We start from the raw sequence: 101,516 nt of genomic DNA, 5'->3' as shown, positions 1-101,516 counted from the left end.
ATGTTGACCAATAAAGTTGCACGTCTCAACATATGGTGATATTGACCAATGAAGCTGCGTGCCTCAACAATTGGTGATATTGACTAATAAAGTTGCTCAGTCTCAACAATTGGTGATATTGACCAACGAAACTAGTCATCTCACAACCTGTTTTTATTTACCATGTAAATAATTATCATAATAGCTAATCATTTTTAATAATTTCTCAAAGACGAATAAGTGTCTTTGTCTCTAACGGAATTAGCAAATGAGCTGTGGCGGGGACACATGCTCTTAGATCTTGAAACTAACACTGATGCCTTGTGAAGCATTTGCTTAACACGACATGCTTAACAGCATTTGCTTAGCTCGCATAGTTAGGAAGCATTTACTGTTGTCAGCTGTTTTAGCTGCTGCCTTTTAGCTGTAGACATCAGATTGAAAGTGTCAGATGCATCAGTTCTTGTAATGTCTAGTTTCTCTCAACAATATTCGCTGTCGACAGCAATCCCAGGTGTCAAACTATTGATGGAGCTGAAAGCACTGTTAGAAAATCTATACCTTAAAACCTCTATTTGAATGCTGTGGCGCTTTATTTTTCAACTCTTCTATAATGACGGTCAAATAGAGGTGGCGGTCAAATAGAGGTGGCATTCGATTATAGGCTTGACGGTATGTTCATTCATTTAGACCAAAAATCTTTGGATGTCCTTCTACAGAAGGTTGATTTTGTTTTGAAATCTCGAAGTATGTTACGCTGTCACGGCTAGTCATTTCTTTTGATCGCTCCTCCAAGCAATGCTTCCTCTCACTTTGATGTGATTGTAATAGTGTAAACACAACCTTGAAGCTGAGCTGACGACATTACATAAAGAATGGCAGTAAAGGGTACCTTTCTTATTAAAGCTTTTATATTACAACTAGAATATGAATAAAATAAAAACTTGGAATAATATTTTTCTTCAGTAAGCAAACAAGTAACTTTACTGACTGTTGTAAAATCATACAACGCCGACACAGTATCGGACAAGAAACGCAAGTCCCAGGTTGTTTAACAATGCATAACTGACAAATGCTAGTTGAGTTGGGAGTGTCTGAATTTTGATGAGTTTTTACTGTGATATTCGGTGTATATAGGCAAGATTCCATGAAGCTATCTGGTACACAAATTAACGAAATTATTGGTACCTGGATACACCCAATGATCTCCAATTTCTTCTCTGAGTTTATTACACTGGATTCAAACAGGCTGGTTTGCACTGTATTTGTTTTGAGCGTGTACAGGCTTGACCGCTCCCACACCTTTGACAGCTGCCAACAAGTGCCACTTTTGTCCCAGTGGAGAATTATTTTCTCATGTGAGTGTTTATGTTATTCATTTGGATAAAGATGGAATGGTGCATATTTCAGTTAGCAGATTTTTATGAATGACAGTAGCTATTTTCATGCAACCAATCACAAACAGCAGATGTTTTTGGTACAACCAATCATGGATAGGAGATGTTTTGGTTTGACCAATCACAAACAGTAGATGTTTTACTATAACTAATCACAGGGCATACATGTAGTTGTGGTATAAGAAATGACAAACAGTAGATGTTCTGGTACAACCAACTAAGGAGAGATGTTTTGATTCAACCAATCACTGACAGTAAATGTTTCAGTAGATGAAATCGTAGACAGGCAGATGATTTCACATAGTCAATTTTCACCATTGTGAACACAATCGATTTACATAAATGATAAAATTTTCCAGTTGTCTTGCAAGTTTTCTGTAGAAACTTCAATAAGTATGTACCAGATTACATAATGTGAGTAGCATTTTTTGCAGTTATCACAACTTTTTATAATTTTATAAAAACACATGAATTGCTATGAAACTTCAAATTAAGTTTAAACAAAAACATGGCCTAGAAACATTTTTGAACAGAAATGAAACAAATAGGATCCCGTGTTTCAGATACCTAGAGTTTTTAAGACTAAAGATCTTAAAATAAAAAGTTTTAAAAATGGGCAGCTAATGACTAAGTTCAAATCAAAATAATTCACTATTGATTTGATTAATCACTATTGATTTGATTAATTACTATTGATTTGATTAATCACTATTGATTTGATTATTCACTATTGATTTGATTAATCACTAATCAAAACTTTGTGCAAAAATGAAACAATCTAGATGCTATACAGTAATAGAAAGTCAATCTGATGAACAAGACCTTAATTTATGGACCTCAGGCTTCAGCTGATATTAAATTGTTTAGTAAAACTTATGTAATTTACTAATGTGCAGATGAAAGCAATTAGGAAATATTCAGTTGTAGAGACAACTCTGTTATCAGAGACTGCAAAACATTGAACTAGCTACCAAATTGCTTTCGGATGTGACAGCGACTCGGCATATAAGTAGTTATGCTATGTCGGCAACACCCCCGGGTGTGTCAATGTCGAAGCACCATGCCTGGCCGACAAGCAGAGCATGTTTCCATAGGGTGCTATAGTAGAGCGACGGCTGTACGACGCCTTATGTCAAGGTATATGTCTGCATATGAAACAACAGGAAATCAAGACCTACAGATGCGACGCCATTGGTCGCTGAAGCTGTTTCCATAAGACAAAGATGATTCATCGCGGGTGCGTTACGTCATGTGTGTAATATTAGAGAGAGTATTATTGCTTGGCTTAAAAGGCCAAGGAACGACATCCAAAGAACACAAGGTACAAAAAACATATATGTAGTTGTATTCGGTATTTGAAATGGATTCTGGATTAATCTCCAGTGGCTTCAGTTAGTGAAAGACGCTCACAAATGTAACATCTAGACCAATAAGGACTCCAGTGGTTTTGCCTTGTCACTAAAACATACACGCAGCACTATTTGGAAAACTTTTCACTTCTGCACTTTTGTGTTATTATTTTATGCTACGTGGCCATATCATACATACATTTAGTATTTCTTTAAATTGCGTTGCATTATGTTTTATTGCATTAGATAACTCTTTGCTTTGAAGAAATCTTGTGCTATTTGGCTATTTCATTACATTGCCATGTGTACAACCTTTCTGTCTTTAGCATTTAGATGTCAGAATTCTACTTTATATTGCTAGTTTGAAAGAATTGAGACCTGGATAATGAACTGTTATAAAACTTTGCAAGAGCAGCCAATCACATCTATAAACTTAGCAGATGCTGTTTGAACACTGTTCTGAATATATAAATATTATTAATTCTCCTATAATAAGCCGCTAGTTATTGTCTATGGACTATTTTGGAATAAATAACAAAGGAATAAGTCATGCATGAGGTGTAATGAAAAGTCAGTTGCATTAGTTTATAATTTTTCTGGTCCAAACAGACCACCACTTCTTAAATGTCGAGTCCTTTGTCAATTGATGGTAGCAAGTTTGAGATGCAAATATGATTTAGTTTTTAAGTTATAGTTTACTTTCATACCGCAGAATAATAACCAAGTTACAATGTATCTGTTGCTAACTGATTTTATAACTAATAACCAAGATTTTAGTGGCTTACTGTTGGCCTTTTGTTTCGTTTTTTAATTGTTGTATGGCATAATTTGAAAAACATTTCTATTTGGAATGAAATTATTGCCAATAAAGAAATATATAATATATATCTGTACTAGTATCTTGGCAGTCTAGTGTGCCATGAGGGATCACTATCAGATGTGCTGATAGTGCAAAGAGAACAACAAGGTGCACAATTATTTTAAAATTGCAAGGAGGTTGATTGGTGCAGCTGGTAGAGTGTTGGTCTATGAGGCTGAATGGTGTGAGTTTGATTCCTGTTGATTGTAAACTTTTTTCCCCACATATAATGGCTTCGCACAAACACAGCTCTTATTATAGTAAAGGTTCCATATTATTAAATAAGTTAGTGTTATTATAACTCTGCCTTTGGTCCTCAATGCCTCCTCAACACTTACCATGTCTTGATCCAATGCAATTAATCAGCACAAGTTAATTCATTTTCCAAACAAGCTGGTTGATCCGAAACGTAATGCACTTTTCTTATAGACTTTTGAGTCCTTGAAAACGTAATGTATGTTTTATTTTTCATCCTATGTAAGATGATTACTTTCTGTTACTTATCAATATAAATTTCAGATTATTAGCGTGCCATAGTTGTTCATCTGTATTAACTAGTTCTTAAGTGGCTGTTCATTTAAATAGGCATAAATTAGGCTGTATTCACAGTAATTATGGATTAGGAGAATCGTTAATCCTTTTTCATGATCGTTTTTGAAGACAAATATAATTCAGCCAAGATTTTGTTAGTCAAACCGGAAAGTCTTCACCATTCTAAGGCAGAGTAGTTGCTACTTACATGTACATCTGTTAGAGTAGTTCTTGTTGTTCCCGTTTCTATCATTTATGCTGAATCATTATAGCAAGAATGTTCATAAAGATTGCAAACCGTGGTAAGACAAATTAGTTCCACTGGCTTTAAAGATAAATTTGCACAAAATTTTAATAGGTTTTATTATAAAGTTTTGGTATTTTTCTATCATTTGTAATTGTTTTTAATGTTTGAGGTGATCTGACTGTCAGCATGTTTCAAGATTAAAATAGACAAAAGTTGCTCGCAGTTAAAAACAGACACAGATTACGTGAAACTGCAAATATGATATTTATAGTTGCGCTTCGTTGAAGAGATCAACAGAATAGAGACTCGCAACGCTCCAACTTGAACACAATAGCTGATACCAACTATCACAACCGATATCAACTAGTGATGTCATTTCTTCTGCGCATTTAAACCGTGATCAGGTTTTGTTGATTTTAATCTCGAAACATCATGGCAGGCAGATCACCTCAAACATTAAAAACAGTGGCAAATGATAGAAAAATAGCAATACTTTCTGATAAAATCTATTTAAATTTTGTGTAAGTTCATTTTTACGCAAAGACTACTTTTACAATAGCTATATTATTAATGCTGTCAGTCGATCTAGAACTAGTAAACTGGCAACTACTTCCTGTCATGTGATATAGCAGGCTGTGAAACATTAGCTTTTCATTCTTCAACTTCTGGGATTACCTTTTGTCTATCTGGTAGTTGTATAGATGTATCTTTTCTAGTTTTTCTTTTCTTAGCGGGATGGTAGAACATTTATTTAGTATAAATTCTCTAAATAATCTCACTGCATGAATTATAGTTTCTATTTCCTTCTTCGATTCTCCGTAGATCCATAGGTTTCTTGATCCATAGATCTATAGATTTATAGATTCATAGATCAGCTGATCTATCGGTCTATAGATCATCCGATCTATAGATCTATAGATCCATAGGTTGGTTGATTCATAGATCCGTAAATGTATAGATCCATAGATCTACGGATCTATAGATCTGAAAGTCCGTAGATCTATAGATCTACGGATCTATAAATTTATAGAACAATTGATGTATAGTTTAATAGATCGGTTGATTCATGGATCTATATACCCATAGATCTATAGATCCATAGACCCATAGATCTATGGATCCATAGATCTATGGATTCATAGATCTATAGATACGTAGGTATATGGATCTACAGAACTTGAAACCTTTCCTGTAAAGTAAGTGGTTTAACTTGTTTTTGTCTCTCATACCATAAACTGGCGTATCTTTCTCAGCATAATTGCCAATGTCATCATTTCCATCACAAACATCAGGGATGACAGGGATGACAGGGGTGACAGGGATGAAAGGGCTGACAGGGGGTGACAGGGATGACAGGGATGACAGAGATGACAGGGATGACAGGGATGACAGAGATGACAGGGATGACAGGGGTGACAGGGATCACAGGGATCACAGGGATGACATGGATGACAGGGGTGACAGGGATAACAGGGATGACAGGGGTGACAGAGATGACAGGGATGACAGTTGACAATTGATGACAGGTTACCCATGAACAATCCTATGGCTAATCTGCACTCCTTCAAGTTGTTGTTCATTGCCTTTTAGATCTCCTCTCCATCTTGTCATATATTCCACTAGCAATGTATTCATATCATTCAAAATCCCTTGAGTTTGTACATAGATGTGGAATTCTGCCATACGCCTTTCTGTAGTCCATCTATCACATCAATAGAGTTTTTCCTTTCTCTACTCATCCATTAAGCCTTTGTCCATTATCAGCTGTTCTCTGGCCTTACCTTCATCATCATTTTGGTTCTCACGGCGGTATGGCGCTACTTGTCTGATGTTCAAAAATACTTTCTGACATCATCACAGTGATTATCCTGTACGGGTTGGTAAAGATTTAGCTGGTCTATAATTAGACAGCGTGTTGCTTTCTCTTAGGTCCTTTGAGATCGACACTGATCTGTCAGTTGTCATCTCCTGGTGTGGTACACCCTTATGCATGACAAGCTCTAACTGGGATACCTGTCTACAGCGTAAAGTTGGTTGAATTTTTTACCTAATAAGTCTAGACCTTGTTAGGTTCTGATGGTTTCCATAGAGATAATTTTTTTAGAACTTTCTTTAAACGAATTGCATTATTATTATTGTCATTATTATTGAAATTTTTTATAATTATTGTCGAAGTATTTCATACCTTCTGCTAGATATTGCACTGCTGTTCATTCAAAACTTCGAAATTTAGTGAGACAGCAACTTTCTTTAAATATTTGTCCAGTCCAATAGAGCAATTTACTATATTTACTATTCTTGTTATTATTATTAGCATTATTGGTATTATTATTATATTATTATCATGCATCTTATACTTGACAGCACTACCAGCATTGTTATTATTCTTGTTTTGATTTACATGGAGTGATGTCTCACTTAACCATTGATCTCTTCAAACAGGACGTACATAGCCCTGAAATCAGTGGCACAAACAAAAAACGGTGACTGAAATCATGGTCTATGTGAGTTGCTACATTGATACTGCTAGAGATCCACAATACTAAAAGGGACAGCAATTGTTTTAGTATTTTTGCTATACTGTTATTTTTTTCTCTATCTTTAGTCGGACAGATGGACAGATGGGCAAACGGACCAACGGACAGACGGATAGACGGATAGACGGATAGACGGATAGACGGATAGACGGACACGCACAGCTCTTAGTATAGGCAAGACTGGTACCCTGGAAGCATGGAGAGCCGTGAGAGTTCATCAGGTATGTCAACAAGGTCCATAGAACAAGAATATGCACAATAATTCTAAACCAAAGGGAGGCAAATAGGCAGGCAGGTAGTAGCACACCAGGTGACAAAGGTGAATGTCATTGGTTTGAATATTGTACAATATAATCTTTTCTCCAATCTCCAACTGTGGCTACGAATGCGGACAGACACGCCTTTTATTATAGTAATGATTATCCTTACCGTAATTACCAGTATTGCTATTATACTGCTGCGGGCTGAATATCCGGCAATGCATGGGTAATAGAATAATTACCAGATGAATTTGAGTAACTTACCTGGAATGCTAGATCTTTACTAAAATCTTTACTAAAACAATACCCGCGTTTTGGGCAAGCCTAACAATTGTTAGGCGTACTGGTCAGCAGTGCTAGTTATTAACTCCAAGCAAGCGCTTTCAGCGCAAGTATATCTTAACCAATGTAATGACTATTTGCCCAATCGCACCCTTGTAATTCCTATAGCTTGATGGTTAAGTTCACCGCCTCTAGATATGGAAGTTTTGAGATCAAATCTAGTGCTGTGTGGATTTTCCATCGCTAGAATTCAATTACTATAACCGGACACAGGGTTTAACAAAAAAAAGACAAAAAGACAAACACTGAGATTAATATACGCATATATCTCAATCACTGTTACAGCTATCATCACAATCTTCTAAAGCTTGCTTTCTGCTATCTCATCATAGATGTAGACCTAGGATCTTTCTTTAGAAATCTATTCTTTGATGCGCTTACTTCATTATTATTATTATTATTACTAGTACCCTTGGCAGTCCCTTACAAGATCCATAGATCTATACGGGACTGCCAAGAGAGATCGTCATGAGTAATCAGTATATGCATAATTATAGTAATATACCAAGGCTGCCAAGGAGTGTAGTGGCTAGTGTGCCAGTCTGTAAAATGGCCGGTCAGAGTTGAAGTCCAATGCGAGGCAACCTTTTCCGGTAACGCTGTTACCGTGGTTACGGATGAGCGGACACAGCTATTATTATAGTAAAGATTATTATCACTATATTTAATTATTATAAGTGGTAATTATCTCAATGAGATTTGTAACAATTCTAATCAAATGCTTTGCATATCACGTACACAGCTGTTTCGGTTTACAATATTGACACCAGTGGACACCTGCTAAACTGAAATCAGCCATTTATACGATGAAGCTTCTAATTCTCAATCTATTTATATCCGGTACCTCTGCAAGGTAAACTATTACATTTCACATTCTCAGCCGCAGTAATGGTCTAGTTATTGTTAATTAAACCTTTTACGACCTTGGCTATAATGTTACATAACTCATCAGTCAAGCAAAAAATTGATGATCCGCAGGTGATGAAATGAGCGGCTCATGATTGGACAGATAAACATAGACTTGTGATGAGTCAGTAGCTTCCTCTTGACCTCGATAGTGAAGCCATCTTGTGCGAGTCACTGACAGCCCTGTGGCAGAAATTAGATGCGTTTAGTATGTGGTCCACCCTAATCCAATGGCAGTAACCAGGCTATAGCACAAGGTTCCGTGTTGAGAAAACATCCTTCATTAAAAAATTGCTGTATTTTTCGCACCATAAGGCACCAACAGGATTATAGGCTGCAGTCTCAATTCTATGGTCTCTTTCTGTAATTAACCAGTAGATAAGGCACACGATATTATAAGATGTATTTTGAAACACTTGAAACCATTTTAAAACGTAAAAAACAGCAACAAAGGCAAAGCGGTGAGCTTATTCAACTTTGTTGGATAAAATATTCACTCTTCTTCAGAATAACCCTTGAAATTTCTGTACTCGGTATCCGAATGAAACAGCTGAGATATTTCACTGTCAAACATTCCGGGTTCCTCCTCCTTATTGCCTGTGTCAGACTTACCGGCCGGCCGTAGTTCGATATTTATGTCAGCTTTCGAGAAAGCTCTGACAATAGAGACTGGCTGTACTTTAGCCCATGTGTTCACGATCCAACCGCATATGGTGGTGTAACTTGCTCTCAGTTTAAAACGAACCTCATAAGCATGTCGCTCTATAATATATAATATAATATACAATATAATATAATGCCATTTTAGGGAGTTTCTCAAACAAGTAGATTAACAGAACAACTCTACTCTATACTTAGTAGGAGTTTTTATTGTTTTATCGGGAAATGGTCTGCGGAGCGGTGACCATAATGCACTTACCAAAGGTCCACAACACCTAATAGAACTCATTCCATTCACAGAATGCACTGTATTAAATGGCACACAGTTGGTTTTCTAAAAACATTTACCCTTTTAGGTACGCCCATAAATATATAAACCTATGGCTTATATATCTATGGGTACGCCTTATGGTGTGAAAATGTGGTACACTGTAAAGTTCAGCTTCAGCTCGCTACATTTCTTTCTTTAATTAGATGAAATTTAACACGAAGAACCAGTCAGTCAGTTTGTGAAAGTTTTTCTGTTTTTGAAAACTGTCAAAAACTTGCTTTTTAATATTACCCACAGAACGAAGTTGGCTCCTTAAAACAAAGTCAGCTGTCAGCAAAGAAATAGTCCGTATAATGAGTAATGAACTTCTATGTGGGTTTCTGGCAAACCATTTTCTCTAAATGGCTGACGGACACAAAGCTGCCATAATTGACACGCTTCTTTCACAAAGTGATTAAAAACCGCACAATACCATTAATCTTAGAAAAGTTGTATAGAGGTGTTTCGTACTACTATCATAAAAAAGTCAGGAGTAGATGACTCTGCTCCCCAGTAGCCTAAGTTCAATTTTATTGGAAAGAGTCGGCGGCGTAACTATATTGTGGCAACAATCTGGACATATCGAGATTTATAGATTAGCTATATGATAGCAGACAAATACTGGTGGTATGTTTTGTGTTTATCTCCTGCTTAAAACTGCTATGGCATGTTTGTCACTATTATTATTATTATTATTATTATTATTATTATTATTATTATTATTATTATGTTTGTCACTGTTATTATGTAGGAAGAAAACTTAGCACTCAAAAAGTTCTTTATTCTTCCTGCTTTAGGTTTTTAGTCTTCTTAGAATAAAACTGATTGAGTAGTTTTTGATTTAAGCTGTATTGAAGAGTTGAGCCATAGATAAAAGGATGATGTTTTTGATCACAAAAAATTGATAACTTAGTGGGTACTATTCTAGTTATGCATCCCAACGTTTTATTTGTTAATTATTGTCAGTAAATTATTAATGATATCCGCACTGATTGTATAGAGTGTTTTTAGATCCTCCTACATACGCGCTCGAGGGGTGCACATGACAAAATATCTATTATGGAATCGTGGTAAGAAGCATTTGTCTGCTCCTACCCAAGTCAATACTTACCTTATACCTCCATCTACACCTCCATCTACATCTCCGTCTACATTTGTATCCAAACTCCGTTTTCAGTGATTTGTAACTAACACTTTAGCTACTCAAACAATTCTAACAAACCATTTTTAAAGTGCACTACACAAGTTTGATAGAGACAGAGCAAGCGTTCTGTTTTCATAGCCTAAAAATGTTAAAATTTTTAGAAAGATCCCAGGCTACAATTTTTAATGATGCATCACCACGCATGCACTTATCTACTGTCAATGAACCCAATTCAATTATAATGTCTCCAGAGAGTATACTATTGAAATACAAACCCAAGTTGTGTACCCCTACACATGATTATTAAAATCTTTAAATAAAGTTTGTGGAAGCTTTAACGATTCTTCTCTGTTTGAATTAAAAACAGAATTATAACAATGATCAGCACATCATGCCTATTAACTTTCAATATTGATAAGGGGAGCTCATAGTTCGATCGATCCTTCTATGGCATAGTGCCAGTCATGATCGAAGCATACTTCAAGCACAATGGCACTCTATCAGTGCCAAACATTGTCTTGAGTGCCACACCTTTCTAGTGTTGTGACATCACAATGTAGTTCCGTGAAGGTTGCTCGCAGTCTTGCCTTAGCGGATTAGCTTTGTCAGATATTTATTCCACGGATTAGCTAATAAATTACGTTATTAGAGAGTCTTCAGTGATCTAAGAGATAAGAAAGAGGACTATATACGTCAATGCTAATTAAATTTTGGCAATTATTTATGCATTTGTTGTTTTAGCTGACGAGCAACAAGATGATGTAAAGACACTGAATTGGAATGCGTACTTTAAGGAGTTTTATGATTTCTGCAGTTTCCATCTATTTGAACTGGAGCCCTCATGGTCAACGGATGAGGCACATGATTCATCACTTGTCCTTGACCTCTGTCATCATTTAAACATTTATTGCTTGTGCATACATATAGTTTGAAGCATAAATAATAGTTGCTATATGACAGCTCTCCTGAACAGTGCTATATGGCAGCGCTGCAATGTGATGCAGCGCTGTAATGCAGTGTTGCAATACAAGTGAGTCAGTGCTATGTGGCAGCGCAATACAAGTGAGTCAGTGCTATGTGGCAGCGCAATACAAGTGAGTCAGTGCTGTAACAAAGGTTTAAGGTTTCACTCCAGATGGCTGGAGAATATTAAAGATAAAATTTTTTAGCACAATCAAGTCAGATTCATAAATATTATATGTAGATCTAGATATAAATATATAGACATATAGATGTAATTATATAGTTATATAGATATAGAGATATAGATATAAATGTAGGTATAGATATATAGATACATGGTATGTAGATTTTTGTATTATGATCTAATTTGCTTCAAACTTCATTGACCAGTGTGAATAAATTTAATATTTATTTTATTTAGATGTATAGGTATATAGGTTATGTAGATATGTTGGTATGTAGATATGTAGATATTTAGATACACATGTAGATATAGTTGATAAATAAAATAAAGTATGCTACATCTCATAGTTGGTTCATCACAATCCGTAGATGGCAGGTCAACATACTTTCAAAACTCTTGCTTGTCGGAGGTTTGTAAGCCATGCAAACAGGTACTCTTTGTGAAGTCTGTTCAAATGGAAAACAAAAAGCTCTGCATTCAAACGATAAAATGATTTGTCCATATTCATGTAAATATTAGAAGACTTTTTGCCACACAGAGGCACACAAAGATCAATTGCTATAGAACTTTGCCTGATGTTTCTTTTCAGCCCTAAATCTATAAGAAGTATTACTATTACAATGTATTTGAGAGTAAATCCTAGAATGTTCACCTTATAGATAACTAGCCAAGCTTTGCACAGGTATTAAAAAGCAGCTTATAAACAGTGGCAAGTAATATAGTTGCCATTGACCAATTTGAGCAAGCTGGTATCTTATTACTAAAATTACTAATAAGAACTGTAAGAGCAAGCTTTAGAAACTTTGCGCGTACGGCAGAGTCGCTATGCATATTTTAACCTGGATAATCACTCATATCACTCACTGAATCCATTGCATCCCGTGTAGCTTACTGGGTTAGCTTGTTACCTTGTGAACAGAAGGTTCCGAGATCAAATCCTATGCAATGTGGATTCTTCATTGCTTGATCTTAATTGCTAAAGCTAGACAAATACCAGAGAACAATAGATGGTGACAAACTTTGAGATTTATATAGATAATCAAGGTCATTTGCAATCTCATTTTAATTACCCTATTAGTTTTGATCAATGCTTAAACAATTTTCTTGATGTTTATATTTATTATTTTGTGGTTATTCGCTAGCCAATTGTTAGGTGGTACCTTTTAAAAAAAATAGCATATAACCCAATTCATAATAAAACTTGTTTAAAAAACAATTTGAAAAATACAAAATAGTATGCAACTCGTATTACTAGTTTAAAAAGTTAGTTTATCAGGCTGTCAAAGACAAAATATTACATTCTAGTACTCTTTGCAAAGTAGTCAATGCAAGCTGGATTTTGTATAGATGTTTTGCTTTGAGTGTTACAGTTAAACTACAATTGGTTCAATGTTTAGTACAGCTGCAATGCGACATTCAAGTGGCCTTTGGAGATCATGCGCATGCATTTCTAGTATTTATTAGAGCAGACAACTCCACATTAAGAAATGTTTGGCTATTAAATTATTCAAACAGATATTGAATACAGCAAACCTTGGGATATTGTTGAAAATATATTACATAATATATTGATTAATTTAATGTATGGATAACTTTTTATTGTCAACAAAATGATGTTTTATGTTACATAACAAAATGATGTTTTATGTTACATAACAAAATGATGTTTTATGTTACATAACAAAAATTAAAAGACAAACAAAATAAATGAACGGACAGAAATCAAAAAACTTATTGGCCTTTCATTGACCTTCCAATTTACGTGAAAAAATCACGTGACAAAACAATAACCAAATGTAATGACTACGTCAGAGAAATAAACTGATTCCGATATAGAGTGGCTTTGCGATCACCTGTTCGTTTTCAAGCTTTTAAGAGCTTGTAATCACATTTCCACATATTTTGCACCTACATCACAACAGAGTAAGACATGGTGAATCTTTTGATACCAAATAACTGTAATGGGAGTTTTGTTGTAAGTCAACCTTTAAGTAAGTTGTACATACGTGTTTTAAAAGTTGGTCATCTAATAGTATTGCGGAGGAGTCAGTATAGTGAATTGTAGGTTGTAGTAACAGAAAGTTCTGTTACTACAGAACTTTTTTTAGTCTGGAAGCTTCATGGTCTCAAATTTGTTGACACCTAAAGTAGCACAACTTTTTAAACATTTGTCAGGCATTTCCGTCTCGTCTGGTGGAAAAAAGGTATTTTAACTGGTCAACTACAGCGAGGCACCAAAAGAAAACATATCAACGAAAAATTTTAAACCGCAAGGGAAAATCAGAGCCATAAATTTAAATGCAATTAAGAGTGCCAGCTCACACCACGGATTAGTCGCTGAATCAGAGGGTATGCGGCAAAACAACAATAATCACTAGAACAATGCCGCTTGGAGCATTCCATACTTCACTTATGTAACAATAAAAGATATTTATGAGTCGTCTCATCTTTGGCCTAGTAGCTGTCTGCTTGTGGAACTAGCTAAGGAATGTTTGGGCACGGGTCAATTGAAAGGCCCCTACTAGGACTATTCTCTTGAATAGCCATTTACTGTAAATTTTGAGTATTGCTGTTAAATTATCATGAAATGCATTAATTCAGGAGCTTCATTTTTACTGTTTTTTCATAAGGATCATAAACTCACGTTTCACATAATGTGACATTTGAAGGGTGACAAAATTTTTTACTATATAAGAGCCCATCCATCTGTCCATCAAAGGTCAGGAAAAAGGATTGCATCGTACAGGATTCGAACTAAAACAATCAGTTTAGTAGTCAGACATGCTATCACCTGCACTTCTTAACCTTGTTTCTGCATTCTGGAATCATTGTGTATGCATGTATAACACTTTTTGGCTTTGATAATCATAAAAAAATGGTAGTTATTTCTGACGATGATCTTTTACAGCAGACCAGACTGCTTCAGTATCACTGGTATACAATGAAAAAGCAAAGGCAAGTGTCACTTTTTTAACAGCCGATACAATGAAGTTCGATTTTGTAAACTCAGATATATGGCCTCAAAGAAAGGATCACAAGCTAACTAGACATCTTTATTATTGTATATTTTAATAACTTATCTTTATTTTTAGTGTGTCGCTATTAGTTGCAAAATATCTTCTACAAAATGCAATTCTGTAAAATTCTAAAATAAAGGTAAACTAACCCCACTGCATGAATTGATCTTGTTGGCTCTACTATTTTATAATGAACAAACTGAAGAATGTGCCAGAAACACTTTTGTTTCAGATGGCAAGCTCTCGCGTGCCACATTTCAATAGTAAAGAACTTGTAGGCAAGTCTACAGATGAAATAAACAACTTTGAGAGATAAAAAATCTTTTGAAACAAATTGAACAGTGAATTTCCATGCATTCTATCAGTTGTTTTTTACGCTGCAGTCATTATACGGAGCATTTGAAAAGGAGCTATAGAAGTAACGTTTTAGGTTTTAGAAAACTCCTACACATTGTTAGCAACTCGTAAATTGAAAGCTTAGAGCTATTTTTAACTGCACAGCATTTCAGACTATTTTCTCACCCCATGCAAAAAATAGTTATTTGTTAAATTTTTTTTCAGTTGTAAGAAACCTGTTCTTTTAATCGTGCTTACAGACAGAAAATAGCTCAGCAGTGTTGGGAAAAACACCCTATCGGGAGTTCACTTTTACATATTTTCACTTGCAGTTCTCTCATTCCAGCACAAGCTAGACAGATACCGTAAGGATGAGCTAAAACTCTTTATGTTAACATGACACCTTTAGTATCCGAAGCTCTCTGGAGTATTTTATCTGTCAACATTGGTTGATAAAAGCATTATGGAACAGACGAAAAACAAATGAAAATGATGAGACAGCGATGCCAACAAACATAAAATCACGGAACAACAAGACCGATAGACCCAATAGGCTATGACAAGTAGTGGCGAGTGATTATCACACACTCGTCACTGCATGTCACGATTCAGTTTACATATGAAGTTTTAATAGGACACAATTTTAGAGTATGAAATCATATACCTCCTTGGAGTGTGGATACACCTACAGACATGTTTTTTGTGCATGACCTAGTAATGTACAGGCAAAACAATCATGGTTAAAGTAACCATGAATCCACTTTTTTATTATGACAGACTGCATGTGACATTCTAGTTTGTCAGCTTTGCTGCCTTCAAATAGTGTCATAAAGACCTTATTAACCTTTATATGTGAGTTTGCTTACCAATGTGCTGTAATTCAATACAATTGCGTGCAAGATGTTAAAATTTCACAGCAAAAATTGACGGAATGATAATGTCTTATTTAGGTTATTGGTTAGATACACAATTCAAATGACCTTTTGCTAAAAAGTACTTATATGTTTATATTTTGAAAAAAAAGTATTTTTCGTAAAGTTTGTTTACTCAAAGCTGATCAAAGCATGTGAGCATTCCAGTGTCAAGCTGTCAGGTTTCTCATAATAGATGGAATCAAGTTGTATCAACATTTTGGTAAAAGGCTTTTGATTTCCTTTACACATCGAGTTGCTCCTTCTTAAAAAAAGTTTTCTACACCGCTACTCACTGCAAGATTCATTTTTAGTAGATACAATCATAGATTTTTAGTAGAACGATTTATGGTCTACCGATTAACAGGCAAATTATTTTCATCGGTTTTTGGTTTTCAATCGCCGCAACGGTTTCAGACGGGTTTCTTAAAGATGAGCTCTCAACAAACCTTAGTAGATTTCATCAAAAAGTATCGGTATTTTTTATCCGGTGCAATTATTTCGTATGTTTGATGTGATCTGACTATCAGGATGTTTCAAGATTAAAATCGACAAAACTTGATTGTGGTTAAAATGCCCAGAAGTAAAATACATGCAAAGTGACATCACTAGCTGCTATCGTCACTATAATTGCTATTCCAGTCAAGTTGCAGCGTCATGCGTCTCTATTATGTTGGTCTATTTACAGCTATAAACATTATAATCACACTTTCGCTTGATATGAGCGTTTTAACTGTCATCAAGTTTGGTTGATTTTAATCTATAAACATCCTAACAGTTAGATCCCCTCAAACATAGAGAACAATCGCAACTGAGAGAAAAATACCAATACTTTTTGATATAATCTACTAAATATTTGTGCGTGTTCATCTTTGGTTTACCAAAATATCAATTGCGGAGCGAGTCATTCTTTGGCAAATCCTAAATAAAGAACTACCTGTTTCTTTTAACTCTCTGTTACTCTTGAAGTTATCCTCTGACATGCCATCAATGCGATATTTACCATTATGACTAGATAATAAATAAATCCATAAAAGAAAAAGAATTAATAAATAAATAAAATAATACCTAGATTATTTTTTATTTTTCACCTTAAGAATAATTATGTTATATGATAAAAAGTTAGTAGCCGTATAACCTTAAATTGCTTTCTACCACTAGGCATGTCTCCAGTTGTCAGGGTCCCCTTGCCACTATACCCAGACATGTCTCGCCAAGACCGCAGAGCAATTGTTTGTACAGCGTGACTCTGAGGAACACGCACAGACTCTGCTTGCAGTAAACTAAGCGGACAACATACTTGATCATTGAGTGATTGCACACACAGACTTTTGCCAGCCCAACATGTATACAGCATCAACATGTATACACGTATATATACACTTATACACTGGCAAAGGGTGCAGCAAGTATCATTACATACGTTAATTATTGCTAAAGCTGGCAGGATTTTTCTTGAATTGTAAAAAGTATGCAAATGGAATCCGCATGCATTGTGTGTATCACATTGCACACCATCAAGTGCTGTTATTCTGAAAACACCTTTGATAGATTTCAATGTACTCAGTCTAACTTGATGAATTCTTCAAGATCTTTCATCACTTACACAAATCATTGTGTAGATGGTTAAACTATAGCGTTAACATGTCTTCTATGTTGCCAGTAACAATTTCAGTAATCCATAGCACGTTGAGAGGGTTTTGGGAGTTTTGGGCTTTATATAAAAAACTTAGCTATCGCGTTAGATATCGAATATATTGAATCTACATCTCACACTTCTTCATGCCACAGTTGCCCTATGCGACTGCTGATATTTGGGATAGAACCGCCATTATTTTGCATAAATGAACAAAGTTGTGCGTTGTAGTATCAGATAGCCTTTGAAATCTATTACAACTCCTTGACATGCTCAATCTTCAGGTCATCATTAAAAGATGGTGCGTGATAGTTTTGGAAGCATTTTATTGTTTTGGTAAAAAAGTACACAATTTGTGTAAAAAATACCTTGGCATTCCATAACCGACTAGAGCACCAAGCACTGACTAAAGGTGTCAAGTGCAATTGAGCACCTGACTAGCGGTGCCATTGGGCTGAGAAATTATTATAATAGAACAAGAATAGGAATTGCATAGATCATTCATTGCTGCAAATGCCAATATAATACACAAATGTGTATTATATTTGCTTGAAAAGTGATTCAGTCGGCAATACTTAAAATTCTTCAGCAGTGATATACACGTGACTATTTGATTAGAATGTTACCAGATAATAACAGACTTGAGTATAAACTATAAACAAAAAAATAATAAATTACAATTTCATGCGTGAGAGATCAAGCCATTTTGCAAGATGGCCGAGAATGAGTGACTCTGAGAAAACTATGTACAATTCCTTTGGCATACACAGCTGAAGTGAATGTGCGATAAAAACAATTAGATTCTTTTCTTGTTAAACAGAGTATTGGTAGCATTTTACTACTACTATAAAAAAAAATAAAAGCATTTTTAGCGTTGATTAAAGCTGGGATTAAGAAATATCTAGCAGCCCTTGTTAGTCATAAATGTTAATTCGAGATGGCCGACAAAAAAGAAAGCTGCTAGCACGGTAAGCTACTCATAAAAACTAGTGATAAACTGACTTTTGCATTAAAATTTGGTTTGAGCTGAAGAGTTGTACAGGAACATGCATACACAACAATAAAATTGCGTAATAATGACTGTAAGGTATATATATTTATAACAATATACAATTATTTGCTGTACTGGCAGCTGACTCAACATCTGCCAACTTTTTCAATATGGCCGCCACACCGGATCCTGTCCTTCCGTACTAAGTTGTGCTCCGAGAGGCGGTGGTCTAGTATTTTCTGCGGCTACCGAGCCAGGATTTTCTTCTGTGACTGAACTGGCTCGTGCTGCCATTCTTCCACTCACTGGTCGCTCTATTCGCTGCCTAAAAGTTTAATAATGGCATCATTGAACGAAACTTTAATATTATATCAATCTTTGCAAGTTTTGAAGTTTTGAAAATCAAATTAAAAATGAACTAACACAAATTTGCTGTAGATTTTATCAGAGAGTATCAATATTTTTCTATTATTTGCAATTTTATTTGATGTTTGAGGTGATCTGATTGCCAAGATGTTTCAAGATTAAAATCGACAAAACTTGATCACGCTTCAAACACTCAGATCAATCGAAAGTGCGATTATGACGTTTATATTTGCTACAAGACCGATAGAATAGAGACGCATAACACTTCAACTTGAACACAATAGCTGATACCAACTATCCCAATGATAACAACTAGTGACATCATTTCACGCATATTTTTAGTCTGAGCATTTTAATTGCAATCAATTTTTATTGCCTCAACAATAATCGAAAATAATAAAAAAACAGCAATACTTTTTGATAAAATCTACAAAAATGTTATGTAATTTAATCTTTAAGGTAAAGAAAAAATTAGAATGAGAAAAACCATGTCAAAACTGTTTTACAAAATTATTATTATTCCCCTTCTGTAAAACATTTGACTTACCCTTCCTCAGAATGTCGTGTGGCTTGTGGCGGATGCTGACTCGTACCATTTGCTGCTGGGTTGGGATACTGAGGTGACCCTGCGTACATGTATGGACTTAGCAGAGCGCTTTGGTTTAGGGGGTCAGAGTAATACGCTCCTACGTTGCCTCGTGACACAGGAAATCCAGAATGTGTAGTAAACATGGCACGTGACGCGAGCCTGTTAAAAGTATTACTCCAATGTATGGTAGCTATCAGAAGCAGCTACCTTTTATAAACATGCTGAGGAAATAGAAGTGCATGTCAGAATTAGGTAGTACGTCAGAATTAGGTAAAGTGCTAAAATTAGGTAAAACATGTCAGACGAGGGTGTCATCTAGTTGACTCATTTAATTATAGTTATGACTCAGCGGCTGTTGCTGGAGCTCACCAACCTGTGGTGAACTTATGAAGTCTGGTTACCACCAAATCTCAATACAATCGAGTATTGTTAATACTTTTAGTTGCTCAGGGAAAGTTTGTGCTAATTATCATTTCATTATCTATGAGTCAGAAGGCCAAGTGTTTTCCACTATTAGAAAGATTGCTTACAAAAAATACAACAGCTAACTTGTTGGTTGCTTGCTAATGTTATAGCAAGATAGCTATTTGCTTGCTAATGTTATAGCAAGATAAAATAAGTTATAACATAGGAGTAAGCTAAGCAATCTTTGGTATAACGCCACTGGTTTAATGAGAAAAAAGGTTACCAATATTAGATTAGAGTTGTTCCCTCTTGCCCATTCACTAGTTATTAATAAATTTCAAAATATAACTTACGTATTGTTTTCACTTGAATACTGTGCGGAGTATTCAGATTGTGGATATCTATTCTGGGAGAGTAACGCTTCACGGCTTCTCTCATTGTTTGAAGGGTGCTCTGACGCACTGCCCCGAACATTTGAAGACGTATGACTGTGAATTTGAGCTCTACTATCTCTATTTTGTGAGTTTGCTGTGTTTGATGGAAAATTAGGACGAGATTCTGGTAATGATACATCTGATAATGGGCTGCTCTTGTTACCTAGAGGAAGAAATACAAAACATTAAAACGTTGCAAAATGGTTTGCGTCTTAGGACTTTTTTCTATGGCGAGTTTATGTTCTCTCAAATATTGCTCATAAGATAATTTTGCCAACTTTGTTACCTTTTATTCAAAGATGAAAAAGAGAATATACTGTTAATATAGGACTATGAGATATTCTGAGATAAAAACGACAGGCCTATCGTAACAACTTTCAAAGTTAGTAGAAATGCTCAACCTGCTCTGCTAGTGATTGAAAATGCTCAAACCTTAAACTATGTTGAAAGCAAGATATGTGACTGTTGTTTTAGACTGTTGTTCTCATGATTATTACTAATGGGAGAAGCTCTACGAATTTGAAAAAATTCCTTATTCTCTTGTTTTTCACTACCTTGAATATATTACGAGCTTTTAAAAAGCGGCTTATCACCTGTCAAGCGCTACCTACGTGCTATAATTATGTGCTATAATTACGTTGCATATTATTCCTCTCTAGCATGATTAATGCTATAGCAACACTCATAAACAACTAAAGAGGTAGCATAATTGTTTGTGAAGATGAAACGTGAAAAGGGAAGATGGTGGATTTACTCGTCTCAGTGTCCGCGCTAAGCTAGTAGAAGTGTACATGTAGATGGGGAACAAGCGATAGAGGATAGAGGATCATTCGTGGCTAACGTTGTAAACATCACGTGACAAACCGCAGGCTTAGAACAACAAATACCTCTGTGGTGAGAGATTAGCATGGAGTAGTCATTGATAAAAAAAATCAAATTTGGATACTGGGAAAAGCATTATCTGAAAGGGTGAAAAAGAAGTCATAAGGCGCTAACCGTATATTTTCTTGACATTAAAAGCAAAGTGTCATAATTTACTGCTATGAAAAAATACATCTCTAAGACTCCTACAGAGCGAATTAGAAGAATGCATTGCGGTTATTACCGGAATATTTTAGCGCTAAGGCTAACGTCTGGAGTGACATTGGGAAAGGTTAGGACAGATTGCCACTTAGGAGAAAAACAAAAATGGACTTGTGGGTAAAATCAATTGCTATGCCAACTAATGAGGGAACACATATGCGTATTAATAACAGTCTGGGTATGTTGCATGGAAACCAGTCGATTAAAAGATGCTTTTAATTCAGATATGCATTCCTCAAGTGTTACGTACTTACATGTATCCCAATGATGGAATAGCAAAGAAGTATTCAACTTTAAAATGACATGTATATTTATATAGACCTGAATTTAAGGTGAGTTATGCAATTATAAGAACTACTCTTTAATTAAATTTTTTTGTGTGTTGTAAAGAATAGTATTCTGCAAGATATTCAAATACTGTTTATAATATAAGTATGAATGTAGTGAATAAATAAATATAGTGTCGGTAAATACAAACAAATTGATCGGGAAGCAAAATAACTAAAAACCGAAAGTACATTTACATACTAAAAAAATATTAAGTTGGTTATATTTGCATTTGGAGATATATTAAGTTCAATAAATTTTTTCAAAACAGTTTTCAGTTTAGTTATAATTAAATTTAGTTTTTTTAAAAACTTTGAATATATCAAGGTCCTTCACATTTTTAAAATAATTATTTAATTAAAAGAGTAAAAGAAGTCAAAACATTGATAATGAGGCTCAAAAGTTGTCAAACAGCCTAACATGTATTTTTAGCAGAATATTACCATACAAAACTATCAAGTAATTAATTATATATATATATGTGTTTTGACCTATTTTGCTTATCTTTCTTTTCTCTGTTCATTGCTGTTCAAGTACTATGTAATTGCGTAATTGCGTGATTTACAGATCTAAAACAACGCAACAGTTGATAAATTTTGCAATAACCACATCTTATACTGAAACAGGGAAAAAAACTGAGAAAAGATGTCATGGAATTATTTTATAATACTTACTGGATTCCGGGGTTGGGTAGATGGCACTTGCGCAGCTGGATGGTATTCTACTATAGACTTGACTATGATAATCTCCCCATTGCCCCTCAAATGCTTTGTGACCATCTATCAATGTAACAGATAAAACTAACTAGTTTTTACAAAAAAATATCCTAAAATATATATATAGTTTATAGAAAAACATATATACATATGCATTAAATAAATACTATTTGTGTAATATTGTATCATTATTATATGCATCATTTATATGTATTTCTATAAACTATAAATAATAACATAAGTTAATACTAATAAAATAATTGGTAATATGTAACTGTGAACATATAATGTTATTGCAAGCTTATAATGTTATTACTACTAGCGTTACAGTATAGGCTTACTATTTAAATTAATATATATATAAATGTATTTATATGCATGTATATATATATTTATTAATATTAAAAAATTAATATATAAATGCATTTATATATATGTAAATACATATATAAATGTATTTACACATACATACATATATACATAAAAAAATATATATTGTTACACTAGTAGTGATAACATAATAAGCTTACAATAACGTTGTATGTTCACGATAACAGATTATAAAATTACCTATAGTATTTTACAAGGTGATGAGTTTGTTATTTGGCTCAAGTTTTCTTGGTAAAAATCTTCAATTTAGACCAAAATTTTAAAAGTATCCAAACTCGTTTGAAATCTGTCCAGGTGCAAACTAAAAGAACTAAAAGAGCAATCTAGAAAAGCAGACAGACTTGTTTGTTCTGACAGCCTCTCAGGTCTGCCGTCAAAGCTGTTAGCGCAAAACAACTGGCTTATGAATGAAGATGACAACAAGCCCTCCAAGAGTGTTTTTCTTGAAAGTTGATCCGAGGGCTGGGATCATTTTTACCTCAGCTATCTAACTGATCACTAATCCGTCGATCCAGCCGTGACTCATTCAAGTTAATAACAAAGGGGTCCTTTGAAAATGAGTGAGTTCCGTTTCAAAACGTTTTTGTCAAATTGACAGTGTATCCAAACAGACTTTTGCCACTTCAAGACCGCTTCAAAGATCGTCTCTAGTTCAACAATAAGCTTCCGAAAAGGAAACAAACCTGGTAGGGTTGGAGGGAAACTGTGAGGGTTATGCGCGACTGCTGTTTCGCCTCGTTCCTGGCTGCCGTGTGTCGTGGCCCTCCGTAGCTGTTCGAGCTCGGCTATGTGATTAGAGAGAGCTGGATGACTGCTCGGGTTAAGGGAGCGTTCTATCATGGCCATGCTAGGGTCATGGAATGGATGATGTCGCGGGATTTCATTAAATTGATGATGAGAAGTAGGACCAAAATTGTGTGGATCATCTGCTCTCAGCTCTGAAACAAAAAGAACATAATGTTTATAATAACAAAACAATAAAATACTAGATGCTCCAATAACATACAGTTCTTATTACGTGAATTCCAGTTAGAGTAAAAAATTTATGTGAAGTTTTTGTTTCGTATTAAATATAAAATTTCAAATAGTGTAAAGTATAAAGTTGGTACAAGCTCTAAAATTCGACTTCAATGAGAATCTAATAGTTAGCCTTCAAAATATCATTTTCGCCTTTATCTCTCTTGGGAGAGAAAATGAGATTCTTATAGTGTAAAATCCTTCTAAAGTAAACGTTCTCAGAATATGTTGTAGGGGCAGCTACTGCAGTTGATATCCACAACTCAATGCCCTAGTTCACTCGGCTCACCGAAGAAGTTAGTTTCATGAGAGACTTGGGACTAACAGACCAGCGGAAATATTTTCACTGCAAGTACCCCAATTCAGTTACTACCTTAGGCCCTGAACCCAGGTGGCACTTCCTGAACTCTATGTTCTTGGTTAATACACTAAGGCTATAAAAATCGTTACTTTCGCTTGCTTAAAACTCCAAAGCTATAACTGAAGCTATGACTAACCACGTGGCTACTGTTTAGGAACAATGAAAGGGGGCAAACAATCTGAGGCTACAAAAAGGCTACTGACTCTAGTCGTTTGTATAGTACTCTAAGGCTCTGAAAGAAGGTGTTTCCTTTACGCGGTTATAGACTCTAAAAACACTGGCTTTTTCTACTCGCTCTGCACATAATTCGGCTGATTGAACTGGCTCTTCCACCATGTTTCTGGTATCACCCTGTTTGTAAGAGTTTTTGCAGACGGAGCCGTGATTAATTGCCTGTCTTTTTTCTAATAGCACTTGCACTGCTTGGTGCTATCACTAGCTCTCCTCATAAAACAGAACATTATGCTTGTTATATTACAATCTTTGTTCACAGGTGTTTTTAGTTTTTCATGCTTCTGAGCTTTCTGGAAAAGTATTTATCCAGTCATACCCAGTCATGCCACTTTTGGCTAAAGTGGCCTTATCCATCCATCTTGGCTAAACTTTGTTTGGCTTGCCTAAATCTAAATATATCGGCTGTATACAATGATCTCTAGAACAACATGTATTGATTCTCAGTTTAACGGATAAAGGCAACTGAAATCATATATTATCATCATATCATATATTAGCATGTTTTAGCAAAGCTTTGCATTTCAGTAAAAACAGAATTTGAAGAAATTATGGTAGGATCGCTGTATTATAATTGCAATATTGCAAGTGGAATGTAACTTGCTTGTCAACAACACAAGTTTTTTTTTCAAAACATCAGAGTTAAATGAAAAGTTTTAACATATCTTGTATTTTAATTGCGAACTTGTTGTCAACAACCTGCATCAACCTGTCGGATTCATAAGGATCTCAAATTCTATTGTCAATGCTGCCGTCAGCACAGGGTTCTGTGAATCACTAACAACTTGCCATAAACGCACCGAGATCAGTCATCTTGTTGTTCTCAGTGTCGAAACAACTACACGCACCTCCTTATCAGAAATCCCATTGTCAATTATAGATAATTTCAACACGACTGCCTTGTGTTTACTGAGTATGATTCATCTACCCTGAAGTCTTGCTATCACTCTCGCGACTCTATTCGCCCCATTGTTTTCGCTGGGTCACTGATGAACGGGCTGTCAGCTCGTGAAAAGGTAGAGAGGACATGACATAGGTCGGACAATATGACAGAACTACTGCCTACCACTATACATGTCGTATTCGAAGCCAACCGCACGATGAGGCTGTTCAACCGCGCGATTACGGATTACAAAGGAGTATTCACTGCGACCACTAATTGCCAGGTCTGTGGCCCAGGGTCAACAACACTGAATAAAAATAGTGGAGTTTTAGACAAACGCGATGAATCAGGAGTCTGATCACAATTTTATCAGCTGACTGTTTGTAGAGATCCTTTCAATCTCTAGTTAATTGCCAAAAAATGGCACAAGCCAGATTTGCACTTCGGAGAAAAACAACCAAATCTCGTCCTTTCATCTAAAACTGAACTTGGACAAAGTTTTAGTGTATTTTATCAGAAAGTGTCGGTATTTTTATCATTTGCAATTGTTTTTGGTGTTTAAGGTGATTTGATTGTCAGGATGTTTCAAGACTAAAATCGATAAAGTTTGATTGTAGTTAAAACGCTCAGAAGAAAAAATACATGCCAGAATGACATCAATAGTTGTTGTTATTACTGCTATAGTTGATATTGGCTATTGCGTTCAAGTTGTAGCATTAAGTGTCTTTTTTCCGCCGGTTTCTTTGCAACTAAAAATGTCATACCCCCACTTTTGCCTGATTTGCGCGTTTTAACGATGAACATGTTTTGTCGATTTTAAAACATCCTGGCAGTCAAATCACCTCAAACATTAAAAACAATCGCAAATGATAGAAAATATCGATACTTTCTGATAAAATTGACTAAAATTCTGTGTAAGTTCATTTTTAACTAACGTAAGAAATCGGGTCAGAAATTCGAAGCTGTACTATTCTAAGTTTTAGAATTCAATTCAACTTAACTCTGCTCGTACATGTTTACAGACTGCAAGCGTTAATTTACCATTGGAGGCGTGGCATTTCCTTCTCCTCAGCCATTATCTATGGCTTCAGTACGTCGCCACTGTTCGCCGTTCATCTAGATTATGTCTAAACAAGGCGTATTATGTTGACGGTAATTTTCAGAAGCAGAACTTGTTGTTTTTCATATTTTAGTTGATGTTTTGAAACTGCTTGCGTGTCTCTTATGACGGTTGCTGTGCTAGGCGTCGCCGTACCAATCCTTCATGAATATTTGAATATAGCTTCATCTCCTTTCATAATCTAATTAACTTTAAAAGCGCAAAATTTTTTTTCTGAACATCAAATAAAAGAACATTTCTAGTATATCTATTTGCCATGACCAGCATTAACTGACATGCAGCACATATATAAAAGCTAGCCTGAAAACCTGTCCTTAACAAATTGTACTGTACAAGCTCGTAACTCTCTCACGCTGCCATTCTGCCTTCTTTTTTCAAAGAAACAGTTACAGCAGAAGCTACTGATGAAATAACGAATCCACCGACATTGTCACTGCGTATTCATCAGTCTTAGCGATGTTTGATATTTATGCCAGCGCGGTTGGCTGGTTGATCGTCCCCAAGTACATTTTATAATGGAACTAAAAATTTTACCATGAAAATGTAATTCAACTTATAATAAGTTTCCTAAAAGTGGAATTATTGAAAATCTGTAGAACTTGTATTAAAAGCGTCATAGTAAAAAATCGGTTAATGTAATAGTTGGGGACGCGGTGATAGCTCACGGAGTGCTTTGAGGAGCATTTGTTACAAGGCTAGCTTTATTATTAGCAGTTGTATCTTATGCCAGGGTCAGCTTGTTCCAGCTTTTATAGAACACCACAAAAGAACTTGGCACTCTGTCATATTTTTTGTAGTAACAGAGATAATAAATAGTGGAGAAGAGCTATTTGTAATACCAAAAGCATGCCAATTTTCAAGCGATGAAGAGTTGCCGAAAATAAGCTGGTTTGCCACTTAACAATGTTGACCTTTTGATCATTAGGGTCAAGGAGGGCAGTTTGAAGTATCATAATGCTTAATTATGACCCTTACAGTTTGGGTTATGACTGTAACAGACTGGGTTATCACTGTAACAGATGGCACTCGCTCGCCGTAAATATCTCAGACTTTTATCCCTTGGGGTTATAATCAACTATTGTGACAGTTTTGTAGGCTTATTGTCAAAGTTTTCACTTTTCATTCGTTTTTGATTGAATTTTCATAATGATTCTAGAACATTATTCTCTGCAAAATGATCACGTTTGGATTAAGATTTTGTTCCAATGTAACGAATTCTGGCACTGCTATTATCACGAGGCTCTGATCTTTCCATATGTTATCAGGGTCCACAGCTATTACCAGGATTTATTGAGCTCTCCTAACCTGCTATAGATTTAGAAAAGGCTATCTTTTAATACTATGTTCGACTGATTAGTTTCCCATTGTCAAATTTGGATCTTTATATATATTTTTTTCAAATATAAATTCTACGCATAAACACATTGCGCTAGGGTATTTAAAAAAAAATTATATACAAAAGCACAGATTCTACATTTACGAAACACAAATATCAAATACGAAACTGCAGAAAGTATGTGTCATAGTTCTAAGTGACAATATTAATGTAATCTTTTATAAGCTCTCACAATCTTGTTTCTCTAATAAATAGCTCAAAGTTGTCTCGCAATTGCTTCTCTATTTTATTACCCAGTTCCAGAAGCTCCCGAAATCTCAATAGCTGCCAGGAATCTGTGTCATTGCCAGACCACACGTGCAACACATCTTGCATACATATAGGATGCTAATATCATCATTCTCATCACTTGCTGTAATATGATACTTACTCATTTTGTTTCTCGGCTCCCGCGGCCCATCAACAGTGACTTTTATAGCCTTGAGATAGGTGGCCACCTGTGGAGGGTTTGTTGCTATGGTGATTGTCAGACTGAAACTCTTTCCTGCAACAAGGAAGTTAGTTATTTCCTCTTGAAACTAGTTTGTTGAAATACAGAAATTGAAAGTATGAAAAATTGTTGCTAGTCAAAGACTTAAAGCTCAACTCTGAATGATTATTAGAATAAATTCGTTCAATGTGTCGATAACTTATTGTTTTACATTTATCGATTAATATTTTTTGTATATTACTGGTTGTTAGTTTGAGAATATCGAATATCTTTTACTCACTCGCTAATAAACAGCTATCTGCCTTAACATTAGTTCTATGCTAAAAATTTGTAAATAGCTCTATGCTTTTCCCTAGGAAAGAGCCTGATGCTAATATATAGCTCAATGCTAGTAAGTAACTCTAGGATTTTGGGTTAGCAAATATCTCTATGATTTAATGCTAGCAAATAACTTTATGTTTCAACATTGATAAGTAATTCTGTTTCTGAGTGGTTAAATAGGCATATAAGTAACTATAGATAACTCTATACCGTAGCACTATTAAATAGTTCCAGTAAAGCATAAAAAATAACTTCATGCTCAAATCTCGCAATGCTTCGCATTGATGAATAACTCTATGCTTCAGAATTTGTAAATAACTATGCTTCAGCGCTCGTAAATAACTCTATGCATCAGAGCTAGTATACCCTTTAGTATAACACTACTTAAGTACATCTCTACTTTTTTTAAGTTTCTCGTTCAAGTTTAAATATATACAGAAACAGTATTTTACTATTTCTATACAACTTTAGCAACTTCTTGAAATGTCTCTCAGCGGTTTCAGTTTTATGACTGTCAATTTATAACAACAGCTCGGGAGTCTTAGAAAAACAACAAGCAGTCTTCGACTAAACTGCAATCTATCACTATCGCGTCTCATTTTGTCATAAAAATACAGACAGATTGCAAAACGATTTTATTTTTTCTTAATCCCTCTGAAGGAGACAATGAAAAATCTTGCGTGTAAGCGCAAGAAATTACGAACCAAATTTTCATAAATAGTTCATGAAAGTAAAGAATGGCCGATTGAGAGTTGAGGAAGCGAGTGACAATAGAAAGAAAGTGTTTGTTTGTGAAACCGCAGAGCCCCCGCAGTCGAACATGGCTATAAGATGAAATTGGGTCCAGAGCTTAATGACCTTCAGTGAGTGGCTCCTGTTTATGGTAATCAGAAAGTCTAGACATTCTTTTATTCAATTGCCAGCCCGTGTATCGGGGTTCAGTTTATTGGTTATACCGCTTTTACTAGTAGATTAATTAGAATCTAACCACCAGAATTCTATCTGCCTAATAATTTCAGTTTAAATCTTCCATGCACACTCCCGTCAACCGCTGACTTGATCTCCCCTAGACCTCAGTCTATCTTATAGCAAAAATGAGTATTTTAGCAGGAGAAAAACAAGTCATAGATAGAGTGCCAAGTGACACAATTGTGGTTTAGCGTACCGCACATTGGCCACAGCCGCCGCAGTATTACGAGGGCAAAAGAGAGTGATTTGTTATCTAATACTTTATACAAGAATGAGCAATCGGCAGTTGTCTGGCCTTGATTGGCCTCGGGCAAATTCAACAACAAACAAGTGTCAACGCTGAGTAATGGCCAAAGGAGCTGGAGAGATCAAAAGAGCTGAAGAGATCAAAGGTGTATAAGCCATGTCTAATCGTGTATAAACAAAAACAACGCAATTAAAATTGAAGCCATTTTATCTCAAAACCAATTTAAACGCCACGCATAAATGAAGAACCAAATTGCAGCTGTTCTCATCCTACCCAAACAGCTGTAGTCACGCTAGTTCTTTTCTGGTTGCTATTAAAAGTTGGCTAATTGCTTTTGCACATTGTTAAACATTTTTTTGTCAAATAATTACTTCGCCAAATAGTGTAAATTTTTTATGAAAATAACATGTCCTCGATTCTGCAAAGTTGACTTGATTTATTCTGACGTAAAAATACCAAAACTGATTTACCGATGAGTAATTGAAATCTGGAGGTTATATTGTGAACTCTAGAAGTAGGCATGTGTCCGAGTGCATGGCATGATAATCAGTAATGACCTTAACCTAAACATCACTGTTACTATAATAATTGACAGTTAGTCAACTAACAAGACAATTGTCTTGTTAGTTGGAGTAGAGAAAAGGGTGTGGTCTACCAAGAATGATTTTATCTTGGTACTCCTTCACTTCTACCACAGCGGTCGATGTGTTTTAAAACTATTTATTCTAAAATACTATAACTCAGTTCGCAATACATTATTTGACACATTTTGTGGTACAACAATGTCGTTATTATGATAACACTCTAATTAAGTCAAAATTACAGATTCTATAGATTTATATAAAAGAATGCTCGCGATGCTTTTACTAGACACTGTCTTTTATCATATTTGTTATCATTTATTATATGTATATTTTATCCTACTTTTCATTTCGTATAAACATAATTTATTGTAGATTTAAACAATGACTTTAATGTAACCAAATTTGTTATTCAAAGAGTACAGATATTTGCAGTTTTCATACCTCGACCACTACGACCAACAAATCGTAGATCATTGAACTTCGCCATTCCTCCCTTCATAACGCTGACGCTGTTTTTCAACTCGGCGCAATAGTTTTCATCATTTCCAGCTTGTAGTATAACTTTGGTGCCATCTTTCACCTCTGTTAAAGCGACAACCTACAACAGGTGCTTTTGTCAAAGCAGTAATCAGTAGCAGGTACTCTTTTAAATTTTTACCCCTTTTCTTCTACTCCTACTAGAAAAGCAAACAATATGGAATATTGATCTGTTTTTTAAAACCAAACTATATTTAGCTTGAAAACTTTAGCCAGATCATTGAGCGTAAGTTCTACCCAAAGAGTGATAAAAGTATTAAATTGCCAGAAAAAGGATAAAGTAAGAGTATTATGTAAGCTGGAGCCAGCGGATGCGGCGGCAACCATTATTTCTGTGTCATCAACACTTGTTTAGGCAGTCTGCCTCTAATTGGTTATATAATAACAGAGGGTTGCTGACTCCATGGCATCTGGGAAACTTCATGTCAGCGCGTCAAAGCGAGATGGAATTGTGATAAAGCTTGGATTTAGTTTATTCACTTTATGTGATCCCCCACAGCTACAGAGACTGGTACTGTCACCACTTGAGTAGACCAAACTAATGGCATTCATGTCGTCATTATTAAATGGAATAAGCAAGACGCCATAAAAACATACATTCATATATCTCTCCGCAAAAATAATACATGATGATTAAGGTGTCACCACCTTGACTTTGCAAACTACTCCCAAAGTCACTCTTGATAAAAAAAATTGAGAAAGTTTTGTGTACCTTGAATGCTGATGGTAGAGTTTTGTTGCTTCTCCAGTGAGGAGGAAGTCGTGTGCACATGAATGCCATGCTGCCTGCTCTCATAAACTGATCTGGCAAAACCTCATTATTGGCTGGTCGTTCTTGAGAGAACATCGTCTCGGGAGAACCCGAGTTATGCGACTGGAGATAGTGAGAATATCGGCCTCCATCTGTCATGGGCAACATTGGGTTCAGGCCTGTAAACATGATCAACTTCATTCTCAGTTTGCATTCAGTCATCATAAATGGATTAACCGAAGCAAATAGGATTTTGTTGATATGGTCATTAGGAGATTACGGAAAGGTTGAATCTCATCACTGATAGCATTGGCTAAATCATCAACCAATAGTATCCACATTATTTGGCATCCCTTCTAGAGAACTCATAGATGAAGATTATATACCGAATAGACTATTACAGAGAAGCTCTCGCTATCAATATTTTTAGCCACCGTCTCAGCCGTTTCTGCTTCTGAGAAAGTTACAACAAAACATCTCACTGACTAGCTGTTGGTCTACTAGCTGCTATTATTTTAGCTATTGGCAATCAATGGAGACCACAAGGCAAACAGACTCAAACCACAAAGTTCATGTCGGATGTGAATGCCGTCAGAAAGCAGATAAAAATGTGAAAAACAACCTGCATGACATTCCTCTTGAACGTTTCATTGAGAAGAGCTTTGCTTCTACTTATGTGTTGATGAGGGCCTTACTTTTAGTAGTAAGCATTACATCAGACTGGATACCTACTGTCCTTGATCCCCTCCTATGTCCATTTAAACAATGATACATATTTTTATTACACTACTAATAAGGATTTTTAGACTGTTTCATTGGCTTCCCTCGATTGAAAGTTGATAACATGCATGAAATAAAATTCTGTATTAAAAACAAATTACCTTGGTACAGTACTCTGTAATACAGCGCTACTATGTTATTAAGTTAGAACAAATTTAAAATTACTTTAACCATTGCGCTACTGTCCACATTGGAAGATGAGAGTTGAAACTTTGTAAAATTAAAATTTTTTTTTAGTTTTGTATTTTTGTAATTGATCAATGATTTCAGCTAAATATTTGTACAATAAAAATAAATTATTTGCTTTGAAGGCATTATTGTAATTTGTGTAAACTGTAAAATGTTTGCTAAAAAGTATTTACACGTATATCAAAATATATATGCACCTCAAACTTTTTTACGGTTCAATGTATTTGTGAGAAAGTTTTTAACCAAATGTAGTTTTTATCAATTGTAATCAGCAGTTGTATATTCCCCTCCAAAATAGACTGAATTTATAAAAAGGTGTGGCAATCCTGTGGTACTAGCCACACATTGTGGTCTAAAGTCTTGTGGTTTCAGGAATTGAAGATTTGGAAAGACCACAGTTTGTGACAAGAATTGATTGCTCTGATTTTAAGACATGTGGAAAGTGTGGTAAAGACCTAAATACGACACCAAACAAAACATTCTTTTACATCTAATTGGATGATATATACACAAAGACAAATGTAAGTATCCAGTTAGTTATTCAGATAAAAACAACAATATCTAACTACAAAATTCAGTTTGAAATATTAGGTGTAAGTTACCTTCTGTGATGTGCATTACAATTCTTACGAATTTCACTGTCTTGTATTCTTTAAGTGCCTCTATATATGCTTGTATACAGACAACAACCAATCTATCCTTCTAGCCTAGGCAACCTCTTTACTTGCTTCTAAACAAGACTATCTCTATTCGATGTTGTTTACTACAATGGCTTAGCGTGCTCAGGCCACGACCTTTTGACCCACATCAATCTAATAAGATGGCAAACAACCTACTGGTAGGATCATAATAATTATGCGCAGTCATTACTTGAGAGGGGATAACTTCAAACTTGTACCGCAAGTTAATTGAACTGAAATTAAGAGTTGTCTTTTCATATGCCGTATTAGCCCGGAGACACCCCCTAAGCGCACTTAGGTTTTTGCGCAAACGGAAATAGATACGTTATTTGGCGGGTAAGACTGTTTCAAATCGTTGACGATCACGCATCTTTTCCTAATGAATTTCAGTAGTGTTTGACTGTGTGTGTATGTTGTTGAAGTTTGCTTTATGCATTTCAGTGGAAATTTGATGCTTATATTAACTTATAAAGATTTTACATCTGCAATATGCTTTTTATTATAGTGAATCGAAACCAAATAGTTATTTGTCTTTAGGTGACTCCTTCGATACTAGCCCGTGCAAACGTACGGTAGTTTTATCAAACCCCTATTATGTTTGGTATTGGGTTTCACGTAGAGTCCGATAGCTTTTATGTCTATATTGCCTTTAATGGTATCATTTACAAAGTTACTTTTTATTTTTATCGCTCTCAGCTATCACTTATACTTAGCGTGCACTTGGATGACGATCCTCCCCGTATCGCAATTCCTTAAAAACCCAATAAGCAATCAACTTTGCTTCAACATTATCTGACTTGTTGGGTTATAAGGATTATACAATTTGTCACAAAAACACAAATTTTATAAGTTGTTAATAACAAGCATAGCGACAGATAAAAACTCTGTTAAAATACAACGGGTTCCTCTGTGTCTGTGTTCTTCATTCGCCTTTGCCGAGATGATATTTCTGAAGAATTTTATAGTCCATGTTTTTAAACACAGAACTTCTGTAAGGATAAATTTAGGTATCAATTGCTAACTGTTTTTGTCTCCTAACTAGTTGTTTACTAGTTTTTTGCCTTACTATCGAATACAATGATTTAACATTTAGGTGCAGCCATGCTGTTTTTGTTGATCTTGGATCTAGTAACAGCTTCATTAGCATACTTAGTGCGTTGATCAGTTTGCCAACCACCCAGCCAAAATATGTTGACAGGCTAAATCAAACTACAAGCTATCATCTTTTCAAGCTTTAATTGAACAAAGTTCAACAATAGTTTGCAGTTTGATCACCTCACAAAACAACAGCATGTTGTTGATTTGGACCTGATCCAACATTTACCTAATCAACATTTTAGTGTGAATTAGAGACTGGCTCAATTCATGGCAATTGAATGAAGGGAGATGTCTGAATTCCTACAAATTCTGCAAAATGATATAAAGCTATTAATGTAAGTCTATTTGGCGTAACCTTGACTTGATCATATTGTTGGTTAACTGGATAGATATATTTAATATTCTAGAGTTTTAATTAGCTAGTGAGAATATACTTTAAATTATTCCTTCACTAAAGTGTGTTTGATTTGTCATAAAACTTAGAGTTTGTCATTTATTTAATTTTTACAATCATTCATATTTTTAAACTGCTGAAAATGACCAGCAGTTAGATTGCCACCAACAAGATTGTTCTGCTGCATATGAGTTAACTAAAATTAGTTTTTCAATTTATTTTTGATCAAGTACATTTACAACGTGTAGTTTTATAAGTTAATATATAAAACATAATTCTATACCTCAAATTGGTCTATTATTTTCACTTTGGTGGACTTTGACTCTCATTACAAAAAATAATGCTATTGTTTATGTTTTAGGTAAATAAAATCAATCTGTAGCAACACTAAACGGTAAGAAGAATTAAAAGGTTACAAAACATATCCAATTAACGCCTTGAAATTATGAAAGCACAACTCCATAAAATCATTAATATACATGTAAGCTCCATTAACCAGTATGTGGCATCACTTTCTTAACTGGTTCTATCTTTTGCCATGCCAAACTGTTCTCGGTTAAAGTTTAGTTCTCATTGGTTGAAAGAATCAGTGATAGTGAGTTTCACAACTGCAATGTTAATCTTGTGTCTATCAGTCTATATGTGTCCACAGTGTCTATCGCCAAATGTTGAGCCTTATTTAGATAAAAAGTGAGCCATACATCTTTCTTACCGATATACATCAGTTTTTCTCAGCATAACCTGGTCGTTTAATTTTTTGGGCGAAGAATGTTCTGGAAAGTAAATACATTTACATACTACTCATTGTAATACAATATTAAAACATTTAATTTCAGTTTTGTAGTTTGGTAATGTGACCTTTTTCCATTGTATTGAATAAAACTAGAGACTGATTCACACATTTTAAAGTTTGCAACTTTTTCCTGACATTTATTATTTGTGAAATGTATTTTTAAACTGAACCTCTACGCCTCATTTATATTTTGATAATTTATATTTGGCAATGTCATTAAGTTTTTTTTGATGTTGTATTTTTAAGTTTATAGAACAACAGGTAATAAATTATTTGTAAGCCTCAACCGGTAGAGTAATATTCTAACACAGTTTAGTCAAAGGAAAGACTAGTAGCTAACTAAAATAGTGGCCATAACTGATGCTACGAGAACAGCACTTAGTCTCAAGCTGCTACTAAACCTCTATTTTGGTAAAAGAAAAGGGTAGGCTAAAATTATGCCTCACACATCTTCAAATTGCAAATAATCTCGCCAAGTTCATTTTCTATTCACTTTTTCATTGCCTAAACGCTTAAATACATAAGTATAGAGTTTTGTTGTAGTTATCGCTGGGGCAAACACTCTGCTGAAGACATTTTTGCTAAGTCATAATAAGTCATAATAACTGTTTGTTAAAATGATGATTATGCTAGAACAATAGAGTGTGACTTAAGACTAATCGAATAAGTCCTAATATTTATGCTATTAACTTAAACCAGATCACGTTTCATTGATCTTTATGATATTACTGTAGACCCGCCCATGCTTTCAATTAGCGCAGTTGCTATTTTTTGAGGTCAACTAGAGTTCAAATGAAGCATAGTTTTGAAAATAACTACAAATTATGGACAACATTTGAATTCATCTATCAACTTTTACGTTTGTATATATAATACCTAAAAGTTTATATATAAAATAGCTATGTCTATATACGGCCAAAATCCTAATTTGAAAGTTTTTAAGCTTTTGTTTGTACCATAATAAAAAGAATACATTTTATGAAGGTTCTGGTTATATATCATCCGATAATAGACTGGCAAGTAGCCTGAAACTTTTCAAAGACAGACAATACTTTTGGACTATTGATGTCTCTGCCCTCCGTACTTATTTTTTTGAGTCATAATCAATTTAATGTTGTTGGTGGTTGTCAAAACAAGTTGTTTATTCGGCTCATGCAAGGTGTTGTTTTTAGCTACTAAGCATTATTGAAACAAAGAGGAATATTATAAATGAGTTGTGCCAGCATGTCAGAAGAAACGAATATACTGTGATCTCGCTCGTTCTCTTGTCTCTTTTAAGTGTTGACTCTTCTTGCAGCCACAAACCCTTCAGTTTCAGCCACATGTTGGCCTTTCTTGGGGTCAACCTTTGTGGATGCGAAACTTCATATTGTTATCGACATTTACAAATATCAAAGGAGTCATAGTAAACTAGCGATGAATTTTGTTATTGACTATGGAAAGGCAATAAAACCTCATTACATCTATAAATAGGATAATAGAAGTTGTTTACAATTGAAATGAAGTGATTTTTAATGGTATTTTACTATTTCATCTTTATACCAGGAAAACATAAAATGAATGATCTCTAAAAATGAAAGGTATAAAATATCTGTAGACGCTTAAGTTCTATCTCTGGTCTGTAGTTGTAGTTGGCTCTGTTCTATCGCCGGTCTGTAGTTCATTAGTCACCATATTGGTCAGGATAACTTTGTGTTATCTGATCCAAATTGCTTCAAATTCCAACTCTCACCGATTATTATGAAATGGGTAAACTGCTTTGTGTTGAATCTATATCATGATGGAGGGCGATTTTTAGAGAGAAACATTCTTTCTTCAACATAACTCTGAAGGCACTCTTCACGTGTGGTAAAATTGCCACATATTCAATTTCCCATTCGTGCTTGTGGGCGCGTAAGTCGCCCACACAGAAACAGTAGTGAAAGAGAATTTTCTTGTAGCTAGAAATGTTAAACATTTGATTACATTACGTAAGGCTATTCGTGAGTTGACAACACAACAATGCTATCACAATAGATCGATAAATTGAGATTAATTTATTCTCAAAATCATGGGTGGATAAGGAATCAAGGATTTTATGTCATCTTTTGTGCTAGGTGGCATCTCCCAGGCACATGCACTCAATGACCAGTACAGTCAATTCTTCAAGTTTGTGTAATTTTATTCATATCATGGCCATTTTACTGCTAGTAGTAGGTAGGTATACTTAGTAAGGGTATAAATCAGGGAGGGTGGCACACTCTGCTAATTACCAGTTAGCGTTAGTTCAACATCAATTTACTGATTGATTCAATTGGATTTTCTTGCAACTACTGAAACAGTAGTTCATATTAGCTAGCATATCCATGGGAGGATCATTTCTACCCTAAGATAAAAATCAACCTGTTGTCTTGATTTCTGTTACTTTTAAGTAGCAGATCTTTTGCTATTCTTGTTAATTTAATTAATGTACTTTTGCTATTAATTGTCGGTTTTACCCAGCGTTTTATTTAAGATGCTTGATAAACAAACGACGAGTGGTGAAGAGAAAAAATGAAAGATGTCGTTATTATTTCAATTATTTCGATTCATGGATTACATTTTGTTCTCAGTACAATAACGCTATGGGTAACTTACTGCCCGCCGAAGTTGGATGATAGCTCATATCCACTGAGCTTTGTCTTTCTGTCTTAACCAAGGGGTGTTGCAAGTGGAGACCAGATGCTGCTCCACCATAAAATGGCTGATCAACTGCCATAGACTCAGCTCCTGCGTATCCGTACACTCCATGCTCTCCGTGCTAGAGCATCATTATAATAAAGTTATTAATTTGTTTAAGACGCTTAGTTTTAATGATCTCAGACACTTTACAAATCTGACACTTCCTTCTAGTCAAACTTTAAAAGTTGACAAGCGAGCTAAATAAATTATATCTGCAATAGTTAACATCTGCACCAATTGGAATATTATCCTCCTAATTTTATGCAAGACATCCAAATCGAATTTGTAAAGAAATTTTTCAAACAACTGATCTGCTTGAAAACAAATTTTTTGTTAAATCTTGATTACCGAATTTTTTGAATTGTGCAATCATAGAGAGTTTATGTATCTTGCGCTTTTGTAAAATCAGAAATCTGTTTAATGAGCACTCATTTATAACGATCTTAAAATCAGACAGAAAGACATAAAGATCCACCTGAGTTGCTGTGCCATTGAGTGCCCAAGAGCATACATTATGCCAAGATATTGTCAGGATATTGAATCGTAGAGCAGGTGATATTTCCGTGCATGAATTATCATATAGTAACAATATCAATGGGCTACCTATGGCCACAATGTAATTGATGGAACCGAGTTACCCCAAATAAATCAAAATTATATTCACTTCAATTATATGTTTATTTGGCCCTTGCTGATAACCAAATAAACAATTTATCATTTTACTCTTAAAATATGTTTTGGTACTCATATTTTTTATGGCAAACTAATAAGCTATGATTTATTTTTCATCCTAATATGGTAAAGAAAAAAGAACCAATAAATTCTCACCTTGGTCTGCTGGGGCCAGAGAGTGGCTCGCAGTGCCAATCTTTTGATCTCATTTGCCGTCATGGAAGCAGCTTTGTTTCTCAACAAATGAAAATCCTTCTCGAGGTGATGTTTCACAAACTCCTAAACAAGATAACAAAAATGTAGCTCTTTATTTAAAGTTCATAACACTATATTTTTTCATACATCAAATTGTTGTGTAACTGTAATAATTTTCATCGTTGCCATTTTCTTGTTTACTTCTACCAATAACCCAACTATTTGTGCAGCCCATTAGAGAAAGTCAGGTTGGTATCGGGTCTTTGAAGTGACACAAAAGAGGTGACCTAATTGTTATGCAATGCATTACGTAGGTGATGGACGGAATGCTAGCCAGAAAAATTCTTTGTCATAATAAAATTCATAAAAAATAAGTCTGTTTACTGCGGTGTCAGGTTGTTTTTCAATAACAGCTTTAACAACCATCGTGAGAAATAGTGAGAGTAACGCCCAATTGTTGGCGGGCTTGAGCAATAACACGTTGGTCAAAACGGATTAGGTTTCGTTGGCTCAGTGTCGTTCACTGATTCATATTGGGTGGCCGAAAGCGATTAAAACCAAAAAGGCCCTTTGTTCCATTCACCAGTTGTATGGATCTACGTAAAGCGAGTAATGGACAATAGGTTCATGATAAATAATAAGGTACTAATTAATTACGAATTAAAACTGTAACCAAAAAAGGATCGTAATATTTTTAATTTCAAACATATTTCAATAGTACCTGCAGTCCACATCGCCTCAAAGTGTAGGTGGTATATGAGCGTTTCTTTACTTGTTTGGAAATACTTGCTCAAACTTTTGGATCAAGTACAAAATATCAATACTTTAGAAATATCCAAATCAATTTAGGTATTACAATTTATCTAAACATAAAACTTTGGATTTCAGAATGAGTATCTAATTTAGTAAATAAGACAAACCATTTGCTTGAAATATACGGATTCATACGCCTTAAATATGCACGAATGGCTCCAACAAGCTTTACTACAAAGATTGAAAGCCATGATTCTATATCAGTAGGAATGTTTGATCACTTTAACACCTTTGAAGGATTCCTGAGTTACTGTAGGAAAAGTTTGCTCATCCTATTTTTACCATCGATAGAATCAAGCTAAATTAAAGTTATAAACCTTTTGGTTTTCCAATACAACCCACAAATACATGTAAATGTGATCAATTATTTGTTTCAGCCACTATATTGGGTTTCAGACCATTCAAGAGTTGAGACCTTTCATCTGTTTAGACAAATCATTTTTGGTAATAGCGGATAGCAAACAATTCAATTTAGAACCTTCAAACTACAGTTTTAGTACTCTGTACTCTTTCTCAGTTGCAAGTATGAAAACTACGAAAGCCTGTGATGATTCTACAAGTTATTTAAGTTAATAGTAAAATATAAGGACCTTAGAAAGTTCAAATTTTCAAAGATTTATAGGAGACACGTAGTCATTAGCTAATCAATGTAATGTTGAGGAGCTTCTAAACTGGTTGGGTATCAATTCATAGCCTCATACCTATGATTTTCCCCAAAAAACTGGTAATAGGTTTACTTGCTAACTTCTTTCATCCAGCATGCAATCCAGAAAAATAATTAAATCAAATGGTCTATCCAAGCACCTGCAGTTGTTGTCATATTCAGCAGACAAGAGACACGGCTGCTACCGTGGGCAGCCAACATTTGTGAGTATGTACATGAGATAGTGTCAAGCTAGTTCTAATGGACACAAAATTAGCGTAATGGTATTGGTCAAATCTATTGTCTTGAAATCCACTTGTCTTGCCGAGCAAATAGATCAGGCTTTGTGAAGATCATGGGAATACAACGGATAATTCCTTGAAATATGGAAGTAAATTAACCAGCTTTTAAAATATTGCGGGTATCCATCCCCATCAGAAAAGTCATAACACAATTCTGATTGTGAGATGTTGAGCAAACATAAAAGTATAAAGTCTCATAAAAGTATATACTCCGAATAGACAAGTGCTGACGAGCGCTTCTTTTATGATACTTAGAAATAAGATGCACAGTAGCTTTTGATATAAGCTCTTTGCGCATCACATACATGGTTAACTCTATGGCAAACTCATAATACAAAGTATTTTATGCGCATCACAGAGTTTGCATCAAAAAATTTCTATATATTGATGCAACAGCTGTGTATGCAATTTCATACGAGTGTACTATCCATTAAATGTATATTAACAAAATCGCCAGAAGAAAGTGCTTCACCTGGTAGGACAGCATGTCGTATGTAACTAATGTGATCTTTGTTGAAACTCATTAAGTAAAATGACTAATAATAACCTTTCGTAGGCGCTACTACTTAGTTGGAAAACCTGCGTTATTTTAATGAGAAATTGAAAAGGGCTTACCAGTTGATGAGTGTCTGCGTATATGAGGTTACTATGTAACTCCGTCTTATTTCTGACAGAAAAACCAACAACCTCCAAATTCCACACCTTCCTGGTTTCAGTGACCACACACTACTGATCAGTTCTCTCCGGGGAGCCTCTAGAGATCTCAACAGTTCTAATACATGCGGATTTCACAACAAAACACCGCTAGTCACGCATGCTACAAGCACAAAGACTCCATGCGCTTAGCAACGTTGTGGCTTTATATTCTTTAATGTAATGTCATGTCTTACAGCCATTTCTGGTTACTACGCTATAGTCCTGGGTTGGTCTCTTCCAGCTCTAACCTGCTTAGCAACAGGAAACGACGAATTTAGCATTGAATATAATTCTCGGACTAATGCTTCGAGGTTTTTTTGTGCACTCCATGACCCTTTGGGATGCTCATCTTTGGACTTACTGCATCTGCAGAATTAATTTGATGTAATAATTCACTCTTGGCATGATGACGGAGAAGGAAGGGCAATGCTATGCACAGCTCCTTCTAACTCCATTATCATCAACTCCTTCAAATAACGGACCTGTCATGCTGATGCTGAATCCTAGTGCAGAGCTAATATTATTTCTTATCGTAGTCACCCAGCTGGTAAAAAATGTAGCTAATACACAAAGACATATGACAAGGAGACTATAATAATGTACTTGCAGTAATCATGATGAAGAAAAAATAATTCTCAGCTTATTTCTATAATATCGCGTGTCATGCTACACAGATCACAGAAGTATGATATGGTAGATAGAACAAATATTGACATCGAAGTAAATACTTTTTTATTCGTTTTCCTTAAAGGTGGCAGGTAATCTGCACTCACTTTTTACAAGTTTTATCATGTTTCATAATGACGCTCTAGCAACTGACCTTGATGCCATTGGAAACATGTTCATTAACAGACCAGGTTCATCCGCTGTCGGGTATAATTGTCAAATCATTTACACGCTACAGAGAAGCCATTTTAATGGCTAAACTTTACAAATTAAACGATTTAAATTTGTTTGTTGAACATTCTCGTTAATAATATTTTTAAACAGTTTTAGCTGAATAGATTATTGTAGAATCTGTGCCAAAATGTTATGCATATGTTAATCTTTCTTTCAAAAGTACACCTAGCTAGAATTCTTGTTTTACTAGCACAGCAAAATGTGGTGATCAGTTTATTACCATCGTTACAAAGCTTGCTCAGGTCTGCACCAATTGCTCGATTTTTAACACTAAGCTTACAAGGCATGAGCTACTAAAATTTAAAAAAAACATGCCTTTTTGGGTTCGTTCGGAGTTGCTTCCACACTGAATTATAGAAACAGTAAAACCCGAACGCATTAGTTGGCTGAATTTTCTTGCGAAGGCATTCGCTGTAGAAGTACTATTTGACATCATCGAAATGCTCAGTGCTACTGGATTCGAATCGATAATAAACAAACCTCTCCCTAATGGAAGTAAAATTTTCAGCACACAACCACGCGATTCTCTGCTCCAAAACTGTTCTACTGCTACTCACTACTGTTTCTGCGTGACTTTCTAGAACCTCTGAAGTAACATCTGTAAAGTAGTAAATTATGTTGATATCTTGTAATATAGAGCACAGCAGTATAACTTTTAGTACTAATACGAAAAGATGATTTCGATGTGTAGCATTTTCTTGCCACCCTCTTGTGAAATTCAAATGCAAGTAAAACGGATATACAATGAACTAAAATACTTTATAATGCACAACTTTTTATTATTATAAATGGTCATTAGAATTCAATACAAACCAGTCAGTAACGATAGTGTTAGTGATCCTCTATCACAATTCATCACCTTCTTCGTGAGCCAGATCCATGGCATAATAGCACTAAAGAGTAAAATGGAATTGCTAAAAGACACGGAGTCGGTGAATTTAACACTAACAAGTGTTTTAACTTGCTAACAAAACGCTATTGGTTAGGGATTAGGATAAAATATTTTGTCCCCGATTATCATGATAGTGGTTCGTGTTCTCACTTAGACATTTTTGTATCAATGTAGCATTTTGGTCTAGGTAAAATTTTTTTAGCATGGCAATTTGTTCTTGTAGTTATTCCTATAACATTCCCTATTTTTCAAAGCTAACCAACGCTGGGCATGCATTTAATATAGCTGCAGTCCCTGCAATCGCCTCCCGGTTCATCAGTTGGCTAATTGATGATCCCCATCAATCAGATTTTGGAAGGTGATTATTTATTCAGAATATTGCCTGAAGCCTTGCATCTGTAACAAAAGTATGCTGAATGTCTGTCATATTCATAAGCATAATAGGATATTTATTAGTGAATGTTTGCTTCGGAGGTTAATAAGTAAAATAATGGTCGAGTCTTAATTTGTAACATATATTAGTATTCCCAGTGAACTCACATGGTAGGCCCTACATCTAATTTTGAATGAGGACCACCTCGACTAATTCTTCTTCGCTGTTTGGAAGTTTCGTATTTATTTTAAACAGCTAAAAACATTCCATTGTGTTTACATGTGTCTGCGTTTAAAACAATGATTCTTAACCTGGGTTCGATCGAATCTGAAGGGTTAGGCAAATCAGTGTCAGGGATTCGGTAGATGTCTCTCAAAGGCGACAGCAGAAATCACACCGATTTGCAAGGTAATGTCTGTACGAAAAGAAATGTAATTTGTTGTAAGTTTATCCATTGTATTTATTTTGTTCTTTCAACGCAGTGATGTTAATGCACAGTTCATTTTGTGCACCAGTAAAACCTACACCGATGTCTTGAATGTGACAAAAATCATACTTTAATTTTCAAAAATGATGAATTGAGCAAAAACACATATGAAACAGGTGGGGTTCGGGTCTGTCCGTAGAAGTTAACCAGTTTAAACAGTTCAATATTTAATATTCTCATAAGTCATGTAAACTAACCATGCAGCACTTAGTTTTGAGAAAAATGCCAGAACTGAGTGCCAGTCAAAGTGAAATCTAAATCTTAGGTTTCCGTACTGTTTTTTTTTTCAAAAATGCTTTCACACTTTCTGCCCTTTGACTGCATATTATAGCAATTCTTGATCTGGCTACTTTGAATGGGTGTATAAAGAATAAGATTTGTACATGATGATAACCTTGTACAGACAACCCTTGTTTGTTTGGACAAATACAGACGAAGCCACGTCCAAACATTTAATAATCTGAACATTAAAAATTAAAGACTACTGTACATTGATAACCTTGTACAGACAACCCTTGTTTGTTTAGACGAATACAGACGGAGCCACGTCCAAACATTTAAAAATACGGACATTGAAAATTAAAGACTACTATACATTGAACAGCCTATATTGTTTTTCAGACATTTGCCTAGGCTAAAATATGGCACGATATGTTTATGTAGTTTACATGAGAGAGTAAAATATGGTTATACCTGCAGTAGGATACAGTATAATATTACAAGTAGTAATAATATCAGACGAAAATTACAGTACAACATTGGCAAGAGACTCATGCACATGTGTAGTTTGAGCCATCTTTTGTGAAAGCCACATATCAGTCAAAGTTATTATTCTTAATAGAAAGTCTGGGAAGGGAAATCGGAAGGTGCGAAGGTTGGCGTTTTTCAATGGAAACACATGTCGGATTGCTGCGATTGCCTTAAATTGTAAGTTTTTAACAAAGCAAGGAGAATTTCAACATATAGGTAGTACTATTATACCCGTTGCAGTCTTTCGAAGTTTCTCGCAACAAGATGGCAACAAATATTATAAACGTGATCAAACAGGTGTAAGGTAGTTAGTTTAAACTTCACTTAGTTCAAGTTAAAGTAAGTTCCGCAGGATATCTTTATCATCAACTTCATCTCCTAACCTGCGCATTGCCGAGCCTAGATTTCTGTTCTCCTGTCATTAAGATACAGTAATAACGAAAACCTTGATTATTAATTTAACAATTTAGTAGGTTTCTGAATATGTATAAATCGGAGTTTTGTTTGTGTGCTTACATAGTTTCGCATATTGCATTTGTTTTTATCCTATATATACAATTACCTGCAGTATTAATTAACTCTTTCACTACAGTATGCCTTTATAACGGCTCGCCTTAGTACCTTTACAAAAGCATTTGTCACAGAGTTGACAGACTTACCAAAGGTTTTGCCATGATAAATGTATATATAGGATATTGGGTTCATTTTGCCAAAACAACGAACCAGTTACCTTTTTTCACTCAAAATTTACAGCATAAAATTATGGTTTCCAAATTTTTAGGATTGATGAAAAGCAAAACTGTAAACACCGACCTAAACGTATTTCTACTAGTGACCGATCTCTGACCGAAGCTGATCTCTGAACGGTCTTCGTAATTTTGTAATGAATGTTTGGCTGTATTGGGCACTACAGAGAAGACCTCTTAGTATAACACGACCGTTTGTACGAGCAGAATGTGTCCCTTGTATCAATTATACCGTTATATTCCGTTGGACACCATTTAATCTCTGTTCAAATTCTGGTACCTTCTTGCAAAGAAATGTTTAATAAAATGAACAGTTAGGGATAACACGAGAAAGCCCTGTTTCAGATATATTTGAGACTTCAACGTTGTTCTTCAATATTAGCATTTTCTATAGAAAATGTGTCTTTGACCTGTTTGTCTAATCCTTAGATTTTTCTAGGCCGTGAAATATTTGAAACTGCTAAAATACTGGTTTATAAATATACTTGAAAATGTCGGGAAGGTTTTACTTACTGTGTAGGATAGTAAGGACACTTACCATTGGGTTAGGGAAGATTATAGTAAATGCTTGAATTTGTGAAAAGTGTCAAAAGCAAAACTCTAGTATGATGAGAGAGAATGACTTTTGATAAGTCTAGTTTTTTCAAGCAAATTCAAATTGAGCGTTTTGGTGTGTGGAAAAAGAAGAAAAACGACACTCCTTTAAGTGGTGGTCATCAACCCGCAGACATCAAAGTGGTTTGAATTCAACTCTTTACATATTTTTTTGTTTAAAATAAGTAATCATCTAAATTGAACAAGCTATGGTCTACCGTGGTTCGCTATAAAAGTTGCTTTTGATGCTGGTACTGTTTCCCCGATCCTCCTATTTTATATAGCACGTTGCACCACATTTGAAAATTGTCTTTGCTTTATGTGTTTCTACTCCTATTGCACATAAATAGCAAGTTTTTCATACCGAGAAGCCGGCTCATCTAGTAGCTCGGCTGCATCGACGTGTATGTACTTGACCCCAATCTTGACTGTAGGATATTAAGTGAATGATAATGGCAAATAATTTTGTATATATTGTATACTATATGGTACATTAGCAGTAAATCTAGTACCCTGTTAAGTCCGGTGTCCTGTGAGAGATGGTCAGGTATGCCAATAAAGCGCTGAGAATAAGTAACTGCGCAATTATTCAGAAATACTTGAAAAGCGATCGATTCGTGCATGTGGTAGAGTGTCTGTCTACCAAGCTAAATGTCACGATTTTTAGTATATACGAATAAATTTGTATACCTACATGTATATTATACACTAACTAGTGTGCCGTTAGAGCTCATCAGTTGTGTCAATAAGGCGCAGAGAACAAGTATCTGTACAGTTGTGGAAGGTTGTAGATTGGTGCAGGTGTCAGAGTGGCTGCCTACCTACCTAAATGTTATAAGTTCAAGCCCTATTAAAAATCATCGTCCATCCTAACTTCTCACACTGACTTCCGACAAACACCATTTTTATTATCATAAAGAATTGTTGACCTGTTGCGTATATCAGTGTCGAAAAAATCATAAATGGATGACCAATAAATGACAGTTTCATTTTGTTTAATACATTTAGCTGAGAAGACCAGTAGTACCACGTTAAATAATATATATGAGTTTTTTTAATGCAGTGGAACCCCGCCATACAACATTAATTTCTTCCAGTGTTGGCAACGTGATTTAAAGTTGTATATGTAGTTACATAGTTATATACGAATAATGAATTAAAGTTAATAGTAAATATTATATTAAACGCTAAAATGCGTAATAAATTGTAGAAATGTACTTTGCAAGAAATGTACTTTGAAATGAGCCTTATGTCTTTTTAATTCTGTATCTCTCAAACTGGGTTTTGTTCTAAATCGTTAATGCAGCAGTGCATTTTTGCTAGCGTGTTGCGCCGAGTGAGTGTTCTTGGCTTGACGAGAAAATGCTCTTTTATACACACTTGGAGAGATTTTCTGGTGAGGCGGATTGACCTATATCCATCAATAACTAATCACCCAGTTCACCATCTACTTCAAAGTTTTTGCATGTTACTTTATTAAATCTGTTAAATCTTACAAAATTGCTAAAATCTAACAAAGCCAGCCGCTTTTAACATTGTGATAAAACTTCAAAATAATTCGTTTTGTATTTTCGGCGGTGTTTCCTTAGAATAGCAAATCAATGAGGTAGATGAGCGTTCAGTCTGATGTTCTTTTGTGATGAAGTTATCCAGACTCGTCGTGGCTTACATTGCTTTCAAAAAATCGCTAGTGTGTTTATGATGTTGAAGATAAATATTTTAGTACAAGTTATATGCATATGTATGTATTAGTTAACAAAACAGGTGCGAATTAGCAAGATTTCAATCTTTCTCGCAGTGAATGCCTATAAAGATAATGACCTATTTGTGTCGCTTTGGACATTACGCAGGATCATCATGAATTACTGTGATATATTACTTGCCGTGATGACACTGGAATTTTATTTGAACTTTTCATAAATGTAAATTAAACCTAACGCTAAAAATACATAGATATAATTCTTACCCGCAATCGACCAATCACATTTTTCCTGCTGTAGGGGATAAGAGCGGTTGTGTTATTGGCCCTCACCCAAGTTTTATCAAAATTTTCCTATCACTACAAACAGATGTGAGGATGACGATCAAGCATGTGCATCAAGCTATCAATGTAATATTTACGTTGTTTTTCAAAGTTGAATGCTTTTTTTTATTATTTCAAAATATAACTTCTGCTTCCTTTTGAGGTTGGCTATGCTATATAGCGACACTGAGTGAATGATATTTGTACAATCTCATAAAATATAAACATGACAACTGATCTACGCAGTGACCCCTGTAGGCCTACATATGAAATATTTTGGTTCCAAGATCTCCTTTGTACGCTAAAACATTCAAATGTTGGTACAGATAATCTTATAAGCATACACTTTATTTGCTGACACTCCATGGACAATAACTTACGATAACTCATATATTACAATTCCCCTCGCGTTGCATGGAACTAGGCAGAAATATATATATATTAAAACTACAATTATATGCAAAAGGCAAAAGTAGTAATCAATGGAATAAGGTTTTTGCCATTAATTTATCTAAAAGGCATGTTCATCAGGGATACGCTTAGTGGTAGGGTAGGTAATAGAGATACAGTAGGGTAGATAATGTAAAGTGTACACTGGCTTGGCTCATCTATTCTTATGATTTATGAAAAAAAGACTGCGGAATTATTTTTCTTAGTGGAAATCATTATAATTTATTTCCTCAATTTTCCTGATTCATCAGCTATATAATTATTGGCATAGACATTCTGCCGTGATTTGCTCGAACTGGTTTGTATCACTTCCAGTTATACTGTTTTATCATTTCATGTGTTTAATATAAATAACATCTAGAAATTCTAAATAAACTGTTCTATTTGCTATGCTAGTCATGCTATGAAATAAAATGGTAAATTATATTGTTAATTCTTTTCGTTACAGTAAGCCTTTACAATGGCTATTATAATGGCGAATAATATCGCTCATTCTGTTGGAGAGCTTTAATAACGGCTCACCTTACTACTTATACAAAAACATTGATCACGGATCACAGAGTTAACAGACTAGCCCAAAATTTTGCCACTATAGAATTAAAATATCGTCATGTCAAAAAATAGATCAGTTACTTTTTTCACTCGGAATTCACAGCATAATATCGCGGTTCTTAAATTTTTTATTGTTGGTTTAGGATAGATAAAAAGCAAAATTGTAAACTGCGGCATAAATGTATTCCAGGTAGCGAAATTCTGCAACACTGTGCCTCAGATATTTTGGATAGCTATATTTTTATGTTAGAGAAAATATTTACTGGCGTGAGTTGATTCCATCAAAACGAAAAAAAGTTTGATACTAAAAGATTTAAGAACACAGACTGGTCAGAGAGCGACGTCAATAGTCAATATCTGTCTCATCGCACTGATTCCAATGTTCAGTCCCTAAATTCCTAGTCAAATCGGCATTCAATCTCATCGATGTGTATCTTGGTATGCAATCATCCCATAGCTTGATGTTTTCAGAAACAATACAAATTTTATTCAATTTATACAATTATTCAATTTTATAAAAGCTTCTCTCATGAACCTACCCGCTAATGGTGTACTTTATACCAAAGTGTTGTTCCAATGCCGGCTCGAAATATTGGCAACAGGCTCTCCAAACTGTCGTGATCAAATTATTACCTCTTTTTCTAATGCTGCTGGTAGCTTCTAGTGATGAGCTCAAGAGTTCAGGCTGTTCAACATTCAGAAGTGACTTCAAAACCTTCCCACAATGCACTGTGTGTGTGAACATTGCTACGCGGTGCATGGCTGCCGTCTGTGTCTCATGGCTGATTTTGAAACCACATCTAAGATGAGTTGATTTTTAAATAACATCCAAAGTGGTGTAAATAGGCTTGTCACTATTTAGATCAGGTTTCTATATGTCTTTTAGCAAAAATTACCGCTAAACAAATGCAATATAAAAGTTGGAAAAGATGAATTACTGGAAATTTTTCCACTTCGCTGTCGTTTGTTTCCCACTTTGGTATATATTGCAGCATGAATGTAAATGGCTTATTCCTTTTTAAGATCTTCCGAAACTCAGCTTTTTGGCCCTTCAAACAGGAAAAAACTTCAACTTGACTTTTTAATTTAATGACTGTACAATAACCGTGGTATTATTGGTTCGTATCAACAACTTTTTCCTTTTATTCTTATCACTTACATTGGTTTCGGGTCTATGATTACAGTAATTTTACATTAAGTGAAGAAGAGCACACATCTTCCATGTAAGTTTGATTTGATTTTTTCACTTTTCTTCCACAGCAAAGCATATGCTGCAAATAAAAAATTTGTATACGCTCAGAATAAAGTAAAATAAAAATTTATATTTACTATAATATGTGGGTGTCTGCCTGTCTGTTTGAGATAGGGTTAGAGGTTAGGATAAAAGATTCGTTTTTTTCCCAAGTGTGGCAAGAGAGAAAACAGTATATTTAAGGCTAACTATGGGGCACTCGTTATTCTAATTGATTTTGAGAATTTACACCCACTTGACACTTTGCGTTATATAGAATTTCTTACATAATATCATTTAAAAACTATATAAATTTTTTATGTTCAGTGGAATTTTCGTTAAAAAAAAGTTTACGTTATAGAAGCGTTTACTGTACTCAGGTTTAGCAAGGGTTTACCATTTTGCCTCCATATGTTGTTAAGTCTGTATTTTATATCTCTGTATTACCTTCTGTGGTGGGATACTCTTTTTTAATTGTTTGCTAACCATTACTTTTTGTTTTAAAGTTGTCGTTTGAGATACAACAACTAGGAAAGTTCAATTCGGGTTAAAACTCTGTTGAGCATCAGCAATTGAAGTTGGTTTTACGACATCAAATAGTTAGCTATAATAAAAGTTAGTCTATACTTATGCTGCTACTAGCCAAATGCCTGGCGTTGCGCAGATATTAAAAAAACAGCTAATAAACCGTTGCAGGTAATGTAGTTGCCTGCCACTTGTCATTAGCCTGGCACATTGCCAATGACTAATTTGAGTAAGCTAGTAAACTTACTAATAAAATACATGAGAGCAAGCATAAAATGATGTTGCGTCATGACGGAGAGCGATATGCGTATTTTCACCCTCATAGCGACATATATCGCCCAAAAAAATTCATCAATCTCGCGTAGCTCAATGGTTTAGCATATTGTCTTGGGAAATGGAGGTTCCGAGTCAAGTCTTCAGCAATACGAATTCTTCATTCCGAGATTTTAATAGCAATAGCTAGACAGGCAGACATTCGAACAGATGACAAACTTTGAGAATTATATATATAGACTGAAAATTGGACATAATGATATTATAGTGCACTTTAATATCGCTATAGTGTACTAGCGCATTGATTTTGTAAAAAGATGATATCTGCGTAAGTTTCAACTTTCCAGCCAGATTAAACTGTTGTTAGCCCAACAAATAGTTTACTTATTTTTAGGAAGCTAAAGCTAAATATTCCCATTTCCATTGTGGCTAGTTGTAATCAGTTGATAGCACAGCCTTAAGGTTTCATAGGTGTCTAGGAGGTCCTAATTGGCCTTTCTTGCTCTGCTATTTCCTGTTGCAATTTTTTTAATCTGTTGTCGCCGCTCTTGGCAGTGGGAATACAATAATATTCTGTGTGAGCATATAATTTTAAATCACAAGACGGTGACTGCGTGTAGAGTAAAGTTTAAGTTTTCTCAAAAAACTCCTGTGGTTGGTGTAAATACATTTACATACAATGTGCTATCTAAACATATTAGTAGTCAATATAGCGACCAATTGCAATTTCAGCACCCAATTTCAGCTTATAATTGGATGATAGACTTGTGGAATTGTGGCGATCTAGCTCTGAGTCTAGTCTGATGTTCTGGCCTATTGTAACTTTTGGGGTCCATCAATTAATCTAAGGCAGTTTCGTGATGGCGGCGATAAACTGTTCGTTTTTGAGCTTTTAAGAGTTTGTAATCACATTTCCACATGATTTGCACCTACAACACAGCAGAGTAAGACATGGTGAATCTTTTGATACCAAATAACTGTAATGTGAATTTTGTTGCAAGTCAACCTTTACGGACAGTCAAAGAGCAAAAACTCTTCCTTTGTCTAAAGGTCTATAATTCAACAGGTTGACGAAACGTTTCGTGGGGCACATATCTAAAAAATTACCGATTCCTTCAAGTTATTGTATGGGCGCTACTTTTCATGAAATTTGAAGAGTTGCTTGCTATGTAATGTTTTAAAAACATTTATTGAAATCCCAATATTTAATAAAGTGAAAATTTCATTTATATAGTGGAATTAGTAGCACCGTTCCACTTGTTTGCTTTTCACCTTCATGTAAAGCCCAAGGAAGGTAACGCGACTACCCGTTAAAGAAGCAGGGAAAATGTGAATTCCTAATCACTATGTATATTAGATATTTTACATGTGTAAAAAGCTAAGCGCGATGCCTTTGTGTGAAAAATACACAAGAATTCAAGTACAAAGGCCTTCTTGGATACATATGAAGAGAAAAGATTTCCAATGGCTCCTTGTCCTCTTTACTCATTTCCCTTATGTACACATTTGATCAACCAGTTTCCTAATTCTTCTTCATACCCTGTATGCAGTCTCTAGGAGCTCTTCCTTTCCTCTGGTCATTTGCATACTTCACTATTTGCATAGCTGCCACTCGGCGTGTGAACTTGGTTCTTTCACAGTTATTTTGTTGAGCAATTCACCTGTTAATACATCAATCATCGTATAATAGCCTCTCAATCTACTTTGATGTCACTATCCCATTTGCTATGTTATGTAACAATTTTGACATACCTGACAGCTGGAAAAATGAAGAGATGTAACATTTGCTTATAAATTACCATCAATTACACTGTAAAACAAATTGCTGTTATACTCGCAGATGCTATGAGAGAGCTGATTTCTAACCCTTGAATTTCCTTCTCTTGCAGAAGTGATATTTCGAAATATCTTTCGTTGCTCGAAAACCATTTGTTGCTTAACCAAAGCTCACATATTTGGTAAGAATGTTTAAACTTTGGCTGATATCTCAGTTCTTAAAAACGAAAATGCATTGGTGCATTATAGTGAAATTAATGTAAACTTTGTCAAATTTAGATAGCTCTTTTTTGTTATCGGACATTTTTTATAATATGTTGTGGACTATTGGAATATTGTTATAGCCAATTTTTTATAATATGTTGTGGACTTACATTATTTACGAGTGAGCCTTGTACAACTTACGATATAATCCTCTGTGTAAACGGGAAATTGTGTATTGAGTCGACCGCTTCTGTGGTAGTTACTAGCTATCTATCTAGCTATTGAAGCTATAAGACCCAATAGATTGTAGTTTTAGCTGTTACACTTTTTTCATTTATTGGTGTTTACTTTTTATGTGCCCCTGCTGTGGCTCCATATTCTATGAAATAGATATGCACCATACCGATTCACTATTACCATTGACTTTTCTCCTGCGACTTCTAATGGCTAACCCCATATGTTAAAAAATCATGCACTACAAATCGCTAGTAGAAAGATATCGAATTTCGTCCTTTGAAAATTTCTCAAGATTTTATCGCAATACTGCAAGTTTCATGCTGCCATTACCTAATGCTTTCGTGATTGTGACATTACGCAATTAGCCTTAATGCTTCGTCTGAATTACCAACTTGAAAGGGATGAGCACATAGTAATCTTTTTTTCACTTTTGTGGTTGGTTATAAGTTGAAAGATTTTGGCAGGTAGCTGATAGCATCATTAATGACATTGAATATAGCCACCTGCTGATATATGCCATTATAGACCAATTATTGGAAGAAAATTGTTGAAAATAAACAGTTTACTGTAGATATCTTGTGTTTGCTTTTTTAAAAGTATTATTTCAATTCAACTTTTGGCATTTTAAAGCGCATCCATATAAACTATAGATATTTAGTTATTTACCCTATATGTAAAAAGGCCAAGTGATTGGCGAGTTGGTATGTGGTAGTCGAGTCCGTTACGCTGGATAAGCTAGCTTGCTGTTTTGGAAACTCGGTTTATTTTTTATCAACATGCCAAATGCAATATATTGCATTTGTTGGGGAACTAATATTGTCTGCTATATTACAAATTGCTGTCATGAGAGCAATTGTGTTTGCCATCTGGTCACCGCCACCTTGCCAACTTTTAGTGATGCCAGTGGCCTTTTATTATTGTATTATTAATTCGATGTCGATGGTATTTTAGTATTGATTAGTTTTTCTTGAAATTTTAGGCTTGCTGCTACAAAGGAATGCCATGAGTTGTTGAACTGCACTCAAAACAAATTATACCATGAATTACATGTAGGTTTGTCAGGGGTTACTCATATCACAGTTTAAAAGATTTTATCAGAAAATATAGATATTTTTCTACCATTTGAGATTTAGTTTGTTTTAGGTGATCTGACTGCCAAAATTTTTCAAACATGAGCACCCGATTCTGTTGAGACTGTATATTTATTACTTATAAACAATATGCATGAATACTGACGTCATTTTTGGAGAAGTATGTGCATGCCTTTTCTTTCTGAGCATTTCAACTGCGATCAAGTTTGTCAATTTTTATCTTGAAACGTCCTGGCACTCAGATCACCTAAAGCAACAAACAAAATCCCAAATGATAGAAAAATATTTATACTTTTTAATAAATTCTTTCAGAATTCGAAGTACGTTACCCTTAGCAATTAGCTAGCAATATAACACTAATCAAAATAGTTTTAGCCACATATGCTTATGTACATGATAGGGGTCTGGTGTGCATGTCCCAACATCTGTAAAAACGTTTTATATGATTGGGAGTTGCTATAAACATTTTAGCCTTTGCTCTTTTTATCCTTGAATGTAACAAGGGAATGTATAGCAAGGCCTCACCAACCCTCACACGAGTTCTCACTCATCGTATACTACTTTAACGCAAATGCTTGCTTTAAAAGACCACAGAAATTACAAACATGATAAATATTACAATATAATACAAACTCAACAGTTTTAACTGTTTACAGTTTCCAAGTTCTCTTTTCCTGTTGTTCTAGCGCTGATTCAGATTGTTGCATTCACTGCTTGGCACATTCAAGGTGTATTTTAAAAGGTAGTATTTTAAAAGCTGGCTTGCAGCTGAACTATCTCGCTTTGCAGATGTGTATTGCGTGAGAAGACATGCAATAAATCAAACATAAAAAATGCACAATTACACTGCATAAGGCGTTAAGGAATGAAGACTATGTGCGGAGTAAGCAATGGGACAGAAGTAGAAACACTCATTGCGAACGTGCTTAGCGTTTGATTTCCTCTCTGCCTGGGACAAGGTGCAAAATGGATAGATTCTGTGGCGTATGAAGTGCCAAGAAGACTGCAGTTAGCAGAATGCCAATTGATACGCCATTAACTCAGCTGACAGGTTGAGCAAGTGTCAACAAGTGCAGTTTTGCAACTTGGCGTTCTTTTGAATATAATAATGAGAATTTTTTTAATACAAGATTACAACTAAAATCGTGACCAAAGGTTAGCGAAGAGATCATTTTTGTACCCAAAGTTCGACCATAGTTTACAATTATAATCGGGAATTCATCAAGATTTAAGAGTTAAATCCGCTTTGTCCCTTTGTACAGAATACACATAGTGTAACAATTAGCAATACCTCACAATGATCATTGTTGGGTTTTTTAAAAAGATGAATGAGTTTCACTCCAACTCTTGAGTCGTTCTCTTCAATTCCATTATGCAATGAGCTACTCAACAAGGTAAAATATTGGAATCTTATTCATTTCCTTAAAAATATATTTTTGCCTTTATTGATAGTATCATCTGAAATGAGCTACCTTTGAGTATTTTTGTAAACTGTATTCCTTGGCTATTGTTCATCAATTCTGCTTTGTCACATATTAAGTAACCAGTCTAGGGTTGTTATGAGTTAACACCCTTTTTTAACCATTCAGCTTGATTGAAATATTTTATGGCATGGTTAACCACTACTTTCTTTGTCTTTGGTTTTGCTAATAATTTGGGGGAAATATGATATTTATATAGAGAGCTAACATCAATGCCAAATCTATAGGTTTTCCTCCCCTTTTCCCCCTGCACTCAGATGAAATGGCTTGCACAGAAGTAGGAAATGATCACAATGCATATCGTACCTTGTGCTTTGCTGCACGAAACTCAAGGGTCATGGCTGGGCCACAACAATGTAGAATCGTAACTGTGTCTGAGCATAACTCCTGGTGCTATATTGTCTTTGCATAAAGTTATAAATGTTTTATGAATATTGTAATTGGGGGTTGTTTTTATTTCACTATAGACTTTGAATCACATTAAACGATTCTACGTTTCCTGGATATTCCTCGTGTTGTTGAAAACAAACTCCAATTGAGGCTGATTTTTGGATTGTCGCCAACTTAACTACTAACCATGTGACAGGTAGAAGCATGTACCTACGTAAAACGCCACAGTTTATCCTTTCACTATCTTGGCTTAGCTTCAAATTTGCTCAATGAAATTACAGAAGGACCTTTGGTGAAGGAAATGCCCACATAGAAGACTTACTTTGGTATAAATTGAATATTAATTATTTTCAATTTTTCCTCGCTATAATGCCCATATGAAATATTTTTGCAGATGCTGGGTAATAATATTTGAGGGTTGGGAATAATTGTATCTCGTTTTCACGTATCTTCGTTTTTACTTCTGTTTCAATTTTCATCTTTTAATAAAGTTGGCTGAGAACAATATAATTTACAAATTTCGTTATTTTTCAGACATAAACGCATCGCAAATCATGCGTGGAGCAGTTTGTTTAATTTTCCACAAGGTTGATAAACACACTAGGTAGTTCAAGTGTCTATTAGAAAGGTGACCATAGAGATAGCCGACTCGCAATCAACAAGGGCATGACAGAGGGCAGTCAGCCAAGTTAAACAGTACAATGAGTCTGAGACAAGTCGTGATATATGACCAGCAGTATAATATTTGGCAACTAGATACATTTATAGACAAAACATGAAACCCACGTTTATGAATGTATAAGACACCGAGTCAAAAAGCCATAGAACAGCCTTTGAATTTGAGTATTTTTATTATAATTGTGACTCCAGTGTGTTTCATTACCATAAAATTCTGTAGGTAAATAGAGTGCATCGATGGAATGGAGATCGACTGCAAATAGAATTATAAATTAAATATATTTCATAGATGACAGGTTTCTGTAAATATTCAAAACTTGGTAGCTTTTAGAGACCAGCCGCATAAACTCAATAAATAAACATTACTTGGCACTGCAGGTGACACCATTTTCGAATAATTTTGGCTATTAATGTTTCCATGGAAACGCAAGCTCATAATGAATTTTGCAGAGAACCTTCATTCATGGATGCTTTGTTACTCTTTGTCCAAAGAATTATGTTCTGTAACATCATAGCTATCTCACTTTAGTATGCTTCTGTAACATCATAGCCATCTCCACTTTAGTATGCTTCGGTAACATCATAGCTATCTCACTTTAGTATGCTTCGGTAACATCATAGCTATCTCCACTTTAGTATGCTTCGGTAACATCATAGCCATCTCACTTTAGTATGCTTCGGTAACATCATAGCTATCTCCACTTTAGTATGCTTCGGTAGCGGCCTTTTGGACAATACAAAATTATTTTCGGTAGTTTTGTCTCAATTCATGTTTTGTACGGAGATTTTTTACACAGCGTGTTCTTCTTATTAGTAAATTGTTCAAAATTATAGTGTTGATTGAAACTTTTTGCCGGTGTCTTATTAGTTAATTGGCCGAGCATGGACACACTTGACCTTTTTAGGATATCCTTAACCCTTTAGGTGCTATTCTCGCACTTTGGCTCAAATACTTAAATGGCGCGAGTGCCAATTTTGCATTTTTCGAATCTGCAATGGCTCAGAATCGATGAAACCTTACGACATGTAAATGAGCATAATATGTTTACAAAATATTAACAAATCTCATATATTTGCAGTAAAAACGTATTTAGATTGCTGTTGAAGCAGCTTTAGACAATTAGGACGAACCTTTATTTAAAGGTTCGTCCTAATTGAAACGGATAACGGCAAAATAGCACCCATTTAATGTTGCAAACGCTTTTTAAAGTTTATCCACGTTTTTAAGTCTTTGTGACAGCCTTCTTTGTCCAAGTTCCACAACAAGATAAACCTTTTTACAACTATGAAATATTACAAAGAAACGCTATTTTGCTTGGTAATTGCTTTCCTTACCAATAGAAAGACGATGCTTTGCAAAAATCAATGATCCGACAACGTTCGCTCTTATAAAAAAGACGTATGTGTCTGTATGATGTTTTATGTCTAACACTGTTACAATATCTTTTAGTTTAATTCGAAACCTTTTTTGTTGAAGCACTAAATGTCTTTAATTTTGAGAAGTTTCTGCTATGAGTAATTATACTTTGAGTGAGACAAATGTATTTGTTAGTTAATTCGGTTTTTCGAGCTTCATTTTCAGTTTGTTTTATATTCCTATTACGCTATATAACTCTGCATTAATTTATTCTAGCTTTTCCAAACTATTTAGTATTATCTTAAAACCTGTAGCAGCAAAATGAAACGGGCTAGCTTTTATGAAATATGAACTGGAGCCCAGACAGTTGTATTTTTATTTCAATAAAAATAATTTTTGTATTCGGCATCATATGGTTTGTTATAAGGTCACCCAGGACCTTACTATCGCTCACATTCTGTTGTTGAAAGAGTTCTAATGATGTATTGTTAATTTGGGCTAGATAGACCAAGTAATAACACAGCAAGAGCCAACACAAAATACCTTGTTTATGAGTGAAAAAAATGTGGCCGCTGTAGCACTTGGTACAACGAATAATGCGGCAGTCAAAGGGTTAAACAAGCATTATCAACAATCCCAGATTTTATATGAAGAATCATGGGAGAATTCTAAGCGAAAATCATCATTCACCTAAGTGACCTTAGCCAATGTTTATACTTTATAGGTCAGATTAGAGTATTGCCATGATGATACAAAGTTAGCCAAACTTTGGAGTTTTCATCTAATTTGCTTATTTTATGGTATAAAATATAAGATTATGTTTGCAAACCATTTCTTTGTTTATTATCTTTTGCTTCGTTTCACTTTGTTTAGTCTCTGCTCCTAATGTATAGCTAGTCTTAGATCATTATTCAATGAAGATCTTAGGGCTATTTTTAGTGTTTTGGCTATAAAGGTCGTTGAATAAGATCAATATACTAAAGAATGACAACAAATACAAAGAAATAATTATTTTAAATGTAAAACTAAAAGAAAGCAAGACAGGGTTTTTAAGAAGTTTTGAACTTTTGAACAAACTTTAAATTTTTGTCTTTTTGTAACTTGTTTATCGTTTTTCTAATTTCTACCATATATAATCTTTCATTCATAATCATTCTTGTCTCTAATTAGTTTAGGATAATTATTCTTGTCTCTCACTGGTCCATGATAATGATTCTTGTCTCTCATTGGTCCATGATAATGATTCTTGTCTCGCATTGGTCACTCCCACTTTCTATTCATTTCTGGAATACTTTGCTAATTTTTAAGCCAATTCTAATAGCGCTTTATTCTCTAATTTGAAAGTATGCACTAAGCCAACAAAATTTTGCAGATGTTTTCTTGTTTGCACACAGTTTTGGTGAAAATTTCTTACATTCAGCAGTTGGGTGTGAGAATTGGAGTGGGGTGTGAAAAAGGGAGTTTGCCTAGCAAGCGAGTGATGGAGCATTTCCTTTCTGATGGGAGGATTAGCTGATCGTTACAGTTAACTTAAAAAAGTCAATACTGTCAGCTTCTCCTCGTCATGGGAACAGTTTAATGTCATGAGAGTGCAAGCTACTCCCGCACTTAATTGAAGCAGTGTCAATTACAATACAGGTCCTCGAGTATCTTGTTTAAAAATTAATTGCATAGCATTCTAAGTGTTACACTCCGCAAGCAACCCTAAAGTGTCACTCTGGCATCAACCATGCCCAGGACTTTCAGAGAGCTTATACAAAAGATGCTCGGGAGATGCTCGGAGATCCCGCTTGGACATTTCTGTTGTTGCTATCGCAGATTTGCAGATTTGCCATGTACCAGGGTTGTTTAAATATTTTAGATACGCTAAAGGCTTGCCAAGATTGATTCCTAGTATAGTTTATTTTTAAAACTTAGATGATCTTACCAAATAAACACACTACTCACAACCAAGTTTAATGTATGACTCACATTTTTCGAATACTCGCTCATGAGAGCTCATCACACAGAAGGACGCTGTATATTTATAGAAATCATGTTTTAGTGATGAGTGTAGCTGTATCATGTGAGTATATTTGTGATATGACATTGCGAGGTTATGGCTCATAAACGCAGTTCAGTAAAACATCAACATGCAAAATATAAGCTAACCTGAAATGATTTGCAAACAATTAAGACTTTTCGAAACGTTCCGGTTTCAAAGTTCTAAGTTAAAATAAAGATAAAACTTTGGTTACAATGACAAAGAGCTAACTCAGTTTGAACAGTGTCTTGTATAACTTGGAGTATCTCCACTACCTCCAATTCTAAACCTTCACCTTCACTTCCCTTGGTGTGACTCCAATGTACAGTAACAATGACTTACCTCTGTTTATTGCTTGTATATATTTCTGTTTATTACATTTGCTTTTAAAATAGATTTACATGGTAGGCCCTATGCATTTATTTTAGTGCTGTCTATTTACCTGAAGCATTTATGGTTGATGTAAGTTTTTGAGTTCCGGAGTAAATTAAACAAAGTGCAACAAGAACATATTCGTACAAGAATATTTGCATTAACATATGATGGTTTTGACATACCAAGTGCACTTTGGAACTGGTTGAGTTCGTATTTAGAGGTTCTACTCTAAATTGTATTTGATTGGGCAGAAAACTCAATTTTCAAAAATATCAAAGTTAAATTTTCGAGCGATGCTGGCCATTGTCGAATTCTAAAAGCATGCTTTATTTTGGTTATACTATGGAGTTGCAAAAGAAATGCAGTAATTCTGAACTATTTGGTGTCCATGGCGCATCTTATTTTAATACAGGCTGAAATATCGACAGATAAATCTTGTTCTCTAACTTTCTATACGGTCTCTTATGCATGACCCTCAACATTGGCCTCACACCCCTTCAAAAGGCCTGCATTATCTTAGAATATTGTCCCACACCTTGGGTGATCTCACTGACCACTGATGCACTTTCAAAATTTCATGCATTCTCTTAGCTAGTCACCATTTTCAAAGGTTTTTTATGGATTTGAAATGATGTTTTTTGTATATTTGTTGCATAAATCATTGAATAATAAGATTGAGCATATATAAGAATAACATAATTAATATATATGCAAATAAGTATATTGCGTATGAGATGTAAAAAGTGTAGTAATTAATTTCGTTGATCCTTTTACAGACTAGTCATAGGTTCTGAATGGGATCTAATTACCTCGGTAGGATTCCCAAAAGGTTTCCTTATTTCTGTTTAAAATCATAAATAACATAAATACAGTAGTGTGTGAAATAAACGACCTATTTTTTGCAAAACTGAAATTCTCATTTACAACATGGTTACTCATTGAAAATTTAGTCAATAGCTATAAATTATACATAAAATGATCTTCATTTTGTCTTTATTTCCAATATGTAAACCAAACAGCTGTAAAACTTATGCTTATTTCAAGTCATATGTATGATTTGAAATAAGCAAATAAAAATGTATGTGGTGTCATCATATCTGTACAGATTGTTATCTTCAACCAGTAAAAACATGAAATGTTCACATTTCAGCCAACATAATCATTCAAAAACATAACAAAAACATAAAACACTAAATTCACCATGAGTTATAATGTTGTAAATGACAATATTAGTTTTCCATTAAAGGGGTTCGGCTTTTTTGTACACTATTGAAGTCTCACAGATACGCTAGTTTGTAGTAATCCGGTCTGTATCCTTTTCATTGATTGACTCAGCACAATGTTGAAACATCACATCCTGGTAGGATGAAAATCTAAAATAACTTCCGCTAAAATCCTTTGAATACATTCTAAGTGGTCATACTTTTACCTATTGCGCGACCGATGTTATGAGCCACTTTCAAATTCACGAGATGGCGCCAATGAGTTCAACCCGAGTGATGGTTAAAAGTGCTGCATACTTTTTAGGGTAGGGTGGTACCTCTCGGAGAGCTGCTGTCAAACAGACAATGGCATGAGAGAGGACTAAAAAGAGGTTATTGAGTGTAGAGACTACGATGTGAGTACCCTGGTTGCGTTTAATTTTGTGATGGTGGCATTATATAAATCATGGCAATTAATTATAGATAGGGGGTGAGGGAGTGCACCTTATTCCATGTCAGCTGGCTCCGAGGCGGCGAAGGGTAATCCTAACAGATAACTTATGTAACCTTCTTCACAGCCTTTTCTTCATCATTTTTTCTTCATTTTTTATGTCTTGGTAAGTTCGCACGAAAAAATTATTTATATAGTGCATCCAGGTGCCTTAATAAAATCGCAATGTACTGATATGATATTACAGTTGATGTGAACTTGTGTTAGTTACTTTTTGTCCGCTTCATATTGTCAATTTTTTGAAATTTCTGCTTTGGTCTTTTCCGTCGTTAGTTTTGTGCTAAAAGTTTCTACATTCGTAAAATAATACCAGTGTTGGTGAGAGTATTGTCATAATTCATTTCGGAAGGAAGTACAAGTACAATTTTAACAAATATTTTATTTACATGATGGCTCTTTTATTCTATCATCAAATTCGTTATATGGATCCCAGAAGGAGCCGCAGATTTAGATGTAACATTTATTCCCTTTCCTCTACATACATATAGGGCCTACTTTTTCTTACATGAGATATTCTTCTCTCTTCTCTCTCCAGTTGCCTAATGGAATGTAGAACAAATGGAATGATAACGATATAACGATAAGATGAGGCTAGAAAGACCATAAAAAGTCTGTCTTGTAGTAATTTTGCTGAGCTATGATGAATACAATGATGGCATATTTTTGGTTTATAAGAACTCTGTATACCTTGACATTCGCTGTCTAATATTGCTGCTTTAAATATCCATTTGAGAGCCATTTGTTAAAACATTATATTCTACTGAAAACAGGATGAAGCGAGACACATACCACTAGGGCGTCCGAAATCGCTGCGCCAAATGTGTTTTTTCCAAATACATATTTTGTGAATTATATAACGAAATATGCTTATTTTGTTGCACATGGTCTCATTTGTCATTGAAGGCATTGATCAGTGAAAATAAGGTCAATATCTATTTATTTATTAAATTCCATTGATCTATCCATCCATTTATTTAACGATATTGTACCAACTTTCAGAATAGACAATTACTTTTCAAATGGAGAATAATTGGGGTTGACTACAACTCTGGTCACTACAGCTAAAGTAACAATTGCCTGTTAAACTCTTATAACGAAGGATTGTTTGTACGCAGTCTATGGGCCTCTTGCTAACAGAAAATTATAATTAAAATGAGTTTTTCAAGGAAAATAAATGCTAAAAATGTTAGAAATGCAAATGGTAGGCCAAGCGGGTAGATGGACTTAGAACCATAACCTATAGAAAAACCTTTTTGTCAGTTCCGTTTAACTCTCGGCTATTACAGGAGTGTAAACGTTTAATCTTTGCAGTCAGTAATTTAGGACTTGGAGGTTCAAATCCCACTTCTGGCATGACATTTTCAACTTTTTCTCAACTCAATTACAGAAATTGCCATATTGACCAATGATGGTCTCCAGCTAGCCAACTTACTACCTTCTGTTTCGTGTAATTATGTGGCCTGCCAGGTTACTGTGAGATGATGTTTCTTGGGGATGCTCTTCTTGTAATGACAACAGGAAAAATCAATTAACTTTTTTGCCTTTTTTTAAATTTCGAAATTAAATGTCAGCTTTTATAGCGGCTTAATTTTAAAGAAGAAATATATCTGTATATATTTGACTGTATTTGGCTGCTCATTTTGGATATAAATATAGGAGGCAACTCTGAAAGGTAGCTTCTTGAGCTGCGGAGTGCAGTTAAGCAACCGTGTGGTTTTATATTATACATTGCGCATGAGCAATTCAGAGAATGTATGCTTGTCAGTTTGATATAAAGAGAAAGAGCTAGCAGTGCAAGTTCCGAATGCGTGGGAAAGTGGTTGATGAGTGGTCAAAACTTGGCAATGTCCATCTTCTCCTAGATCAGTCCTTTGTGGCATACTATGCTACGAGTTGGATTTGGAAAGTGATTTTTATATTTAAAGATGAGCCTGCACAAAATTCTAGTTGGTTTTATCAGAAAATATCAGTATTTTCCTATCATTTGCGTTTTTTTATGCTTGTGGTGACTTGACTGCCAGAATGTTTTAAGATTAAAATCGACAAAGCGGTTAAAACGATCGGGTCAAGTGAAATTGCGATTATGACATCTTTTGTTGCAAAGAGAATGACAGAATATAGACGCGTAATGCTTCAATTTGAACGCAGTAGCTGATATCAACTATAGCAATGAAAACAACTAGTGATGTAATTTCGAGCGTATTTCTCGTTTGAGCGTTTTAACCGTCATCAAGTTTTGTTGATTTTATTTTTGAAACAATCTGGTAGTCAGATCACCTCAAATGTCAAAAACAATCGCAAATGGTCGACAAATACTGATACTTTATGGTAAAATATACAAAAAGTTTGTACAAGTTTATCTTTAATAGTGTGCAATGATAGAGTAAATTCTTATTATGTATACGCCTTCAGCAACGCACAACACGTTACATTACAGCTTCAATTTCAAATGACGCTATTCACAAATGCATGACTGATGGATGAGTAACACTGTTTACCATTTAGCATTCTACCATTTTGAAATACTTTATATTGTCGTGTGTAGGTGGAATCTTACATCATGAGATCATAAGAAACTGAACAGAATGTATAACATCTGTTACGAGGCCTGCTCAGGGCTGCTCCAATCAGCGGCTCACTAATCAGGAAATCTTTTGAGACGCGCAAGCTACTAATAAATTATAAGCGAGCTTTCATTATTTTTACTATTTAGATTTTACTGTTTACTAATTTGGCTAACCTTTGATTTGCTTCTGTGGCAGCAGTATTTGTCACCATATCAGCGTTTTTGCCTGGCCAATGTAATTTTTTACATTATTATTGAAACGGGCTTTTAGCCTTGTTGGACGCACTGAACCCACCAGTTTCATACGCACTTTTACTAAACTCTTCTTTATATAAAAATCCAATAAGATTTTCACATTCAATACATCGGTATATGTTTTACTGGTGCACAAAATGAACTGCATTAACATCACTGTGTTCAAAAAACAAAATCAATACAATGTATAAACTCACAACAAATTGCATATATTTTCATAAAGACATGACCTTTTTAATAGGCTGCCATAATGCATATGGTAAACTCTATTACCCGAAAAGACTGCATCAACTCTGCAAGATTTGTTTATGCGTTATTAATTTATTTGAGGAGTTGCCTTCTATCTATTATTAGTCTAAACCAACATTGATATACAAGCTAGGAGTCCTTAAATTTGCGCATTTGTGTGAATGACCTGAGTGACCATAACTTATTGTGTGTATTATGCTCCGACAAATACCTAGGTAGTAGTTACCCAAACTGCAGCATCCTGAACATGCAAATCGTCTTTCCTACTTTTACTCTTAGCTCATTTACAATTTGCTCTGAAAAATTCTTGCTGTCTGAATCATATTATAGTGTAACATTAACTCTGTAAGTGATTCACCCATTGTATTCAATCAAATTTTGTAGCGGTGTAGCCGTATTTACCGTTGCTACATGAATTCCACATGAGCAAACAAGTTTCTCTGGTACGTTCCTAATGAGTCATTTCGTATGAAAAAAGTGGTATGTGTGGTTGTTTTTCATTTATGCATCCATCTTTGGAAGGCCGCTTCCCATTTTCATGCGTAATCGAAAGAGCAGGTTTCTTACAAGCAAATAAATAGCAAGAAATAGTGACATTGCGTTTTATGATAGAGAAGGCAAATAGGCATATCAACTTATAGCTTTAAATACAAATTTAAAAGCAAAATAGCCCATATTGGAGCTCGGTTAAAACGTCACTGATGCTAAATTTTAAAGTATTTTATCAGAAAGTTTGATATTTTATCACAATATTTTGAAACATGTAGGCCTAATTGTTATAGGTGATCTGACTGCCACAATGTTTTAGGATTAAAATTGACAAAACTTGATCGCGGTTAAACTCTCAAAAGAGGTTTTGCTCAGACTTCCCTATACATGATGTCAGCAGTTGTATATATTGTTTATAAGTCATAAACATATGGTCTCATCAGCATAGGGTATTCATAAGTTTACACAGCATTTAGAGAAAAAATTGGGACACATTCTAACCAACCTAATTTTAAATCATTTGAGATGTTTATAGCAATGTATCTGAGGCTATATTTGAAGTTTTGTTGCTACAATCATTAGCAAAATACAAAATAAAATATAAGTCAATAGAGGCGTGTAGCCCTGCAACTTAACGCAAAAGCTGATGTCATAATGAGGGGGACAAACAGAAAGTACTTCTATTGCCATAATTTTTGGAGAAGTCTTCTTTTGAGCATCTTAACCGAGATAAAGTTTGTCAATTTTAATCTTGAAACATCCCGGCAATCAGATTATCTAAAACAACAAAATCTAAATGATAGACAAACGTCTATACCTTTTAAAAAATATGGTAAAATTTAACGTGTGTGACCACTGTCCCGTTAACACTGGTACCAGTAAATTTTAGTTCCCTGGGTTGACTTCTCTTCACATGACTCATGGATTTTTACTTATTAGTATGCGAAAAGTGATAGCTTTTCATTTGAATCGAAGAAATAGTAAGATAATTCCTTGACACCATATTAGGCAGAAATGCTGCCAATCGTGGTCAATTTCATTTCGATGAATGTGTGTATTAGAATTACTGGACAGTTGTGAGTGCCATATTGCTGTGATTGGTTCGCAGGTTTTAAAATCATAACCGAAACTCACTTACCAGCGCATCCACATTACAACAAACTGAGCTATTCCGAAATAACTGAGCAAACAAACAAACAATTCCGAAATAATATAACACAATTTAAAATAAAAATTGTTTGACCAATATAATTGTTAGAAGCAGATACTGATAAAAAATGCAATTTTATCAAAGGTGTTATAATGTAGGTTTCATTGCGTATTAATAACAAAATATTTTGCATTTTCGGGCTACAATTTGTTTTGCAGTGTTCATCACTCATCGACGCTCTGCATTTTCTTCTAATGAACCCCAGCACTCAGTCTCCAACCAGTGATGTGATCGTGTCAAATGTCTCATGACAAAACAAGTCATTGTTTTTTCAAGATAAACCTGGGATGAGTCACCCTTATGCTAAAATACAATTTATATCGCTTCCAGTTTTGTCACTCAAAGCTGACACTCTGAACGTCTGAAGCCTCTTTTCCTATTTGCTCATGTTTCCTATTTCCTCTCCTTGCTGTCCTTCACCCGTTGACTCCCGCTGTCCAGTGGTCCCTGCATCATCATCTGACAACAAGCCACTTCGCACGCGGATGGCCAGTTTTTTGCTTGTTTGTACTGAAAATGAACAAGAGTGAAGGCATTGCCAAGTATGATGCTGGTAGTATGGGATCGCTGCCTCCTGTTTTCCTAAAAACATTGTTCGTGCTAACGTTCAGTGTTGGTACTTCAGGAGAGCCGTCCTTGATGAATCGTTTGCCAATTTTTTTTATTATTCCGCCAGTATCGGCTCAGAGAAAGCTCAGTGCAGTGTTTGCTTGTGAACCAATTTAGCCAGTGATCAGTGATATAATAAGCAGCGATACAGCGAAATGTATGTGGAAGAGCCATTGACAAGTACACATAAATTAGTAATGGAAGTCGCAGACTTCTCTCATCTACTAACTTAGCTGTACTTTGCTATGAACAATGGATAAGACCCTCTCCGTGTCACTTTAAGACCTAATGTATCAATGTATATTCCTCATACTCCCAACTCGTAGATTTGTCCCTCTACAAGCAGATGGTGTGAGTACGCAATTAATTATCGTGAGATATTTTTTGTGGAATATATTTATTGTTATTCAGTGGCCTTGCTCTGACTCAGTCACTTTGATGGGAAATATTAGATGGCCAAACCAAAGACATCTAGAATGCATACTCGTTGCCAGTACTTTTTCCCTCCATTTTTCAGTATTATCTTAGATAAGCCTTGCGATATTATTATTATTTAATATTTTTAATGGTTCTCTGAGAACTCACTCGTGATTGGCTTATGTGACACTTTGCTAGAACACTGTATCAGAAGAAATCTCAGTTTACATATATTGAATGTTGCCTATAGTAGTCTTAGGAGTGCTCAATTGATAAAGGAAAGCGCGTTGCTCTTATGTCTTTTCATTATGTATCTTTAAATTCTGCTGCCTATCATAAGTACAAATCACCATCAAACCATCAGAATGATAACATGGAAAGCAGAAGACATCAAGATAGCTGATTCCTCAAATCCAGGTCACTCCTGCAAATGATTTAAATAGTTGTGAGACAAAAACAAATGTTGGGACCCTGAAATACGGAAAGAATTAAGATGCAGCGCAATTACTAAAAAATTGTTTCTACAAATCACGACAAATCATTTGTGTGATTTTTCATATTGGTGCAGTATTTTCCAAAATACTGCACCAATATGTTTAATTGAAAAGCTGGATTATAACTTATTCAAATATGAAAGGGAAAAATTGCGATAGCGTATCCGTAAAAAGTGTTTTTAACCAATTTTCAAAATTTATCGAATTATTCTCATGTGATCTAAGTTTTAATCAAACGTCATTTTCTGCAGTAGTTCCTGTACAGTCATCCTTTTTGGCTGATAGCCAAGTGGTTTCTTCGTTTTTGTAAAGATACCATATTTGTCTCTCTCTAGGGCAGCAACAACCACACTATTGATGAGTTCTTACTGAACCCATTTTTGTAGGACAAATATCACACTAACCTTTTGATTTTGGTGACTTCATAGCTCATACTGGTTTTTTGTTTCAAAGTCGCTAAAATATTTTTTGCTTGTAACAGGTTTTTTGATATTGGTCAGATACCAATATTAAATTGACTTCTTAGATTAACGCCCGCCCGAAAAAAAAGGGAAGAAACTTCCCATTTCTCAATGGTGAGTTGACTTGATAAGAAACATGAATTGTATCAAAGGTGAAAGCTATGACTCCGGATTTTAGTACTGCAGTCTCCTATCTCTAACCAAAGTCAAAGTAACCCTTAATCATGTGGAGGTGGAAGCTGTAACTCTTATATTTAAACAGAGAACATGCACATTTAGTTACAGCATCATTCTGGTTAGCACAGCTTTTTAGATTGAAATCCGGGTACAAATCTTTTAAAAAATTCTTATTGGTCTAGTCAACTCTAGCAATAAATAATAATAAATAAATAATTCCATGCTGACCAAGTGGTAAAGCGGGAGACCAGATTGCGTGAAACCATAGCATGTAAATATGGCAGTTTCCTCTTATAAACTACTTAGCCAGAGTTACTGTGAAATACTGTCACCTGCCGTGTAGTCAAGGATAAATGGAATTCTGTAAGAAGGTAAGGTATGTGTAGATGTTCCCTTTTCCCACTTACTCATATATATTAATAATCTAGTCAGTCTTAATAGGCCTGTCTAACCGCTTCCTTTGTTATAAAAATAACAAATCCAAGTGTTCTGTAACCAAAATTTTTCCTCAACTGCACCGACTGACCCCTGTTAAACAGACCTAGATCAGCCCAGAGACCAGTTAATAGAAGGAAGCAGGATTTAATATATCACTATATATATTGAGGGCCTAGGGTTTGCCACAGCGGCTGTCATATTGATGGTACTTCAATGAAGTTCTTCATTTTTTTAAACATTTCAATTATTAGTTATTAATTATGAAAAGATCTTTAATGAGTACTTTGGCTCAAAAGACCTTGTTTCCATTAACAGTTTTGACAGATTTTGAAGGAACTGTACCCGGTATATCAACCTTGAGGATGTCTTATTGCTTCCTTTTGCAGACATTGCTGCACCCTTTTTGCGTTCATCGCTAGCTTTTTGTTCTCTCGCAGGCATGGCTACGGAGATGCGAGCTGCCCTCTCCAGGAGTCAGTTGAACTAATTGAATCGATAGTCAGAGAGCAGACTTATTATTTGGTAGGTATTGGTAGTAGTTTGGAGTCTCAGTGGCATCTGATTACATCTTTCTGGGTTGGTCCAAATTTGTAACCAGATGTATATGTAATTCCTTGATGATCGACTATCATGATGTCTGCTATGTTTTTTAAAGAGTGCTGTTGCACAAACATTGGCTCTTTGATCTTGACTGGACATGCCTGAATTCAGTGGCAGGGAACCCAACCTCTGGAGTCATGTACAGTTGCAGAGAGTCATTTAAGGTTGGATGTCATTCCTGTCACTAACAGTGGCCAATTTAGAAAATTAAATTCTAGCCTGCTGTTTGCAGGCCACAGCTGCTCTCCAGCAACGATCATGAGTGATCTTGACTCTCGAGATGAGATCGATAAGGTATGTGGATGAAATCTTCAGTCGTTGATTGTTTTATCCAATTTTTTATTGTCAGAAGCCCATAAACCGTAATTATGAAAAGGGACTGTGATTTTAAATACATAGCTTTATATAAGTAATAATTTAATTCTAATAATAATAAAAATTTATCGACTAAATTAAAGACTACTATCATCGCATAAATAATGAAAAACGTTACCAGGTTGAAGTTTTTCAGTTCATTCTTACTGTTCAGTGATTGGCTGGTGGCTGAAACCTTACGGACAAGTTTGTTAAAACAGAGGGAGTAATTGTTCTGGCTACATGGCTTTTCATCTATCGCTCTCTCTCACTCTCCAGTTGTTCTGGTTAAAAAAATCTATATATCATCAATCTATATATAAAATCTATATATAAAGATATGCATTTAAAATCACAATACCCTTTTCATGATTACGGTTTAGAGGCTTCTGACAACAAAAAAGGGATAAAGCAGCCAATGGCGGAGTGTTTGATCCTACCCAACTGATAACAACTGAGTAATGAGCAGTTGTGTGCTCCTGGTAACTCAACATTTGAAAGTCAAAAGACAACTTATGTTGCTTGTTAGAGAACAGCGGTGGTCTAGACCCTAGACCACCAGACCTCTGAACAATATATTGAGGTTTGATTCCCAAAAAAGGCCACTTGTGAAGACAGGAATAACATCCACCCAGATATTGCTATATTGCTCTCCGCAACTGGGCATATCTCCAGTCTTCGAGGTTTCCTTGCCACTGAACTCGGACACGGCCAGTCAAAATCACAGAACCATTGTTTGCGCAACAAAGCTCTTAAAAACATGCTCAGTCTTTGCTTGCAGTAACCTAAGCAGACATACTTCATCCATCCAGAGGGAAGGAATGCTCACACATCCCAGAGTGTCATGTTTCGCAAAGTTTTTCAGCTCGCCTTTTTCTTCGCCGCAACAGAACTCGGCATCGTGGAATATATGAACAATCAGTTTTAAGGTGCAATTGAAATGTTAGAAAGCGCCTGTGGCCTTTGAATTGCCTGGGAGCAACAGGTCGGGGTTTAATTTCCATAGAAGGTCACTGGTGATGGCAAGAAAGGCTTCTGACACCAAATCTCTCTTTCAACCAAACCAGTTCATGCGAATTAGTCTACACACTGGCAGGCAATCTACTAACCGGCCTTTGATGAAATCCGTCTTGATAAAGCATTACATATGGAAATTTACTATATCATGAATTTTCTTATCAGTTAATTTACTTATGTTCAAGATAAAATTGTGCATGCTCCCATATCGTTTGACAACTTTTGACCTAGTTGAGCAGTAAACATGGCTGTTTGTGCAATGTCCTAAAATTTGGCATTGTGACCAGCACAAATGCCTCAGCACACTTGTAGGTTGTCCTTGGTATGTTTTGCACCATCATATGTCACTTGTCAACTCGTGAACTCGAGTGTTTGTGATGTCATACCAGTACTTACGTACTCCGAGTCTGGCCAGTGTCCAAATAGATATACACGAATTTAGTAGATCTCCGGATTACTTTAGCAGATATTTTTCCTTCTAGAAGTTGTTGAGTAAAGACACTTTCTGCTTCCTGTTATGGCTGTTCTGTAACTATGTTCTGACTACAACAAAATGGTTTTGCCTAGCGAATTTATTTCTTCGGTTGAGGCCAGACAACTCCTCAACTCTATTTCACAGCGTTACGTTTCCGCCTCCAAATTCTAGATGGCTTCAAGTGTTTCCAGAGTCCTTCAGTTATTAAGGAATTCACACAAAAAGTTGTGCAAAATGTTTTTTAAACGCAAGATGACTGCCTTTTTGTGGCTAAGCACTATTTAACACTAGTGATGGAGTTGTTTTCACATGGCCAGAATTAATCAATGTCTCACTCACACCAAGACTACATTTTTTGCCAAAAGGGACCTTTTCTCTGATATAGCTTGCCTGAACTGACTTAGAAGTGGGAGTTATCATCTCTAAGTATAGTCCTAAGCATGATTTATGGTATTAGAGTGGCTTTCAGCTTTTAATAAAACATCTAACCTTTGCGTTGGGGAGCAAAACTGCTATTGGCCCGCACAGCTCATCCATGCATGCGCCCTCACCATTGGCTTCTAAAAACTTGGCTTCTAAAAACATCCCCATGTATTGATGCTTTCATTGAGCGCTACTCTACTTATAAAAAGGAAGAGAAGGTCCAACATCAGAAGTTAGCAAATTGGTCATAATTTAAAAATACAAAATCGTTTTACCATTCAACTTTGTATATGGAAAACTAATCCCTCCTTGCCCAAAAATCCTTCAGCTGCAAGTTAGCATTACATTTTAGAGTTGTCTTTTCAATATCAACCACCCATGTGCTGTAGTGTAAGTTTGAATACTACATATTGGGGAGATAACTCTTGTTTTTTAAAACCGATCTTCATTATTCTAATTGGTGACAAAATATTTAGTTGTGAAAGTATGATCATTGGTCAAGATCGGATAATAGCAAGAAAAGAAAGAAGAGCACGAGAAACAAAACAAATTTAAAATCTTAGATGCGTAACTACTGAGGGCTGTCAGTGGATAAACGAGTAGCCTGTCTCGACAAACATGTTTTTGCGGAGTTGTCCCCCGGCAAGCGCGGCGAGCAAAACAACAGCTTGTCACAATACGCACTGCACTTGATGCATTAGCTGCACTGAAAGGGAGTTGTTCTCTTCCGTCTTTGCGGCATGGCTGTGATGTTGTCAGTCGCTCGTACGCGCTCCATTGGTAATCATAACGGATTTAGTACAAAAATTTATGTAGAAAAAATAAGATGAAAGCGTTTAACCAGAGACCAGTCTCTGCGGTAAACTTTAGTAGAACTTAAGAACTTAGGCAACAACAGCGACTAAACATGTCGTTATTCGTGCACTCAGTCAGTTTTATTTGTATTTTTGTATCAGTCAGTTTTATTTGTTCCTATTAATTTTATTTTTAATTTATTTTATCCTCAAGTTCTAAAGTTTACTGCAGAGACTGGTCTCTGGTTAAACGTTTTTATCTTATTTTTTTCTACATAAATTTTTGGGTTAAATCAGTTTTGATTACCAATGGAGCGACCGACATAACATCGCAGCCAAGTCGCGTAGACGAGAGAGAACAACTCCCTTTCAATGCAGCTGATGCATCAGGTGCAGTGCGTATTGTGACAAGCTGTTGTTTTGCTTGCCCCGCTCGGAGGGTGACAACTCCGCAAAAACAACAGTTTGTCAAGACAGGCTAATAAACGAGATGCAACATTTTCTGAACTCTTTGTCACAGTACCAGTCCTGGTGTTTTAAAGTGAAGGATAATATTAGCAATATAAGGATCACCATTATTATTATTATTGTAAGCTCGACGAATAAAAGAGTGCATAAAAACAGTAAGCATGTCTTCTTAGTAACAAACTTGCTTTCTTGTGGTTGACTGAGACGCTTATTAAGGATAGGACAGCTACTGTGTCTGGCTTGCTTAAGATAAAGCAAACAGGAAACAACAGGAAACCGGTGACCTTTGATTCAAGAAGTTGCTCAAAATGCCTGACCAGTCCATTATTCAGGGGTTATGAAAGGTGTAGATTGTCAGCCTCTAATAACCATTGAAGGATTAATCTTTAATTAACTCTCACATTCAGTGTATTCATACATGGAATGGGTTCAGAGTTGCTTCCACACAGTATCATAGAAATGTACATGTACTTCTTGTGAGCAAATTATCATTTCAGTCAACTCGTGAAGGCAATTATTTGCCAAACTGCTAAATCTATTTTCCTTTTAAAACCGAATCATTAGGCTATCATTTGAGTTTCTAGCTTCTATCGAGTTGATAGTCAATGTACTTTGGTATGACTTTTAAAATCTATGGATTCTGTCTTTTATCCTTAGATAAAGTATTTTAATTCAAAATACTGGAAAAACAGATATTTTAAAGCAAATTTTTAGTACTGTGATGTAGCCTAAATATTTTTTCATCAAATTTTAATATTATTTACTTATATTATTTCTATCAGGTCCTATTACAAATCTGTTGGTTGATCTTGTTTGTTTGTTTGTTTGTTGATCTTGATGTTTTGTCTTCAGATGTGCCAGCTTGCGGACATCTCCACTCTAAGGGAGAGTAACAGCCTTGACCTGGAGGAAATTCTCTGTCTTTTTAGACGTAACAAGGTGAATCTTCCTCTACGAACTTAACTCATTAATTGATGGTACACATATATTAATCAGAGAGGTTAACTAGTGCAGTTGATCTGTATGTGTGTAGTACTTTGATATTGTCTAGTTTGTGTGATCACTGTGTGTAGTATTTTGATAGTGTCTAGTTTGTGTGATCACTATGTGTAGTACTTTGATAGTGTTTAGTTTGTGTGATCTCTATGTGTAGTACTTTGATAGTGTCTAGTTTGTGTGATCACTATGTGTATTACTTTGATAGTGTCTAGTTTGTGTGATCACTGTGTGTAGTACTTTGATAGTGTTTAGTTTGTGTGATCTCTATGTGTAGTACTTTGATAGTGTCTAGTTTGCGTGATCACTATGTGTAGTACTTTGATAGTGTCTAGTTTGTGTGATCACTATGTGCAGTACTTTGATAGTGTCTAGTTTGTGTGATCACTGTGTGTACTACTTTGATAGTGTCTAGTTTGTATGATCACTATGTGTACTACTTTGATAGTGTCTAGTTTGTATGATCACTATATGTAGTGTACACTTTGATAGTGTCTAGTTTGTGTGATCACTATGTGTAGTACTTTGATAGTGTTTAGTTTGTGGGATCTCTATGTGTAGTACTTTGATAGTGTCTAGTTTGTATGATCACTATGTGTAGTATTTTGATAGTGTCTAGTTTGTGTGATCACTATGTGTAGTACTTTGATAGTGTTTAGTTTGTGTGATCACTGTGTAGTACTTTGATAGTGTCTAGTTTGTATGATCACTATGTGTAGTATTTTGATAGTGTCTAGTTTGTGTGATCACTATGTGTAGTACTTTGATAGTGTTTAGTTTGTGTGATCACTATGTGTAGTACTTTGATAGTGTCTAGTTTGTGTGATCACTATGCAAAGTATTTTGATATTGTCTGGTCGATATGCCCTTGCTAGTTTTCTGTCACCAAGATGTAACATTGTTAAATTCATAATTTTTTTCTGCTAACAATAATTTAATCTTTCAGTCATGATAACAAATGGAAAACCGCGCGATCAATGATAAAACTTGTAAGCGGTTTGTAAACTTATGAGCACTGTTTCGCTAGCAGTTGGCTGGTCAGAGAAAAGAGGTGGTGGTTCGCTTAAGGAAGAAATATATCTCTTAATAAGCTCAGTCGTCTCTGCCAGCCTGTCTCTTTCCTGGGCAGCCTATGTAACCACGGTGTAAGTGGCATACAATAAGGGCACTTCTGACTTCTGTACACACTTACCATAGAAGATTACACACTTCAAAATACCAAAACATATAAATATTCATTTAGTCTTACAAATGCCCTTAATCTGGGAGTTATCTTCTAAAGATATTTTCATCAATCTGTGATGGTCGTGTTAATTACTCTACTGATGAATCTGATAGTAGCCTGAAAACATGAAAGTATTTACAAAAGTTTCAGATGATAGCTTTTGATAATTCATTGGCATGGTTAGGCTAAGCTCTTCTCAATGGACCCTATCGAGGGCTCTCATGTGCACAAGGCTTAAAATTATGAAGAATAACTTATTGGAACCCAAACAGCCCCACGTCTTCAATCGTGTGCCTCTACCAGGCCTGTATTCACTGGTTGCAAGTTGGGGCGGCTAATGTTAGTCGACTAGTTATGATCACCTGGGGGTGTTGAGGGGGCGGTGTAAGCCCCCAACAGGTTTCTCTTATGTAGGGCCTCAGCCGGGCCTCTCATGTGAAGTTTTAAAAGATTTTATTGGAAAGTATCAACATTTTTTTATTTTTTTAGATTTGTTTTGTTTTAGGTGATGTGACTGACGAGACGTTTTTAAATTAAAATAGGCAAAACTTGACCGCAGTTAAAACGCTCAGAAAAAAGACATCCTTTTCTTTTGAGCGTTTTAACAAAGATCAATTTTGCCGATTTTATTTTAAGTTCATACGGAGGTTTTCACGCTTTCGATGGGACATGGCCAAGCGGATGTTTGGTAAAACTTGATATTTTGCAAACCTTTATCAAGGTCGTTAACAAGAATATTTTGCCACTGATGATGATAATAATAATGACGCCTAAGAACTACTAAAAGTTGATGTTTGTCTCTATGGCTTGGAATAAAGTGATATTCTACAGCGATAAAAACCGTCTCCATAGCCGTTGTGCAAATAACTTTTCGAATAAATGATGTTGAGGTTGAGTTATCTGAAGCAATTTATCATTGCGTGGGAACGGACCAAACAAATCCGTTCGAGTTAACCTTGTGTTTGAGATGAAATGTTACATTTTATCCGAGGGCGAGTTACCCGAGTTTGACTGTACTTAGCCGCGGAAAGTTTCTAAAAAGTTGGGGCGGCTCAGCCGGCCAGTCGCCCCAGGGAATGCGGGCCTGGCCTCTACGTGTCTGTAAGCATGCTTACATAACCATGCGTATTTATCAAATACATGCACATGTATAACAATTTTTTTTCAAGGTAAAGCTACAGAGGTTGCTGGCTTACCTTAAATCTAGGGATATGAAAAGTTCGATAGGCAAAGAGCTTGCTCCTGACTCAGGTATTATCGCTATTATACATCTTTGTATATTTTTATACATTTTATTTTCTCTACTTCCGTTTGCAAATAATCCAATTTTTGTAGAATGTGGTATCGTTACGAACCACATAAGGGTAAATTGTGAACATGAAATGGAGAGCAGTGGTTTCATAAATACTTTTTGGAGGTTCATTGAGGGAGCTCCTATTGATACTGAAGCAGCAATTTTTGGTTGTTTTCAAGGGAATATCGCCATAGAAAGTTGCATTACGGTTGTGACGCTATTCATTTTTAGGAGAAGACAATTTCTCATAGCTCATTCATAATTCCAAAAGCAACCATACAACATTGTATCAATTCATTTGCTTGGCTATATTAATTCATTGGCTTCATTACCCTGCCTGTTACAGAGTAAGTTCCCAAGCTTTACTCTCTTAACCTGTTACATTTACATGTATATATTATATGTTCTATACATATTGTGAAGGCTGGCCACACACTGGTCAGAGCCCGAACATAAAGCCACATGAGTTTGTGTGACAAGTAGCATAACTCCTATTTTTCTCGTTGCCCTTTTAACGAGTTGAGAAAGAAGCTAGTTGATGTGTCAAGCAGATAAAATAATTAGAAACGACGAGCTATTATGGTGAAAATTTTATTGAAATATTTGGTTCACATTTATTGGTTGGCTTTTCGTTAGCGGTAGACAAAAGGATTCTATGTGGAAGGATTCTATAGGATTCTATGTTTTTATCTTCTAATGTAACAAAATAAGAATTTGCTTGTAATTCAGAGTAGTAGAGTACATGTAGTAAGTAGTAGAGTAGCAGAATACATGTAGTAGTACAGAGTAGCAGAGTACATGTAGTAGTACAGAGTAGTCGAGTACATGTAGTAGTACAGAGTAGTAGAGTACATGTAGTAGTACAGAGTAGCACAGTGGATGTAGTAGTACAGAGTAGCAGAGTACATGTAGTAGTACAGAGTAGTCGAGTACATGTAGTAGTACAGAGTAGTAGAGTACATGTAGTAGTACAGAGTAGCACAGTGGATGTAGTAGTACAGAGTAGCAGAGTACATGTAGTAGTGCAGAGTAGTAGAGTACATGTAGTAGTACAGAGTAGCAGAGTACATGTAGTAGTACGGAGTAGCAGTTAGTTATTAGCTCTTTCTACTACTAGGTGAGTTCACCTCAAATCTCCCCAAACTTAACTCAATCTGTTTTTGCCCTCTCCAAGTCTACGAAGTTGCACGGTCACAACCACCACATTTAACTGAATAGCAAGTAAGGAACGATGTTTAGTAAGGGATTTCCCACCCCAACTTTGTGTTCTTTCAGATCCAGACAAAGGCAAACGCCTCAAGACGGCTCAACAGTTTTTAGAAGCAATTGATACAGCGGGTAGTCTAATTGATGTCCTAGAAGAAAACTTAGTCGATGTGGCAAAGCAGAGGCGACTGCTGGTACGTATGTTTGCTACGTGAATGTTTTCTTATAAAATCTTCACAATTATTGATGGTCATATTGATGTTTTAGCGACAGGATATGATGTCACGAACGATGAGTGAGGACCAATATATGAAGTTTCATGAGGCCCGACAGATAAACCTAGGTAGGTAATTTAAGGTTTGTAACAAGTATTGTTAAACACATTAGTTAAACATACATAGTCTCCACAATTATTATGCTTTCTCGGTGGTATAGCGTCCCCATCATTCACACAAATGTTGGTTAGCTTAGGAAAACTTGAAGGGCTCCTATAATATCTGAATAATTGTGCACATACATATTCTCTGTGCTTTATCTGCACACCTGACGATCTCTCACGACGCAATAGACTATCGAATTACTAGCTCTTATACGTTGTTTTCTCTTCCAAGTGCGGCAAAAGAGAACACGATATTTTTATGTCTAACTATGAGACTTGTATCGAAATCAAATCGAAGTTGAGAACTTGCACCGACTTGAGGCTTTACTTTATATGGGCACAAAATGAAACAACAACTTTACTTAAATTTTTTACGTTACGTGGAATTTACGTTATACTGTATTCATTAATTCATTCACTCATTGAAAGCAAATGGTAATACATGTAGTTATTGCTTGTTAGTGCGTAAGTAAACAGTGTTCAGTTAGTATTTAGCTTGCTATATGCTGATATCTTATATAGAGGCAGAGAGAAGTTTTTGTTGGAGATAACTTGAATGTTTTTTGTAAATACTGTCTCCATAAAAGCACCCATCTACTCCAATAGATTTCAATGTTCTTGTCACCATGTCCGTGTTTGGCCAACTTATTTTCATACGTAATTCACTTACAATGTTTGTACAATCACGGTGCATGCTAGGGATTATGGTGGCATTGGTATATTATCTCTGGATCAATCATGAAAGTCAACAAAATTGTTGTGATCGGAACACTACGGTTAAGGTCATTGGTGATGAAGCATTAAAATGTTATTAGACCATGTTTTAAAAACATTCAACCTAAAACTTATTGCCACACGAATTGTTTAACACCCTTTTATACTGTAGGAGTTTTCTGTCTGTAGCGCTATCTATAATTGTTTTCGGTTACAGTATGTATGCTGCTGCGTAGACGCTACAGTTGCATACACGCGCATTGGTCTAGCTGGTGCGTGTAAGCCAGTGCTAAAAAAACTCCCCAACAGTAAAGAATTTTGTAACAAATTCTGAATACTATGGCATGCTCATTGGGCTAATCACTGCAGAGTATTGATATGCAATGCATTTGTTAATCTTTATTATCAAAGTAGGGTGAAATTCTCTGAGTTTAATTACAACTTATGTGAAGGATTTGCAGACTCATGCGCATAATCCGCACCCGAAACAGTCATTTTAGGGTCAAATGGTTTGAAATAAAATGTCTGATGCTCAGAGTAAAAATTATTTGCCTAACTTTATGTTAGACTAGTACTCCTGCGCTCCGTGAGAGATCGTCATGTGTAATAACTATGGGCACACTTATTCTTAGATGTGGGAAGGTGGGCAAATGACGCAGGTGGTAGCGCGTTTGGGTGGAAGTCGGAATATCCAGGTTTGGCTCCTAAACGGTTCTTTTTTCTTAACACTTTTAGTGGGGCTTCGGACAGACGGATGCGGCTCTTATTATAGTAATAGTTTTAATATTAAGCTCTAGTTAGTGCAGTATTAACTCTTATCACTGCATCTGTGGCTGAACGGAGTATAAAATATTGGATTATCTGAGAAACTGTTTCTTGTCATTCCCTGTGTAAGATTAGAGCTATGCAAATTGACGCAGATCTCCCAATTTAACAAATCCTTTGCCATTATTAAGTTGGCTATTATGTGAGAATATATCGTCAGCTGTGGTGAATTCGGTTCTGTTCATTATCAAGACACAGGCTTACTGACTTCGGAGGATATGGTTTTTATGTTGTCATCGAATCACTAGTTCAGACTTTGGCTCAGAGCTTTCTAAGAAAACATTTTAATAATGTATTTTTAGGAAAGCGACTGAAATCTCCGAAAGTACGAGAGTATTTGTTTGGCGACATTGAGCAGCAATACAAGATCTCTCCAGTTTGTCTAGAAGTCGTTGCCTATTGCATGCATGAGACAATTGCAGAGGTTTGTGCTAAGATCTCCTTTTTGCCAGATAATAATAATAATAAATTATTTAACTAGAAGAGACCTTGACCTTGGTGAAGGATCTTTAATAACTTGTCGTTTGAACTTCAGACAAGGTAGGGAAACAGTAAAATACTCTATGATTTTTATTCAAGTACTATTTATTATTATTTTTGTTTGAGTGATGTAGTTTTGTAGTTTTGTAGTGACTTAAACCATAACTGTCACGTACAACTTTTATCGTATTCACTAGGTAAATCAGACACGCTGATTCCGATTTTGTACTAAAAATAGAGATTAGTCCACTAACTTTCAGAGTAATGAAGGCTTTTTTACAGCGTTGTAATATCAGTCTCGAAAACAACACGATCGTCACAACAAGCTCCGCCCATAAATACGTGATGTAACCTAGCTTTTTAGGAATAGAAGTTACGTAGGGATGCTGAGACCGATTTAGAATAATAGAGATGAGTGTTTTAAAATCCATTAATATCTAAATTCAGCCTTAAAAATAATCTCAGTCTTTTCTGAAAGGTAGATAAGCTATTTAACATTGCATATTTAAAAAAGCGCGATAACAACGCTCGCTTGTGATAAAACCGCGCTCTTTGAGCTCATTTTTCTCGGCGTTCAGCCTATTTAAACATCATGTAACAAGCTACGAGCAATTTTAAATAGTTTATATACCTTTCATAAAAGACTGAAATTATTTTACAGGCTGGATTTAGATAATAATGGGTTTTAAGACACCTATCTCTATTATTCTAAATCGGACTAAACAATCCGAACTTCCGTTCCTGAAAAAGCTAGGTTTCGTCACATATTTATGAGCGGAGCTTGTAATGCCAGTTGTGTTGTTTTCGAAACGGATATTGAAACGCTTTAAAAAAGCCTGAATGACTTTGAAGGTTAGTGGACCAATCTCTATATTGAGTACAAAATCGGAATCAGCGTGGCTGATTTACCTAAAAAATACGATAAAAGTTGTACGTGACAGTTCTGGTTTCAGTAAATAGTTGAGCCACCATCGTAAATATTCATTCATAGGTTCCTAGCCTTATTTCTACACTCCCAATTAATCATGTTTGTCAGTAGGGTGAATTACTTTATGTCAGTTGTCTTCATTCATCTACCGACTGCAGATGTTGGCTTTTTCATTAATTTTGTTACTTCAGTGCTCAAAAGTTATCTATTTGCTAAAGCCATCTAATGTAGGTGTTATGTTATTTATCTGATATTCCAGAGCTAGTCATGTGGGGTGGTTTTCTAACCTTTCTTGGCATGTCCATACCATTTGGTTGAGTACCTTAGCTGTGGCATGTAGGAATTATGACCATCCACACATGTCTACTTCCAGCGAATGCCAAAAACAATACAAAATGTTGAAGTGAAGTTGAAAGACAAACTGTTTGTGTACTAACATCTTCTATCATTGTACAGATGAGAATTTATTTTTCTACAGAGATTCTTTTTTCATTGATTCACTTCAAATTTTTAAAGCTTACGGCAATATTTTTGCTGAAATTAAGTTTGAATAAAAAGAAATAGCTCACTGAACACTTACACTTGTAACATCACGTCCAAGGTATTCTCTTCAGAGTACGTCAACAACTTTCCGACTTTAATCCTACTATCAAACTCAGCAAAAACATTAGAATTGTTTTATAATTTTAATACTTCAATATAGACATAAATCACAAGCAGTGGTATGATCCGAAAATGCATACAATTAAACCAAAAAAACTGGTCGTTTGTAAAATGTCATATCTCTTACATGTTCTATTAGATGGCACTCTAATAGAACATGTAAGAGGCAAGGAATCGAAATGGCTCAATGCTTGAGTCATTTCAGAATTTTTCCTGATTTACGAGTGTTTGGTCAGTATAGGTCATAAACAAATTCTTATATTATAGCTAACTCGTTTTATATACTTTAAGACTCACCCATAGTAGTTGGCGGAGGTCTATGTCTATGAGTCTATGGTGGAGGTGTATGATTTGTTGTTGATCCAGCCTCTAGCGGATGATGAAATACACACTTGTGCCAATATCTAGCTTACCCTAGGACACTTATGTATTCGCGGCATCCAACTTTCGCGTTTTCGCGGTGTAATCCTCTCGCGAAAATTTAATGAGCGAAACTAAACTATCATAACAAACGAGCGAAAAGTTAAATGCGAAGTTAAATAGCTTTGTTCATTGATATCCACAATAAAATCGTAATATTAGAAATGCAGGCAACTTTCGTCTGTGGTTAGGATAAATGGGAAATTTCTGGTAAACTCATTATAGCTAATACACCAACTGAGCAGCATGGCAAAGCAATATCAGTTTAGTCACCGAATTTGTAACTGATGAGGATGAATTAAAGTCTGGTAGGTGAAGTCGTAAAATTGAAGAATAATTATTGCAGTGGTGAATTTTATTCCTATCCAAAAACAATATCAACCCTCATCAGGTCCAACCACATTATCTCTTTCACTGCCAATCATGTACAAATTCGTTACCGGCCTAGTGCCAGCCATTTTACCGAAATTGCCGATATTGCTTCATGATATGTATACAGTATTTTTCAAGTTCTACTTTAATTATCTGTATAATCACGAAAATCTAAATTGTCTGTTATGTCATCAACAACTAATTACCTGTTTTATGACTCGCACGAGGTAGTTAATGAACTCACAAAAAAATGTTCGTTTTTAGATTAGAAATTCTCAAACAAAAGTTTAAAATTGCTTCGTTGTTTTAGGCTGATATTATATAGAGAAATCTTCGGACAGCACAGTCAATTTCATAAAACACTTAAAGACTGTGGGTTATGTGGTCAACAAATAATAAAATCAGGTTACCAGACAATTGCTGAGAAAGTCAGAAACTGCGTTTATGTCAGTGGCCCCTAGAAAACGCATAAATGCGTTTATGACGGTGTAAGGGTTATACAGTTTTGGTTGTGAAGTTGGTTGTTACCTATCTACTTTCTTCTTTTTGGGATTCGAGTGTGAAAGTCACGGCGAGAGGGACCTAGACGTCATTGATAGTCTAAGAAACAAATGGCAGCAAGCGATCAAATTGAATTGTCGATCTCACCCACACATTTCAACCTGTGGTTTACAAATACGAACTATTCCCAAATTGAATTTTTTTCTTATTAGTGAACTGGACCTGAGGAATGTAATGTTTTTTCCACTGCATTTATTTTCACACCACTATATTTTCGCACTCATCAGAGCCGCGAAATTAAGTTGCAGCGAAATTTTACTCTGTGTGCTACTCACGAAACTAAATACTAGCGAAATATAAGTGTCCTAGGGTAATACCTTTCTACTGTATTAGTTTTTATTAGTGGTATCAGAGCATCTAGACTTAGCTAAATGAACTTACTTGAGTTGAAGAAAAACAGTATAGTAGAAGTGTGTGTTGTTGCACTTTAGCGGTTGAAAAGTGATCATGGGGAAAAGTTGAAAGGTCAGCCAACTGACATTTCTGAAGGGCCAATATTTCATCTAAAGCAGGATTTGTTTAAAATGAGTGAGTTATAGAATGAATCCAAGTCAACAAGCACTCTCGGCAGATAACACTGCGATAGGGAAAATATTGATTGTGTAAGGTTAAGGATTGCCTGACCGAATCAAAATGACCATAGTCGTCGGTCTTATTTCAAACTTTATGACTTCGAAATTTATGTTTCCAGCCTTTCGATGTTTACCTAAAGGGATTCATCTTTCAGTCGGTGTCAGAAACATTAGTTTAGGTTATTATTGAATGTTCTATTCGTAGTAGATACTGCTATAAATAGAAATGTTTTTTCTCAAGCTTCTTGTTTATGTGTAGATAGTTGATTTGGCAATTATGATAAGAATTGAGACGTCCGCCACGACTGATCCACTTGATCGACTCAAACCCCTGCAAAATCCAGTCAATCCAGATTGGCTTGCGCAGCGCATGACGCTCACAAATGACCTTACAGCTCTTAGCTTGCTTTCTTCTCTCAACGCAGCTCAGAATTTTGGACAGCCTTCTGATTCAATGGTAATTACATTTCTTACTTAGAGTTGTACAATAGTTTGAGTTGTATCTTAGTTTGAGTTATATAATCGTTTGAGTTATATAATAGTTTGAGTTGTGCAATAGTTTGAATTATATAATAGTGTGGGTTGTATGGCAGTTTGAGTTATGTAATAGTTTGAGTTATGTAATAGTTTGAGTTATGTAATAGTTTGAGTTATGTAATAGTTTGAGTTGTGCAATAGTTTGAGTTATACAATAGTTCGAATTATATAATAATTTGAGCTATACGATAGTTTGAGTTATATGATAGTTCGAGTTATATAATAGTTTTAGTTGTATAATAGTTTGAGTTGTGCAATAGTTTTGAGTTATACAATCATTTGAGTTATATAATAGTTTGAGTTATTCGACAGTTTGAGTTATATGATAGTAGTTTGAGTTATATAGTAGCTTGGGTTGTACAATAGTTTGAGTTGTATAATAGTTTGAGTTGTACAATAGTTTGAGTTATACGATAGTTTGAGTTATGTAATAGTTTGAGTTGTATAGTAGTTTGAGTTATATCTCAGTTTGAGTTAAACAATAGTTTGAGTTATATAATAGTTTGAGTTATACAATAGTTTGAGTTATACAATAGTTTGAGTTATACGATAGTTTGAGTTATATAATAGTTTGAGTTATATAATAGTTTAAGTTGTAAAGTAGTTGGAGTTGTATCGTAGTTTGGGCTATCCATCATGAACAGTAGAGGGAATTATTCAATCACATAAAGGAGAACATTTGTATCAACAGTATTCTTGTTTTATGATGATGATTAATCTGGTGTGTAAACACAGTCCACCTTCATAATACTTGCAGGCATCTTATAATGCTATTAGCCCTTCTGACATCAGAGAGGGCCTTCGGAGGCGTGCAGAGAATCTCAACTTATTCCACTCACAGGTAGGCACAACTTTTCAATTGTTCATGAATATGCATTATTGATGGAACCCCTGCTGACTTTAAATGAATATATCATATTAAGCCAAGTTTGCTTCTTAATCTGAACCAGTTACTTATGCAATAGGAGTTGTCCACTCTTTCATTCACTGTGAAAAATTTTTAATATCCCGCAAAGCTCTAGCAATAAAATAGCTACGTTCATTCAGGATTGACTTGCATGTAAGGAATGAAATTCTCTGACTAGATTTCATGAAGCTTTCGGCAGTTTGTTTATTAGAGTTTGTAGATTCTGTTCCTAGTTACAATCTATTCTAGCAATTTAATTTCGCTAGAAACGCATTATCATGAAGCTTAATGAAGCCCGAACACCTACTGTCTTAAAAGCAAGAGAGACAACTTTAATCCTAATTTTGTGTCACCAAGCCCGTAAGGATTTCGTTACTTTCTACTTGTTCTCTTTGATGTGATACCAACAGCGTTAGGGATGCAAGGCTCAACACACTACTGTTATTACTCTTATAGTGATAGATACATCGTCGAGTGTCATGGCCGCTATAATAGCGAGTGGCAGCAATCCGAGGTCTCAAGCTAAGAACCTTATAGTTATTCTCTGACATTTTAAAGCTGACTCGTGTCGTTTTATTTGAGAGTGCTGACACTCGCATCATGATTATGTTATAAAATGTCAACACGAATAAGTGTTAGATGTCTACTAAACCTTGTATTTTTCAATGTCTCAAGTTTCAACATGTTTTTATTTACCCTTATCAGCTTTGGCTCCAGTTACTTTGCACGCAACAATCCAATGTGATACCTTGCTTGGGTTCATTATGCACTTCATTGCTTTTGGTAGTTGCCTTCAATTGCAGCCTTGAGCTATGTTCATAATTCTTTTGTGTCAGTAAGCCTTTGTAATACTTATTTGTTGGTATATTGTTTGTATGTATACATCATCCGCAGTTGCAGAAAGATCTAGGTTTCTTCTGGAAGGTAATGACTAGATCTTATCTTATCAGAACAGCTAGATTTATAACCTGGTTTCCTTCCCCAGACCTAGCTAAGGCCTCTGTCATTTTACAAACATCATAACATGTATGGTTTTGAATCTAGATATTTCTCAAGTTGGCAAGACCAGACTCGAATCAATCTCTATTTATTTCTTCAAAACAACTATATTTACAGATCGATTAACTTTGATCTTATTTTCATGTTTGTTTGTTTGTTATGAGCCAAAACTGATATGGGTGATCGGTTTTATAGATTAGTCAGAAATCCTCTAAGGGTGAAAAAGATTTTTTAAGTAAAGCGAAATTGGAAAAGTATGTTATTAGTATTTTAAATCTTAATATTATATAAACTTGCACCTTGATGGTCTAGCGGAGGGCCGATAAAGCCCAGAGAACGACTGTTCTGAAATGCTGAAAGGTACATGAGTAACTCAAAGGTTAGAGTGTCGGGCTGTTAAGCCATATGTCATGAGTTTGAATCCTATCTGAAGCAATCCTTAGTCTCAACTACTAACCTTGACTCCGAACAGACGGATGCAAGGACAAATCACTTGCTATAGCAAAGATTTCAAGAGCACATTTTCATCTGATTCAAGCTAAAACTAAATTTAGACTCGATGGATTTGTGAAATGATACATTTACACGGTTTTGCAACAATACTGCCTAGCAACTGATTGAGGCTTGCGCCATTTTATATTACAAATTATTACAAATATATATATATTACAAATATTACGACAAATTATATTTAATAGTTGAGCATTTTGCCATTGAAAAATGAAACAAAATTGTTCAGTTAAAATCCTTTCCAATTTCATAAATGTTACAATTGTGGCATAACACGGTTTCCAGATAAGAGGACAGGTACAATAGATTTAATTGTTTTGACAATCAGCTGGTTCCCACTTGCTGTTTGATATTAGGAGTTTGCTGTGTATCTAATGTTTAGTAATTGTAGCAACTGACATCTTTCAACTTGTCGCATAGGAGTAAGTAGGATCTGTTGTCAATGTATGCTTATCACCTAGACACTTTTTTAATGTGCACTTTTTGAACTTTTTAAAGTCATGATGCATTAGATGTCAAGATTCGGTTCATAAAATTGTGTACAAGATTTTCTCAGAATATTATTTTAACAAACCATTAGATTCAATTTTAATACAACTCACAGCCATTTATTTCATCTCAACTCACAGCCATCAGTTGCAACTCGATGCACGACCATTAACTACAACTCAACTCAAAGTCACCAACTACAACTCACTCTTTTCTAGTCTTTTGCCAAGACTAATTATTTCAACCCTCAGTTCGTTTTGTTTAAATTCAAACCAACGATGCATATGCACTAGCCAGTAATCAAGTTTTGTTAAAAAAAATGTAGCTCAACGAGTCAACTATTTTTGATTATCAGCTGATCAGAAACTCATTGAATAATGATGATCGGCGCACAGAGTAATTGAGGTAAAGTCTCATAGATGATTATTATCTAATACACACACAGCTTTAAAGCTGAATCACAATCTACATGTATATGCTGATCTGAGCTGACCCGTATAGTGCTGACCTATATATTGCTGACCCATATATTGCTGACCCGTATATTGCTGACCCGTATAGTGCTGGCCCGTATAGTGCTGACCCATATATTGCTGACCCATATATTGCTGACTCGTATATTGCTGACCCATATATTGCTGACCCGTATATTGCTGACCCGTATGGTGTTGACCCGTATATTGCTGACCCGTATAGTGCTGACCCATATATTGCTGACTCATATATTGCTGACCCGTATATTGCTGACCCGTATAGTGCTGACCCATATAGTGCTGACCCATATATTGCTGACTCATATATTGCTGACCCGTATAGTGCTGACCCATATATTGCTGACTCATATATTGCTGACCCATATATTGCTGACCCATATATTGCTGACCCATATATTGCTGACTCGTATATTGCTGCTCGATCTTAGTCAATACTCGGCAAACAAAAAGTTTACTTTCGAATATTGTTGTATCCAATAATTTTTTTTAAATATTGCAAAATTTTACAAATATATTCCTAAGTATTACATTTGCAGTATATCTTGCAGTTCTTACACAGGGCTGAATAGAAACTGATTGATTATCTTGTTGCTGGCAATAAATTCACCAACAATACATTTATGTCTGTCCGAACCTTTTATTGGAATGTAGCATTTTTTCTGTTGTAGGAATTATACTCCAAGAATAAATCAGAATTGCTATGTCTCTGACACACTGACAGGTGGCTCTTGGAGCAGGTCTTCCTACATCATATTGCTAGATGAAGTGTGGCACTACTGGCACCAGCTCTTTCACATTACGCAATGTTGTGGCAGTGCAAAGAAAAGTTAACAAGACACCTTTAATGTACATACAGAGTGACAAATAACAGCACGCACGCATCATCCATAATATTAATAGAATTAAGTTTACCAGACTACAACATGATATTCTTAGTGGATGAATGGTAAAACAAAACAACTTGAAGACAATGTTTACTTCATGGTCAGTTTGTACGTGCCTTAGGCTAGCTGAGGCCAGTCGCTGAGAAGGCATTGTTCCTCCGCAATCTTTCTATACTACAAAGAGTAAAATACAGAGGCTATATGTCTAGCACTCCCATAATTTTATGTTTCACTTATCGGAGTTCTAGGGAAATACTATGCTATTTAATTGCACCCTGGAGATAGTTTGACTGCGGTTGAAGGTCATCACCGTAGTACCATATGGTCAAACATGCCTAGTAAGAAAAGTACATATATTTGCTTGTCACACCGTTTTTTATCTGATAGTCTCATCTACCAAGTCTGCTGAAGGGTCTGTAAGAGGCACTTTGATGAATTTTAAAAGCATACTAACTGTTACTGTTAGCCGAGGTGTTCGTTCCGAGGTGAAATATAAATGTTTGATAATCTCTATTGATAAATCGCACTTAGTCATTCTGTCTGTCTGTTAGTCTGAGTAAACACATTTATTGGCAGCTTTTATTTAAACTTCACACGCATATCCTCCATACTTTCCGCCAGGTGGCTAAAATATTTGGTTTAAAACTTTATCTGGTTCCTAAAAACCAGCCTCTTTAACACCCACTTAATTAGAAACACAAAAATGCCCCTTCACACGCATGGAGGACAATTTTCCTCAATGAACAGGTTAAGGGATTGTTTTTGTGAAAGCCGTGTAGCAATTTGCATTGAAAATCTAAGTGCTCCAGGGCTATAGGGTTCAAAAAGAAAAGAATTCTGGGAAATGTTGGGCTTAGTGCTAGCATAGACCAAAACGTATATCTATAGTAATTAGACTATAACGCTAGCTCTGTTCAAATGTTTGTAAAATGCAAGATGAAATTTTGTTAACTTGGCTCACGGCTATTGCCTTATATCAGCTATACAAACAGATATTTCTAGGAGATGAGTGTTTTAATTGTTTCCAATTTTAGTAAGGTTTCTCGTACTAAATTAAAATGTATAATTTCAAAAGTTTATTCCGTCATAAATTAGTTCAAAGCTTTGATATCTTCAGACAAACTATTGGGCTGCGTATGCAAGCTACTTGAGAGGTAATTCCTTGTGGAAAGCGTGTATATATCACCTGATTGAGATGGTTTTTTCAAAACCTAATCAAGTAAACAGAGATTGCTTCTCTTCAGATTTAATGGAATATTGACAAAATGAAATGTTTCAAGCTCGAGAAATAAGACACTTGAAATAGAATTCTAAGGTTGTCATAACCACCCAAGTGTGTCATCATCACTCGATTATCATGCTGAACTTGGAAATGTAGCGGCGCATTTAACAAGAGCGATATTGTATTTGTTTCGAGTTTGTCAGGAGATTTGAGAATAAAATTAATGTACATAGATTTTCATTAAAATGAACATATTTGAAGTTTTCACTGTATTATCTGTCATGTAACATTTAGCAACTGTTACAGGCTTTCTGATTGGTTAAGGTCAAAATTCAGAGATTGTCATCCTGGAAATATTTTAGTTGCAAGATAGATTCATTGCAAAAGTATTCATAAAATATGTAAAATAAATTGAAATATTAATAACATAATTCTGAAAACATGTTAAAATAGAGACCAGCTAATTCATGGAAGGTGATATAAGCATGTACCATTTTTTGCTCAAGTCTCTGATTCGAACACAAACTAGCTCACGATCTAGCTTTTGGCTGTTTGGTCTACTTACTATTCAAGTCGTGATGTTGCCAATGCTTACCATTTGTCTTACACATGTAGGTGAATGTTTAACTATTGCGTTTTCTCTATTAGCTCAAAACAGAGGAATAGTCTTTTCAATAAACATTGGATAAACAAATTTGAAAGATTGTCAATGAGTGTTGATAGTTTGGTGAACATTCATAAAGTATCCCAAGAGTATGGGGAGTTGTCTGCTTTCATGATGAAGACAAGATTTTTAATTGGATATACCGTACAGGATGAATTTATTCGCGGAGTTATATTTCGCGAAAATTGTCTTTTCATGCATATTCGCGGATGAATTTATTCGCGGATGAAAACTGCCACTCTCTAGGAAAAGTTAACTCTATTACGTCTAGCAATAGAGTTAACATCACGCATGCGCGGCTGCGCGCATTGCGCGTTCCGTTTTCTATTTAGCTTACAACCACGGGTGGATCATACTAAGCTATAAATTCTTTGTTGCGTTCAGAAGTTTTCACGAATATTCACAGATTTGGAGGCCTTTGATGAATCAACAATTTGTGGTAAGTAATGAGTTTTTCACATTTACTAAATTAGTTGAATCTTACTTTGGTTCTTCGGTAAAACGCAATATTCATGTTTTCCATCCCTACCAATTCATTATTTGTTTTAGTGTGAGAGAGAGATTTTTCATCATACACGGAAGAACAATGATTGCAAGGGTGGTGTATGTCATTTTTAGAAGATCACGAATCATTCAGGGAAGTCTGGAAATTCAGATAGAAGTGACCGCAGCTACTTACGAGAAGAATATATCTGATTTAAAAAAAGAGCAAAAACGCCTTTACGAGCACAAATCTTTGGCCAGCCGGCAGAACTTTGCAATAGTAAGCTACGAGGAGAGTTCTGATGATAACTTCCTTACCAGCCATGTAGTAGCAAGAGAATCGTCTTTAACATCTACCCAAGACAGTAACAGCGATGTAGAGCTGCTATTACCAAAATAACTAGTCAGAGAGCGCCATTACACGCTAGTATTCACTTATCAAGAGTATCAGTTTAATTTTTTTGCTCTAGACAACCGCAATATAGACTAAACTGTTTATATTTACTCCATTCATCGTTTGTAAAATTTTATTTGTACACTCAAGTTTGTAATAAATTATAATATATCTATACATGAAATAAAATATATAATTTAATCATGTTTGCTGCAGCGATATCAAGGAGTTGTTGTCAATGAAGGGGTCTAGGTTGACTGGTTGCTTCTTTGCCAATATTCCTGCCTTGATGAATATTACTACTTGTCTCTAGTTTTCGTAATCGGAGTAGGTTGTTTTATTCTCAATCTGCAGTAAACACAAAAAAGAAAAAAATCTTAACAAGTGTCAAGGAAGTACAAAAACAATAGCTGAAGTATTTAATGAAAGCGATCATTTTTTAAACAAAAGAGTTAACTAATGCAGTAAATAATGGAAAAACGTATCTGCACAGCACATCAAATACATACCATAATGTCCAGATCAGAATCATGATCGTCCTCAACTTCGGTATTCGAGATTGATGGAGTTGATTTCAATGTATAAAGACTAAGAGAGCTGTTTTGCGATGATGAAGCCATGCCGAACTACTTGTAAAAACCTTGAATAATTTTGTAAAGTTTGCTGCAATGGCAATAAAACTCGGAACCCCGGCAATGATTTTAAAGAAGTTTTGGAACTCGGCTACGTTTAGTACTGCCTAGTGGCTATTTTCGCTATGACGCCATTCTGCCTATCTCGTGACAACCTTGAATAATTTTGTAAATAAATGTGATGCATTGGCAATGGTGTTAGCTCAAAGCCTAGGCAATGATTTTAAAAATGTTTTGGAACTCACCTACGTTTAGTAGTTATATTAAAAACTAGCCTAGCGACTAGTTTTCAATTTGATGCAGTAGTTATTCTCCCTTGTGATAAAAAATAGAACTAATTATTCACGGAATTTAATAATTCGCGGAGTTGACTGCTCGCGAAATCGCGAATTTTTATATCCATCGGATATTTTCATCCTGTACGGTAGTCCACAGTGTTCACAACATTTCCACAGAACCACCACCCAGATGAATGCGTTTGCTGTATGGCGGAGAGGTTGTGCTTCATTGTTATTATTATGGCTGCCACTGATGTGTCATAAGCAATCAAATGATATGTCAGTCAAGGTGATATGATGTTGACTATATTCCACTTACATGCTCAGCCCTGGAGATATAATACGAAGACACTTCAAGGGCCTCTCTACAAGTACGAGACTGTTGGCTGTTTGATTTCTTGCTCAACGCATAATGTTCTGTACCTGCAAAGGCAGTTTTATCGCTAAAAATATTATGTACCTAGAGGTATCACCAACCTAGCCTGTGCAATATAATACAAGACTATTAGCTTTGGTAGATTTTCAATGCTGCAATTCTTTTTATTGCAACTGACTTGCATTAACTCTATGGTGATAATGATAGTGATGGAAAGGTCAATGATAATTATGTAGCCCAAAAGGCAGTTCCTTGTTAAGTGACAGGGGGTACCCTTTACTTCCCCATAGATAACAAGAGCATTGAAAATACCTTGCTCAAGTCATATTGCAATAAAAAAGTAAATATAATAAACTTTATACATGATATGATAAAATGTAATATATGTAAAATATATATAAAGTAATATACTCATGCTACAGATAGTACTGTTTCAGCTGTTGATAACTCATCAGTGCAGCTTAGAGCCGACAAGGGAGATAACTCCCAATGCTTATGAAAGTTCACTTCCTGTCATAAAACCACTAGGTTGCCTCACTGGTTTTAAGAAAGTCATTGTGCTGCTGACACAAGATAGCTTAAATAGTAAAAGTGATGACCTATGGATGAAGGCTAAAAGTGTTGCACCTCAGAAAGAGCTCAGCCAAACCGAAGATAGTGTATAAAGTATTATATACGGTAGGTATATATACACTGTAGTTATAACTAGAGAGTTGGAATAGGTTAAAGCTACTTATCCGTTTCCAAGTTGATATTTTTCTCTGGAGTCGCAACAGGTCGGTTTTGTGCTTCTGTAATCTTCAGGTGACTGGTTTGTGTATCACCACCAGTCACCTGAAGAGTGCAGAAGTCTGAAACAGACCTGTCGCGACTACAGAGAGAAACATCAACCTGGAAAAAGTTCAGTAACTTTAATCTATTCCAACCCTCTAGTTATTTATAACACTCCGCACTTTCCAGAGCGTAGAGGGCTGTTAGCAGTAGTATATAAATACTTTTATTCAACTGTATACTATACTTATAAGTATACTTATACTATATATTGTATATAGTATTAAATACTTATAATATATATAGTATACTAAATATAACATTCTATATATAGTATGTTATATAGTATGCTATATATAGTATACCATATAATATATAGTATACTATATAACATACCATATACCTATACTATATTTGTATATAGTATACTTATAGGCCTGACTGCTTATATCAACATAGTGAAGCATTTTACAGTTGTATAGGCTATTTATTCTTGCTAAAAAGTTGCACATTTTTCATACCACATGGTGAAGAATTATACGCTCTCTTTCCCCATCCGCATGCAGTGTACCTCTTCTGCTGCTCTACCGATTCCTAAAGGTAAATAATTCTCAAAATGACCTTGACCAATAATGTTTAATTAACATACAGGTGATTCTGCATTCATATCTACATGTATGTGACCTACATATATATTGTTCATTCACTGTTCCACAATATACCATCTGAAAATGTTAACAGCTTTTAAGTTTTGTAAGACACAAATATAAATGAGTGGTGAAATCAGTGATTTTCTTAATACTTGCTGTCTAAAACTGTATCTCCACTAACCTTTAGTTCATAGCACGGCTTTAAAAGATGAACTTTCACAAAATATTTAGTAGAGTTTATCAGAAAGTATCTATATTTTTCTATCATTTGCGATTGTTTTCTATGCTTGAGGTGAGTTGAATGCCAGGATATTTCAGGATAAAAATTCACAAAACTTGGTCATGGTCAAAGCGCTCAGATCTTTGAAAGTACAATTATGAGGTCATTAGTGGTAAAGAGACTGGTATAATACAGACGTGTAACACTGCAACTCGAACGCATTAGCCTATGTCAACAGTAGCAACTAGTGATGTCACTTGGAGCATGTTTTTTTTGAGGTTTTAACTGCGATCAGGTTTTTTCAATTTTCATTTTGAAACATCCTGACAATCAAATCACCTCAAACATCATAAACATTCACAAATAACAAAAAATACCGATACTTTCTGATAAAATTTACTAAAATTTTTGTGGAAGTTCATTTTTAAAATGTATGAAGAATTTAGGTATAAATTAACCATATGTATATAAAACAATTATAAGTTATATCATTTCCATTTCATTGAAAATGAGAAACAAAAAATTAATAGTTTGTCAAAAACTTAAAAATTACTGAGAGAATCACTAACCTCAGACTTCAATTTATCATAATCATTAAGGGAGTACAGGTAAACAAGATTTATGAGTTGTTTTATCAAGTGCTCTGTAGACAAAGGTGATTATTTGAGAACATGCAGATAAAACAATTGTGATTTACATTTGTTTTTAATGTTTCAACAATACTGTAAACAACTTTGCTATATTCTTTTAACTCTGTTCAAAACTATAAATTTCATTCCCAGACACATTTGTATATGCAATAAATAGTGTATTTTATTTTTTTAGTTGTCTTGTCTTGCAATCCAAAATAGCCATAAAAAAACTAAGCTTTTGTACATTTGGGATTTTTGATTTTTTTTATACATGTTGTTGAGAGACAGAAAAAATATGTTCAATGTTGCTTGTAAAGGGACTAGAACAAAAAATTAAATCCTAATAATTCTTTATGGTTTATTAGAAGTTTTGATTACAAAATTTTGTTTATATTAATAAAAAATGTTGCAGAGAAATCATATATAAATAACAACTTTGTAACATTTTGAACTCATTCTGTCATGAACCCGTGCCACTAAAAATTAAACTATAAAGATTATCAAATTACAATTACGGCTTTAGCTGTGCATCTTAATTAAGCAAAAATTTGTGTAAATTAAAATGTTTGCCGCTCACTAGAATAGCAGCCGATGTTTGAGAGATGAGTAATAGCCTAGGCTCATGGAAACTATAAAATTATAGCTGGACTTATTTGTTGAAGTTATGAAGTTTATGTAAGTACAAACACTGTCAAGTTTATCTACTTTCCCAAATTAGACTGGAACAGTGATGCCATGACAGAGTTAAAATGCATCTCATATTGTCATATATGACAATATGAGATGCATTTTGTCATATATGACAATGCCACCAAATTATCAACATTGAATTTCTACAAACTATACATTTATCAAAAATTTTAAAGCGCATTTGACACTCACATCTAGACGAGGTACCTTCAAAGGAGCAGCAGCGGCAGTTGGCAGGCATGTCATCAAATAGAGTGATATTGCTATACATAGTGCTATGCTGAACCGGTGAATCTTTCCTTCGCAAATCATCTTGTCTTGTGAGTGAGACCGACAGGTAGAGTGATAGTCGCTTACAGTGCTTCCTATTTATATGCTGCTAACATAATAAAGTGATTATTCTTGGTTTAACCGCTGCTTTCAAGATCGCAAAATAGATTGCTAGTGTTGCCCATGGCAACCTACCGCGCCTGCAGCATGGGCTATCTAGTGGAGGGTAGCCTTATGACGTACCAAACTGAGTAATTCAATATTGGGTAGGTATTAGAGATAACTGCAGGTAAAGCATTGACCTGAAACTCTTGAGCAACTGATGAAGATAGGAGACTCAACAAGTGTTACTCTGTTACAATCAACCGCATAATCGCAATCTGGTAATCGACTGCGCAATTGTCTTTTTGCAGTGCTAGGTTGCTATTCGAGGCATCACATACTACGGTTTTGGCAGCAAACCGTAACAAATTGTGACAGTTTTTTTCAAAAATGCCAAACTATGTTCCAGTTGAGCCATATTATGAGATGACAACATTATTTTCCGATTTGAGCACCATAGCGACATGAAATAAGAAATTTCTGTCCAATGAATTATATATATAAGTGTCTGTCGTTCATCTTTCCAGTAATAACGATAAAGTTTTACAAATAAAAATCCGTTTGGCGAAGGATTTGAACTCGGGACATTCAACTAGCAAGTCTACAAACAAGCGCTCACAACCACTAGGCTAAGCCGTTCTTATCATTTTCAACTTTTTATCTATCCTTAGGTTACAAACTTAATATGTACTTTTTATTATTGATTAATAACACTTTTTGCGTTTGTTTTTCTTCTGGAATTTTTTTAAAGCCATTTCACAGTCTATTATCTATTTTTTGATTTGTAATTTTCAAATGTGTCATTTCAATTTCAAGTGTGCCGTTACACTCCTGTTTTTAATTTTTCCTAAAGACAATCGCGAAATCTATGTAGTACGAACACAAAGCACTCTCGTGCGCTTCACAGCAATACGTTTGTACCAGTATTAAGAAGTACTAGTATTGTCTATCAAAACTTTGAATACAACGAACTTCTGCTGCAACAGTAACCTTTCTTATACGCACACTTCTATATACTCATATTTTTTATTAATTCAACATATTCATGTTTTCTATTTTGTTTTCTCAGTTCACATCAATTGTATCAGTGTCAAATCATTTTTCATCTTAAAAATTGTAGCAAAACAGACTATCTATCCGTTACTTGCTAATTGTTCCTCATTTAAACACTTTTACAGTTGTTTTATTTTTCTCTCAATTTATTTGACCTGCACAAACACTTTTCTCATGAAATGAAGTTTAAAAGTTAAAATGGTAAATATTGTATACATTCAATAAAAATAAATTTTTTGTGTAGATTTTTTATTACCTGGACATTCACTAGTAATATACTGATGAGTAAATCAAGAAATATGCTAGTGGCTAGAAGCTTTTGATTGCATTGATGAAAAGAGCTGGGGGTGCATGCTTCCCTTGACAGCATATTTCAATACGCTATCATGATTATGGACAGCCTATAGGTTACAGATGAAGCATGACAAACTACCATGCTAAATCTAGATTTGTGTTTAAACGCTACAAATATTTAAAATCATATCCTTTATAAGAGTCATTAAAATGAAAAGTTAAAAAATATACTGATTGATACATTCACCTTTGCCTGGTTACATGCATTTGACAGCAGAATGCCTTACTACGTGGTACAATGTATATCACTAAAGATGAGACGTTTAATTTGTGATACATGACACGAAGCTTGACATTTTGAGCTAAGCCTTGCCACATAATAAAGTGTAACATCATATCAGAGGCTATTTTTATCTCTGACAATGATAGCATGAGATTGACTTAATAAATATTTCAAAGGTCTTGAGTTTGTTATCCATGTGAAGACCGGTAGTTTTTGGTGTTATAATAAAGGTTTACATAAAAATAGTGACCCTGTTTTATCATATGCAGATACAACTAATAAAATTGGCCAATCAATACCTAGATTCATGAGCTCTAACAAGGTGGAACGAATCCAACACATTGATACATATTTCATTGAATAAACAACCAGAGGTGTACTAACCAGATTGCCAATGCTACACACCAACTAATTTGCACAATGCTCATTTTATTGGTTGATCCACTGACCAGTCAATCATATGGTCCACTTTTTTATTGTCAATCAATTAGATTAAAGAACAAATAACTTGCATGATTGTTAATAAAATAAATATTTTAGTATTGAAGACAGTACAATAATTATAGCTCAAAAATGGGAAGATTTGCCCTATTATAAGCAAGAGGGTTGTGGGTCAAGCAGAACATTTACAGCCACTTTGTGGTGGTGAACTAGCACGAAAACAAGCTGTTTTGCACTGATTAGCGCTCCTAAACATGTAATCATCAAGATTTCAGCGCTAAAGTTCAGAGTAATATAATTTTACCAAAATAATGAAAATAGTATTTATAAATTAAAACTTACTTTGTAGTTGCAAACAATATATGCTTGTTTAAATTCTGATTTGACTCCTAATAAATATATTTAAACTGTAACAAATTAAATAACTCATGTACAAATCAAGGATGTGATGTTTCTCTTACTATAAAAACACGATACCATGAGAACTACTCTATCGACCAATGTGTGTGAAGCTGCCTTTACGAGTCCTCATATAATTTGTAGTTGCGTTTTTTAGTTTTGAGTTTCAACTGAAAATGTGTAAGGCTGCAATCGTAAATATTCAGGAAGCTCTTCATTGAGTTGCCGGAGCATTTCCTCTGTCTCCATCACATGCGTTCTCATCTTCTTCAAAGACTGAGTGATGTCAGAGGTCTTTTTTAGCTGCTCGGCTGCTTTCGCGTAAGCCTTTTGCCTTTCGGTAAGCCTATCCATCATCACCTTGACAGCCAAATCTACCTGCATAGATGCGAGTGACACAAGTAGTCAGTGCTTGGCACTAGAGGACTGAGCTTAGTCTACAACCTGCTAGACTTGTCAATAAGAATAGGCGTGTCCATCATTACGTTAAAAAAGTACCGGTATCTTATTTGGTGTTTACGAGCCAAAAGCTTTGATATTGCCTTCAGAAACTACAAAATCTAGCATTTAATCCTCTTTAAACACAGGTAATATTGCAAAAAATTGTGTGAGCAACCCTTTAAAGATCGAGGATGACGTCTGCTTGGCTTAATGCAAGCATAAGGCTGTGCGTATTTTTAAGGAGCGTTATTGCACATACAATGGTTCTGTGATCTCAGCTGGACATGCCTGAGTCCAGTGGGAAGGTAACCTTGATGACTGGAAACATGCCCAGTTGCGCAGAGCAATTTAAGCTTGGATGCCATTCCTGTCATCACCAGTGACTTTTTCTGGGGATTGAATCCCAACCTGTTGTATGCAGGTCAAGCCATCTAAACCACTACACCAAGGCGCTGAAAATTAATTAACTATAGATAGCTAGATAATTTGGTTGAGTGCTTTGTGAGAGGTGCAACACTATTAGCCTTAGTTCTAAGCTGTGGAGTATAGAGTAGAAGAGTATTATAGATCAAATATTCTAATGAGCTGAAATACAAGTGCTGCCAAATGGGCTGATCAACTGGCTTATTCGTTTATAAAATTCATTCAAATGACTGTTCATGATACAACTCTAGCGCAAACAGTGACTCCGGGTTTAAAAGGGCTTCTTCTATTTTATTGAAAATCAAATTTGTGCTAAATCCTGAAAGTTTAGCAAAGTCTTAATTCATCACAAATCTAATTAACTTATGAATACACACACTAGTATTAGATTCCTCAGTCTTGTCTCAACAAATTGTCGTTCGAAATAGAATTACGAAATAGCCAAAGTAGGCATCATTGGAGCTGCTAGAAACTGTACAGAGACAGTAGTGTACAGTAAATACCTGCAGATAGAACCAAAGAGACTAATGACACAGATAGGTGTGCTACTTACAAATATATTTAAATGCATAAAACTAGTTCTGTTTGCTTGAGGAAGTGAACCACACTGGTTTTTGTAGGACTTTTGTGACGTAAGCTTTGATTATGACCGTGACCCATTACATATTTTAAAAAATAAAGTGCAATCACTCGACTACAAAGGCAGTACACCTATACTAGTGATGAAATTAGTAGCAAGCGTTTAACAAGTGTCTTTAAGAATTGTTTCATCAGTGAACAGACAACTTCATTTCACATGCAGTTGTGCATAATTTACAAATAATATAATTTTTTGATCAGGCAATTTGGCTTGAGTTTTTAACACACGAACCATTTTTTTATTGAATATTAGATCGTATATTATATTAAAATTTTAGTAAATAGTTCAAGGTCAGATACCCTCCTTACCAACTGCAACCTGCTGTTCACAATTCAGCACTATAGACCACTAAGCCTCAGCTGCCCCAGTATTGAATTGCCCTTCTCTGCCAAATCAACAATACAAACTAGTTTGC

At 35.2% G+C, this 101,516-nt stretch overlaps 3 protein-coding genes across 5 annotated transcripts in view; 1 reads left to right on the top strand and 2 right to left on the bottom strand.

The window, feature by feature from the left end:
* Positions 1-17,877: 17,877 nt before the first annotated feature.
* LOC137408365 (runt-related transcription factor 1-like) lies at positions 17,878-41,765 on the bottom strand. Of its 2 annotated transcripts, XM_068094863.1 has the most exons (11): positions 41,591-41,765; positions 39,179-39,301; positions 38,267-38,429; positions 31,678-31,895; positions 30,870-31,026; positions 28,248-28,361; positions 23,553-23,807; positions 22,438-22,542; positions 20,273-20,516; positions 19,473-19,673; positions 17,878-18,884 (listed from the first exon to the last, which is right to left on the bottom strand). In XM_068094863.1, the coding sequence occupies exons 2-11, from the start codon at positions 39,239-39,241 to the stop codon at positions 18,725-18,727; spliced, it is 1,680 nt and encodes a 559-aa protein (XP_067950964.1). In that variant the 5' UTR covers positions 39,242-39,301; positions 41,591-41,765; the 3' UTR covers positions 17,878-18,724. The 2 variants fall into 2 exon arrangements, with proteins under 2 accessions (XP_067950964.1, XP_067950965.1); XM_068094864.1 differs by lacking the exons at positions 38,267-38,429; positions 39,179-39,301; positions 41,591-41,765 and adding an exon at positions 33,288-33,438.
* On the top strand, positions 34,705-90,256 carry LOC137408366 (transcription initiation protein SPT3 homolog). 2 transcript variants are annotated; one of them, XM_068094866.1, is made up of 10 exons: positions 34,705-34,798; positions 70,595-70,679; positions 75,141-75,227; positions 77,679-77,760; positions 79,079-79,203; positions 79,277-79,352; positions 81,230-81,351; positions 85,183-85,380; positions 86,218-86,301; positions 89,528-90,256. In XM_068094866.1, exons 1-10 carry the CDS (start codon positions 34,752-34,754, stop codon positions 89,567-89,569), a joined length of 948 nt encoding a protein of 315 aa, XP_067950967.1. In that variant the 5' UTR covers positions 34,705-34,751; the 3' UTR covers positions 89,570-90,256. The 2 variants fall into 2 exon arrangements, with proteins under 2 accessions (XP_067950967.1, XP_067950968.1); XM_068094867.1 differs by lacking the exon at positions 34,705-34,798 and adding an exon at positions 62,645-62,697.
* Positions 90,257-99,222: 8,966 nt separating this feature from the next.
* LOC137408554 (BLOC-1-related complex subunit 5-like) overlaps positions 99,223-101,516 on the bottom strand; it is a 6,939-nt gene continuing 4,645 nt past the window's right edge. The window contains exon 4 of the mRNA XM_068095122.1: positions 99,223-99,975. Within this exon, the coding sequence (XP_067951223.1) occupies positions 99,751-99,975 (225 nt within the window). The 3' untranslated portion in view covers positions 99,223-99,750. The remainder of the gene's footprint in view (positions 99,976-101,516) is intronic.

Source organism: Watersipora subatra, chromosome 11 (assembly GCF_963576615.1).
Source record: "Watersipora subatra chromosome 11, tzWatSuba1.1, whole genome shotgun sequence".
Classification (NCBI taxonomy): Eukaryota; Metazoa; Bryozoa; class Gymnolaemata; order Cheilostomatida; family Watersiporidae; genus Watersipora; species Watersipora subatra.
The sequence above is the reverse complement of the archived record's forward strand: the minus strand, read 5'-3'. Positions and strand labels throughout refer to the sequence as shown.

Bases quoted from the DNA above. Each gene is read 5' to 3' on its own strand.
- LOC137408366 (XM_068094866.1), top strand. From the start codon at position 34,752: ATGTCTGAATTCCTACAAATTCTGCAAAATGATATAAAGCTATTAAT. The intron at 34,799-70,594 runs GTAAGTCTATTT...GTTCTCTCGCAG, and splicing joins AATGATATAAAGCTATTAAT to GCATGGCTACGGAGATGCGA. The intron at 79,204-79,276 runs GTACGTATGTTT...TTGATGTTTTAG, and splicing joins CAAAGCAGAGGCGACTGCTG to CGACAGGATATGATGTCACG.
- LOC137408365 (XM_068094863.1), bottom strand. From the start codon at position 39,241: ATGACGGCAAATGAGATCAAAAGATTGGCACTGCGAGCCACTCTCTGG. The intron at 31,896-38,266 runs GTAAGTTACCCA...TCATGTTTACAG, and splicing joins TCATCCAACTTCGGCGGGCA to GCCTGAACCCAATGTTGCCC. The intron at 23,808-28,247 runs GTAAGTATCATA...TTTTTGTTTCAG, and splicing joins GGAGCCGAGAAACAAAATGA to AGCTGAGAGCAGATGATCCA.